At 40.7% G+C, this 103,923-nt stretch overlaps 6 protein-coding genes across 15 annotated transcripts; 2 read left to right on the plus strand and 4 right to left on the minus strand.

The window, feature by feature from the left end:
* Positions 1–2,187: 2,187 nt before the first annotated feature.
* On the minus strand, positions 2,188–18,581 carry nek1 (NIMA-related kinase 1). 4 transcript variants are annotated; one of them, XM_044361101.1, is made up of 36 exons: positions 18,383–18,581; positions 17,847–17,995; positions 17,650–17,746; positions 17,456–17,553; positions 17,120–17,203; positions 16,949–17,016; positions 16,753–16,839; positions 16,112–16,166; positions 15,721–15,921; positions 15,554–15,626; positions 14,396–14,547; positions 14,144–14,209; positions 13,767–13,826; positions 13,637–13,684; positions 13,400–13,480; positions 13,089–13,288; positions 12,888–13,010; positions 12,690–12,792; positions 11,141–11,227; positions 10,460–10,543; positions 10,297–10,374; positions 9,769–9,864; positions 9,447–9,650; positions 9,301–9,354; positions 8,962–9,202; positions 8,567–8,692; positions 8,262–8,435; positions 7,200–7,352; positions 6,996–7,101; positions 6,627–6,703; positions 6,321–6,538; positions 5,271–5,428; positions 4,583–4,992; positions 4,238–4,371; positions 3,979–4,111; positions 2,188–3,037 (listed from the first exon to the last, which is right to left on the minus strand). In XM_044361101.1, the coding sequence occupies exons 2-36, from the start codon at positions 17,961–17,963 to the stop codon at positions 3,024–3,026; spliced, it is 4,260 nt and encodes a 1,419-aa protein (XP_044217036.1). In that variant the 5' UTR covers positions 17,964–17,995; positions 18,383–18,581; the 3' UTR covers positions 2,188–3,023. The 4 variants fall into 4 exon arrangements, with proteins under 4 accessions (XP_044217036.1, XP_044217038.1, XP_044217037.1 ...); XM_044361103.1 differs by having other exon boundaries at positions 12,888–13,007; positions 18,383–18,580; XM_044361102.1 differs by lacking the exon at positions 18,383–18,581 and adding an exon at positions 18,143–18,242.
* A 4,464-nt stretch (positions 18,582–23,045) lies between these two features.
* On the plus strand, positions 23,046–30,558 carry fbxl5 (F-box and leucine-rich repeat protein 5). Its single transcript, XM_044361109.1, has 11 exons — positions 23,046–23,174; positions 23,901–24,116; positions 25,066–25,161; positions 25,330–25,525; positions 26,642–26,827; positions 26,952–27,077; positions 27,839–27,993; positions 28,093–28,175; positions 28,373–29,098; positions 29,579–29,727; positions 30,210–30,558. Exons 1-11 carry the CDS (start codon positions 23,091–23,093, stop codon positions 30,284–30,286), a joined length of 2,094 nt encoding a protein of 697 aa, XP_044217044.1. The 5' UTR covers positions 23,046–23,090; the 3' UTR covers positions 30,287–30,558.
* Positions 30,559–31,027: 469 nt separating this feature from the next.
* Positions 31,028–46,941, minus strand: cc2d2a (coiled-coil and C2 domain containing 2A). 4 transcript variants are annotated; one of them, XM_044361097.1, is made up of 40 exons: positions 46,692–46,941; positions 46,474–46,555; positions 46,169–46,219; positions 45,870–45,950; positions 45,587–45,740; positions 44,503–44,591; positions 44,262–44,363; positions 44,078–44,158; positions 43,777–43,992; positions 43,489–43,645; positions 43,240–43,376; positions 43,010–43,141; positions 41,896–42,105; positions 41,650–41,756; positions 41,406–41,546; positions 40,630–40,786; positions 40,160–40,431; positions 39,692–39,869; positions 39,379–39,532; positions 39,064–39,211; positions 38,158–38,296; positions 37,868–38,071; positions 37,671–37,763; positions 37,486–37,577; positions 37,112–37,240; positions 36,087–36,254; positions 35,867–35,924; positions 35,664–35,773; positions 35,068–35,164; positions 34,857–34,955; positions 34,557–34,733; positions 34,051–34,065; positions 33,722–33,925; positions 33,504–33,593; positions 33,307–33,420; positions 33,050–33,184; positions 32,790–32,912; positions 32,645–32,703; positions 32,371–32,548; positions 31,028–32,203 (listed from the first exon to the last, which is right to left on the minus strand). In XM_044361097.1, exons 3-40 carry the CDS (start codon positions 46,172–46,174, stop codon positions 32,018–32,020), a joined length of 4,992 nt encoding a protein of 1,663 aa, XP_044217032.1. In that variant the 5' UTR covers positions 46,175–46,219; positions 46,474–46,555; positions 46,692–46,941; the 3' UTR covers positions 31,028–32,017. The 4 variants fall into 4 exon arrangements, with proteins under 4 accessions (XP_044217032.1, XP_044217034.1, XP_044217033.1 ...); XM_044361099.1 differs by lacking the exon at positions 37,112–37,240 and having other exon boundaries at positions 46,692–46,940; XM_044361098.1 differs by lacking the exon at positions 34,051–34,065 and having other exon boundaries at positions 46,692–46,940.
* A 267-nt stretch (positions 46,942–47,208) lies between these two features.
* LOC122988645 (complement C1q tumor necrosis factor-related protein 7) lies at positions 47,209–52,230 on the minus strand. Its single transcript, XM_044361110.1, has 3 exons — positions 51,801–52,230; positions 49,597–49,833; positions 47,209–48,099 (listed from the first exon to the last, which is right to left on the minus strand). Exons 1-3 carry the CDS (start codon positions 51,820–51,822, stop codon positions 47,471–47,473), a joined length of 888 nt encoding a protein of 295 aa, XP_044217045.1. The 5' UTR covers positions 51,823–52,230; the 3' UTR covers positions 47,209–47,470.
* A 1,895-nt stretch (positions 52,231–54,125) lies between these two features.
* Positions 54,126–71,306, minus strand: cpeb2 (cytoplasmic polyadenylation element binding protein 2). Of its 3 annotated transcripts, XM_044361106.1 has the most exons (11): positions 69,883–71,305; positions 68,099–68,368; positions 64,982–65,072; positions 61,498–61,548; positions 60,406–60,429; positions 59,499–59,672; positions 59,274–59,363; positions 58,930–59,048; positions 58,710–58,824; positions 58,284–58,465; positions 54,126–57,948 (listed from the first exon to the last, which is right to left on the minus strand). In XM_044361106.1, exons 1-11 carry the CDS (start codon positions 70,804–70,806, stop codon positions 57,721–57,723), a joined length of 2,268 nt encoding a protein of 755 aa, XP_044217041.1. In that variant the 5' UTR covers positions 70,807–71,305; the 3' UTR covers positions 54,126–57,720. The 3 variants fall into 3 exon arrangements, with proteins under 3 accessions (XP_044217041.1, XP_044217042.1, XP_044217043.1); XM_044361107.1 differs by lacking the exon at positions 60,406–60,429 and having other exon boundaries at positions 69,883–71,306; XM_044361108.1 differs by lacking the exons at positions 60,406–60,429; positions 61,498–61,548.
* A 15,985-nt stretch (positions 71,307–87,291) lies between these two features.
* Positions 87,292–97,576, plus strand: ndnf (neuron-derived neurotrophic factor). Of its 2 annotated transcripts, none has more exons than XM_044362198.1 (4): positions 87,292–87,709; positions 93,435–93,629; positions 94,077–94,201; positions 95,442–97,576. In XM_044362198.1, exons 2-4 carry the CDS (start codon positions 93,436–93,438, stop codon positions 96,836–96,838), a joined length of 1,716 nt encoding a protein of 571 aa, XP_044218133.1. In that variant the 5' UTR covers positions 87,292–87,709; position 93,435; the 3' UTR covers positions 96,839–97,576. The 2 variants fall into 2 exon arrangements, with proteins under 2 accessions (XP_044218133.1, XP_044218134.1); XM_044362199.1 differs by lacking the exon at positions 87,292–87,709 and adding an exon at positions 92,837–92,856.
* Positions 97,577–103,923: the final 6,347 nt, after the last annotated feature.

The following is a 103,923-nucleotide window of genomic DNA, read 5'->3' on the forward strand; positions in this document are numbered from 1 at the left end:
CAGAAATATTACCTTCTTGTACAGTTCATTACTGTAAATAGACTTAACACAGTGTATTTGTAATGTTCAAAATAACAAGCTGACAATACTAAATTAACCTTTTTGAAAATGATGGATTAATTGAAACAAGACCAAAATCTCTCTGGCTTACTGTTAAGATCAGGACGCTCACGTCCAGTGATCTCCATTTGTATTACTTTGATAGGGCCTTCAAACTTACTAACTCAGCCTGAGGCAACCTGCTTTTAAATTAGATTAAGGACTCAAGCTGAATGTCAATGAACACTGCCTGTTACTGGTTGAGTGCGTATATTTCTCTGTGGGGTGATTTTTCCTTTGAGAGCTGGGATCAAGTCAAACACAGGCCTTATGGAAGAGAACTGAATTTATTCATCTCAAATATGATGTCAGCCAGAGAAACTGGGTGGGAAAGTATGAGGCTGTAGCCTGTAGGTCATATTCTGATCTGTCTTGATTTCCTCATGGCCAGGTCTCAGTTTAGTGCAGTTGTCAAATTTAACAGACCTCATGAACAAAGCTCTGAATCTGTTGCATTCTGCGTATGTAATTAAGCTTTTATTACAGTATACTTTAGCTTACCTTTATTTACAGTATACTACAACTTCAAAAACAAGTCAGCCAAATTCAAAGTGAAAAAGTTGACACTCTAATGAAACAGACGTGAACAAAACCAACAATGGTGCCGTACTGTGACTCCAAACTGAGCCTATAATATTCTTTCTTTATTAAACACTTCAAAGAAATCCACATGCATTTAGTCAGAACCCCCTTCTTGTTCTCATCTTGGTATTTGTGCAGACAGTTGCCTACCCTAATGTACTGCATATTCCTCTTAACAAGTAAAATGCAAATGCACGACTGAGATAAAACAACCACCGCTGCATAATACAAGTCACATAGCAGGACATAAAACAGAATTACTAAATCAGAAATGAAACAACAAACAAACGTTACGCCACTGTGCACCATAAATATTGAATGAACTGCTGTTGTGTACAGTGCCTTTAAGTGCTGAGCCAGATCCCACACGTGTGTTTTATATAAATGTCATTACCACCAAAATTTTAATACAAAAGTTAAAACTTATTTTACATTTACTTAAAATGTAAATCTAAACATAAACCTGAGATGCAAAATGAAATTGAAGTGTTAAATTACTTTTGCATTTGCATATTCAATTTGGCACACAGTGTGCAACCTCGGCTTGAAAAGGCCTTTACATTTGAATTGAATAATGGCGTGATTTTAGCCAAGATGGCAAAAATGCATTTGCATTCATTTCAATGGCAGATTTATGCCATGGTTGGTGTCTGAAATGAGTCAGCGTCATCCATCAAAGCTAGTTGACAAGATCAAAGTTGGTTGTTGGTTGTTGTGAGCACAACACCCCATCGAGACCTGATGATTACTGCCCCCATTTCTGGTCTAATCTCCATGGTAATGTCTGCTCATTACCTCCAATGCCAGTCTTACTAGCATCTAAAAAATGTGATTATAATGATTTACGGTTTCTTATCATAACAACTTCAGACTACAGTGCTGACTAGTTCATACTTGATGTATATGATGACAAACATGTAAATAAAAACAAAATTTAGATGATTACATTTGAATTCTGTCATACATCATGAACACACATTTGGGAAATTCATGTCAAATTGACTGAATGATTTCAGTGGAGTAATGAGAGAATAGAAGTAAACAATTACTACAGCATTAAAGTCATGAAAGGTTGCAATACTGCATTGTCAAACTTGTTAATGCATTGTTATTGGAGGGATGCTAGAGTCAATTACTCGGTTACGCTCTAACACATCCACTTCTCCTGCTGCACTAAATCAGACATGGTGTTAGAACACTGGAGGCTCTTGTTATATTATTCCACTGGGACTGTGACTACATATAAATCTTGCTAGCTGACAGAAGGGTGAGTGGTCTGTTGAAAGGCTGTGGATGAAAATAGTCTTGTAAACACACCAGTGGCAGCACAGTGTAGTGACCTGTGGAAAAAAAGACTGATTTTCTTTTCAACCTTTTGAATCACATTTTATTCTAAGTTTTAAATAATAAACATGTTAATGTAAGACCTCTATTTGGAAGCACTGATGTATCCACAGTGAGTCAGTACATGGTAGTGAGGTTGAAAGAAATGGAAAACATACGTCCTCAGGTTCTTAAAAAAAGTGTTTATTCATATAAAGATTTACAATATTTATTTTATTATCAAATAAGACTTATTGTTAACATCTATACCATTGCTTACATCATCAGTACAACTCGCTGCACTGAACATCAATCTGACATGGCCCACTGCATCCTGCCCACCACTCTCATGCCACAGTCTTGCTACAGTATCTTGGCAACATAAAGCAGCCTCACAAACATCACTTTGGGTTAACTGAAACAGTAAGAAATGTGGAAAATGCTTTAGATAATATTTAACTTCCTGTTTGGTGAAAAGAGTTGTAAGAAAAAGGAGGTTCAACTGGTTATGAGTAACCATGGTACAATTGTTTTGATAGTGACCTGGTTTATGTCTTGAAGCTAGTTGAGTGTGTGACAGTTAGAAAGAGAGCACCTGAGAGGACCAGATCTTTGCCCACTACATTAAATGCCACTGTGGAGTCTAAGTGAACCACACCAGGGTTTATGCTATCAATCAGTGTGACAATACATGTGTTTTCGTTCAATTACAGACACTGACATTCATGAACATTTAACAGAACCTTGAAGTTAACTTTTTTTTAATACGAACATGTACGTGGTAATGCACTTTTGAATGAACACTGGTAAGAAAAATAGTGTCAGGTGCTGATAGTCAACGTATGAAAAGCAGCCTCGAGTGTACTAGTTATTCATCATGCAAGTGTGCCTGAAACACTGTTAGATGCATGGCTGTGACACTTCATGCATAGATCCTTCTGCCAATGATGTGCGTCATGGGAAGACATCAGATAGCTAGCAGATTGTCATAGCTGCCAGCAGCTCCATTTCACAAAACATTATTCATCATTATCTACAAGGAAGAGAGACAGAGAGAGAGAGAATCATGTTGAGACAGATAAATAATCACAGAGGCAGGGGTCACTGTTTAGACCATGTATCCTCATTAAAAGAGACACCAGGAATAAGTTAAATGTACGATGTTTAATCCCATTGTAGTTGAATTGGACTGTCATACCAAATCTATACCTTAATTTGACCATTTCTAAACTAATTTTAACATAACCATTTCAACCTTATAGCTAATCTTAAGGTTTGGTAAAACAATGACAGCAGTTCTGTCCATAACACAGATGGGACTGGTACTTGTAACCCAACTTTTAATGGGGAACATTAGAACTGACCTAAAAGCCACAGCCAAGTCCTCTTAAACTTTGCTCTGTTTACATTGAAATTAGACCAGATTTCGTTTATGTGATGAATAATTTGTTTATGATTGTAGTCAGTAAAGTATACAAAGCTACTACAATAACTCCCCCCCCCACCTCTTTCTGTATCTGCTGTAGCCCCCGTCTGACAGAGCAAGACGGAGCAGACAGACACTGTTAAGGGTTTGTTTCACATCTATTTAGTTCTTTCACAACTTGGTAAAGCCATAGTGACGTGAGAAAGGAGGATAGGATGTCAGAGATTAGATTAAACACTCTGCTCTTGCACAGCTCTGTGCTGTGGGAAAACCATTGAGGACAATTCAACACTGTTGCTAACGGGGACAACTGAACGCAGTTGCTGACCACAACATTTAAAAAAGAGATGCACATGTATTTCTGTGGTTTCCACAAGTGACCTAAAAACTCAGGAGGAACTAGTGCTGGGAAAACTGAGTTGAATAAAATAAAAAAAGGAGGGAAAATGGCTCTGATAGTGTGATGAATTAAATAGAAAAGCAGCTTTTCAGAGACACAATGGAAAAGGAGGTAAAAGATAAATGATCAGCAAAGTATTGTCACTAACCTTCTTGGTATGCACCATCTGCCATCACTAGATGAAGGATGTTGGGATAAAGATGCTGGTGCTCAGTTCCCAAAATGTTTAAGACAAAACTGGAGCCCAGATCAATATTCTCATCTTCATCTTCATGTATAGCCTGAATCACACACAAAAAAACCCACAAGACATATGTTTGATCAGTCTTATGTCCAGACACTTCACTGTAAGGTTGCACAGACAACCTCAACATTCAGAGAGATTTAAAAAAAAAAAAATTTCACACCTTAATTTTATTGTAGGCTTCAATGAACTTCTCAAAGCCCATCTGCTGTTCCAGGTTGAAGCGAAGCTCTTCCAGACGACTGAAGATGCTGTCGTGATGCTCAGCCTCTCCCCCCTGGTCCTCTCCACTGCCATCTATAGAGCAGCAGGGTTACACATCTCATATATTTGCTGTTATATTTTGCATTTGGGTCTTAGTTTGCAAAAATAATGAAACGCACAAATCACCTGAAACATTTTTTCAAAATATTTTTTTCAAACTCAAGTTTTTGCAAGCTGTCTTTAAAACTTAATAATTCATATTAACAACATTATAATCATTTGATGAGACTTAAACTCCTCCTACCTGAATGCCACTCTTCATTGAGCTGGCTGTTATTACTGTGGTTCTCTTCTCCCACACCATTGGTAAGCAACTCCCCCGCTTCCTCATCACCAGGACTCCCATTAGAGCATTCCTCATCCTCCTCCTCCTCTTCCTCCTCCTCCTCCTCCTCCTCACCCTCTTCCTCCTCCTCCTCCTCCTCCTCATCTTCATCATCATCATCGTCATCATCATCTACAGCCATCTGATTGTTGTCCTGCTCAATCTCAGCCGCTATCCTGTTGAAAAGCTCTTGATCTTCGCCCTCTGGAGGGTTCCCATTAAAGTCTCCAGCTCCATCCTCTGGAGGGCTCCTCATTAAGTCGCCCTCTTCTTGCAGCAATCTCTCCATGGAGGCCCTGATGTCCCGGAGGTCTTCATCCTCATATGCGCTAGGAAAGAGGGCATATTTTTAGAACACACAGTATGACAGCAACTGGCTGTATTGAAGGAGTTTCTTTGCAGAATAAAAGCCCATGTTGTGTCATCGACAGGTTGACAGAATGAGGGTAAAGCAAGATATCACTCTCCATTAAGGTCTCTCTTAGGGCTGCACAAATATATGTTCATTATATTATTTATTATTATTTTACCATGAATCCCTGCATTTAAAAACACAGTAAACATACAACAGCCTTTGAGATTTCATTTGTGAGTGTGTTTGTCTTACTCCTCAGCCTCCGACTGGTCGTCATCTTTAGCTGCCTCATCCAGGTCCTCGATTTCCAGGTTGTTGTCTGGGGCGACATTAGCCTCAGCAGTCCCTGCAGAGTCCTGCAGAGAGCTGAAGAGACGACTGAGGTCTGGAAGAGAGCATGTCCGCAGCATCTGACAGTACAAAAAAAACAGAGTAATATGAATATTAAGATGGTCATAGGACAGGAAGTCTTGATTGGAATCACTGTTGAAACAGAAATTATGCTAAAACATTTGAATTTTATGTTACATAGTTTTCTGAACAGTTATGTTCAGAAAACTATTGTGACTTACAATGATTGAGGATAAACTCATATGGGTAATGTAGAGGTTAATTGAATCGCCTGTGGTATTATTTCTTATTACACATAAGAAATATGGGGAATCTCATTAATAACACCCACAAACAGCGAGGAACAACCAAAAGCACGCTCACAAAATCCACCACATTCACAGTCTATTTAGCTCTTTGTGAAAATATGAAAAATGTTGAGCTGGGTTCTGAATTTTCAATGTCCTTGATGAAGGTTATGAAAGATATAGGTTGATGGATGCTCTTTCTGTCCTATCAGACCCACTGCAGGTTTAGACTGTGATTAATGGCTCTGGCTCCATTCCAGTCCCCTTCATTAATAAAGAAGACTGAAATCCTACCTAAAAATACCACACAAGCCTCTACATTACACCAGGCACAAGAACAAGTGTAAGCTTCCTCAACCCCTGCAACAATCGTTCCCCTGATCACTGTGACATCTAATAATGTCATGAATCCCACATGGTCATGTGATCCTTTAGGTAATTACAGTGAGTGTGTAAAAAAGACCTTTTATCATTCTATGTTACTTCCAGTAAAAAAAAAAGAAAAAAAGAAATATATATATAAATATAAATATATATATATATATATATATATATATATATATATATATATATATATATATATATATATATATATATATATATATATATATATATATATATATATATATATATATATATATATTCCTGTTCAGCCAGTAATCACCTTGGGATTGTTGGCGTCAAACATGCCTGTGGAGAGACCAATGAGGAGGGCGTTGTGGTGTTTGGAGCGCAGAGGTGAGACAGAGCGTGAGCGAGAGGCCAGAGAGGAGGATGATTCATCCATAGAGGACTGGGCTGAGAGGATCGCAAGGGCAGCAGTGCGTCGGTGGGCTGGGGAACACAACTTCATAAACAGGGACTCCTCGTACTGTGCTACACCTGGGAGAGGGAGGAAGAGCACATTTAACTTATATGATAATCATGCTGAAAAATAAAGTGGCTTTGAGTCAATAAATATTAATCTCACCAGATGGTTCTGTTGGTTTCTCTGCACTTTTCTCAACCTCCTTGGTGCCTGATGGTCTTGTAACGCCCTCTGGTGGCCTGTAAGTGAAGTAAACTTCGGCATTAAGGAAATTGTTGACTCCAGAATAAAACATTTTTAAAAAAATCAACATTTTATGCTTCTGTTGGAGCTGTGAAACAGTGGCCTTGTTAATTGAAATACACTGGGATTGTAAATACAGTGGGTAACCTATTTTTTTTTTAAAAAGAGTTCTACCTCTTATCAAGTAAATAATGAGAATTTTGAAAGAAACAGAATTAATAACACTTTTTGGTGTGAAAGGTAAAATGTCTTTTTTAATATAAATGGTTCATAAATATGAATAGTCACATTGGCTGCTGGGCTTCCGTCTCCCATGCCTGCTGCACAGCAGCTGGCAGATGTGAAGCCTTTTTAGGGCTCTCTTCCAAAACCACTGACTCCAAGTCTGATGGATCTGAAAGAATTCAGGCCAGATAGGTTGGACTGTGCTGCAAATATACTTTGGATGAGAAGCTATAATATTTGATCCATAAGGTTGAGTGACATACTAACCCTGAGTCTCAGTAAGGTTGGGTGAGGCCTCTGTTGTGGCTGCACTGTCCTTCTGAACCTCTGGGCTCTGAAACACAGCTGACGGACTGGCCTTAGAGGTCAGTTCTTCTTGAGGCTTCACCACCTCTGCCACCGCCGTCTGGTTTGGCTTATCTGGAAAGTGAAGTAAATGAGTAAGCGAATATACTGCTAGTTCAATCATTCATGCATTCTTTAAAACAGCACACAAAGAGTACAAATTTAACCATTCATCTTATCTTCTTAATGACAAAAATGACTTTATACCAATATATATATATATATATATATACACACACACACATACATACACACTCATTGGCCACCTTATTAGGAACACCTGTACAATCTAATGCAATCTAATACAACAGTGCTGCCATAAATTCTACTTTTATGAAGTTTATACATTTTCAGTTTTTGCTGACATTGTCAGAACGGTGATAATTATGTTTATTATTGAGGTCGTAGTGGGTGGCCATGGTGTACTGAAGTGCATTATAGTGCATTAAGTGTTCCTAATTTTTCTTGTGTATGTTAATGGAGTGGACAAAATATTAGGAACACCATTCAATATAACGCACTCCAATACACCATGGCCACCCACTACGACCTGAATAATAAACAAAGTAGAATTATCACCTTTCTGACAATGTCAACAAAAACTGAAAACGTATAAACATGACACTGAAGAAACTGACAAACAATTTGACAGGTTCATCAAAACTTTATCAATGTGTGTATATTTCTCCATTTGTACTTTGTTGTGTACATGACCCTTTTAGTTCTGTAAACCTTTGGCTGAGCACAACTGTGTTCTGTACTCTTCAATCCCAAACATTTCCCCTTCCTTTATGTGGTTGTCCAGAGTTTGCTTTGGGCAGACACACTGTCTTCCGCCAAATGCAGAGAGGAGTGACAAAAACAGTGGCAAAAAATCAAAGTCCAGGTTAAAAATAGTTGAATAATGCTTTGAGGTTAGAATTGTTTGTACTTTTGAGTACTGCTTGTACTTAGCCTTGGTTGGATAGTAAAAACATGACTAACCAGGGCTGGAAAACTCCTCGCAGATGCTGACATTCTCCAGCTGCTGGGTGAGAGGCTGAACCTCTGCCTCCTGAAGTACTTTCAGCACCTGAGAGTCTGGACTCACTCCCCACACCTTCCTAGGAGCTTCTACCTGTAGCACGTCCATCTGTATAACTTCACCCACTGTTTGCTCTGAGTCATTACACATACATACACAGAGAATGAGAGAAAATGGGCCTTAAAACAATCCACACTGGGCACATAAAACTATAATTTTCAGGAAATTTGCATATGTGTTCTGTCTCAGGGGGAAGGTAACTCACCAATAGTCCTGATGCATGAGTCCTCTAGAGTTTGTTGGGCTACAGAGAGGACAAGAGGAACTCCTGCCTCCCACTTCTTCCTGTCTCCACCGGATGACGGCCTTTCTTCTGGAGACACTGAGATGGCTAGAGAGAGAATTTTAGAGAAAAAAGCTGAGCAAAACATCTTGCAAAATCTCTGATGTAAGACTCTTTAAACAGAAGCACTAATGTCTGACTGGCATTATATAAAGGCAAGCTAAATAATATGTATAGTTCTTCCAATTTCAAGCAAAAAACACAAATAAAGACCACACTTTGGAGACACGTGTAGCAGCTGATAAACTTTGTCAGTGTACAACACAAAAAATAATTACATAATCTTGTAAATCTATCCTTATTGGACATTAACTCACTAGATGTAGTCACACAAGTTTCCTCTAAGGTGTGCTGTGCCACAGGAAGTACAGGCAGTTCTGCTGCTTCCCACTTCTTGCGGTCTCCGTTTGAAGAGGGACGTTTCTCTGCGTCAGACTGGTTCTGCTGGGGAGCAGGACTTGGCTCTGCAGCGGGTGGAGATGATTCCTCCACCTCCTCCACTGGGCTCTGGGCTTTTAGGTTCTGGTTAAGTCTGCGCAGAATCTGCTTTTTCTCACACTGATACATGAAAAGCATCAAGTAGTGTTATCTTTCTAAATATTGAATCAGGGAGGATTCAGAATCCTTGCTTGATTAATGACAACTCATAAACTCACCTGGATGCCGACAGCAGTCTCTGGCTCTGGCAGGTTTTCTTTTAGTGAAGTAATCTGCCAAATGCAAATTGCAAAATTGATATAGCCAAGGAATACATTCTCAAACAACACTATGATGTATGCAGACTATATTCATGTATACTGACAGCTCCAACATTCTTCAGGGCAGCAGTCATGGATATAGCAGGGGTGGAGGGTTCGGATGCAGGCAGGGCTAGAGCTTTGGCAGCTGGGTCTGGCTGAGAGGGACTGGGTTGTGGAAGAGGACTGTCAGAGGTAGTTGATACTGCTACTGCTGCCGCTGCTATGTTTCCTGCTGCTATGCCAACCTTCACCCCACGAGCTGCAAGCTTTCACAATACACAATACTCAACATTAGACTATATTTAAACTAATGCACCAGTAAGGACGAGTAATAGTATTGACTACAGGAATTTTAGGGTGAAACACAGAATAAAAAAAACTTACATGGTCCTCCCAAGCTCTCTTTTCTCTGTCATGTGCTTCTCTCCTCTTCTTCTCTAGCTGCTCTTTCAGTACAGCAGCACGGGCATTTGCTTGGGCCTGCACAAATACACACAAAACAAAGAAGAATGAATCTTTTGCTTAAAAAGTGACCCTTTCTATAATGTAATCTAATTTCTGGTCATGTTTATTCCTGTTTCACTCACAATTCACACTTTGGCTGCAGTCAAAGCAGCTGTTTTGCTTTTTCTACACTAGTTGCCAGATAATTGCAGGATTGATTACAGGATTGCACGACTCACCTCAAGGACTCTAATCCTGATAAAACAACCAAGAATACAAGTCACAGGCTGAGACAGTCTGAAACAATACTGTTGGTCGTTCCACTCCAGGTTTAGATTGACCAACATCATCTTTCTCCTTTGTTAGTTTTTTAATATATATTCATTTTTATCATTGTGCCAGCCTATATAAATATAGCTTTGATTTACATTGAAAAGCGTCAAATGGTATACTTGCAGGCAGACTCACTTTTAAAGCCTCTATCTTCTTTCTCCTGAGCTCTGCCTCCTCACTGGACTCCTGGCTGTCAGAACCATCACTGTCATACTGAAACAGACACCAACAATAGCCAGGAGATGAAAACACTTTCATTCAGAGTGCTCTCAGGCTCTTAAGTGTCTGAGGACAGTACCTTCTCTCCTCTGAGTCGGGCTTTGATCTGTTGACGCTCGTTGAAGTTCTGCAAGCGGATCTGCCTCAGTCTTGCCAAGTATTCCTGAGAACAAATACAGAAATGTTAAAAGACAGTATGCTGAACACGCCCACACAGACACGCACACAGAGCAGGATACAGTGTTGATATTTGCAGCTAAAATCATACAAAAATATTAGCATACAAAGATACCACTTATAAAAGGCAACATTTCACTCAGACCACATAATGTTAGCATCTACGTATACATGACCAAATCAGCCATTCAGCCAGAATAAAAACAACACATTTATAAAAAAGAAAATATTTATGTATTCCATTCAAAGCAAAAAAGCTTGATTACACAACTCAAAAATAGGATGGCATGGTTATTCAAAATGGGACAAAATACACCATAAATAATAATAATAATAAAAAAAACTATGGGATTGATTGTTGTGAATAACAACAGCCGTTACTGGAAAGGCAAATAAATGGTGGAACAGCTCACACTGGACAGTGGGACACCAAACACTGTGCAAAGAGTGGGTTTGAGCTGCTGGGTTGAATTATGGGTGCGTCACAGGGAGTTTTGTGCACATATGAAGGAAGACGAGCCAAGCCAGACGTGCTATGGGTGAGGTGGAGTGTGAGGCTGGGCATTCAGGCTTGGGCTCCTACCTCCTCCTCTTTGTTGGCTTTGGGTCTCCTGCACCGAATCGAACCAGTCCGGCTTCCATAGATTGCTGTCAAGTTTTGGCGAGTACCCTGTTTACCGTTCAATTTAAGCACACTTTAGAAGGACGCAGCCCCTTACACCTAACTGCCACAACAGTCACGAGGTGGGGCCAGGAGATATTTAAAGCTTCACTGATCAGTATTTTTATATTAACATTGAAAAAAATATTTTTCATATTAACACTGAATCAAATGACTACATGTAAAGTAATAATGGGCCACACAAGTGACTCACAGAGTTATCACCCAAGTCTGCAGTTCTATGGAGCTTTTTAGCCTAGTTCTAGTTCTAGTTTTAGACACCAGTTGTATTTTGCCATTCTTATCAACCCTGTTTCCAGCAGGCTGTTTTTTTTTTTTTTCAAACAAATCAGATGATAAACCAGCCAAGGACCGTACAACAAAGTTAGCAGCTGGCTGGTGAAGAAAGTTAACCATCTACTGTGGTGAGCTGAAAACTCAGACACTGGTTTCCAGAGGTTTTGCTTCTGGTTCCTCATCGTGCAGGAGATTCAGCTGCACCTTTCTTCCAAACCCTCCCTTGTGTGTGTGGACTCTTGTCTCTCCTTCATCTGTGTATGTGAATAGTGTGATGTGAGTTTCCTTGTGTGTATGTGTAGTCTGTCCTATTCCCTGGTCTCCAAGGTGATGGAGGTCATGTGGCTCATGTCGTATCTGTTTTTGGTGGCCCCTGGAAGTTGCCTGACATCCTCCCAATCAGATTATTCATATGTTATCAATCCATCCATCTATAATTTTGTCATCCTGTTTGTCCATGCTATATTTGTCATTTTGCTTTCTAGGTCTATTCTGTACACACAATATCTGTTGCATGTCCCTCGTCTGTTGCTCCTCTTGAGTTTTCTTCTATTCTTTCCTCCAGTAAAGGTTTCTTTAGGGATTTTTTCCTTATTCAAATCAAGGGTCTAACAATAGAGGATGTTGTATTGCTTTACAGATTGTAAAGCCCCATGAGGCAAATTTGTGATTTGTCATATTGGGCTACAAAAATAAAATTGACTTGACTTGCGTGATAACATGTTAGCTATGACAACATTGTATGATGATAATATGTCAAGACTGGTCTGTTAGTTTCTTTTGGAGTTCTGATGAACCCTAGTGCCCAGAATTTAGACTATTTTTTACCACTTTTACCACTATGAGGGCAAAAAAAATCTAAAACAAACTAACAGTAACAGTGCCTTGATATACTATGATCTTGTCTGGTTTAACTGCTTCTCAGTGGATTTGGCAGCACTAGTAAGCTTTTCACAATACACAGGACCATTAGATTCAGTATTAATATTAGAAATGTTGCTTAATAGAGCTTTTATAATTACAATATTTGAAAGAGATACATCAGTGTCACTTTTCAGCTCTGTTCATACAAAACCATACCCAGTCTGCAAGGTGTCATGATTGCTACGATGGAAAAAGGATCAGTATTTCTTAACAGGTTCAACTCAACTCCAGTGTAAGTCTCAATACGTACCAGCTGTCCCTCAGCACGGACTTTGTTGAGCATGGCTTCTCTCTTACGCTGTAAAAACTCCTCAACCTGATAGGCCCGTTCACCACCCATGTGCCCACGCTGCCTGAAGACAGAATATAATAATGGATACTTAGAGCAGGATGTAGAGTTTCAATTCAGATCATCATTTACTGATTAGACAGAAGCTGCCTGACTGACCTACTGATGTGGGCTTGTCTTGAAACATGCTGCAGCCTCTGTAGTTCCCTCTTGATTACATCAGGGTTTAAGACTCGGGCAGGGCCGTTTGGTAGCACTGGGCCAGCAGCAGCCGGTACACTTCTTTCACGGAGGCAAGGCCATTAAAACAATTATTCAATACACCTAAAATTGCCAAACAAAGGAGACATCCAAACTTACCGAATGGGACCGCCTGCTCCTGCTGAAAATCCCTCCCTGCTGACATCTTTGGACTGTGGTTTAGTCATTTGGTCAAGAACTGCATGGTAGTGCTCATATGGCCTTTTGCTTAGGACAGGGGATGGAGTAGGACCCTGAATGGAGCTTGGGGCAGGATAAGGGCCAACACCTGTAGCCCTCTTCCCACCACCTACAAAACCCTGAGTTTGGAGGACAAAAGTTTGTTGTGTCATAAAATGTAGCAATACTTCAAATGTAAAATTGCATGAGGGATGCCTTATATTATAAAAAAGGAAATAGGTGTCCAGTACCTTCCTCTCTGGGCTACTACCTCCACTAGAACTCAAGACATGCTTCCAGCCTTGCTCTCTGGCTTGGTTTATTCGATTAATCTGTAAGAAGAGGTTCATAGCTTACTCAAGTCTTAGATGATGACATGTAGTGAACTGACCCTGTCCAATGCTTTGCCCACTCACTACAGTAATGACTTGATATGTAAAATAAGAAAAATATCAAATATACTCACTACGCGCATATTTACCACCCACCTTTTCCTTTTCATATCTCTTCATTTGCTCTGCTTTCAACAGGAACATCTGAAGGAGACACAGATCAGAAAATGACTTCAACTGTAAAAACTATCAGAAACCTTTCAGAGATATTTAACATTGTGCTCACCTGCTCTCTCTGTTTCCTTTCTTTCTCAATCAGCTCCATCTTCTTCTTTCTGACACCATCCTGCAGCATAAGGCAAAAGCATCTCAATCAAAAACAGACATCTTAATAAAACCCACTTTGAGGCAAGAGGCAGGAGGACTGCTCTGTCACTGGGCAGGTAGGCCACGAGGGAAAGGCTGGTTAAAAGAGAGAGCTAAATCAGGCAGAACAATCCAAATGGCCCGGGAGTGGAAGACGGGTGACGATAGGAATCAAAATGAGCAGGAGGAAAAGTAAAAATGCTGGTAGGAAGGGACCTTCATGTGTGAGTAAATGGGGAGAGAAAAAGAAGGGAGATCTAATAGTAAATACAAGTTATGTGGGGCTCTCAGCTGTACCTCTTGTTTTTTCCTCTCTTCCTCCACTTGACTCACTCTTCTCTGGGGGGCTGCTGGGAGAGGGGCCTGAGCAACATATAACACTGGGGTTCAGAGGTTGCCAACACATCATGATGTAAAAACACACACACAGATGGGAGAGGCCTCTGACATACCAGACTAGGAGCTCAACATCAAATAGAGCTGTTTGACACCCAGAGTGAAAAATATGTAGCTCAGAAATCATAGCATCAACATCAACAGCCTACTAACCAGTTTATGTTTAATTGCCGGTTTCCTCTCTGCAGGCTTTTTGGCTGTGTCTGACACCTTCCTCACAGTTAAAGGCACTCCGTATTTGGTGGCTGGTTTTGTTATCTTCTGGGCTGGGGCAAGTGGTATGGAACCAGGGGCAGGACGCTTGGCTAGTCACACAAGTAAAAAAAAAAAATAAAAAAAGGTTTTTTAATCAATTTTTGAACATCAGTTGGCAAACATTTTTTATATATATCCAAAAGAATGTGTTTGAGGTCTAATTTATTCATTTCTCTCTCATCATCCACCTCCTGATCTGACCACACAGATGAGGGATGTGTGGGTGGAGGCCAACAGTCCTCTACAGCTCCAAATCTCTCTACAGCTTTGTAAAGATCTTGTTTATTATGCCACAGCCACTTTAAAGCAATCCAATCAAATCTGAATGATTTCAACAAATCCCTTTTGTAACTGTACTCCGCCCATATATTCTGTTTCAATCAGAAATACATCACCTTATGAAAGCTATTATGAAAGTCATTTCACTGTGATTTTACAGCCCCCTATGTGTATGATTTTAAAAATTCAAATTTGGTGACTGGTGGTAGCATCTAAAAAGACACACCACATTTTGTTTTTAAAAACAAACAAAATCTATGTAATAGATATATATATGAATACATAAAATCAGGGGCGATTCTAGGATCAGAGCTTTAGGGGGGCTCAGCCCCTAATGAAAATGTGACATGCATACAGTGCCTTGAAAAAGTGTTTAACCCCTGCTAAATCACTAATTTCACATAATAATAATGGTTCAGAATGAACAATCACAGATTTCAATATAATACACCTGGTTTAGAGAGGACCATCAGTCAGTTAATGAAACCTGAGGCAAAGACTCAATTATAATGACCAGAACTTTCCAAAGTAAGTAAAAGATCAAGTTACAGCAAAGCAGATACAAGGAGAAATGTACAAAACATTGTTTTACTAACTCACTCTCACAATTTTTAGAGGTTTTAGGGATGCTGAATTTAGGTGTGCTGGAGCACCCTTAAAATCGCCAATGTATAAAATATATAAAAAAGCAAGAATCACATTAGAAAAAACCAACACATATGGGGCTTTAAGTTTTGAAAGTCACCCTTACATATTTCAAATTCACAGTTTGCTTACCTGGTGACCCCTGCACCACACCCACTTTAGGCTGCTTGTGAAGGAAAGCATGGCGGAATTCCTGAGCAATAATCTGGAAGGAGTAGAGAATAAATGTTTTATAACTGAGCACAGTCTGGTTTATTTAAATTCAGACTGTAACAAAGACAACTAACTGTGCTCCCCACCTGTGGTGTGAGGAACCTCTGTATCCTACAGGAGAGGAAGGGTTTGTCCAGTATACTACTGACTGAGGGCCTCTCTCTGGGGTTGCGTTTAAACAGTTGTGCCAAGAGAGAACGTAGTTCTGCAGAGTAGTGTACAGACACTGGAGGGTAGGAGCCTCGTATGATCTTCAGAACTAGGTTCTTCATATTGCCAGCTTCAAACTGAGAGGAAACACATTTAGTACATGTTTACAACCATGACAGAAAAAAAAATTAGGAAAGGAAAGATGACCCATTCTTGTCTGTCAACCATTAGACATAGACATACAGTGAAGAGATCTAAATCAGTATGTGAGAGGGCATTCCTATGCTTTACATGAATTAGTAAACAGCTCACACACAGAATACTTACTGCATGCTTAAGAGTGCACATTTCATACAGGACACAGCCTAAGGCCCAAATATCACTGCAGAGGGAGGGAAAGTAGGGTAAGTCAGAGGAGAGAGCATACAAATAGACAGGCTGGGATAAGTTCAGAGGGTAAGTTTACATTTATTCAATAAGGTATCAAGTCACTTGCAAGCTGGAGAAAAAAAAAAAGGACTTCATTGCTGAGAAAACCATAAATTGGACATTGAGATTGGGAGGTTTAAGTTTATTGACAACGCTCCAATATATTTTAAAACACAACATATCAGACTTTATCAGTTATTGAATGATCAAGTCCTAGACTTATTTCCTTTATCCCTGAGATTCTGCTAAATTTACTTCATTCAGTCTACTAAAGTGGATTATGTTACATGCATACTTAAAATAGTTTAAGAGGAAATCAATACTACAGTAACTCCCTGCTGTAGATATACACATCCAGGTTCGCTCAATAATGAGGAGACATGATACCTTGACATCTCCCAGAAGCCACCACCTAATCCAGCTTGACTCACAGTCACTTCAGTGAGGAGAGAACGTGTCCGCTGGATTACTATTAAATGTTATTTTACACCACAAATGAGACAAACACATCGTGGTGTTCAAGAACATCAAGTTAGTACCTTTTGTTGTTGTATGGTTTATTTTCGCAGATCTCTGGTGACAGGTAATATGGTGTTCCAATGCATGTTCTTGCCAGTTCTACAGTGCTGGAAATGAGAATAGAATGGAAAGCAGACTGTATTATGCTTTACCATTTCCATTTTAATCTTGGCTTTATAGAAATCTGCAGATCCATTCAGATGACATTTTACATACCTGTTTAGCACCCTTGCAATCCCAAAGTCACCAAGCTGCACAGTCCCATCTTTTGTCAAAAAGATGTTCTATGTAGACATCATGAAAAGACATGTGGTGTCATTATCATAATGCAATACAATACAAATAAAAAAACACTGAGGAAAGATCATGTGGTGCATGAAGCAATACCTGTGATTTGATGTCCCTGTGGAGAATTTTTCTGTCATGGACATGCTTTAGTGCCAGGCAAATTTGTACAAACCAATCCAGGATCTAGGAAAGGCAGAGGAACGTAAAGCCACACTTAAAAGTATCAACTTGCACTACATATTTGTAATTCTAATGACCAAGGAAATCATTTTAAAAAATTAAAAAGAGTTTAAATACATTTTAAAGAAGGGTACAGCGAAGTGGAATAGCAAGTGTTATATGAATAATTCTATCCACATGTTGTGCAGTTTCACCTTAAAGATTAACTGGCATATCCTAAACATTCATGATTGTCTTGAACAGTTAGTAGCTTACTTGCTCTTCTGAAAAAAGTACTCCTTTCTGGGAGTTGATCTTCTTGAAAAGGTCTCCGCCCTCACAGTAGTCCATTACAATATATAGGCAGCCCCCCTCTAAGAAGATTTTTTATACAGCATAAATAACATGCATTCAAACAAGTGTATGCATCAGGATATCATTGCAGTAGATGACCTGTGGATCATTTATACCTTCAAAAGACTCCTTGTACTGCACAACGTTTGGATGACTCATGTTAGCAAGAACGGCAACTTCTTTCCGAGATTCCTGCCTCTCTCTACTTGACATCTGTCAAAATGAGAGGGACAGATAATGTGAAAGAGCAAGGTAGTAAAGGGGAGCTCAAATTAATACTGAAATTGTGGAATATTATGCATGGGGTGCTTACTCCAGATATGCCAATCTCCTTAATGACATATTGATGTCCATCCTCTTTGGATTTTACAAGGATGGCCTTTCCAAATGAACCTTCCCCAATTTTCTTCACCCTTTCGTACTTGTCCATGTTAGTAGAATGACTGCCACCTCATGCTGGCTCTGCAGAGAGACGAAAGAGTATATTGTAAAGCTATGCTGAAACTGAGCAGGCTTTGATTACAAGAATTTAAGAGATTGTAAAAACGTAATTTAATACACTGTTATTAACTTCAGTCATTTGGACTGCGTATCATCCTGTGAACATACAGTAATGTCAGCTCCATCAAGGGTTGCTGTCAGACAGTAAAATGAGCTGCTCCTAGACGGGCTGAGATGCTGAGACACAACAAGCGGTAGCAAGATTGCTAACGTCACCGTTACATTTAAGCTAGATTGGCACGGGAAACCAAGAACGTCATACACACATTTTTTACCCATTAAGTATGTAATTAACGTTGCTCCCAGCATTTAAATGCAGTCATGTAAGTTAGCTGATACTTGGCTTACCATTAGCTAGTCTTTTGCGGTGCTGTCTGGTCTCAGAAATTCTATTACCTGCTGCTGCCCTTGCGCCCTCTATCTAACTACAGCTACAATTTTTTGCATTTTCATTGGCCACCGTCATATGTGACGACCGTGGATTGGTTTATACAGCTGTCCGTCATCTTTCGTGATGAATGGCGGCCTTAGTCTCCACCCCCAGAGGGACTGTTGCTGTAGACATTTTCCATAGCAACCACAAGCCGTTTGGTATGCTTTCGCCTATAAACTTAGAAATTTACTTAACTTGTACGACGGAGTATAAGTGCCACACTGAGAGGAATAAAATCGGAGATCTCTAGAATAAGGTCATAGTATTTCGAGCAAAAGGATAAATAGAATGGAGTAAACTGTAATAAAAAATAAAATTGTAATGGCCTATTTAGCCTATTTAAAGTGTATGTGCAACAGCAGGTCTGAGCTTAACTCCACACACTGCACTGCATGGCGGGGAGGGGCTGAAGAGAGGAGAGGAGATGAGAGGAAAGGAGGAGAGGAAAGGAGATGAGATGAGAGGAGGGTGTGAGACAGGTCCGCCGAAATTGGCATACAGACGGAGCTGCTCCTTAGACAGGTTCACATGACAGACAATACAGTTTCGGCGGAGCTTTGGTAACAGCAGACAACCACAAGAACAGACAACCGGAGACAACCGGAGACTTTAAGAGCTGCAGGGCAAGATGCTCGGAGGATTTCTGTTGTGTTTTGTTCCTAGTGGACAGTTGAAGATGGAGAGACTCCCTCCAGCAAGCTTGCACCGCTGTTAGCCCCTAAAGCTAAAACTGATCTCTCAATCAGCATGTATTTGAAAATGAGCGCGGGGCTGGGCAGGTGGCCGTTATAATTCTACCATTTATATAAATTTCATGAAATAAAGAACTCCCTAACGGTCGACTCTACGTCAGCAATGGCCCCGCCTTTTCAGCGCTGATTTTAGACAGCAGATGACAGGTTGAGCCATTTTCAGTCCATGAAATGCTAACTTTAATTTTTATAAATTTGGTGTCAATGTCAATATTAATACCAGAATTGATGTGTTTCATCACAGTACAGTCATATAATGTAGTTTACAGCTAAAAAAAAAAACACGCTTTAGTGTGCAGGACCTCTCTAAGGGGGAAATATCAGAGGAGCATTTTGCTGTCTGCATTAAAATGAAGAATATAGAGCATATTGTGAAGTTATACTTCAGTATAGGTTTCACATATAACAAAATACTTAATCTTTTAAAAGATTTACAATCACCACATGTATCCAATCAAAGATGAATCAAATCAAATTTATTTGTATAAGACATTTCATACAAAGTAATCTCATGCACTTTACACACAACACATATGAACAAAAATGAAAAACAAAATAAATCATTTATACATCTTTAAATACATACAGTGTAATTCCTAAAATAATTAATCCCCTGCCCACCCACCTACACAGACACACCCAGACATATGTCTGTGCAACACAACCAATCACATACACCCAAAAAGAGAAAGAGAGAGACAGACAGATGTAGGCACTAGCTAGCCATAGGCCTGAGAGAACAGCTAGGTCTTTAGCTTGCTTTTAAAAGACGACACAGCTGTGGTACATCTTATATCATCAGGCAGTTTGTTTCAGAGATTGGGCCCATAATGACTGAATGCACCTTCACCAGATTTACTTCTGGTCATGGGTAGTTAGGAGACCAGTGTCTGATGATCTGAGGGTTCTGGAGGGGTTGTAAGCAGTGAGCAGGTCAGAGATGTATTCAGGAGTTAGACCATTAAGTGATTTGTAAATAGTAAGCAGTTTTTTAAAATCAATCCTGTATTTTATCAGAAGCCAGTGAAGTGATCTAAGTATAGGTGTAATATGTTCAATTTTTCTTGTCCCAGTGATACTTTGGCTGCAGCATTTCAGATTAGCAGGAGCCGTCCCACTGCCTTTTTGGGAAGTCCCGCAAAAAGGCCATTACAGTAGTCTAGCCTAGAGGAGATTAATGCATAAACCAGTTTTTCAGTGGAGCTATGAAAGAGACACTTCGTTCAAATCTTTAATTCTGATCACTGGAACCAAGTGTGTTTTTGATGTAAGGAATAAGTCCTATTGGTGATTCTTGTAAAAATTAATAAAAGTCTTGTAAAACATAATAGAAAATAAATCTGATTTCCAATAGAACTGTGAAAATCCTACAAGAACCAAACATTTTTTCTTATAAAGGGGATCAAAAGTCTTGTCTATGATTTTTCGACATTTATAGGCAAAACTGATTTTCAATAAGACTGAGAAAATAAAAAAAGAACCAAAATCTTTTCCTTTAGAATTCCTATAGGATTTTTAGAAATTTATGGGAATCATAAAGGATTCTATTGGAAAAGATGAAAATCCTACAGGACTTTTTGACAAGGGTTGGCACATCAACACCAGATTATGAGTATCAGGACTTTGAAATGATTGTGCAAATGACTGTGTCTATTCCAAAGAAAGAACCACATGGACTAGGAAGAAATTGCTTATTTTTGTGGAAGAGGAAATGGCTGGAAGCTTAACTGCAGGGCTATCTGTGGTTAAATCTGATATTATGACTTTTTTCTCGTAGTATTACGACTAATACTAATACTCCACCGTAAAATTGTATGAACATCAGACTGACTCTTAAAATGACTCTGGTTAAGTGACTCTCAATGTACTTACACAGAATAACAACACAACAATCTTGAGAAATATACACAAGGAATTACTATGTATATATTCTGTGGACTCTAAACAGGATTCAAACAGTGCAAAGAAGTGAAGGGTGCAAGGAGTGCTGAAATAAATATTAAATGGTAAAAAAGACATGTTACTTCATATCTATTAATATTTCACATCTAGATTAAAATGTCTGGATTTTGCACTTCACCTATTAAAAATTGAAAGTCCCCCTCCACTCAAAAATGTCCGTTTCTTCATGTTCCTTCAGTTGGAAGTTTGAGCTTCAATGTGCAGAATAATGTATGTATGTATGAGTTTGACACTAGAAGGCTGTGTCAAACTGCACAATTTTCAGATGACTCAGCAGTTGTTGGCTGTATAGAGGGAACTTTGTGGATTGGTGCAACCACAACCATCTACAGCTCAACAATGTAAAGACTAAGGAGATGGTTGTGGATTTTAGGAGAAAGAAGCCCAAACCAGTTCCAGTTATCAATCAGGGTACCGAGGTGGAACTTGTCTCCAGTTACAGAGCTGGACAACAAGCTGGATTGGACCATCCACATGGAGGTAGTGTCCAAAAAGGGGCAAAGAAGGCCAAAATCCTAACATCTGCAGGCCTCTACTGTGCACCTTCTACCAGACTGTGGTGGCCAGTGCTCTGTTTGCTCTCTTTGTTGTGGTGTGCTGGGGGGAGGGTGCCTGTGCAGCAGACAGGAACAGAATTAACAAACTGATCAGGAAGGCGAGCGCCATCATTGGGACTGAACTGGACACAATTCAGCAGGAGGCAGAGGTGACAATGCTCTCAAAGCTGAACTCAATGATGAACAATCCCACACACCCACTTCATGCTCTGGAGGTGGTTCAGCAGCTGCCATCAGACTGTTTAATGTGCACAAATAATTACTGTGGTGTATGTACAGTATAATATTGTATACTGTGTATTTATGTATATATGTGTGTGCATATATTTATACATGTATATATTTTTTTCATGTTATATTTATAGATAATACAAGTCACATGTTGCACATTACACATTGTGTATATTACATATATTTTGTATTGCTTTATTAGTACAATTAGGTATTTAAGTAATTTATTTTAGTATTTTTGTGCTTAGTTTTAGATGTGTTATGTTCAGTGTTAGATGTCTCCTGTGGTTGTCTTGACTGTGAATGTAGCTGCTGTAACAAAGTAATTTCCTGTAAGTATCAATAAAGTATCTATCTATCTATCTATCTATCTATCTATCTATCTATCTATCTATCTATCTATCTATCTATCTTCTCTGTGCTCATTGAGAATCCAATTTTAAGTGGTGGGCCTATGAGCATGATTTGTGATGTCACAAATACAGTAGTTTTGAAGCCAATCCTGGTTCAATATTCAATTTACACAATTGTGATGTGGAAACTTGAAGCCTCCAGTGCACAAACACTGAGAATAGACTTTTACAGTGAAGTAGAGGACATCTTCTGTGAAGTACTTAAACTTCTGTAATGAAATATATTTGCATATTTATCGATTCAGGAATTTTTAATGAGGGAGAAGGAGTAGATGTAATTTGAAGGATTTGAACAAGACAATTGAACATTTTTTGTGGAAAAAAACATATCAGACTCAAACTATTATTCAAAGTAGAGTATTTTATATTCATCTTAAACATGTCTGGAAGAGATCTTTAAGGCACAAAAGCTATTATATAACTTCAGAAAATCTTGCTTCTAAACTGGTGTTTTTATTTTTTATTCCCAGATTTCCAAGTGTATTCCAAAATTTCTAAAATCACGCTTGCTGGTCTGAGAACGGATATTCCCTGGAGTTACAGTGAAACGTGTATAACCCTTTATTCAAACACTGATCCAGGATCAGTACTGTGCGCCGTTTGACCGTTTTATGCTACGTTATTTTCAGTCACGTGACTCGCTGGCGCACGCCTCCGTGTTTGATTGTATCGCTGTGCAGATGACGCACTGAGGCTCAGTGTGCGAAGATGGCTCCCTTTCCGGACGAGGTGGATGTTTTTACTGGCCCACACTGGCGAATGAAACAGCTGGTGGGCCTATATTGCGAAAAGGTACGTATAATTAAATGTCGGTCGTCATTTTAGAGTTTTATAAAGGAATATATGACGGCGTTTGCCCAAACGACGAGAGAACGCCAGCTAGCACGCTAGCTAACTTGTTCCATATACAGCACTCAGTATTGACCATCGGATGTTTGTCTCACTGCTATATTCGGGTCATTTGGTAGCTTCCTGCTTTTAAACGTTAGCTTTACATTGAAGCATTTACTTTATCAGAACTGTGAAGCACGTATTTGGTTGCTCTCAATGAACTTCCCCGTCCTCCGCCCAGCTAAGGCTTGCTAACTGGATCAGCTAGCCTAACTAACTTGCCAGATAGCTTGTTATGCAACAAGCTTTAAGTATCACAACTCAGTTTCTAATGCCTCCCCACAAACCAAGCTGTAAATGACATTAGAACAGTTTCAGGCTGTTTGTTGAAATAATGTTCTTTAAAGCTAACGGTACGTGTCAGATAAGCTTATTTTGAGACACAAGCAAACGTTAATACACGACGGGTGACGTAAACTGTGTTAATGTTGCACTTTTGGCTGTCTGAGTGTACTTTTGGCTTTCTAAGTTTACATCCTCTGTCATAAGACAGCTGTTGTGTTGGGTTACGCGGGAACTATTCTGACCTAATGTTAGAAAATACTTTTCACATGGATTTCAGTATAAGAAGAAATTGACGATACATTTAAGAATGCGTGACTAAAAGTTTCTTTTTGTTTTTCACAGCTGTCTAAAACCAACTTCTCCAACAACAATGATTTCCGCTCATTTCTTCAGTCACTGTGCGCCACCTTCAAGGAGTTCAAGATGCATGAACAGATTGAGAATGAATACATCATTGGCCTGTTGCAACAGCGCTGCTGCACTGTGTACAATGTGCACTCTGACAACAAACTCTCAGAGATGCTGTCCCTCTTTGAAAAGGGGCTGCACAACGTTAAGGTAAATATGCATAGATGTTTTAAAGAATCATTTACTGTCATGCCATGGCCCTCAATCTATTTCTGCAACGGTTTTACGTTTGGCCCAGGCAGAGAAATACTAGGCTGTGCTTATATGGAAAGCATACATGAGTTCTGCAGACCTCAGATGGTACTCGATGCCCAATGGTGGGGTAACACCATGTCATTAGAATAACTATCATGTTAGCCACACAAAGATTGCTGTTCAAACATCAACACCAGACGTGTTATTTGTCATGTATAGATGCTAACTGTAAACAGGAGGAAATTATAATGTATCTCCTTTTTTAAATATTATATTGAAGCCATTTGACATATTGTAAGATCAATTTTCATACCATGAATCAAAACCAAGTTTTTGTCTCAACTGTACAACTTGAGATTTTATTTCCTGAGAAAATGGCCAGATACAGAAATAAATGGAATGATTTATATAATCGAGCCAGGGTTGTTTTTGTGATCTGCTTATCAAGAGACAAGAGTCATTGTTCTCTCTCAAGCCATGGGCAAACCAAAAAATGGGCTTTCCAGAATGATGCAATTGTGTAAATCTTAACTTCCGCTCTCTGCTCCAGTCAGCTTGTAAAATAGAAAGGGACATTCTGTTGCTTTGGATTGAGATCCTGCACAGTGTCCTTAGGGAAAGATGTTTCTACTGAGAGAAATAATATTGTGATGAGATTTTAAAAAAAAAAAAAATGTTGGCAGTTTATGTAGAATTTTCCTCAGTTTACAAAGAGGTTGTTCAAAATATGATGTATGAAAAATAAATCATTATTGCCATGTCTACTAATCCAGCTACCGCAAAAACAGGTGACAACACATTTTGTCATTAAGTTATGAAAAAACTGAACCAGTAGATGTTGCAATTGAGATTGTAAATGTTTTAAGGGATTCCATAAATGAATAACTGGTATGTGTTTTTTTAGAGTGAATATGAGCAACTTAACTATGCCCAGCAGCTGAAGGAGAGACTAGAAGCTTTCACACAGGACTTTCTGCCCCACATGAAAGAAGAGGAAGAGGTATAAGATGTTCACATTTCTTTTTGTTTTTAATATAAACATCTTTTAACTGAATGATTCCCCAAAGAATTGGTAAGAGGAAATTGTGTTCATGAAGATGTGTTTGTTCATACCCCAGTGAGTTGCACTGTCGCAAATATTTTTATAAACTAAGGAGATGCGTTGCAGGTGTTTCAGCCTATGCTTATGCAGTACTTCACCTATGAGGAGCTGAAGGACATCAAGAAACAGGTGATAGCACAACACTGCAGCCAACAGCAATGGGACTGTGCCGCTGAGGTGCTGAAAGGATTCCGTTTGTGGAGCCAGGCAGAGGAGCTGCAAAAAGCCTTTAAATATGCCGATCATGAGAAGACAGATTATGGTTAGTGAGTTTTTTATGCTTACATGCCGTCCTTTAGTGAAGCAGTTTCTCCAGTGTTCAGCCCCGGCTGTGTTCATTACCGCTGCTGTGTGAAGTTGAGTTTGAGTAGCCCCGGACATTGATCCCTATGTAGTTAGCCATAATGCTGCTACAGGTGGCGAGTTCCTGTGTTTACTTTTGTTGTCAGACACTTGTATTAACAATCTGAGCCTGTCAGTGGCAAAAACAAGCACTTGTAGTTGATGTACAAGGATTACATTGCTTTCTGTTTCACTGTTGCTGGCTGAAGTGATCTCACTCAATGCTCAACCAAGTCCAAAATTTTTTTTCATCATTAGTCGCTTAGACCCCAAATAACGGGAAGATAGGGTCCAGCTTGAAAAATCCCGGAATTTCCCTTTAACTGGGATCAGTCAAAATAAACACTTCACTTCAAATAAACACTATCCCCACAGGCTCTGGTTTGATTATTATGGGCATTTCTAGCATTTTTGTTATTTTATAAACAAAACAAACAACTAACTACAAAAAGTTGATTAAAAATGAAAATATTTGCAGCCCAACAGTTTTGTCTAGGACTTGCAGTGCTTGTACTTAAAAGTGCTATACTTAAAAAGCCACTTAGGGGGTTCTACTGTGAGATTTAGTAGTGACCTTTGTTTGCTTCCTATAATCAAGAATTCAGTTTTATTATACAGATTGTTTCAGCTCAGTATTGTCCATTGTAGCCTTTTACATGAAGCAGACCAAGCTGTTCCACAAAATGCCAACACAAAATAATTGGGCATAAACAAACTGGGGCACTGCATGCCACTCTCACAAATCAGCAACACCTCCTCCTTGACCTCCTTTAGTACAACTCTCAATTATCCCAAAACAAGGAAGCTCTGCCCGGTGGTCAGAAGTGTAAACATAAACAACACAAATATTTACATATAACTGAAAATAGTTCCTACAGTGCTTTTATTTCAATCAGTGCAATGTTTAAGCACTTATGTCATTAGTTTAATGAAAGAATAGATTGTCTTGGACAGTGGATAGCTTTTTAAGAGGTGCATTTCAAATTTTCAGTATTTGAGTCAGTAACCATCAAAGCTGTCTTGTCTTCTTCCTCAGAATTGGAACAGAACGGGAATTCTTCAACCCACATCTCCCAGCTTCCTACAGAAATCATGCTGAGGCTGTTCCACTATTTGAGCCCTGAAGACCTGTGTCACTGTAGTCAAGTGTGCACCTCTTGGTCAGACCTGGCCAAGACCGGCTCTCTGTGGAGGCACCTCTACCCTGTGCGCTGGGCCAGAGGTAGGCTAGTGATAGCTGATCATTTCCCTACAGTGTAAAATGAAACTTTGCTCACAACTGAGAATCTCATTTATTTAACAATTGCTTCGTATTATGCTAATAAATGTTTGTGTGTCTAATGTAGGTGATTATTATAGTGGCCCACCTGGGGATCTGGACCAGGAGCCGGATGAGGAGTGGGTGAAGAGTCGGCAGAATGAGGGCCGGGCCTACCAGGAATGGGATGAGGATGCTGATGTTGATGAGTCTGGTGAGGTTTTGTCTTCAGGGAAGTGCACACCTCGTTTGGTGACGAAAACAGTATTTCAGTGTACACAACTGGTATTTATGTAGCACCTGCAGTATGTAACGATCATTCAGAAACAAGCTGCAGTGTTTCCCCTAGGTTGACTGCTTTAGGGTGGTGGCGACAGCTGCTGAGTCTCTCCAAAACTCCCAAACACAAATGATTATTGTTTTCCAAATGAATAGAAATGAATAGATATTTCACGTTATTTTTGGGTTCTCATTGGCATGACGGCCCGCCAGGTGTGTACTATTATAGGGGAAACACTGTGGTGACAAAAAGGTATAATTAGGTAGTATGTGCTATTGCTAGTTTCAAACCCATTCACCCTGCCTCTAGCAAGCAATTAAATCACCAGCTTTTGCATTTACATACACAATGACCACTGCTTTTAGCAGCAAAAGGCTCATGAAATGTTCATGTTATAGAAAATCATATCTGGATAAGGCACCCAAAAAGTCTACTAACATGAATCTTTATTAACACTGGGTTCAAAAAGCGTAAACTGGCTGGCTTTGACATTTCTAATAATAGTCTTTGACAGTGAAGTTTAAAACTGCATAATGTTTCTGATTGGTTATCTTGTTGATTTAAAGTAAGAAATGCATAGTGTGACTGAAAACTAATTGTGTTTGTTTTTAGTTTATACTTTACAAGTGATGAATAAAATTAGCTCTACATCTAAATTGAGTAAATGATGTCATCCTTGCTCTTGTTCATGTTAGATGTGTCGGGCCATACAGAGGGCTCCCTGGCAATTAACACTGCTCAGCGGGAGAAGAGGCTCCTGAATGGGCTCATCCAGAACCTTCTGCCAGCTGTGGGTCCATCTGTCAAGTCCGTTGTTCTGGCGTACAGTTCTACAGTCTCTAGTAAAATGGTATGCAGTGCAAAATTTTAGTTTTAATGCTGTAATCACACAATACCATCTTAATCTTGTAAAAAATGAATGTCAACTGTACTTTTGTCCACTTTTCAGGTGCGCCAAATCCTCAGTCTCTGCCCCAATATTACTCATCTGGACCTGACCCAGACTGATGTTACAGATTTTGCATTTGACAGGTAACTAGTAAAAATAATTACTGAAAAATTATTTCTGATTATGTACATCCAAAGTTTATGTAGTGGGTCCACACAGTGGATTAAGATTAGGTTTCCTAGCTCTTTGCCATGAGCCAGCCCTGGTCAACTTTTGTTTTATTGTACAGTAAATTCACTCAATACTCATCACTAAGTTTTTGCTATCCTTCCTCTTCCAGCTGGTCATCTCTTGGAGCATGTCTCTCTCTGGAGCACCTGGATTTGTCCGGGTGTGAGAAAATTACAGATCACACCCTGAAGAAACTGTCTGTTGGGCTGGGTGACCTTGCCCCTTTTGACAAACGCTCAGACCGACGAGCCAAGCTTCTTAAAAGTTCCCCAATACCCATCACGCTCATGGATGAGAGAAACCTACACGCAGGTGGGCGGAAGCGCCAAGCCATCATTTTCAAGCAGGGGACAGGCCGTTGGGGTGCCGCCTGCACCCCCACACGGGTGTGGGTCCTGGACCCCTCAGACCTTGTTGATATTGAAGATGCTGCAGAGTGGACCCGTCGCGGCGGGTTGTCTCTTCCTGAAGCAGAAAGCTTTGTAGAGACACAGCTTGTGGGAAGCTCATTCTGTTGCAGGAGGAGAAGGAGGCGCGGGCACAGGACTGGCTCAAACGTCTCCTTTTTGCATCAGCAGTATGCCATTTCTGGAGAAATGTTTTGTGGTCACTCCACCTGCTGCACTAATGACATGGCCCTCAGGACTTTTACTGGGCCTCAGTGCGAGTCAGGCACCACCAAAAGCAGCACTGCAGAATTTCGGACTAAATGCTCCTCATTTGGGGGGATGCAGTGTCGGGAGCATGAAAACAGGACTGACCAATCAGAGGCAAAACGCTCCCTGAGACTTCTCAGTCTCTCTGGATGTTATCAAGTCACAGATTTGGGCTTAAGGTAAAGATCACTTATTGGTTTGCTTCAAACTAACTAACATTTCTTTTATAATTATAATAACATTATTTGCCAGACTAACCTGGGTTTACATGGATTTATTTGAGAGGTTAGTATCTCCATAAACAGACCTGAGGCAGTGAGATTTAAGTGACTCATCTTTGTCTGGTGAAAAAACATTTTATCAGCTTGTATTGATGAAGTTTCAAAACATTGAATGGTGAACAGTGTTATTTTCAGTGCGAGCTGACTACACAGGATGGTGTATTAACTTGTGTTTGTGTTGTCATTTATACGAGCACTTGCTGGCAAACTCCTCCCTGCAACCTTTTGCATTTAGGCAGTTTGAGTGCTCATTAAGTTATATTTCCATCAGTTATTACCTTGTAATGCTGTTTATCATACATCACATTACATAATAGTCTCAGTATTACCTTTTATGAGATTAAGAGGGGATCATCAGTGTTCGTGCTTGTGTTTCAGGGCTCTGTCTCAGCGTGGAGGGCTTCCTGTCCTGGAGCATCTCAACTTGTCTGGCTGCCTCTTCATCACTGAGGTGGGGCTGAAGGAGCTGGTGTCAGCCTGTCCTTCCCTCAATGATGAACACTTCTATTACTGCGACAACATCAACGGTAACACTCACATGTGAAACTGCTAGGGGTCCTATTTCCTCTGAAACACAGAATTGTACATGCTCATGCTCTTGTCTAGCAAGGTACTTGGGAAACAGTGTTATGTTAAACTGTGTGTGAAGATGTCACAGTGAATGTTGATTTGTGAGCAGACATGTTGCAGTATGTGGCAACTTTAACAAACATTACTAACCACCCACATAGCATGTGTCCTAGTGTAAGTAACCGATGCTGCTGAGGTGGAAGGTAAGTAGGCATTACAGTAGCCAGTGTGATACCTTCAGTATTCACTGTCAGTGCTTTATTTAAAGTTATATTTTTAAATAATAATTCAGATATTATCTAATATATAATAACAATCAGTTTTTTAAAAATATTTGTGTAGATTGTGGCTGTAAGGGCATATAATACATAAATAAAAACAAAAGCTTTGCACATTCCTGCTGTACAGCGTATGACCACCGTGTGGTGTTTTTCTCCAGGTCCTCATGCAGACACGGCCAGCGGATGTCAGAACCTGCAGTGTGGCTTCAGGGCCTGCTGTCGCTCTGGAGAGTGATCTCGCCAAGCACCGCTCTCTATTGTCACGTCTCCTTTTATTGCACTTTATCCTGGAAATACCATTTGCTGTATTTTGTGTCACTTAAAAATGTTTCTGGATGAAACTGTAATTTTGCTCCTGTTATTTCCATTTCCATCTGTATTTAATGGAATTAATCCTTTAGAAAAAGGAAAAGATTAAGGGGTGACGATAGATCTGAAGTGTCTGCAAATGTACATTCTGGTTCCTTCATTTGGTTTTGAAGAAGTAAAAAACTAAAGAAACATGAACACCAAGTACTTAGTGTTTTCTGTAGTTAAACCATGATACTTTTTCACTATAACTATACTGATTTACATAAGTCTGCTTCCCCCACTGGTGTTTAGTTGACTCATTTATAATCAGTGTAGTGTAAACCTGACTGTAGCATCAAATTGATAAACTTTACTTTTTCCATCTTAAACAAGCTTGTCATTAAATTGATGGTGACGTGGAACATGAAACAATTGAATGGATGCCTCCCTTTAGAATGAAGCTGACAGTTCTTGACAGTCATGTTATTGACGGTTAAGGGTCAGAGTGATTACATGCAGTATGTCATCCTGCCATACACAGAGGATGTACTGGCCCCCACAGGCTCGACTGTTATTTACTGTTCAGTCAGTACTGGCACAGCAACCACGTTACTGAGACATCAGTAAAGGGATGTACAGACATAGGAATTGGTACATGTTACAGTCTGAATCATTTTTGTCCAACTTTGTGATATCTAATATTCATAGTCACCTAAACATGCTTTTTGCTTACATTTTTCTTAATGCACTCCAATGTTGTGGGCAAAGAAATGGACCAACGTTCATATGAGAGGGATTATTCTGATAACACCCAACACTGAAGCGCTTTTAGTGTGGAGATTTAGAATAATTACCTTCAGATTGGGAGAAGCCTACTGAGCACCTGGTCAACTTTCAGTAGGTTGTACTGCATCTTAGATCATTCTGCAGTAGGATTTATTTGCTTGTTCAAAAGTCTTGCATGAGGTGTTCTGTTGGAAATGTTCAATTCATAAGCAGAACAATAAAAGTATCTTGGGGTTAAAAAGGTCTGTTGGTCTTTTTTTCCCTTGTGCAAACAATTGAGTAATATAGAAATTGAAAAGCTAGTAAATGTGATGTAGTAGTGTAATAGGAATATATTTGTAGAAAACATTTCAGCAGCCCAGTATGCTGAGCTTTAAGTTCATTACATATACAGTACACACATTCTAAGGCAATCTGATACAACAGCACTGCAATAAATTGTAGTGAGTGTAGTTTTTGTAGTGACTGTCAGAGGTATTGAGTTTTAACTGTTTCTTAGTAGTGGTGTTGGATTCCATTGTATTGAAAGGTGTTTCTATATATTTTTATACTTCTGTTCCCTAAGTTTGTCAGTGTAAGTGGGCAAAACATTAGACAAACATTGTAAAACCACCCATTAAAAACAGCAATACAAGATATAGTATCAAAAATGGCTATTCTCTGACACAGTCAAAAAAACTTAACATTCAGTAAGGTGGGATTTAATGCAGGGTATTTGTATGTACAGATAACTGGTTACTCAATGTGTATCCTCAGGATCTACAGTATGTACATGATGAGATAAAAAAAAGTGGGAGCAAATGTAAAAACATGAAGTCATCAGCTTAAATTACTGAAGCTCATTTATATACAACAGGTGCAAAGCACTGTGGTAGAGAGGAGAGTTATGTCATGCCCTGACGAGTGAGGCCAGGTACACCCACACAGACAGGACATTATTAGGGTAGGGGTGCACATACACAGCCAGGGCAAACTCCACATTAGAAGCTTGAACACTGTGAACTCCTGTGCTGTACACTGCCTCTATGATTGGCCGAATCTCAGAGAACGGCAGATGCAGGGGGAATCCTGAAATCTAAAAAGAGAGAAACGCCTATTAGTTGTTATTTATGACGGGAATTTATGAATGTGCTTTCCGCCAGCTGACATTTTTCAAGAGCAGAGAATAGTCTATTGATGACTCATGACATCATACAATGACTCATTCTTGTATTTTTTTCCCCAACTTGGTCTCAGACCTACCCTGTTGTCTCCCAGCAGGCTCTGCAACTCGTGGCGGTGACCCTCAGCCAGGTCCCTCCCCCCGCTCAGTTCCAGTTTAGGCAGGAATTGTTTCAGGGTGGTGGTGCAGTAGCGGTTCCAGCGGGTTGGGTGACGAGGGCGCCACTCCATGATCTTCTCCTTCAGGATCTTTTCAATCCTATGAAGAGTGTGATGTGTATGAGAGTGTTTAACCGCAGTCTAACAAATCAAAACAACACTGTTAGAAGTAACTACTTCAGCTGCCATAACTTGCCTGTTCTGAAGCTCTGCTGCAGCTGCTTTGTCTGTGTGGCGATATACCAGCTCCTCTGGCTGAAGAAAATAGAAAATGAGATCCAGTATCATCAGAGAACACATACTATATACAATAGGATTTCAGGGTAATGTCAAACACTCACCTGTACGCTCGACAACCCCGGGTGAGAGAACGATCGGGAGAAAATTGGCTTCCACAAATTGGCTTTTGTGATGTCAAAACTCATCCTCATTGGTAAGGTGTACTCTTGAATGTTGAACCACACCTAAATGACAAATCACATAAAAATCAAATGATCTGCTGCAAACTATAGGATAGGTGCAGTGTGAAAAGAAGATGAATGAAATGTCACATTTTGAAATGTTAATTTTGATGTCATATAGTTGCTTTCTCCTCACTCACATTGTCAGCATTGACCAGGCATCCAACTGTTTGCAGTGGGCAGAAAGTGTCATACTGGCTGTAGGACTGACCACTGCTGGGATTCCAGATCAGGTAGCGGCTCTGCTCAAAAGTCAAGACATACGCCGTGGGTCCCTGTGAAATAAAGAGATCAAAAGGTTTAGTGCTGCCTAGGACTTAACTCCATGTAGGGGTGTTGTAATGACACATATACCCATCTGGAACATCCTCAGGTTTTAAAGATAAATGTCACCCACCTCTGGTATAGCAGTGCCGATAATAAGCCAGGCTTTCTTGCCCATTGACAGGAAGTAGTTGCACAACAGTACAGCATGTTCTTCTTCATCTCCTGCTAGGAGGGTGAGGAATTGCTACCAATGAAACAAGAGGAGGAGGCACAAAGTCAGTTTGGAATTTCCCTCTTTTTGCAATATATCAGAAAGGGTTCACTCACATCGCATGTGCTCCACAGGTCACAGACAGCAGAAAAAGAAACTCTGTCCGGCAGAGAAGGGATGAGTGAGACGAATCGAGCAACCAGGGCCTGCGTGGGGAAAGAGGAAGTGTGTCAGTTCAGTAAATCCAATCAAATCGGAAATACAAGCAATGACTGCTGAAGGAGATGAGCAGCCTCTTTCATCCACTTCGGGTCTGGGTGGTGATCAGACTGACCGTGGCCTCCTGTGGGTTATCGGGGAAGGCGTCCAGTAGCTCCTGTGGCGGGTTGAGTGGCCGGATATAGCGTGTGATGAAGACCGTCTTCCCATTGAGGTCTATGACGGTGGACATGCAGGGTCGGTCCGGGTAGCCCTGTGCTGCATCTCTCTCGAATCTCTCCGCAGCCTGCAGTAAACGCTCGTCCTCTTGGCTGTCAAACTGCATAAGAGGTCAAAGGTTACTGCGGAGGAATATAGGTCAGCGCTATGTAAACGAATAAAGAATGATGCGGTCGTGAATTGATGAATTAGGCCAATAAAAATATTGTTCTAACTGACGTTTACCTTCACTTCCTTTATCTAGTACATGCAGCAGAGCAAAAGCAAGTATGTGAAACAGAAGAATGACAAACATGAGAACAAATGAATACATTGATGCATACTGTTAAAAGCTTGTTTCAGAACAAGGGACCCTTTTCCACTACAGGGTGAGTAGAACTTTCAAGTTTGTTTCACAAAATAGTCAAGTTGACTTCCTCGACTAACAGCATAGCAGGTGTCATATACCAGTAATTTGTCCTTTGCTACTGGGCCTGACCCATGTTGTTCTGTCTCTCATGTGGACTTTCTCTTGTTCTGGTACAATATGGAAACTTTTATAAAAATAATTCAATATGAACATCTGGAAAAATACTGAATGTAAATAGATGAACAAATGTGTTAAAATATAGAACTAGAAACCCATCTAAGAATACACATGAAGTGAGATGAAGTAGCAGACAGTGATGCAGAACGGGCACTAAAAAGCAGACAGAATCTATCCTTGAGGTTTCCACTTGGACAAGAATCACCTTTTCCCTGATAGACTCTCCAGGCACCAGCTGAGGTTCTATAGTGATGAACATTGTGATGAAAGCTCCCTCGCTCAGGCTCCGAAAAGTATCATAACCACCGTTAGTGCCATGGCTCCGCTCCTTGCTGTACCCCAGCAGCACTGCAGGTGTATTCACCTTGAATGTTCCATCAATCTGCAAGACGGAATAACGAAAATAAATCAATAAAATCAGTTAGCGATTCAGGCAATCGGTGTGCTTTTCGGTTAAAGAAGCCACAACGTCTGTACACAACAAATACACGACAAGGACTCTCACCCTGGACTGAGAATAAATGGTACTGAAAGGAATCTTGACAGAGCCCAACCAGTGCTTCTCCACCCAGGTGTGTATGGATTTCCCTCTGTCTTTGTCATTCTGAGGAGCAGAAGTTGTTCAATTGTGAAGCAAAAAAAACAACTAATGCAATTCCAGGAACATGTGCTGACATTAATACTTGAGGACAGGTGTGAAAAACAGTTTTACTCACCACTCCAGTTTCATAAACCACCTCATCAAATATGTTGATGAAGACGTCGTCTCTGACTGATTGCAAGCTCGCAGTGCTGTAGTCACCGTTTGGGGCGCTGAAGATAAGAAGTACAGTTTAACATTTCAGCTAGTTTGTTAGAGAAGTGTACAAAACTACAATATTTCAAAAGAGTCATGTGTTTCTGTACACAGTAATTGGTGTGTCCAAATAGTGATTTATAATTAAAGAAAAATTGGTGTAAACTTGAAGAGCTGCAGATGTACAAGTGATTAAAACTGACTTAGCCACAAGTACACTGATCTTATCAGCAGTTCTGGAGGAGTTTGGAGCATCTTTTAATGATTTTTCCTAGAACTATTTCCAGCAGCACACTTCACAAAGTGCCAACACTTGAATGTTGTCTCCAAATCATCTTTATGATGCTGTTACTAACACCTGCGAGCTATTCCATAAACCAACTCTTATTCAATATTTCAGATTAAAGCTGTCTCAGGTAAACACATTACTGGTGTTATCCTGCTCTGAAAATGCTAAGGCATTTATGTCACATTATATAAGACAAAAGTGAAGCTATGAAATACACAGCTGTTCACCTAAACGGCAGCTGCAGCTCCTCATTCCAGCAGGGGTTTGGTCCATCAGCGGTGGTTGTTTGAAGTACTGTGCGCTGGAAGGAAATCTCAACAAAGGGTCTCACTTGTACCTACATCACACAAATAACAAGCACATACATGATATAGATCATTCCATGCCACTGAAGATTTTGCTCTTATGTAAGGTTGAGGGTGTATGGTACCTGGCTGAGGAGCCAATCACTGCCCTGGATGGCACTCTGAGACGTCTGTCCTGGCTTACTGAAATAAAAACACATTGGAACAAAGTTCAACATCTGTCTTATGTCTAAAAGCCACGCTAAATCATCACAATAGAGATAGTTCATGAATATTTCTGACAGCAAAGGAGATTTTTTTCTATTCTATACTATTCTCGTGTGACTGGGTTCACGAAACACTCACTTGCTCTGAGGCCTGCGGATGGGGATGTTGTATGCCCGGATGATGTTGATCAGCAGTTTAATGTCTCCGTCAGACAGATTCTGAGCCGTTACCTTCTTTCTTTCTTTCCTCTGAGGTTTCAGTGGCCGTTTTGGTTCGGCCAGTTTGAAAAGATTTATTCCCAGAATTCTGATTGTCACAACAAAAAGCTGTTATCATTTAGTCAGCAACCTACATGGGATTACATATTGTGTACTCATAGTGATATCATATTGGACATAAATAAGTATTAATTGACTGATGGGATGGGATCTTTAGCACCAACGGTACTCAGTCCCTCCAGGAATTTGCGTTTTTATGATCACAATACAAATGTGTAGAAAGTTTACCTCAACAATGTAAATATGTGATAATGTTGTTACAGTAACTAACTATTATATATTATAAATGGATTAAAATATCAGTAGCAAAATATAGTAACATTCTAGCAAAACTGTTGCAATTTTAGAATTCATCTTCATTTTTTGAGAAAACACCCTCAAAATCAAAACGTCTTGATGGAATTCTCTCTTCAAAATCCTGGCAGGACTGAATACTACATAAAGTCTATGAGCGCTACTGTACTCTGGTGCTCAGGGTTCAAACTAAACGGAGACACAGAGACAAAGAAGGTGAGAGAAAAAGAAAGAAACTCTAAGAACATACCCTGGACCTGCACCACTGTTACACATGCATAGCAGAAGAATGGCAGAAAAATGGAACAGAAATGATTATAACATTCACTTTCAATTATGAATGAAAACACGTAAAGTGATACCCTACTGTGTGATTGGCTTTGACGTACAATATTGTGCAAGCATCTGCAAAAACGCCGTCCAAGATTGAAATTAATATCTGATTCCAGATTTCATTTTCATGTTGTGAAAACTGCTCTAAAACAGCGACTTGAACGCTTCCAGAGGACAGCATTACTCAGCCAAGGGAATGCAGTGTTGAGTGCAAGATCAAATAGACTGAAGCAGCGTCCGGCCAAGAAACATACTTACATCAGCCTGTGATTTATATAGGCCCTGTCACTCTTTCTGATTGGTTGATTTGGCTGTAGGTCCCACAGTTCAAGGTAATCCAAGTTATCTAACCTTTCCTGTACAACTGGCACGGGGAGTTCAGGCACTCTTTGTAATTGTTCAAGCGTAGGATATACAGAAATGATAAATTACAACACAGAAAGTAGTGCTTACTGTACATGTTTGGATTAATATTCTGTGATTGGCAAGAAAGAAGTATTTGTGCTGTAACAAATAGCATGCATAACACAAGCCAAAAAAAAAAGAAGAATGTCAGCTGTGACAGATGGGAGTTTGAAATGAGACAGGCTATTGAGTCGGTTTCGGTTAATGATGCCTCAGGGTGTATTTACCCAATGCTTGGTATCTCCTCTTCTATCACCAGGTCAGATAGAAGGTAATGATGCTTGGCGAGAAGGAATCTGTTGATGACTGATTCTCGGATCTGTAGGGAAATGTAAAGAGCATACTAAGGTTAGTGCTATCATATGTTTGAGAGTGGTGTGAAAAAAGTTTTAAGTCAGATGTTTCTCCTCACCTTCTGAAGGTATTTGGCCACTAAGGCTCTGTGTGAATCCAGATGCTCTTTGGTATCAATTATCTCTCCTTCTTTAAGCCTCTTTTCGTATTCCTGAAATAATTTTTTTTAAATGAAAGAGAAAAAAAATATTGCTTCATATAGAGTGAATGCATCGTCATTCTCCCATATCCACAGTAAATATTTAGAAGGCTGACCTGGAAGACCTTATCAGTGACCTCTCTCTCTAGAGCGGGAACACTCTTGTAATTCCGAAACTCTGCAACTTCCTGGTTCCTCAGCCTGAGCAGGCGGAATCTTTTGGACCTATCCAACTCTTCATCGGTCGCAAAGTTAAACTCCTCCTGCAGCTGCTCCAGACGGAAATACTCCGGAGCGGTCACCTCTCCACTACTGGCTACCTGTGAGAAACACAGATACGACTGTAAATTGCAGGGCTCTTGGACTGTTGAGACCTCTTGGGTACACAAAGTATTCTGGTACCCACTTTGAGCAGCTGCATGATGGAGGCATTTTTCGGATCGTTGGGGTCCAGTCGTGACTGTGTGGCCCACTCCCCGATTTTTTTCATGTCATACAGTCCAGATGCCCCAATATAGGTGACAGCATCAAGATGACCCAAGCCACTAACAACACAGAGACAAAAAGTGATTAATACTACTAAAAGATTGGGTAGTTTGTTACATAGTTTGCCATGTTCGATCTAAACAACAGACTGCATACACAACTCATTACTAACAACTTAATTCCAAAGCATATTATGTGTTTAGACTGCTGACAAGTGTAGCCACTGGTTTAAACTAATTATAATATGATATAAGACTCAACTTATGGAGACCTGAACCTTCCTTCAGATAAATGCATGACATGATTGTTGTGAAATAGAAAAATCTCAATATGTTGCACTTCAGCATTTTTCCATGACTGTTTGAATGCATCAACATAGAAGAGTTTCCAGAAACTTCCCGAGCTCTCAGCTGCATAACCATTTACGAATATAAACACCTGTGGTATGCTTTGGAAAACAGTCAACAGTGATGTGAATCATGCAGGATTTGTAGATTAAGAGCTGAAACATGCCAACCTGATGCACCAGATGATTTGTTACACAGAACCATCTGAGAAGTCGTCTTTGGAAATTGTTTGGATAAGGGCAAGCACTTTCAAAAAATACTTGGCAGGTCACGGGCTAATTTCTTGCTGTCGTCACACCTAAACAACGCCTGTAGCTGCCAGTAGTTCCTCATAGGACGCTGATTGGTCCAAACCATTGTTGGTTTAGCCATAAGTGCATAACTTGAAGCCTGACAGGATGGATTCTCACATGATCTCATGAATCCAGCTGCCTCGCAAGCTAAAACCACCTGTACTGTCCTTAGAGTAGAGATACTACCTGTGTATGCCACCAGGTTGTTGAGACACAGGAGGGGCGAGGGGTACATCATCCTCCCCAATCCCCCAAGAAACACAGCATGACAGCTTCCCAGAGGTCAACAGGGTCTGTTTGTTACTGCCGTCAGCCTCGAAGGAGAGGGGCACATCTGACGAGGCAGAGAGAGGATGAAAGACAGGAAGGCAGAGATAAGTGAAATGATACGGCTATGAATAACATTGATGTGCTACTGAAACATATAAATTATTCCAAATTCGCGTGTTACATTGTTTCAGGTCTGAGCTATGAAACTATCTATCAAACAAAGACATTTACCACTTCCCACGCCCTCATGGTCGTACATCACTCTCTGGTTGCTGCTAAACTCAAATTCCTCAAGAGGGACGCTGCCCGTCAAGACTGTGGGCTCTGGCACTGGCACGTACACTTGTGCAAGGAGCGAGCATGATGAGCCAATCTCCTCAAACACCTACCCATGCACAGTGGACAAACACACACACACACACACACATAGAGGCAGAAATGGTGAGAACAAAATAAAACTCTCACCCAGTGTAGTCATCTATCAGGCAAATGTGTGTATTATACAAAGTACTGTAGCAGAAAACTAAATGTGTCTATACTGCACCTGTAAATTGATGCTTTGGGGACAATTAACTATCTTGAGATTGAAAATCTGGCCAAAGTGCACTCTGAAATCAGTGTTCATGGGCCGGCTGTCCGTTCGTGAAACTTCTTTTTCGTTGTATAGGATCTTGATGAAAAGAGAACGTCTTGCAACATCCTCTCTTCTAGCTATTTCAGCCCTAGAACAAGGAGTAAATGAAGGTGATGAAAAAGGTCCACAATAGCACAGTGAGGGTGTGGTACATCTTCATAAGTCCTGTTCTGTTTTATTAACTGTTCTCAAGACCAGTGAATAAATATGCCAGTGGGTGAGATCATTTCACTCGTTGCGGGGTTGATTCAAAATACTCTTGATACTTATCTGCTGTATTTCGACATATTCTTTACTTGTTTACAAAAAACACTCAATACTCTGAAATCTTTTTATCTTACTGGCTTACTTTGACTTGCTCAGAGTTTCTGCTCATACCTGGGGCAGAGTTCACTAGCAGTGATGTTTCCAGATGCAGACAGCTCAGGGATCAGGATGGACTCTCCTGGTTTCCTGCGTATCCTGGAGGCTTTCTCTCTGACCTGCTGCTCTATTGAATCAAAGTCTGGCTTCTCTGGAGGCTCCGGCTTTGGGGGGCCTTCTTCAACAGGCCCCTCCGATTCACTCAGTTCCTGGTCATCATCTTCTTCTTCTGTGTCATCCTGTGACTGGCCTTTCTTCTTCTTTTTTCTCTTCTTCTTTTTGGCTTTCTGAAAAAGGTGAACGCACCATGTGTTTATCAATATACTGTATATATGTGTATGTGCCCACAAGATACAAGAATGTACTGATTTTAATTTAGAATTTGAACTTTATTTATTATTCTTCATGACAGATAATTAGTGGGTTCATTGCCTGACTGACAACAAGTGACTCAGTTAAGCCGTGGCCAGTAAATAGCGAGGCACCTGTTTCCTTCTCCAGAGCTTCCACTCCTCCAGCTGTTTCTTATACTCAGCCAGCTTGTTCTGGTAGTCTTCCTCACTTTCCGCCTCTAGTTCCACAACCTCTGCCAAGATTTCATCTTCATATTCCCGCTCATCTGACACCCGATCTACATTTTCCCTGGAGGAACACAACATATTCATGACAAGAATCTATAAAACACTTTCATGAGAACATACTCACATATGGCCATTCATAATGTGCTTTCAATGTAAGTGATGGGGAACAAAATCAGATCCTCCTCCCATGCGAAAATATATTCCAAAGTTTATCTGAAGCATATATGAGGCTTCTGCAATCTGAGTTAGTCAAAACAAATGGATATCTATCCAAAGTTACCATCACCTTAATATAAAATGATATATTTGTGTTTCCCTGGACAGTGTCTCTCTGTTTCTGCTGAGTTGCAGAGGAAGGAGAGTAACAAAAAAGGGGGAATTTATACAAGAAAAGACTAACTCGGGAGGATATACACTGACTAATTTAGATGGCTGAACCCTCATATTAGCTTCAGATAAACGTTGATGATAGTGGATTTAGTCCAAATATGTTTCACTTATCATATGAGCACCTGACTACTGTTTTAAGACAGACTTGAAAAACTGTGAACCTATCCTTTGATTAAACTTTCCAGACATGGACAGTCTAACCACAAAAATAAATAACTTTTACTGTACAATCTGAGAACAAACTGTCAGTGATCACAGGAATAATATTTGACTTTGACTTCAGTGTTTACCTTCTGAGGTAGAGCTTGTAGGGTGTGTTGGTGAACCTCTGAAACTCTCTCAGGGCTTTGGTCTCCTTCCAAACTTTAACTACATTCTTTAGCAGAGTCCTGTCTTTCTCCTGCTCACTGTCTCGCAGCTGCCGAGTGTTCCTATGATATAAATAGGGAAGAACATACAGTAGGAATATTGCTTGTCATAGTGCCAAAGGGTACATCTTTCTAGAATGAACAGGATACAATCTGACAAACTCACCTAATTTCCAGACTGTACTCAGATATCCGCTGCTGCATGGCCTGAGTGAGGCTCTGACCGCCGTGGATCTCAAGGATGTTTCGCAGTGTTCTCCTCAATCCATTCAACTACAGCAGACAAGAAACACAGAATACATTAAATGTATATATGGCCTGTTTGAATAATACAAGGAATTAAACATCTTATTCAGGAATGTAGCCCCAGACACAGTACACAGGTGATTATTGTGATGGCTATGGAGTTTACCTTGTCAGTGAGGTGTCCTGTGAAGTTATTGTGCTGCCTAGTGAGGTGCTGGTCATACAGCTGGGCCAGACGGGCCCCCAAGACATGTTCACGGCTGAAGAGTGGGTGATGAGAAAAGATAAGTCCTGAGACATCAACATCAAGCTGATAGTCTCCCTCGGGGTCTGCTGCACCAGAAATGTACAGATTTGCATACTTGGACTTGAGCGCCTGGAGGACAGAATAACATCATCCGTCATGCAACGTTCTGGAAAATAATAATCCCTATGAAATATTTCTCAGTGCTTGTGTGAATCTAAGTATGTATACAAGCTTAAAGGAAGCATGAAATAGTTGGCAAGATTAATAGCACCCATCAGGGAGCGCTGAAATGAAAAGTCACGCATGATAACAATAAGCCGTAAACACCCAACTGAACTACAATGAATGCTCTGTTTTCTAGAAGATTATATATGACAGCTGTGTTAGTTTCCAGAATAAAAATGAAAATAAGGACACACTTGCTTCCCACACAGACACTCCCAACCAGTGAACCAGATCTGAACACTGTTTTGGGTCTGTTTTACGAGCATTGTCAGGTATTTCAGAGTTTAAATGTTTGTCATATTTTTTTTTCTCTACAGTCAGTCACGCCATTGCAAAATTTGAGATTAATGAACACACCAATAAATGTGATTCTGGCTTTTCCATAGATGTTGTACTTATAGTTTAAAACTCTTCTGTCTCATTTCTAGCAGAAAAGCAGACATTAAGAGTAAAGGCAACACATATAATAAATAATATTCAATTTCAGCTTCAACTCTTCTTCACAGTGTTTATACTTTTAATTCCCACAATGCTCTGTTGGAGTTTTGATGTATATTGTCTGTAGAGATGATATATAAATGTGTCGGCCTCCAGCTCTGCCCTCATAACAAACACCCCTCCCTCCCTGTTCCTTTGTACCAAATGCCACACTGCCCTTTTCTTTTTTTTTTTTTTTCAAAATGGCAAAGGGAATCGAGAACATTCAAATGTGAGAGCGCCACAATACTTTCAGTGTATGAATGTGCATGGCGCTTTAGATGTGGCAAATGAATGTAGTGATGGAAGAGAGAGTGGGCGTGTGTCTGACCTTCCTGTACACAGTGTATAGTGCAGGGTCCAGGTCCTCTTCCATGTGAAAGAGAGGAGGTCTTGTGGATGATTCCTTTATGGGGTCAGGCAGAGCCATGATCCTGCCATCGTCTCCAAACCACTTCTTTCCCTTGATAAATAAAGAGAAGATATATTTAAAAGACCGCCTGGTTAATGGCTGAGAGCCAGTGACGTTGTTGAGATGTCTGGCATGTTGGCTGTTGTTACCTCCTCCATTTTTAAAATGCGGTTCTCCAGAATGTTCTCATTGGTAGGAGATACAGGGGGCCTCTCTCCTACATACAGACCCTCATCCTCCAGATAGCGGGGCTTCATGTTTTCAGGCAGTTTAATGGAGGTTGGGACTATGACAATGATATATAAATGATTTAAAAGATAGTCCTGAACAGAATACTACAGCTGACACTACAATATTTGAAAGATGTGAACCAGAAGGTTTTGTTCATTATAGAATACCTGTTCGAAAACTTGGCGTGAAGAGGAGCTCACTTTGTCCCTGAGCAAGTTTTCGGTACCCAACATACTCTGCTTTCTTCACTTGCAGGAAGTCCTGGGATGATTGTTCAACGACAAATAAATCCTCTTTATCTTGCACAAGAGGAGCTTCTTCACCCTAAGGCGTGACAGAAAACAAGAGGCATTTGGAACAATGTTCAGACGATTATTTAGAAACAGTTTCGCATAATCAGTCCATTTGTTCCTACAGGTGGCTCATTTCTTACAATATCAATGTCGGTGTCTTACCTGGTCTTCATTTTCATCTTGGTTATCTTCATCTACTTCAGCATCTTCCTGCTCTTCAACTTCCTCTCCTCCTTCTTCATCTCTGTCCTCCTCTGTTGTTCTTCTCTGCTTTTGTCTTTTCCTGCTCATCTTCTCAGTCTTATCTTGTGGATCTGGCTCAAAGCTGAATGTAAAGAAATTGTATGCCTCCTCTGCAGTCGGTAGGCCTTTTTCTACCTGTATTTGTGAAGAATAAATAAATAAATACAATGATACAAATCGTTTGTACATAAAAGGTTTGCTATCTTGTTTCAAGCCTTACTCGTCTCGCTGCTTCTCGGAACTTGACCCTGGTGCTGAGGGCCAGAGGGACGTCATGTCTTCCATCCTTGTCTGAATCAACCTGTAAAACACTGGGAGTTAAACCACCGCTGCTGGATTGAATTACATGGGTACAGTCATGGTTAGAGGGACCCTACGCAGTCACGGTTGAGGTAGATCCTCACCTCTCTGTCAAACCTTGTTACAGTGTCTCTGTCTCTGAGGCTCTGCAGGCGACTGGCTGGCTCTAAAGAGGCCTCCTGTTGCTGAAGGCTCTCACCTTTAGACTAGAACACACATTATGCATCAGTAATTTTAGCTCAACACTTCCATCCAGGATTTGCAATTACAATTTTTGCAAGCAAGTGGATTTTGGAATAGGATCAGCTTCAGACTCTAATTCAAAGACAAAAGCTAGATGCTTACCCTGGCAGCTCTCAGCTTCTCCTCCAAGCGCCGTGTCACAAAACTGTCTAATTGGTGAGAGGGAGCATGCTGAATTCTTGAGGAGAGACCTAGACAAAGCACATCACAAAACAATAATTACATGTATTACTCAGAATATATGAAGGATTGAATATCAAACCTCAGTGCTTAATGACAAAATGAACATTGTTTCTGTAGCAATCATACTATATGTTGGAGCCTGTCCTCCTGAGAAAAACAACACTATAGATCGTAAATTCAGTCGCCCACATAGTTACGTTTGAGTGACAGACGCCATCTAGCGGACGTAGTAATTATGATCGGGGAAGTGATGCAGTTCAGATGACGTCAATATAAGGTGACTTCCTCATGAGGAGGAGGCGGGTTGGGTGGATGGCTGGATAGATAGTTAGATGGCAAAACATGGCAAAAGCTGTAGGAGACCACCGTTTGTTTACCGTTTCCAACTGCAAGTGTCATGTTTTCAACCGCAAGTTTGGACAACAACGGTTTCAAGTGATTAGTTTAACCCAAACCATGATTTTCCTAACCTTAACCAAGTGTTTTTTGTGCCTTAACCTAACCAGACCTTAACCACACCGTTGTCACACCATAAAACATAATTCTTTTTTAACAGTGATTTGTAATGGTTTTGTAAAGCGGCATATTACACTCTAGTTGGTTGTTCTGGAGTGTAGGTACCAATGACCTATGTGGTCGTTTCATTTGGAGGACTTGTTGATATGTTGGCATTGAGTGGTTGGTCAGCATCTAAATTTTGTTGACTCATTCTTTGATAAAATATTTCCAGACTTACAGGACCAGTCAAAAGTTTGGACACACTTCACGGGAATGGGAAGGTGTGTACAACTGACTGGTACTGTAAATCATAATTATGTTATTTTTACACCTTTTTTGAAAAATGAAAACAAAATGTCTTTATACACTGCAAAATAAAGTTTAAAAAAAAATGGTATTGATACTAGTAAAACATTTTTAACAGTACTCTGCCGTTGAACTGTATACACTCTCAGCCAAACTCTATAGAGGGAGAGGCAGGTTTAGCGAGGACATGAAGGCTCACTTCTCTGAGAACCAGTTGGAGGTCTTGATGAAACCACTGAGTCAGCTGTCTTCTCAGCTGATTCTTCATCTTCACTGTGGTGCTGGATGGTGGAGATCTCCTCCACATTATCATCATCATCATCATCATCCTGGGTTGAAGACTGTTCAAGCAGCTAATATATGTCAAGAGACAAAGCAGTGGTTAACATGTATATATATATATATGGTTATAGCTGATAAATATGAAACAGTTATCAATGAAATGACAGAAATAGAATCGAGGGTGCCAGAGGAAGATCTACCCTTTTCTTCCGCCTCTGTCTCTGGGCCCTTAATGTGCGTTTCAGAGTCTCTCCTGGGTCTTCCTCACTGCTTTGAGGGTCCTGTTACAACACAGACACACAGTTAAAACAAACTGTATCCATCCACACTCACATTTTGCACACTCATTGCTTAAGCTGGTAAAAAGGTTTATTTGCAGTTAATTGTAAAGAAAAGCAAGTAGGAAACTGGTGTTGAGCAGCCAGCAGCACACACATGCGGGCAACTAGAGCCTACAGGCTCAGGCTCAGCTACAAAACACACACACACACGCACCAACCTTCATAGTTTGTCGTTTCTCTCCACTCAACTTGGTAGACGGAACCAGAGCCTATCGAGTACAGTTACATTTACTAAAGTGTTAGCAGCTCTTCTATCTGTGTGTGTCTGACTTTGAGTTTGTATAAAGCTGAGCCGCTCCTCCAGGTCATGTTGAGTCTTGTCAAGGAGGACTCTTGTTTAGTTTGGGCTGGATGAACTCTATGAGTGTCTCTCTATGTGGCTGTCAGTACACAGCAACAAAAGCACTGACAGTTATAGCATGTTTATCTGGGAACATTTATGATTACTCATGTATAACTTTACCTGAACGTCGTCCTCATTTCTGTTTTTTACCAAAGTGTCTTGCAAAGCACGACGCTTCTTTCGCAGTTTTTCTCGGATATCACTACAATAGAGACAGGGGCAGTTACCGTTAGCTTAGCTAAAAAGCTAAAAAAAAAAAAAAAAAAGTGGCTTGTCGAAGACATACAGCTACATTAAAGTTGCTTAAAGTACAAACCAAGAGAGCAATACTAACTTACCTTGAGGAGGCCAGGGTGACGATGGTACTTCTCTTTGCAATAATAAAGAGTAGAAAGCAGCCCGACTATCCCCAGTGTTGGTCTTGTCTTTGTTATAAACCATTAACGTAACTTTACTGCAATGTATGTATTCCTGCAGGCGTATCATTTGTACTGTGTTAATTAATTAAGGCAAATTATTTTCTCTCAATACATCGCAAACGGGCGCCGTTATCGCTGCCTAGTAACGAGATAAACTACTTCTCGACCTACCTTGAAAATAAATCCGGTTTCCGCTGTTTTAGATTTCCATTCGTCCGTCGGGCTCTCAATCAAGCAACGTCATGATGTAAGGACCGCCTACTACGGAGTCCGAGAAGCAATAATATGCGCAACACCAACAAGGTTTTCTGAGGGCTGCTCCCTTTGCATAACTGCCAAAAACAACACTTAAGCCTGATCTGAACTGACCTCATGTTAAAATGTTGAAGATGTTTCTCTCACACATGTTTGATGCAAATAAAAACCTCTCAAGCTCTACCTGTCAACAATGTTTATTTAAGTTATTATTGATCCAACTTCCACCCTCAACCCAAAACAAATAAATCAAAAAGTCATTCAAGCTTAAATCCTGTTCGTTTACATCAGTAGATAAGTCTCTATAGTAACAATATAACAAGCAGTACAAATATTTTTATAAAAATATAGCTTCACATACCATATGTGTGATAGCTAAAACTATCAAAACAACAGTGATGAGCATTTTTTTGTGTGTGTTTTTTTTGTGTGTGTTCCAGGTTCTATGCGTAGTCCTCTGCCAGTGTGTCAAAATAGTTTGTGTCAGCATAAAGAAGGAAGCCAGAGAACAAGCTGTCAGCCCAGCCTGGATCAGAAAATAAACCGTTCTGGTCGTGGTAGAAGATCTCCATCCACACCTCATCTTCTGGGTTCAGGTACATCACAGTGGACCCAGATGCCACGTCATGGTTCCCTGTGTTGGCGTCAAAGGTTTTGATGCGATACTGGCCATTCTGTACCAGGCCAATTGCCAGGTGCTTGTTGGCCAGTGTAATGTCATAGGAGAAAAAATAAATGCCTGGGTATGCACAGATGAACTTGCCCGTCCGTGGGTTGTAATGTCCGCCCTCATCAAACAGGACCTTGTTGAACTTGATGGGGGTCTTCTCTGTGGGGTAGCTGCTGGTGATTCCCACAGAGAAGGCAGATTTCGGCAGCAGGCTGCCACATTTGCAGATTCCTGAAGTTCCACGTGTCCCTTGTTTGCCCTTTTCCCCTTTCTCTCCATTGTGTCCTGGAGGACCAGGTGGGCCCACCTCTCCATTCTCTCCTCTAGGGCCTTGTTTCCCTGCAGGGCCACGGTCACCTCGACCCCCAATCTTACCTGTCGGTCCGACCCTGCCCTTTATCCCTGAAACAAAAAAATCATGTTGGGTTCAACATTTCTGCATATTTATTGATGAAGTGATGGTTTTCGTAAACCTCCTGGCAATAAGAATCAGTCTCTGTGCTGCATTTGCTGAACCTATTTAAGGAAGTCAATGGCAACACAACTCCCCACCCAGTGTCATGTATTAAGTCATCCTTGGAACACAGCCACCTTGACATTTTGAACAGCACGGTTTTGAATTGATTCATCCAAATCCAGTTGACGATTCACACAGAAAATCCCCTGGAGCTAGGAAACACTGTGAATCACGCATACTGTATATTTGTGCAAGCACGCCATTGTTTTCTGAATATGTAGTTTAATGTTTAAGTGAAGGTGTGTGTCTGAATTCCTATTTCCTCACATAATGGAAAACACAGGTGCATAACGTTTATTTATCACTGACAGGTTTATTACAGTTCAAACTGCATAGATGATATCAGAAAACCAGCTCTGGTGGATGAGACTAACAGACATTGGCTTCCCAAATATGTTTGTTTTGTAACTTATGAAAGCTTCACCCACAAGAAATAGATATCTTCTCAATAAACAATTCAGAGGAAATCCATACAAAGCTGTGAACAAGTACCATAAATTGTTTGTATTGTGGGAAAACTCTGAGCCTACAGCTTAGATATGTGTAACATCTCATAATTTGGTAGGAGGGCTGTGATGCAAAACCTAAATCACATATACACACCCACACTCCGATAGCTGAAACACTTCCCAATCCTTACGCTCAGCCAGCTCTGCTCTCCCAATAATAATAATGAGCTTCAGTGTGAATATGGTGCAGCAGCAGTCAGATGGAAAGAAATTCAGTATGTAACACCTGCATTAAAACAGCACACAGTAAAGACAGAAGAAGTGTCTGTATTGCTGTTAAAACATGAAGGTTAAATGAAGAAATGTCTATTTGCAGGTTTTATACAGTGCATATCAGTGTCATTATGTGTTTGTCATTTTCTACTGAGGCTACTGATGCCACATTTTGGTTTGCCTCAGTGCTCAGCTGTAATGGCCAAGTCTGAAGAATGAGTCCTAAGAGACCGATGTTATGATTGTTGCTAAGTTCCCTCTCTGTAATGAGAAATTGGGAATCACAGATGTAGATTTCATCTCCTTTTTTGTTGTCTTCTGTTGCTTGCTATGATAACAAATGGTCAGCTCTGTACCAGACAAAATAATCATGTTGTTTTGGTGGAGTTGGAGACCGGAGGCCTGTTTATTTAGATATATTATTCATCGTTAAGCCTGCAGTGTGTGCTATCTTATACCACTGACACTTTATTTTATGATCATGCTATTAATTATAATGAGTTCTTCTACGATACTCATCAGTTCATCTTCTCCTGCCTAGCTCCCACTCATGCCAGCTGTCAGATGAGAAAACCGTTGTGTGCCGTTATGTTTGTGCAGACTGGTGGTGTATCGGCACACATAAACCGATTCTGTATCTGTTTATGTTTTATATTATACCTGTGTCTCCCTTTTCTCCCATTTCACCCTTCCTGCCATCTCTGCCATCTCTTCCAGGAATACCCACATTCCCATCTGCTCCCGCGGGCCCGCTGGGACCAGGCTTTCCAGGCAGGCCAGGTGACCCGGGGACACTGCAGATCAGACGTGGTGCTCCTTTCAGCTTGGACTCAAACAGCTGTCCAAAGACACAGTGGCACAGGCAGACAGCTCCCATCAATGCCCACATCTTCAAATCTGTGAAATCAAACAACACATCATTTCCTGACACGGGGAACAAAATAATTTTGTAATTAAACAGATATTTGAAGAAAAGGGGAGAAATAAAGAAAGTGCATGTTGTGGTGCCAGACTCTTAAACAGGTTCTGACCAGAAATGGGAATGTGTTATCAGGTTTCACATCGCTATAAAACACGTAGAGTGGTGTTGTCATGATTGCAGACAGAACAAAAGAATCTAATTTGTGATCAAGCACAGCATGAGGCCAGATGGCTGTGTCTCACATATTGATGTTCTCATCCATCACAAAACTGCATGAGAGAGACCTCAAACACAACCTTTGTCTCTGTTCCAAGTAGCCCCCCCCCCCCTTCTCAAAACATTCCCAAGTTATGACATAACATCCAGTGCAATTTCTGTCAGGGGAACCTAATCATGAAGCAATGGCACTTGAGGAGACAGAAACAGAAACATAATACATAATGTTACAAAGACAGAGAGAGAGAGCGATAGAGAGAGAGAGAGAGAGACCCAATCTCATCATGTATTACTCTAATTCACTGGCAGAAAATAACCATGAGTTCAAAAGTGGTGAATGAGTGACCACATACTTAGGCTTAAATCCACTTTGGCAACCTTTTAGATTTTGGACATTAAACAGACGCAATAAATGCATATATTATGGAATTTAACAGATTTATGGATTTGATTAATTCACATGCTTGTTCTTTGAATATTAGCCAATGTGGGTGTGTGTGAGAATGTGAGATTTGCATCTGCTCCTTGGCTGGCTGTCTCTGGTTGGCGGGGGCGTAGGAACATGTGGGTCATCCCCTTGTCTGTCTTTAAAAATAAGTGCATCTTTCTTCGATTTCAATATGTTTCCTTGCCAATACACATTTGGTTTATCTGTCAAAGACAAATTGTGTGTGTACTACGAGACAGACATTAACACGATGAGATAAACAAGATCACATAAACACCTGTGTACAGGCGCGTGCCCACATACACACACACACAACATGATATGAACAAGCTGAGCCTGCTCTATGAGACACACACAGAAACCTTCCATGCTGTTAGTGTAGCATGTTTTTGATTTGATGGTGGTTTGAGGGTAGTCACACTGGTCACAGAGCCAGTGTGAGGTCCTGTGAGAGAGAAACCCCGCCCGCCAATTCCGCTGAAGTGGTGATGTCAACATTAGTAAATGGCCATAATTAAAGAAATGGCCTTCTTCTATTACAGGCACAGTCTCATGTGCTTGTGCATGAGGACTTACTGTAAATGCATGCAAAGAATGCAGTCTCACACAAACACAGACAGACACAACTCATTCATTGACAAGCCACACTTTTAAAAAGATGCATTAAATTCCAAAATATTGTCATATTTAAACTCTGACTACTCTTTGTATGAATGAAGAAAGACATGTAATGAAATGAATGTCCTATTAGGAGCTCCACTTAAAAAACTCATAGTTCTCATTGTAACAGGTGAAGCAAAGCAGATTCTGCAGATGAAACTAAGAATTCAGTTTGGCTGTCTTTCACTGAAAACGTCTGTGTTCACTTTCAGCTATAATATAGCCTCTAGGTCTTTCTAATTGATGTCAGATCCAAGTCTCCTTATGATTCCTGAGGTCGTTTATGATTCCAGGTCATCCTGTCAAAAATGTTCACAATAAACAAATAAGGAATTTGAAGACATCTATCTTCTCTAGGTGAGAACATGCATATGTATTTAAATGACTGTATTTACACACCGTGCACACATGTGAATGCAGCTGACACACACACACAGACAGGTATTTGAAAAGTTATTCAAGGTATTTGCTCAGTTTGTTCTATCTAAAAACTTGAAATCCCAAAAACAGCAGCATTTTTGTTGCGTACATCATGTTATTAATATTCTGAATGAAGGATGTTCTGCGATATGCAGTCAGTAAACAGTACAGACAGAGATACGTAACTAGTGTTCTTACCCCACAGTTGGCAGCTGTTCATTTCCAAAGCTGATCAAGTTTCTCAGTGTTGAGTGTCTTTGTCTTATCTGCGCTGATTCCGCTCTTTCTGATGACTTAAGTCCTTGTTTAACATGTTATTCATATTTTTCTGCCATGCCCTCAGACATCTGTGTGCAGAGCCCAGCTGCTTCGCTGCTGACAGCGTCCTGTAGTGCAGCAGCAGCAGCAGCAGCAGCAGCAGCCTGGACTCACTCCTTCCAACCCTCCCTCCTTCACCCACTTATCCACTCCCTTCTCCCTGCCTCATAAACTTCCCAAGGCAAACAGCTATCATCCAGGCAAGGACAGCATGTACACACATCCCATCTCCATTATGTCATGGATGAAGAGGTTAAAAAACTTGGATGTTGCAGAATGAGGAAGTTGTTCTATGCCAAATCAAATTAATGCCAGTTGTCATTTGTGTCTGGTTGACCTGTGTTGATCTCAGTTGCACTTCTGACATTTACCCCTAGAGGGGGCCTCTAGTAGACTTCTTGGATTATTTTCCTCTCACATATGGTTAGGTTGAGGTCATCTTTATAGATACCATATGCAAAATATATAATCAACATCATGATGGTATATTAATATGACCACTTATTCTAATGATTTTATTATTAAATATAATTGAAGGCAGGGGTCAGCAATTAGATTCAACAATGGGACAGTTTTTCTCAGCACTAATCATTTAATGTGTTACAGGCACAGTGAAAACACATCCTAATATGTTGTTAATATGCTTTTTAATTCATTCAAGAATCAATTTGGTTTATAAAACCATTTGTTGTTGGTTGTATCTGAGGGCATTTGTCATAATTACCATCAGTAAGTGAGGGTTAATAGAGTGACAGCAGCTTGTGTTAATACTCATCTGGCAAAAAATGACTCATGACTCAAACATGAACATATCCTCTGTGTTACGCTACAAGAATAGAAATGTAATTGATAACTTTTCCAGACACATTAAACAGTGGGCTGCTTCACTGCTTCAAAGTGCTGTTACTGACATAACTATTTTTGTTGGAGGGCCAGATTTGGCCCACGTGCCACTATTTGCCTTCCACTGATTTAACACACTTGTTAAACTTTGTATGTTTGAATTTTTCTTTACAGAACACAATCATAGGTAAATTGTATAACAGATGCGCATAAAAAAATAGATACAGATTCTCATATAAACATTGTGTCATAAGAAATTAAATAATTATTGCAGCCTCAGTAGTGCGGGGAATCAACTGTGTAAATATTGAGTTTTTATATTTTACTTTTTTTTGACATGTGTTCACAACATATCTGTCACAACTGATATGAAACACTGGATTTCAGTGGCCTTAAGTTATTATGTTTAAGTGTGTTTTAATCTGTTTTGTGCAAAACATGATGTGAGGATTCGATAGGTTATATGAAGCTTCTTCACACTGAGGTGAAACCATATTGCATAACTCATTTAAAGTGTCGTTGCTCAGCAAACTCATGATAAACAATGTTGAAATTGAAAGTGTCTGAAGTTAAATTTCTGGGACTGATTATAGATAATAAATTAATATAAATTATATCAAAGCAGAAATTTCAAAGTCAATTGTAATTCTGTATAAAATTAAAGATTTTCTAAAACAGGCTTCATTATACACCTTATACTGTTATCTTATAGTTCCTTTTTCCAATTACTGTGTGGAAGTGTTGGGAAAATACACATAAAACAAATGCAAATCTTCAAACTTCAAAAGAGAAACACAAGAATTGTAAACAAAACTACATATAAAGGACCATCTTACTCACTGTTAATTAAATTAAAGGCTCTAAAATTTAAAGATTTTGTTGACTTTAAAATGGTTCAAATTATGTATTGAGCTAAAAATAAATTATTATGTGAAAGTAACCAAAGGTTGTTTAAAATGAAATAAAATCAATATGATTTGAAAGGAATTTATATCATTGTATTTCAGTCAAAAGTGTGAATTTATGGAACAGCTGTAGGGAGGAATTGAAAACATGTAGAACATTTAGTAAGTTTTAAAATTTACTGAACAAATATAAAAATTCATAATAAGAAAGAACAAGCAAAATAAGCTGTAGCCTCAGCCTACACCTGCTCAGATGTTGTGTTACTGTGTTGTTTCCAACTGTGGTATTTAAGTATTTGGGTATATAAATGAGTGCATGTGCATGTATGCATGTGTGTATATGTATATATATTTATGACATAATTGTCTCTGATTCAATACTAAAATAAATTTAATTTGAGGAAAAGGATGCTGCGGTCTGATGCAGAGGGAGAGAAAACATGGAGCAGCAGCCATGTTGTGTCCAAACAGAATGGGTCTTTATTCAGGAAGTGAAAGAAAAAAAAAGATTGTAATCAACACCCCATTTAAATACAAAACCAACAAAAATAAAAATAAACATGATATTCATTTTGCATATCAAAGAACCATTCAGTAATAATTACAATCCAAACACCTCATAAACCACTTTTGTGTGAATGTATACACAAACTCTGATTTAGAAATTAGTCACTTTAACAGTAAAATTACAAATATTTAGCTTTAAAATAATTAAACTCAAAATAATATCTTAGCAATTAGCATCTTAAAATTATATATAGTGTATTTCCACATAAAAATACAAAATAATACCAATGACATATAATATGAAAAATTATTCCAAGAATCCTGCTACTATTAAACGAAATAAAAACGCGGGATAAAACAAGATGAAATGAAATAGAAATATGCATGAAAAAGTCTCTCCTTTTGTTAGCAAAACACTATCCAAAATAACTACAATCATTTACATCAGTACAAAGATATCTGGATTTAAAAATAGTTGCAATGAAAAAACGGGGTTTCTTTTCTGACAGTAAAAAATGACACTGTGGATCAGAAATCTGCAAAATATGCAATGAAAAAAATAAATCTGCATTAAAAAGGTTTACACTGTAATTCTTACTTTTATACAAACATTAGAAACAGTATTGCACATCACAACACAGATTCGAGGTTAGTCAGCCTTTCAAAATGTGTTATATTCAAGTTTCAGAGCATCTACGAGGACAGGCAGCTGCGGCCTCGATGCGACAGGGGAGAATCTCAAGTGTCTTCCAAGAATATAGTAAAACCTTCATGATTCCTTCCTTCAAGTGAAATGTGTATGAAAATAAGAATCAATTCAACTGTATATCAAAAACCTTTGATGTGTTTACTAATGACATGATTCTTTGTCTTTGAACAGAACTTTTGGACATAATTAGCACTGGAGGGGGGGTGGGGGGTGGGGGGGGAAATAAATTGTATAATAATCGCATTTAAATAGAAAAATACAATCAAAATCAAATAGTTTTTTTTTGTCTACAAAAATAGTGAAATAAATATGATTTTTACAAAAACAAAGACACATACAGAACAAAGTAACAGTGTTCAACATAGAAAATAGAACCTCACAAAAACAGCACGAGTCAAGTGTTACAGGTGACGATATTCAAACATGTTCACATCGGACACCATGAGAACTAAAGCCACGGGGACGATGGGAGCCACCACGTCGTTTCTTTACCTTCCATCGCGTTACACCCTTCTGACTCCCGGTGAGGGTTAGGGTTAGCAACGTCCACACTACATTAGAATATATTAGAAAATATTGGATTCCTGCTCTACAGAACATAGATAACTTAAGACCACTGCTTCACGCTACATTTTAAATAAGTAATCATGAAAAAATAAAATTTAATAAATCATCTGTAGAATTATAAATAGGTGGAGGTTTTCAGGGAGTCCACATCTGCACTGAAATCACTTACAGTAAGGGGGGAGGAGGGGGTGAATTAGAAATAAAATGAGTGAGGGGGGGTATAGAAAAGTAGTGCATAATATATATTATAAAAAACATTAGGGATACTGAAGGGCCGGTGACATAAACAAATTAAATTATATGAATAAGTAAATCAACTTAGAGTCTCAGTTCCATTAAGGTTTTGTAACAGTACACACTTGACGCCTGAACACCGATACCAAGGAGCACACACACACACACACACACACACACACACACACACACACACACACACCGGAGTATGGAACACGAAACCACGATGACACGAGAGCGACACACTCGTACAGTACCAAACGGACAGCTGGGCCGCCGTCCTTCTGCTCACAGAAAGATTGTCCCTAAAGTGTTTTCAAAGGGTCGAAATCAAACAGACGAACGATACAAAGAGAGGAGAGTTTCATCTTTAGCGCGCCAAAAGACCGTCATCCTATTAAAAACTTGCTGGGGAGATGTGTTACTTTATCTTCCAGTAACTGTGCCAGGAGCTGTGAAAGCGTGTTCTAATGATGCTTATTAACATGGCCTTCAGTCTCGGACACTCCACGCTGCACACACACACACACACACACACACACACACACACACTCCTCCCAGCTAAGTCTCCCACAGCTTATCCAGTCTTTTGTTTGCGTTTGGTTTGCCAGGATGATGCTATATCAGATTAACCTTTGGAACCATACAAAGAACGGGATAGGAAGGGTGAAGGCAGAGTAATGAGGTTTAATTCTCCTCTACATAATGTGTTGGTAACTAAACTAGAGCCTCAGTCTACACTAACAAGGAGTCACACAGCATAGGGACGACACAAACACAAACCACTGAACACCACTCTGCTTCTCGACAGGATTATTATTATTTTCTTTTTTTTTTTCGCCACCATGTCACAAAACGATGGCGTCCACTAAATCTACAGTAGAACCAATATCACTTTTTGTATCGTTAAGTATGTAAACGGATCAAACAACAGATAAACATCAATGCATGCAAGTTTAAATGTTTTTTTTGTTTTTTTTAACTTATTTAGCTTTGTCTGATTTTTTTTCCCTCTTAGGCATCTGTAGTATGTAGTATCATGCTACTCACTATAGAATTTTATGACTCGTCTTTAATCATGATTTCAGTGGTTTGTTTTTTGCTTTTTTGTTGTTTTTTTTTTCTCACTTCCATCCTGCATGCTATTTGTGTAGCTAAGCCTATTGTCATATCATGCACGTTAACTCTTTCCATGGCAATGGGGGCCATAAGTGTTTGAGTGCGTACTGCATTTCATTTTACATGATTCTGGTTTATAAATGGCATTAAATATAATACCTACACATCTACTCATATATAAGTATATATAGCAGCAAAGCTTCTAAAATAGCTTGTTAAGTATAAATGTTGAATACAGTTAGCAGAAACCAGATTTAGTATTTTGAGGTATCACTCTATGGGTCAGTATGAATGCAGAAATAACCCTATTATCTTTTTTTTTTTTTAATAAACTCTCTAACAAGAAGAAAGAGTCCATGGCAACATTAAAAAACAACTGTTTGTTTTGCGGCAGAAATGTGTCAATTGTATGTTTCCTATCATTTTGCTACCTTTGGTTAATGACCTGGGGCAGGCGTCAACATTAGAGAATCAAGATTTTCCCAGAAACAAGTGTGCACTACACGCACTGTGGGGTGGCTAGCAGCAGACAAACAGACAGACGAGCTGCCCCCATGCAAAAACATTCCCATATCTACTTTGAATCTCACATACAAAAATAATAATAATAAAAAAACCTACAAAAATCAATCTCTTTTTAAATCTCCTCTTAGAAAAGATGAAAGTACCACAAAAGAGTTGTAGAGTTGTCAGAGCCTGAGATGTGAGGGGGGTTTTGGTGAAAAACTGAGGCTTGTGGTGTTTGGCTGCTACAAAAGATATATAGATATATATAGTATATACTGTATAGTGTTACGTACTCGAATATACTGATAGCTTAGGAGAGCAGGAGAGGCAGAGCGATGCTCTTTTTCCTGTTAGCCAGCGTTTCATTTCCCTTCCCCCTGACTGTGTCACCATGGCTGCGCTCGCATCTCTAGTTCCAGCGGAAGTGAATCTGGCGCGGGCGGTCGGCGCCTTCTTTGACCAGGGGCTTGTGAAACTCTCGTCCAGCGCGGGAGTGGATGTTGGCCCAGCAGAACTCACAGTAGTACTGCAGACAGGTGACATTAGCGCAGAAAAAGGGAGCAAATTTCCCTCCACAGCGTGCACCCTGGCACTCATCACACAGCTGATCATCCAGGACGTAGGGCTTCACCTCCACCTGCATGCACACATTTTGGAGAAGACATGAAAAGTGCATAAATACATAAAGTAAAAGAGTAAAATGTGTATTTTCATGAAGGGCCAAGGCTTATAGCAGCAAAAAGGGAAGGAACCCGATTGAATCATCCCTAATATGCTTTCTCTCACCATAGCAACAGACTCCCTCTTGTCTGAGGTGATGCTGACAGCACACATACACACACACACACACACACACATACACACACTTGCACTCACAAACTGTGCGAACGACACACTCTAATGATGGCTGAGTCACATACACTTTATGAACACTAGAGAATTGGGGAATTGTTAATGAAGGGGACGCTGTACCCGCTTGTCAATGTCTCCATGCTGCAGCTGGACAAATCTTGCGCTAATGGCGGCGATGTAACTCTGCTGATTGGAGAAGGCCACTCGCCCCGCCCCCTTGGGGTACTTGAGCTCTGGATCAGTGTCAATTCCTGCGTAGCACACTCCACCATAGAGACGATCCATAATCATGGCCAGCTCAACTAGTTAGAGTGGAAAAGAAAGCAGGGAATCATTGATTTAGATGAGTGAAAGGATAAAAGGAAAGGTGTGGGAGGAGGTGAGGAGGTTGGGGGAGAAGCTGTCAGACAGATGCTCATGTCACGCTCATTAAACATACAGCTGATCATTTGTTTCAATATATTACTGTTTGTCGAGGCTGCAGAAGAATGTAAAGCGCTTCCTAAACAGAAAACAGCTATATGACAAAAAAGCGGGTGTAATTACTCGCTCTCAGGGGACGAGGGACACCTCCCACAAAGATGGTCTTGCGGGGATCCAGGGGCTGAGATCCATCCATAACAAAATCACTGTCGCTCAGGTTCCAAGGTCGAATTTGCACCTGGAATCAAAATCAAACTCAACGTTAAATCCACTCTCTCATTATTGTGTAAAAATTAAAAAAAAAAAAATCAAATTCATTTCCGGTTGATGCTGCTGCACTCACAGGCTTATCCTTGATGGTGGGGCTGGAGACACACAGGTAAAGCTTCCCATCCTCCTCCATGCAGGCTTCAATCAGAGCCTGCACTGAGCTCTCCTCCTGGAACAGCAGGAATGCGTATCCTAGGAGACACACACACACACACACGATAAACCTCAGTGAACGCATTAAACACACAGGAACAAAGACTGGATGACATATGTTCTCATCTTGGTTTATCGGTATTGAAATGACGCCGTATTTCTTAGCATCATAGCTTCACACCATCCAAACTCAATGTAAATACTGTAGGTTTTAGTAGCCATAAATGTATGTTTAATATGGAGGCTGGCTGCTTTTGCCAATACCTTTAGGTGGAAAGTAGGATTTGCTCTCTGCTTTGTGCGGCCAGTCCACCACCAGGTGACCAAAGCGGCGGAAGCTTGAGGTTATTTCATCTGGGGGTGGGGGGTGAGGGGGTAAGTGGATAAAGGAACAATGGATGGGTGCAGAGAGAAAAAGTGGGTCAAAAGAGAAAAACAAATAGTAAGACCAAAGTCCAGAAATATAGTGCATCATGGTTGTCCTCTCACCTTCATCTATGTCAGGGGGCAAACCTCCTACAAACACCTTACGGGAGAAGCGCTCAATGCGTTCCCCGTTTTGGTGGGGGTAACAGTTGGGGGAGCCGAGGACTCCCGGGACACCCTGGTTGCCGTGGCCATCGTCGAGGAGATTGTCATCGATTGGGAAGAGGGAGGATCGGCCTGGCGGAGGAAAAAACAGAAGGTAAGACCAAAAGCAAATGTCAAACATTCATAATGAAACACTCACAAGCAGAAACACTCACAAACGTGTGTCCACACACAGTCATGTTACCTGCCTCTCCTCCTCTATAGCATTCTATATCTCTACTATCACAAGGTCACATTCAGAGGAGAGGCAGTCTATATAATAATGTGACTGCTTCTATTGTGCCGTTTTACCCCGAGTGGATGTGAGACAAAGCACCAGCTTAAAGCGAGGATTATGTACAATTTAGTTTTTACAGATCTGAGACCGGAACACGCGACCATGTGTGCTCCACTCTGAGTATCGTGGCAGATGAAGCGTGTGTGGAAAGGCAGGCTGTGTGGAACAAAGCTGTTAACAACATAGCTGAGCAGAGACATAACTGCTATACTGGTTCAGGTAAACATGACCAAACCTGAAACCCTTGACATCATGCCTGTCTGGATACTAAAAAAAAAATTACAATGATGAAGCAGTTTTGTTAGATTTTTAATTGCCAATGACAATGTTTTGGGAAAAAACATAAAAATAAGGATTCTACATCAACATGATCAAAACCTCAGTGTGGTTTTAACTTAAAAACAAGATTTCAAAATTTTCAAATCTGAATCCAGACTCAAGGCCTCAGTTTGGCGTCCATTCTAGTAGTAAAGCATGCCACAAGAGAATAAGCCACAAGAACACAGACGTGTTGTAGGAATTGTTTACCTCGACGTCTCCCATAGCTCCTGGCTGCATGTAGAAAAGTACAGAGTGCAAATTTCAGCTGTGAAGATATTTCTCAAAGAGCATTTGTAACCTCTATAGAGCTAAAGCTGCAGAGTTATCTCATGACCTCTGTATTCAAACAAATATCAGTATCAAATAAGCTGCCACTCCAAAAATAAACTACATTTACTTTTCCTCCTGAGACCCCGAGCAAGATTTTCAATGTCTTTTTTATGTAATAAACATAATATCAAACAAAAACAGGATTAGTCATTTTCACTGTTATGAAAACTTTTCCTAAGAAACTTCTTCTGAAATCTGATACGAGCCATTTGGAAAACCAGCAAAATAAACTCCACATATATTACATCACTGAAAAGCCTTGGATGACCTCTGTCAGGACCAACAAGGCTCACCTCAGAAACATGTTTATCAAGAGACGAGCTAAAAACAGCCTTTTAGGCCAAAAAAAGACAAAAATGAATTGCTCGGTCTCAGGAGGGAACAGCAAACACCAGAAACAGAAAAAAACACAACATTACGCTCATGACTTTTTGCAAATGCTGTCTGACCCAGATTTGTGTCCTGATTAAAACTGTTATAAAACAAGATTTTATTTTTGACACCAACAGGCCACGTGTGTGTCCGCGTGTGAAGTAAAAAAGCCTCTGTGGGGCTACAATTATTCTGAGTGGCGCTGAAAATGTACATCTTAATGAGAGGATGTAACAAAGTATTGTTTGTGGTGCGTTTAAAGCCCTGATGTGACAAAACAAACGCTCCTCGACATGTGAACACCTTCACAAAACATTAGTACGGTTGGGTTTGAGTTACACGAATTTAGTGTAAACTCATGAAAGTCGTCAGTGGTAATTGGGAGCTTTGGGATACTTTATGCAAATATACTGTATGGATTTGTTACAAAAATAGAAAACATGACAAATATTCTCATATCTACACCAGATCTATCCCCTAATGTGATGCTATTGTACTGCTGAGTCTGGTGAGTGTGTCTAATGAGACTAAAGAGTAACAGTGGAAGCATCATGAGAGCTGCAGACACAGAGGGAGATGGTGCTAAAAGATAATTACCATTGAGCATGAGTAGGCCGTCAGCCCCGGGGTTAGGGCATCCCACACGGCCTGACATGAGAAACAGACACACACGTCAGCACACACGCGCACACACACACACACACACACACACACACACACACACACACACACACACAAATAGGGATGAGACAGAGCAGATGGAGAGGACAGGGTGAGGCTAATGTGTGTACATGGGAGCAAACACACACACACACACACACTCACAACTACAGCGCCTGATTGTGAATGTGTCACACAGCCCTGTCACATGTCACATGAGAAGAATGAGACACATGAGACGCTGGTAAAACCGTTAGATGGGAGTCTTGAGATTTCCTGTTTAGCAGAGAGAAAGGAACTCTGAAAGGCTGTAATGGTGGCGTTCAGATTTATGTCATTTTGAAACAAACCAGTTTTTTTTTATTTAGATATAAATATTAAAGCCCCTACATGTCTTCTTTGAAATTATTCTGATTTGATACTAGTGCTGGCTGGCACCAAAGCAAAAAATTTTCAAAGTCTAGATGGTAACTTAAAAGTTAAACATCACCAGTACATCCTGTCCCAAAGATGATACACAAATACATTAAAAATGTCAACACGTCCTCATACCAAAACAACAGATTAGGTCTATTTCCAATGACTCTGAGTGTTTTCAGCGCCCTCTGTAGGACGGATGGGGACCAGACTGCAAGGGTTGAATGTACCTGCACTCCAAAAAGACCCATAGGAGCGTTATACGCCGCTTTCTAAAGCCGTTACAAATTACGGTTAGAAAACAATGATGTTTCATGGTGTGACAATGCTGTGGTTAAGGTCTGGTTAGGTTTAGGGAAAGATCATGTTCTAGATTAAAATGATCCTTTGAAATGTGGTTTATACTTCCTTAAAGCCCCGCTCTAGCCAGCGTTACTTCCTGTTTAACAGTTAACGTTCTTTCTCAAACAGAGAATAGGGGTATGGTTGATAGTCGGATGTAATGTACTACCATGGCAACCAGATTGCCATTCTAGTGCACTGGTGCTGTGTCGGAATGGTAGTGATATTTTAGCCTAACATGTCCACTTACTAGAGCATTAGCTACGTAGACTAGGTTACATGTCAGTAACAGATATGAGGAACCCATGGGTGAAATGAGACGATGGCTTCTTTATTGATGGATCATCTATCTCATACAATATATTGCTGAATTTTTTAGTAAATGTCCTTTAAATATTCCTCCTCAGTGGCTAGGTCCGGTTCTATGACGATGCAAAAGCATACGTTGCACCATCAGTTTAATATTTTGCACCCTCAGTTGAAATTTGAATAATAAATGCCAGGTGCAGCGTGGTAGGTTTTAGGTGCACGGACTGTGTGGGCCATGCACACCTACTATTTTGGTTCACGTATGTGCAGCAGTGCAACGTGCAAAAGGGCTGAGTGAAGGTGAATAAAGATCAGCGGGTGTGGTGATATAAATAAATGAATACTCTCTCAGCCAGTCACATCACTGCTTTCATAGCTCTGAGACAGTTGTGTCAATCACAGTTAGTGATGTCTGGATGGTTCAGAGCGTTACAACATGAACACACATCAGCACAAGCAGATACTGTAAGAATCACCTACATTCATTTATTGATCAATGCAGAATGACTTACTGACTTTCCTGCTTTAACCACATTAAATGTTATTTTCTGTGCCAATTTTGGTTGGAGAGTGTTAAACTGAAATAAATTATTTATATTTTAAGCATCAATCCGTTGTTGCAGCACGTCTGCAGCAAGTATTTAGTTTGAAACACAGGTGCCTGATATTGTATCAGTAGCCTATGTATGTGATGCTCACAAAAACAAAAGGATTTTATCAGGATGACGTATGACTGCAGTGTTCTACTATTGTCATACGTCATCGTTAACGTTGCGAAATTAAGTTACTTGTCAAAAAATATTTGGCGAACAGTGTAGTTTATCAACGTTGTCAGGAAATGACTTTGAAAAATATGAAATATCTTAAAAATGCCAAAATACACTGGAGGGGGGGCTTTAAAGTTATGCAACCTTCATTGTCATGGCAACAGTAAACACCACAATGTTACGTTTTTTTTAAAAATGTCGCGACTCACGGTTGGAAACAGGAAGTGAACGCTGGTCTCACGCAGCAAAGTCCACTTTTTGCCATCTATCTATCTAGCCGTCCACCCAACCTGCCTCCTCCTAAAAAAGGCAAAATCCTCTTATATTGACGTCATCTGAACTGCATCACTTCCCCTGGTCAGAATTACTACGGCTGCTAGATGGCATGAATGTAACTATAGGTAGTTTTTGTTAGCCTGAATTTTAGACCTACACTGTCGGGGGGGGGGTCCTTTAGTCTTCTAGGACAGTAAACTGAATATATTTGGGTTGTGGACTATTTGTCAGGACAAAACAAGATATTTTAGGTTGCATCTTGGAAAACAGTAATCAACATTTTTCACTATTTTCTGACATATCATAGACCAAACAACTAATCCAGTACTTGAGAAAACCTGCAGATTAATGTATAATAAAAATAATCATTAGTTACAGCGCTTCCATGTCGGTTTAGGCGTCCTGTATTTTGGAGCTGCTAGCCAGAAAACACTGTTGTGTTAGCCATGGCAATGCTATAAATGGCAGAGCCCTTCTTACAAGCCCTCCTCTCCTCTCTTGGCTGTCATACACAGTGTGTTAAAGTGTGATCACATCTAAAATTAGTCTAGATCCCCCTCTCTCTGCTGTGCACACTGGCCCATGTCCTCTCCATCTGCTCCTGCAGCAAACACAACAATCTCGCTCACGCACAGGAGAGCACAGGTCCTGGTTTTAATTGAGACTGCAAATAACTAAATTGATGCCCTACATATATGCAAACACATAACGATTGTATGGATATTTTGGTTTTCTGGGTCATATTTTAAAGTGAAAGTGTAGCTGGCCTGTGAGGCTGTAAATGAGCTACAAGCAGTCGTCTGGAACTGTGCAGTTATTTGACACTGCTCCTCTGATGTCCAGCAGCTGAGCCCAGGAGGCCGGGACAGTGTCACACTACATTCTCTGCTGGCTACTGCCAAGCCGCAAGAAATAATTCAAAAGAAAACCAGGACAATTTTATATCTTTCAATTCAAAAAAACCTCAGAGTCATGTGCACACACACACACACACACATCTGTAACTAATTAGAGATATTTACAGCACAGAAAAGTCTCCTCTCTCTTCACACCGTACTCTGCTGTGTGCTGCCCAGGTTAAGTAGCAACAGGATCAGAGCTGGAAGGTCATGTAAATGTGCAGCTGGTGGCAGAAGTATTAAGCTCTCAGCGGGGAGAAAATAAGCCGGCGTGTGGAAAAACAACACAGCTCTGAGAGCAAACGGGCCTGTCATTTCCCTGCGCTGTGTCACTCAGCACGATGTAAGGCCTCCTGTCTGAAAACGATCAACTCTCCCCAAATATAGATAGAAAGGTAAAAGAAGTCTTACCTTTCATTGGATCCTGCTCGGCTCTCATGATGTCAATCAGAGAGCTCTCCAGGGAGTGCATGTTCAGACTCTCGTACATCCTGGAGCGGTCCTGGAAAAAACAAACACACAAAAAAAAAAATACACAGGTGTGAGTCAGAACTGACAAAACAAACACACATCATGATGTGCGGTTAATTCCTCACGTTTCTAACACACTTTCATGATTTGGCTTATGAATAATAAAGCCTCTGAAGCGCAGGAATTTGGCTTAACATGTAAGAGATTTAGGAGTGTGAGTAGTTCACGCTTGGATTAACATTCTTTCTGTATTTATTCACTTTAGGAGTCTGAAGGTATGTTTGTGAGCGGCCTATAAGACAGATCCCACAGGATCTCTGGACCTGTTCCCAGATAGACAGAGAGAATGGAAACCAAAACCAGGAGTGGCATTTAGCCGGAGAGCTGAGATGGAGGTTATGAGCTCATCAACAGTCCAGTGAGATAGTTCTCCTTAATGACCAACCAAGACACACTCGTATGGTAATAACCTGGTGACCTACCTTACCACACCCGATATAATGGCAGGTTCAAGATCAGTTCTTCATACTTTTGAAAGTGAAGGAAGTTGCTAAATATGTTTTTCCTTTGCTTTCCCATGTGTGGAAACGTAATGCAGAAAAAGGAGAATGAAGAGATGCATGACACAACATAGAATTACAGCAAAAATGTTCCTTTGATGGAGAGTTTGCTTGTCAAGGACAATAATCCAGTAAATCAAAAAAGATGAACGTTTTATTATGAGCATGACGTCTACAGATCTTTATATCCACTGCTAACCAGTGTCAGCACCAATCTGCAATCTTTCAAGGGTCTGTTCACACAAAAACCACCCATATATATATTTACCTCTAGTGGTTATTTAGCCATGCAGATAATTACGTTGTTTAATTTGTCCTGGTTCGGAGATATCTGTCTTTGTGATTTCTGACACCAGACTGATAAAATTGAGGTGAATTTTGTTCATGGTGCTCACAAAGTTTGAAAAATTACATTTAAAAAATTCAACAGCAACGTCTTCTTCCACAGAGAGAGAGAGAGGGAGAGAGAGAGAGAGTCTGTCACTGTAGGTGAACTGTGGGATTATTTCTTCGCTGGAAAGTACTTCCAGTGAAAACTGTGCACAGTGAAAAGAACTGTGGATTATCCAGAGTAATGGCAACACTATTTGTGGAGAGATACCCTGCTGTTGATTTTTAAATATGTAATGTTTAAATGCTGTAAGTGCCTCCATTGTAATGAGGTAGCAGCAGAAATCTCAAAGGCAAAAAACATACAACCTAAGCTAGACACATTGCTAGATGGCACTAGAGATAAATTCATGTTTTTTGCTGTAATTTGAGTGAACTGACCCTTTAAACCAAAAAGCGCTGAGATTTCCAGCGGTCTATAAGTCTATAAATAATTTTCATGATGGCAGGAGCACACAGGAATTAAACATGACTGTGGGACTCCTTGTGTCAGGTGGATATTGTCTTTTACTTTAACAATACAGTGTTTTAGGGTGATAGTGTGCATCAACTGGACAATTCAAAGAAATATCAAGTAACCGGCTTTAATACAGGCATTGTACTCTCACTGAAAGTAGAAGTGACGCTCTTCTATCTTCCTCTGTTTACCTCAGCAGAGACGTGTCACTGACTGCCAAACATTAAACAGAAAGGAAGGAAGGAAAAGACTTGGAATCTGAAAAATTCTGGGTCCCACACTGTTTATGGAAATTAACAATCCATGGAGTCGGGCCTGTTTCCTGGAATAGGAAGCGCTGTTCTTCTTGGCACTGATATCACTAATAATTTGAGCTCATAGCAACAGTAATTCCATTTGGTGACACCATTATTTTAGTTGAGTCACAGTGATTAATATCATTCCTATTGGGAGTCATTACACTTAGAATTAAATACGAGTTGGGAATATGACTTCATACATAGTGCATTAATATATCAACCTCTTTGTGGTTTCATTTTTACACATACAGCCTGTTACTGAACAAAGATCTCACTTTACTTGAACTACCAAAAAGTAAAAGTAATATTTGATTCATATATATTTTATAATATAACTCTTCAATCCAGTGGAAACTAATAAATACAGTTTCTTGCTCATATCATCAATTACTACTAGTTTCTATTGATATACAGTATAATAATGTTGATAAGTCTTGATTTTGTGACTGATTTGAAACTTCTGAAACTAATACTGACTCATCACTTAAACCACAATTAGTTAGCAAATGTACAAACATCAAATAAATCACAAGGAGACTAAAGGTGGATGTTCACCATGGTTCAAAATCATTCATCATTTATATCCCAGAAAAAAAATCATAAATCTAATTTTGAGAGGTAATGTGGATTTTGCCATTGGCAGTAAGAAATGATAAAAACATGATCAAATGGTGACCATCTAGACCCCGGAGGAGAGTAAGAGCTGCTCATTATAGTTACATTATCGGGAATACAAGCCATTTGATGACTAGTGATAAACCTCTCTGACAGACCTGTTCGCCTCTGGCATTTGTACGCGATACAAAACAACTCAGTACATATATCATAGAATGAGATTAACTTCTGGTTCCCTTTCATGTGGCAATTGAAATTCTCTCCATTTCACCTACAAGATGTTACTTTCCTGAAAACGAATTCAGCCCAGCCCCTACTTTGTTACACCTTTGGTAAAACTTGCAAAGCAAATCAGTTAAAACTCCTCCCATCTCATTGAAATGCTAACCAGGCTCTTTTATGGTCATTTACATTTTCTCACTGCTATGTATGTCTAAAGAATCCTCTGCTTTCAGTTTCTCTTACCTCATTCATGTCTCCAGTGATAAAAACAAGATTTTTTCCCTTTTAGTTTCTGATGGATCTCAATTGAAACTCTCTGTCACACACACACACACACACACACACACACACACACACACACACACACACATCCATTATTCCTTTTATCCAATCTCTAAATCTAATGCATCTGTTACTGGTTCTTTCCCTCTATGAAAGCCAATAATCCTCACATTGTGATACAAAAACAAAACCAAACACACCAGCCAATGTGGGAACAACCCAAAACACATACCTGCAGGGGCAACAAGGTGTTGCTGTTGCTGTCTGTGCGAAACATGTTCTCCTCTATCCAGGACTTAGGCCCCAGTGATCCACCGGAGCGTGGGAACTTGGGAGGGGCGATGACGTTGCTCGAGAAGGGCTTCTTCAGGGGTGAGACGTGACTGACCGAGCCAGGTACGCCCAAGCCGCTCCCTCTGCGGTGGTCCCGGCCCCAGGACATCCCCCCGGACCCCCAGCCGTTCCCCTGATGACTGCCCCAGGGAGACGGCTTCACCATGGGCTGCATGCACACACATCAAGGAGAGAGCACAGAAGACAGTTTAGAAAGAGCAAACACATCTTCTTGTACATTTTTAATATCTGCACAATATTTCCATCCCATCCTGTCTTTCTATCCTCCCTTTTCTCCCTGTCAGCCACAGCCCAGCTTGATCTGCTCCTGTAACGGGTGGGTAGATAAGAAGATTTAGAGCTTTAAGACTAATACTAAGTATCCCGTGCACGGCGACACCACCAGTATAAGTTACACATACACACACACACTCTCCCTCTACCTGGACCTTGTGTCCATTCCTAAGCATATCATACATCGAATCGCATCATGCTTAATCTTGCGTGCTTTCACGTGAAAATCTCGCACGGAGCACAATCGTCATTCTGTTTTCTTGCACACTCAATGCATAACAACACGCAAACAGCTCTGTGGAATCTCAGATAGTAGTGTGCTTTAAGAATAAACTTTATTGTATAAAAACAACAGGGAAATAGAGAAAATGGGTTTGTGTAGAAGCCTAACGAAAACTTGCAATATGTTACAAGTAGCTGCTTTATTCTTGCACAAATTAACTGTTGAAAAATAAAAAAAATAATAAAATAATGAGGATTGCAATTTTCCTCCTTGTCATGTAATGATTATAACCTCTCTGGGACTTCTGGATATGCGCATGATGGTGACACCCAAAGTCGGTTGGTTGTAACAAAAGCAAAAGGTGAAAGGTCAGTGACACGGCAACATCACAGAAGCCCTTTAAATACACACACACACACACACACACACACACACACGTACATACACACACAAGGTGCAAGTCACATGAGAAACCTGAAGCCGGAGTCTACTAACACAAGACTAGTACATAATCTGAACCCTCTAGTAAGCCTGTGCTATTGCTGGTGTGTCCTCAGGGCCCACTAACTGTTTGTGCACACACACACACACACACACACACACACACAACCACCATCACTAAAATACTAGATGTCTTCATTCCCCCCCAAATAAGCATCCATTTAGGACACCAAACCCTGCGAGCCTTTGTGTTCCCACTGAGTGAACCACAAGACAGGGATGGTTCAGTACCATGTGACCGCATCCCACTGCCAGCTTCCAGGAGAGAACAACAGCTAGATTCAGTGATGCCACCTTGTTCCCCTCTCTGTTCACCCCCTCCCTTCCTCTGCCTCATGAGTAGTGACTTCAGCCCTTACAGATGACATGACAAACGCATTATTTAGGGAAAAAAAAGACTATTTATGCTTTAGAGTCTATAGCTACAGATTGTACACACACATACAAAGAGAGAAGTGTTAGGGCTACGCTTTATCTTTGCAGTGTCACAAGATGCTCCCTGTCCTAAGAACATCATAGTGGTGGCCTTGACAGCTACAAAGAATGGAGTCATGGTGGGCCTGAGGCGTATGTTTGTTCATTATAGAACAGGGGGGGTTACAGGACAATGTGAACCGGCCGCCATCCTGTGTCACCTGTATGTGATCTAGACTCTTACAGCTCACCTGGTGTTGGTTGTAGTTGTTCCTCTGCTGCAGGAAGGCGCCCTGCTGGGGATGCATCTGGGGACTGACCGGAGACCTGCGACTCTGCGGCTGCTGAGGGACGTTTATCTGGGGCGAGAAAGGACCGCTGAAGCCCTGCACATTAATCCCGGCGCACGGATTAGCTGACACCGGCGAAAAACTCTGGAAGAAGGCCGGGTTGATGGAGGAGGGGATACCTGGGTAGAAGCTGTTGTCTGAGTCTGTGCTGGGCATCTGATTAATGGCGTTCGCGTGGATGGGGTTGATGGAGTTGGGTGTGGGAGGGGGCGATGAGCTGGTCTGGACGGACCAAGGGGTGCCGAACCCGGGGAGGGAAGGTGAAGACGAGCCCCCGCTGGCGCTCTGCATCTCCTGGGTGGGGAGATTCGGGAAAGCGGCACCGAGACCTCCGGACAACATGTTGCCGGTGCTGCTGCTGCCATTGCCGTTATTTATATGGTGGGCGATAGGGGAGTCCATTTGGATCTTGTTTGGAGTTACGGAAGTGGGCGATGGCGACGCAGCATCGGCTTCAGCCTCTTCCGCTGGAGAGCCGCAGGGGTCAGCAGCGCTGTGGCCCGGCTTGGAGAAGGGCTGCCTCTGCGGCAGGTGACTGAAATGTCCCTGGGGTGGGGGCGACTCTGCGGGGCTAAACTCAGTGTGCTGACTTAACTGCTGATGTATTTTTCGGCTGTGCTGAAGGTCACAGATAGACTGCGTCGGGCAAAAATGACCTCGATCGAAATCGGCAAAACCTGTCTTGTTGTAATCCGGTGTGAATGAGCTCCTGTCGTGGTTGTCGGTTTGCTTCCCGGATTTGCTGACCGTGCTGCTGTTGCTGTCCTTTTCGTCGGTTGACGGGGGTGATTGCGTGGTTGTCACCCCCACAGGCTCATCCTGCATGTTTTGCTGATGCGCACAGCGGAGACGCGGCGACGCTGCTGAAGGGCGAACCGGGGCGCAACTGGCCGCAAAGAAACCGGCAGGACAAGGCGTAGGATCCGTCAGCCGGCTGAAAGATACCGAATTCGGCTGTTAAATGAAAGAGATATAAGCGTTTGAAAATATATTTCAAGCAGCGTCTCTAAATGAGGTCTCTTTAATAGTAAAATGTCTGTGAATAGGCTACAGGCAGAGGCAGGAGGAGGGGGTCTGGCCTATGCAAATAGTCGGCTCGTTCTAGTCGTAATCTCTGTTTTACTCGGTGATTTTATCATCTATCTAAAGACCGAGCTATTTCGGCCTTGTAGTAGGCTAGGCTAGCCTGTGTGGTCCATTCCTGTCCGACCGTGCTACCCCCTCCTCTGGTTACCGGCTGTGCTGCTGCGGCAGAGGATTAAAGATCCCCGACTGAATCTACGTCACGACCGCATCACGCCTCGGTGCGCCCGCCTCGAGCCTCGAGCCCGAGCTGCAAAGAGGACCGCATTGTTTACGTCATTTTTTCATTATTCATAAAGTGCAGTAGGCCTACACCCTCACTAAGCACCGGAAACAATCCTACAGGACTTACACTTTCGGCCTAACTCGTACAAAAAGTCACATTAGTCTTCCTGTAGGGATTTGTAATGAGTTTGTAATGATGAGCCTATCATACGCGGAGAACTAGGCTATAATAGTTTTGTCATATTCCTATTGTATGATGATACAATATGAATGTGACAAAACTATTATATTATTATATATTGATATAAAGTTAAGTATTTCCTATTATTTTTGAATCTGACGTCGCATATCCACGTCTAATTCTAATACAGGAGATATTCTTTGAATCAATCTTGAATAGAAGGTATAGATATAACTCACAGTCATGTTACATTATGAGGATAATCTACATTCAGGGCTCTGCATTGTGAATGTCTCTTCAAAAGGTTTTCATAAAAGCTTAAACATTACCAGATCATAGTGTGGCACAGTTAGCTTCGGCTTGTGCCGATCAGTATTCAGTCCACAACCATTGTGCGTGCGTCAGCGTCACTTTACGCACGGACGCCAAAAGCTAAATATAGTTTTCTATGTGAATGCATGTCAAGGGAGATGAATCTTCATCCCCTGTTCTGAACTCGGAGCTGACAAGCAGCCCTACCATATGATCTGCCTCCTAAATGGCCACCACCAGCACTATGGCTACTGGCAAATAATATTTCAGTGTGGATGGGAAACAGTGTGTGCATGTATGTGAGTCATGAGAATGTCACCATCTGACTGTGTTCGTTTGTGTTTGTGTTTGACTTAAGAATAAAACAACAGAAGGCTGCAGGGTAATTTTTTCCCCTATCACATGAAAAGTAAATGTCTGTTATTCACTTTAAGATACAAAACAAGTATCAGCTGGGAATTGTGGAGATGCAAACGAGTAACACTTCAATTTCAGTTTCTTGTTCTTTTTACAGAAAGGCCTATTTAAAGCTGCAGTCACAGACTTTATTGTGTTAGTCCAGCGCCTTTGGTGTGAACACAAGGGCTTATTTGTTTTATAACACAAACAGACAAAGGTCATTTCTCTTTCTCAAGATTTTTGCTGAATAAATCATCAAAGTCTGTGTGTGAATATGAGTTCTAATGAGGAAGACAGATACCAAAGTAGCAAAGCAATGTGCATGATCAACCTACCATCTGGTCCCTGCTAATGATGATGGCTTATCTCAGCACAAACTACACACAGCTTTCCGCCCTGCATTGTCTCCTATACAATGCTTTTAAAACCAAAAGCACCTGATTACAAAAGCCTTTGGCAATTTCATAACCTGACCCAAATCTCAGAGAATATTTTTAGACTAAATGTTATAAAGTTTGTTGTTATGACTCCTGGGAGTCTGCCAAATGTTTACACAGGAGGGATTTTCTTTTGGATCACATACAGTATCATTACCATTGTTACATTGTTATTCTTTGGTGTTATAACTCATTTCCTGTAATGTTTGGTGTTTAAAAGTTGTGGTGACTTTACATTCCCACAGTTGTAGTACAACATGAAACAAATCAGTTGCAGAATTTTCCTCCAATCACTGATGATTTGATTTTCCTTTCTCCTTCTTTCCATCTCTTCGTGCACCTTGAGCTGTTTTAGGAAGTAAGAAGACTCCCCCCAGAAATTCCCCATCATAAGGTCCCAGATGGGACAGTTCCACCAGCGAGGGGGCAGGTGTGGTTGGTGCTGAGCACCAATGATTAGCCTGGCCCAGTAAGTGCTGGAGGGAGTTAAATGGGGCAGGCTGCCAGCTGCTGGTGTCTGATGATGATGGGCTGGGGGAGGGGGGTCAGCCGGGGTGGGTGGGGTGTAGGCGGGGGTGGTGTTAAGGGGAGAGATTCCCAGCTGCCTTGCCGCATACAGAAAGTGTCACATCAATCCAACCTGAGCATAGTTCTGCATATTTGCATTCACCTATTGGATATTGAACACACATATCAATATGTGCATACTCATATTGTCTGATCACATGCATGATGCTGCATCATATTAAGTTGACATAAAACAGGAACACCCTTCTTACAGGTTATGTTGCTACTGTTGGTTATTTGGAAGCACCTGGCCCACTAAGCAATATCAAATTTCACTGTTTGTAAAGCTAGCTGTATTTAGGTCCCTGTCAGGGTGGATGGCTGTCACACTGCAGCTGCAGTCGTCATAGCAACAGGTAATCTGCATTTCCTTTTGTGTGCTTGATTACTCTATTTGACTCAAGGCTCAGTCTATGTCTCACTATGTATGTTTGAAGGGTTGGACAGAGGGCATTGATCAGCTCATCCTGTTTGACAGGCCTATCCATCAGTGGTGATGACTCTATTCTGGGATTGATGGGGTGTGTTCCATCTCTTATAATCCTATCTCAGCATGCAGGACGCATACTTCCTGTGTGCCACTCACCGCTGGGGTCGCATTTCAAAGTTCATCGGGCAGAGGTGCCATCGTCCCCCTTTCTCAGTGGGAATGATGAGATTCAAACTGTGATGATAAAATCAGACTTGTACATACTCTATCAGTAGATTGGTTCACCCAAATGACAAAAAACCTCATATTTTTCATACTGATAGTTTAGTTTGATTTTTGCAGGTTTTGAGAACTCTGATTCTGAATTTTCAGTCTCCAGTCTAATGCAATGGAGGTGAATTTGGTTGCCTACGGGATTGAAAACTGACCCAAAAAAGCAACTCTTTCAAGAAATCAGTGCCTTAATAACTCTGCATCCACAGACCTCACTCTGAACAAATTTCTTTGGAATGACTTTCTACAATGGAAATAGTCTTGTTGACGGTGGGTTGTTGATTACCATTCATAATGGGGATACTGACTCTGCATCACTGAATTTTTAAGTGTACTTTTAAATGCATCTTTGTCAAATTCTGGCAAATACAGCCAAAACTATCTGCATGACTAGATACCACACAAGGAAAAATATGTTTTTTTGGATGGGGCAGCCCTTTAACTTTCAACTTTTCCCAATTTAGCAAGGCTTTTAGACATGATATCACCAGTAGTTCTACCTGAGGTTATAATTTTGCATCGCAGTCTGCAGTTTTTGATGCCAGCTGATGGGGAGGGTTTTTGTTCGAATTTGCACCCAGCATGGCCTCTAGGACGGAGGTGTCTTTGTTGCAGTAAATTGTCCCTTTGTTGTGTCTCTCTGGGCACTGAATAGCTCTTTGTGTTGCTGACTGATAAAGCCTCTGCAAACAGTCATGTCACTCACACACATGCGCACACACAAACACACAGACACACAGCCAGAGGTGTCAGTAACGATGTTACACTCCCATTAGATCACAATCTTACAAACAGAGTGACATACAGTGCAACAGCAGATGCTCGGATAAGCTTATCCCTTATCAATACTGGTCCTCGTCACAACAGCAGCCACACCTATCATTCCCACTTTCAGAATGAAGCCGCCATTACTGCCTCTGAATCAATCAAAAGGGCCCTCCTGTCTATGCTTAGTGTTATTCTGTGTGATTGAACGAGCAGTAGGTCGGTAACAGAGTGGCACGTATTTGCATTTTATGGCCCGCTGCAGAAGGCGTGCAGGACTGATTAGGTGGTTGGTGTCTCTGAGGCTGGAAGACTGGGCACATCTGTCATGCTTTACACATATTAGAAGTATGGAAGGGTGTGATCTCCTTCATCAAACTGGGATGTGTATGACCTTACAGCAGGCTAGTAAACTCAAAAGATTAATCTGCTCATATGAGTCCTTGCAGTGACAGCTTTCATCATCTGTGATCAACTGTATTCTGTTTTCTTTGTCTTAGTGACTAGTGGCTCTTGTCCTATTCCTAATATTGCCATGAGTGCTCTCCAGTGATTGTGTCCACATCACATCTGCCTACCCTCTTGACTTTAGGGTGTGTGTGTATGTGTGTGTGTGTGTGTGAGGGAAAGAGATGGCATTATCCTAACGCCAAAGTAAATTTCCTTTGGTGGTTGCACAGAAGCCAGAGCTCTGTTGTAACAGCAAACATTCGCACGACAGCCTCCAGCCTCCAGCCTTCTGCTTTCCATAGGCCGTTTATTTGCACACAAATACATGAGTGGTACACACACACACACACACACTATCATGTAAGGCAACAGTAGTGGTATCAGACATATAGGGATACCTTTAATGCTGTTGAAAGGAGAAACAAAGAGGAAACGCGCCTCGCCTCACATGCACACCGGCAGTGTGTTTTCTGATTTAATCTATAGAAGCACCTGTCTGTCAGTACATGCATTATTGCTTGTAATGCAATTAGGTGTGTGTCTGTCTCTGTCTGGGTTTATATGTGTGCCTGTTAGTGTGTGCATCTGCACATGTCTTCCATACGTTGTCAAAGGGCATCTCAAGTGTCCCCAAAACAGAGCTCCAGCTGGGGGTCAGAGGTCAACAATGACAGGTGTTCCTGGCTCCAGATGCCTTATGGGAAGCCAGCAGGTGTAGGAAGGGCATGGATATTAATTCAAATGATAATTTTTCGCTCTTCCTTCACTGGAGGTGATCAGTAGCTAAAATACATTATAGCTTTTTTTTTGCTCATGACTTGTTAAGTGTAATTCTCTGGAAGTTCCTCTCTTACCTCAGATGGTCTTTACATGCTGTCCAAATTCATAACATTCACTAAAAACTGTTCAGCATAACATAGTCTGATAATGTGCTAATGTACATAATTGTATGTTGATCAAAATATACACACAGGATTATTATTGTTCCTGACTTACTTCACAAATGAGATGAATGGTATAAACAAGAGGCCAAAGTTATTCCACCTATAGAACAAACCATTTTTTGATCGAAAAAAAGTGGATTAAAAGAATAACAAAAAATTAATGCATGTAAAAACAAGAAAATCTACACAAAATCAAGCAGTGTATCAAGCATTTTCTCTTTTAAGTTTTGATTTGACCCAAGACACATAAGACAGGGACAGTTTTCTCCTGCTCCCCTGCTTCTACTGTGCTGTACAATAGAGCTAAAAAATCAGGTTTTGTCTGTCAGGATCCTTGATGATAATTAATTCAAACCTGCTTTAATCTTAGAATTTATTGGCATGTTTATGATTTACAGAAACATTATTGTTGGTCGAATGAGTTCCTTTTTGTTGAACCTGAGCTGGTTGTGTTGCAGAGGGCTTTGTTTGTCTTGTACCTTGTTGATATGAATGAAATTAGTGAAAGTACATGTACTAGCATTGAGTATGTGAGCCCATCTATTAGCCCCCCACAACATCACCTCTTCTCTAGTAACTGGACATTATTGCATCTTCCTCATTTAAACTGCAGTGGTGGTTGAACAGTAAACTTTACATGTTACTGCCACTCAGTGGTAAGAGTGGTACATGCAAGCATTACGAATGCAAGGTGCATTTTCTTCTATTGACTGTATTTCTTTAAAAAAAAAAAAGGCAGTCATGACCCACAGCCAATCATGAGTTTGGGTTTTTAACCTGTTCACTGTATGTTTGACCTCAAGTAAATCTAACTGCTTTTTAATGCTCTGCCACTGCAGTGTCATCACTGCCCTCCAGTGCTTTGGGGGGTTAACGACAAATATATGTGTAGGGATATCATGGAAAGACTTGTTTACAGAGACTTGTAATTGTTACTCTGCATAATATTACCACTGTTTAGGTTTGCTTGAGCAAGGCACTTGCAGAAACCTGTTCTCTGTACTCGGAGAACAGGGTGTTTCTGCAAAAGAGCAATCATGTTGTCGTGGATGGATTACTCAAAATCATGCCTTGAGGAAACCTGTATTCATCATGGAAAATAAACACAATCATTACTTTGCACATCTTGAACTCATTGGTACTGTAATAAGATCAAGATAGGTCAACTGAGAGTATAAATTGGAATAAATATTTCCTTTGCTTTGATAAGAAAAAGTCGTCCATATATCTGTAGATCATAGATACAAGTAAATCTGACAGAGAGATATGATAAATGTTGAAACTGCCTTGGAGTTAATGATCTGATTACATGTTGCATCACTGATACTGATCTATAAATCAATCTGCTGTTTGCTGGCCTTAATCAGTCTTGCACTGACATCTTTAAGAACCATTACAACTGAAATTTGTCAAATCTAAGGTTTATTTCAGTGTCATGCAGAGTTGATTCAAATTATCTCTTATTCTCTTTTTTCACCTATTTTTGTATTTTAAAAGTTTAAAAATTTCACAATGACCTGCAAAACCTTAAATATCCTCAGTCCAGGTGACAGCCATGAAAGATCAAACAAAAGAAGCAGGCTTAATCTGATATATAGTAAACAGCCCCTTCCCCCGACTGACCCTCCTCTGGCTTTGTTGACTTGTCTGCACCCCAGCTTGACAGTTTGTCCATTGAGGGAGAGGAGGAGGTTGGAGAAGGTGAATTAAGAAAGGCAGCTGGTCCAGATGGCATCCTGCACAGGTTTATGGAGGGGTTTGCTTAAAACTAGCGTAATATAATCCTTGTCAGGTGAGTATGTCAGATTTGTGTAGAAAAAGTGCATCATCATTACTTTAAAACCTACCTGCTCTCTATTGAAAAAAATAGATAACATTTTCAACCTAACTTTATCACTACGTATGTGGTTTTGTTTCAACAATATATAAGACTGGCATGTGTGTAATGGACAAGAGGATGATTACAGCCATTCAAAGCCCAACAATACTTTCTACAGCTTTTTTTTTTTTTTTTTAAAGATTATTCACCTCCAAAACATGACACTGGCCTTGGAGAACAGTTGCATCCATTACATTCTTTGGGGTTTGTGATATGATGTGAAGTTAATTAATTTAGCTCATCAAGAACATGAACTAAATATTAGTCTTCATAGTTTAAAAAAAAAAATTGATCATGCAAAAATAAAAATCAAACACACACACACAAAAAAAAATAAAAATTGTGCAACCAATTTCTGCATGTTACTATTGTAACACTGCAAATGATTTGTCTATTGAAAAAAGGGAAATAATGTTCTTCTGTGGCACCAATTGTCTGTGGCACTGGTTTGTTATTACACTTTTAGCATTTTAAAAATTATGGTTTCTTACTGACAAACAAACTCTGTAGACACTTTGAGGAAGCCAAGCATAAAAATAAATAACTTATTCACAGCAAAAGTAAGTAAGTAAGTAAAATTTATTTATAGCACCTTTCACAGACACCAGTCACAAAGTGCTTCACAGTCAAAATAAATAAAACAAAGATAAACAACAGATAGGGAACAACAGGGAAAAACAGGCATAAAACACAAGTAAAACACAAGTTAAAACATAAAATACCACATGCTACCTAAATGCCTGTCTGAATAGATGGTTTTTAACTGTCCAGAGTCCAGAGACCCCTGACATATTGGGAGACTATTCCAAAGCTTAGGTGCTAGAAAGCACAATCTCCCTGAGTCTTAAAATGTGTCCGAGGGACACTTAGAAGACCCTGGTTAGAGGACCTAAGAGCTCAGCTCAGGGTGTGGGGGTGCAGAAGGTCCACGATATAATGTGGAACCTGGCCATGTGGGACTCTATAAGTGAGCACCAAGATTTTAAAATTAATTCTAAAATTAACAGGAAGCCAGTGCAGAGAGGGTAAAATAGGTGTAATGTGTGACCACCTTTTAGCTTGTGTTTAAGTCCTAGCAGCAACATTTTGGATGGTTTGTAAATGGCCTAAGGAAGATTTATTAAGGCAGGTAAAAAGAGAGTTACAGTAGTCTAGAGGTGATTAGATCAAAGCATGTATTAGCATCTCCTGTTCAGCTTTTGACACAAAAGACCTGAGTTTGGCTATGTTTCTTAAGTCAAACATGAATTACTCAGTGTCTTAATATAAGCATCAAAACTCATGGTCTGGTCAAAAATCACACCAAGATTACACAGACTAGACGGAGAAGACGAGAATAAGGCACAGAGGTTCTGCCTGATAACTGAGTGGAGGTTATCAGGAGCAATAATCAAGACTTCAGTTTTATCTGCATTTAACTGCAGGAACTTATTTGCCATCCAGTTCCTAATTGCATTTAAACAGTTGTTCATTACAGACAGTCTATCAAGCTTATCAGATTTTAAAGAAAAGTATAACTGGATGTCATCAGCATGCAAATGATAGGATATACATACTGAAACTGAAACATAAATTCTTTGAGATGCAACCTGCGTACTTAAAGTACTTCATGGCTTTCCACAAGCCCTCGATCATCCAACATTTGCACCAAAAACTCCAGATAGTTTCATTTATCCATGGGGATGAATTTGTGGATGGGATCTTTCTGAGCTTGAGAGGAGCTACTTTATCCAACACAGAGGAGCAGTGATTGTTAAATAGTTGAGCTTAAGTCACATTGCAATCTTTTAAAACAATATTTCTGTCAAAATTAATAGAGAAATTAAGTAAGTATTCTACTACTGTTATCATGTTGGTTTGAGTTTATGGAATATTTATGCATTTATTGCAGGGGTCAATTCAAGCTCTTCAACTATAGTCTGAATTCTTTCCAGCATCATGGATCATTTCTATGAACTTGTTTCCTCCAAAACAGACTCTCAGTTCCACCTCTCTGTTTTGGTGCAATCCATGTTCTCACATTTGGTTAAGAGTTCTTCAAGTCATGTCAGGTCAGGTTAATTTTATTTGTATAGCCCAATATCACAAATCATAAATTTGCCTCAGGTGGCTTTACAATCTGTACAGCAATACAACATTTTCCATCCTTAGACCTTCGATTTGAATAAGGAAAAACTGCCTGGAAGAAATGGAAGAAACCTCTGGAAGAACCACAGAGGAAGGATGTCTCTTCCAGCATGGATAGACATGCAGTAGATGGACAAACAAGATGACAAAAGAGCACAAAAAGTGCTTAAGTGGAAAGACATTCCCTCCCAGCAGGTGTGGGTATAACCACTTAAAAAGGACGCATGTATTAAATACAAAAATATAAAAATATAAAATATAAAAATATAAAAATATTCATACAGTATATCATAAAAAATGCCAGCCTAAATAAAGGTCGAATAGTAATACAGTGGAAGGATACATGAAAAAACAATAGGCAAAGCTGCCCCCCCCCCATTCCCTCCATTGTTACAAATATCAAATATTTTACACAAGGATCAGGCACATGGAAATTTAACTGAACTCTCCCATTACATTTTTGATTAAGACTGTTACAAAATACTCTAATTGGACCAGAGTGAGGTTATCTTATTTAGTTTAACCATGAGGTGGTTACAATGTTTTATTCTTGATTTGCTTTGCAACTGTGGCCATTTTTTTTTTTTTTACACCAGTGCAATGTATTGAAAAACATCCCTCTGAAGCTGATCTAGATATGACATTTCATGTGATCCTACAGAAATAGCAGCAATGTGTGACTGAGGCCAGGAGGGAGCAGTGTTTCCATTCCTAATGCCTCACTGGTCTGAGAGCCAGTCGCAGATATTGCCTTAACAGACATGACAATTGTGAGCGGGGGACTGAATTCTTGGAATCTTTAAATCCACTTTGACTCTTATGTGCCCATATTAAAGTCAGTGAAAGATCTTTTTATAATGCATTTAATTTATATGTCTTTCAGTCCAGTAAACCAGATTTTCATATCCTTGAATTTTTCTCCAGAGCCGTGTGCGTGTGCTGGGTAAATTTGTTCATCTGCTACATTTCATATCAGAGCTATAAACTTGGCTTGCTCCAGTAGACTGTGATATTGTTGCTGGAATGTTCTCTGAAAGGATTTTATGGTCTTTCCTGTAAAGTCTCTTTTGGGACCGACTGAAAATCCTCCTCAACAGACAGTGAGTATTTTTGTACAAATTCCCCCTGACAACCAAAGAACAAATCTAATAAAGTCTGAGCACCTCGCTGGGCTTTCTCAGGTCTCTGTGATGATTGCAACATTCTCTCTCCGCATGATAGAAACTCTAGAGACACTGTGGTTCTTGCATTAATACACTTTTTTGCATAATCACTGTGGTGAATATTATTATGTGTTAAAAGATATAAGTAGATGTGTCAGCACTAAATTATAATACAGCTGTATGCTACAAATATATCCACTTTTGAAATGCATGATTTACATTTGATATCAGTTGCCAGTTTGCTCTCTGTTTTTGCTGGGCCATAAAATATTGCAGTAAATCCCGGGTCTTTCTTTGAAACTGTGGTTGAAAAATGAGAAACACAGGCTTTACATAGTGAAGCCATAAAAGGATCCCCTCTTTGTTTACCAGATTATCTAGGAAACTCAAAGTTGGAAACTCAAAACTTGCAAGGAGCATTTACTATCTTGGAGACTTTGACTTTCTCTACATTATTATGAACATGTGCATGTGTGGAGAAAGATCAATTAGTTTGTACTTATAAACATTTAGAACTGAATTATATGGAAGAGGGTCTGTAAATAGATGTATATCCCAAAGTGCCCTATTGTGTGATTTCTCTAATAAATGCGAGTTGAATCAAATACAGGCAAATATATTATGTATAGGTCCTGTGCTGTTGATCCCAAATGTGTTATCATTTAAAAACTGGTTAGATTTATTAATCAACATAAAAGATAATGGAAGAGAAAAAAAAACAAGAAAAAAGTGAAAATTTTAAAGAATATGAAATAAATTTTTGTTGCATCTGAGGAGAAGAAATCATATTTAATTAATCTATATATTAACTCAGTTATTTGTGTGTGGGACATCAGACTGAATGCATAAAATGATAGATTTGGACTAATGAATATCAATCCAGGTACAGGTAAATATTTAAAGCATGTCAAACTTTATATAAGTGTCATTTTAAGTAGTTGTGATATGTGGTACTGGTTTAAAAAAAAAAACTAAAATAATATTAATTATAACAAAATGAAATAGACCTAAAGTGATAATTATAAACGGAACTACAATCTAGGACTATACACTGTGGCTCAGCTAATCACTTCAAGATCCCCTCCAGACAGGTTTTAAGGCATATTAAAACACTCTGCTTTGATTAGTAATTTGTGTCTGATATGGTTTTTTCTGCAAAAAAAGTTGAATTACCTAGTTAAAAACTCTCAAAATGACAAATTACCCCTTCTCCCTCATTAATAAAAATCCAGAATCTATGAATATACAAATTGTTAATTTCAGAAGTTTAACTGCTGGACACAAGATGTCTCCTACTTCACTGAGCAGTCCATTCTCAGTGTTTGTGCACCGGAGGCTTCAAATTTCCACATCACACTGGTGTGAGTTGCATATTGGTATTTCTTAGTGAAGTGAAGCAAGAAAAATATTCTTGAGACTTTAAGTTCTCCCTCAAATCAATGAAAGAATACAGCAGAGTATCTATGTCCCTTCTTACATTTGAAAATATGCTATATGGTTGTTTCTGTACCCCAAAAGTAACCACTTAGTGATCAAAACACAAATATGGACAGCTTGTTACATGTTATTTACGGCAAGTATTATTTAAGATGATTGTGTGTGAAACGTACTGCAACCTTCCAACTGTATCTGCTTATTCTGTGTATTGAGAAAGGTGAAACGCATGAAAGCTTTTCAATTTCTTCCAGTTTCATTTCTAAATTTAACACGTCCTCATCATGTCCTCAGTGTTTGTTTGCAGGATATTAAATCAATTCCTCTTTTATTTATATATTTATCTTGCCTTCATGTTCACATCTCAGATTACAAACCGTGCATTTGTCAAACATGTGGCTAAGGGTTTAACATTGCATTGCTATGCTGCATCTGCCAAATCATAAATATATTCCTAACTGTCCAAGGTGGATAAGCATGTGCCGGAGCCATTTGTTACACTGTCATGTACACTATGAACCATGCACGCTTCGTGGGTGCAGCTGTTATATCTGGGAGCACGCCTCATTGTCTCACAACAGGACAAATCTCTACGATAGAGTTACATTATAAAAACTCTCGGCCTGCGTAGCATTTTGATCTTCTTTGTGGCACTCATGACTCTTGTTACAATAATAAATGATTAAATAATAAGGTTAACTGATTTGAAGGTAATGTAGAAATGTGCTTACACTTCTCTGGATAATATATGTGTGAATGTCAGCTGTGTAATATGTTAAACATGATGTAATGCTTCTGCAGGTTTGTCCTCCTCTTGCCTGTAGACAGAAAAGCAGAGTGGGGAGAGCAGCGCCTCCTCCACTTGTCTCTGCCTCCTCGCGGCTGTGTTTACAATCGGCATACCACGCCTGGAGCTGCTGTGCTCTAGAGTTTCACTAAAAAGGCCCCGGCACAGATTCCCTGTTTGAATCTTCCTCCGTGTGTGTGATTGTGAATCTAAACTTTGCTCTGTTGTTTATGTCTCCTGTCCCCTGAGTATCTCGGGCACCACTGACATGCCGCTGCCGCACTGGATAATAGCACAAAGTTGGACGCTGACACACCGCTCTCTTATTGGATAATGAGAGGAAGTTAGACGCCGACACGACATGCGCTCTTCACTGGTGTCCTCTTTCATCTGTTTTCAATTGTGGCTTTTAGTCTTTTTTTTTTTTCCTCCGTCTATCAAGAGCCAAAAGAGCTTTTGAAGAAAAAGAGAGGATGAGTGAGTTACAGACTAATTTTAGAAATGCTGAGCCACTCATATCACCCAAAAGCTCTGTATGTTTATCTGTGTTTACTCTGCAACATAATGTCTCCCTAAACCACATAAACTCAACAAGACAATAAAAATCCTTAAGTAGACAGAAGAAAGTGGCTTCGAGTAACAAACGCTTCAGGCCTGCCTTATCTCCCCTCACAGTTTCATGTTGTATTAGCTGACAGAGGTATCTGTTGAAGGCCAGGTGGGTACACGCTGGAGTTAAACTTGCACAGGATGTCCTTATCACTGCATGGTTTCCCATCACCATCTTTCCCTCCCTCATTCTTTCCCTTGAACTGTAACCTTCTGTCTTTCCTCCTACTCTTTCTCACTGAGGATGATGCTTTCAGTGTCACCCGGTGTGCAAACTGCTTATTTGGACCGGTGTATCTATTAGAAAAAATGGGTCAGAGTTCATACAATGTTTTTCCACCCTGCCCTCCTTAAGAAGAGACAACAGCAAAAAAAAAAAAAAAAAAAAATGATGGGGAGAAATGTTTACAGAGTAGAGAAGGCTCTTAGCCCTTGTGAGTTAATGATGAACCCAGTATTAGGAAGGTAGGCCGCTAAAAGGCAGACCTCATCCTCCTTTTCTCCAGCTGTGACGAAAAGCCCTTTTTAGACAGCATTAAATGGACATGAGGTGAGCAGATTACACCTTCCAGGCTCCGCTAAGCATCACACTGTATGAATGCATTTCACTCCTATAAGACATTAGTTTCCAAACCTCCCTGCATTAATGGATTACCTGGGCCGTTGAGGAAGTGTAAGGAGATCAGTTAGGTGAGGCCACAGTCAGTGACAGCCTCATCTCCCCCCAAAGCAAACACACCGAGGCCAGTGCTTAATGACTTCTAATCTCAGCACACAACCGTTGTTCTGGACTGACCTGAAAACATCTTCAAGACCCAAAATACTAATGAGACAGTGACCTGTTTTTCATTACCAATCACCAATCTGACACATTAGCTGGAAGTTAAAGGGAACACCATCAGCTGACGTTACAAGCTAATGCTCAACAAACAGAATGGAAAACAAGATTGGTTCAATGGATGACTTAATATCCAAAAGCAAACAAGTAAGACCCACAATCTCCATGTTTCACACTGATAACAACCCATTAATCACTGCTGTAGTTCGCTGGGTTAAATCCCCAAGAAACACACTCACCCCCAGACACAGGAGGTGAGTAACATTTATTTTGTGGTGCAAAAAACAATGAAAAAATAAATGTATGAATTCAAAAATAACATATCTTCCCAGAATCAATGCCTCAGTTAATCTATATAATACAGTTCCAATGAAAATGTATGGAAATTGAGGTTTGAATTTTATTAGAATATTCCAAAATTCTACAAAAATAAAAATGTTGCTTTATGTGACATATGACATTTAAATTTCCACCACAGCTTCAGTGAACCTGCTCCGTGACCAGATGTGAATGTACAGTATGTAACTATGTGAAACAGGGTGTTGTACAAAAGAACACATGTGGCTCAGTTGACTTTCTCAAGGTCGAAAATGTGCATTTTGTGTGACTTTTCCTCAATAAATCTGTTAAAATAAGATTCTTTTGGTCTCCGCAGTGGAGCTAAAACAGTGCAGAAGGATTAGCGTTACAGGAGCGTTTTCCACCTCCTTATTCCCCTCCACCCTGCATCTGTACTAAACTGTCCCTGGTGTGGATACATTTTCAAGATTCTGGCATGTAGCTGGGTCAGTGTATATGTGTGTGTGTGAGAGTGTGTCTGGGTTATTGTGAGTATACATGTCCCCAGAGTGGATTCGTTTTCACAGCTTGGTGGTGTGGCTAATAGCAGATTCAATTTGGCATCTATTTTAATCCCAAGGATGTGAAAGTCACAGCGGCACTAATCATGAACCCAGGCATCAATAACCCTGAACTCCCTCAACACACACACACACACACACACACACACACACACACACACACACACACACACACACACACACACACCTGTGTATATAGGTTACATGTGCAAATACATCCGTGCTTTTTGTCATACTTTTTTAAAACAAATAAAGGATACAGACTGAAGTGCACTCTGACTGATGCTGTAAAGGAAATGTTTGTGATGAGCAACAGTGTGTGTAGGTTTCCAAACTCTGTCTCCTATCTTTTGTTCAGTTCATTTGACCTTTATGCTTTTCTGAGTAAATCCTGTATACAGAAACAAAGATAAAATCTCCCCTTTTTCTTTTCACTGAATGTTTCACACGCTGTTCTCTGGCAGCCACTAGATGACGCTGTTGTACCAACACTTTGTCCTGTTTCTCACAGCCAACAGTCTGCTAAACATTTGCTATTACTGATAATGAACGGCCAATCTCCGGTTTAAAGAACTATTTTTGGAGAAACATCAACATGTTATGAACTTGTTATGTAGGTCAAATGGGTTTCCCCCCCAGTAATTTACCTGCTCCCTCTAAACATTAATCGTTTTAAGTGTGATTGTCACATTTTTCAAATGCTCAGAACATATTTTCTCACGTGTGTCACTGCGAACACATCATGTAATCTCATCTCCATCTTCTTGTAGCCTAGATGAAGATGTCATGTGTGATCCTGAAGGCAACCCGCACCCGTTCATATGTGAAAATCTGCCACAACATGACATGAAAGACGGTCCTCCTAGGGAGGACACAGCAGGAAACGGCAGCATCCTTTAAATCTAGATTAGACATGGACCCCCCATCAAGCCATAAATTTGGGGCAATTCAGTCCCGAGACAGAGTTCAATCAATGTCTCTTATCTTGGATAAATATTTGCTTCCCTGAGCTTCAACACAACAGCACTCAGGTCTCACAGGGGATTTCCACAGTTGATCAGCAACTTTGTGTTGCCTGCGCCACATTGAAAGATTTCTGCGAATTTCTTGTCATCATCAAAGTCACTCTGCATATTATGATCATGTTTTGTACACCCAGCTGTCAGGGCCCATGATAAAACTTGCCTGCACACTATAATCCCCGAGGGTTGCGTGACTCCGACAAGGCGCTACTGCCCAAAGTAATAATTTCCAGGGAGCATCACAGTAAACAGCAAGGAAATAAAAAAGTATGAGGGGGAACCCCGCTCCCAAGAAAGCTAGACGTTAGATTTATGCTCTGGTGACATCTGAACGCTTTCTTTGCAGCAACACTCACCCTATAGTCTTCTCTAACTCCTAACTGCATTTGATGTTGGAGTTTAAATTCAGGTGATGTGTCTGCCAGACTTTCCCCCTACAGTCTATGGTTAGAGTTTGAGGGCCAGTCTTGGTCCCTGTTTTTTTTTTTTTTTTTTTCTTGTGGGCTGGTTCAGTGTCTTCCTACAGGGAGCGCAAGGAAGAAGAAGAAGAAGTTCGCACCAGTTTGCCTCCAATCCAGTGGAGGTTTCAATAGCAGCAGCGCGGCAGGGGAGGGACGCACTGCCAGCACTCGGGATACCCACTCACACACACTCACACACACTCCTGCCCACTAGAGACCAGTTAAATCCGCAAGAAAACTGCAAACACGCACCAGAGCAGTCGCCTAATCCGATTGATAGGCAACAACAACAGGCGTGAAAACTGAGGGAACTACTGGACACTGCAGAGGAAGACTTGTATTTTGATTTTTTCCTTTAAATCGCATCTCCTTTAGTTGTAAGGCACTTTAAAAAAATAATAAAAATCTTGGTGATATCAGAGTGGTTTTGAGAACAAGAAGCGCCATCCTTCAGATAACTTCGTCGTTTCATTTTCCAAAAGGTAAGATTATTTCTTGTAATGTATTTTTCTCGCATGATCTTTCTTCTGTCATGTAGCGGTGCGTGTGACCCGGAGCCTCTTAAATTGCTAGATCTGTTGGCTGACTCAAAGAAAAAACTTCCTTCCCTTTCTTGAACTTTTCTGAAGCTGTTTGGTGCGCATAAAAGCTCCATATAAATTCAGAGTCGGACTCCCCGAGTTAAGTGCCTTTGAAACGCCTGCCAGACGGAGAAAGAGAGGAAGAGGTTTTGCGGTTTACAACTCCGGGAAGTTAAAAGTTTCAAACACATTTCAATCAAGCCCGAACTCGCATGCTCTTTTAATTGTGGGTTGTTTTGGTTCGGGTTGTATATCACAGCCCACGGGACGGCACAGATGAGCACCGTTAAACGGATGAACTTTAGAAAATCCTCTTGCTTTTGTGCAGCTAAAGGGTTCCCATGCTCCCAGGGGTGACACAGCACCCAATAAAGGCGACTTATCAATACGCGCAGTATTTCTAATGGCCCGCGCGCTATGTGTGGTATTCATGCGCAATTTTAGCTGCAAAGTGTAAAAAACGCTGCACAGTTTCTCGACTTGAGTGCGATTTTTGGGTTCATGTTGGTTTCACCGTGTCACCCATGGGTGCTTTTACGCACCTGTAAGAGCCCCGAAGTGCAGGAGTGGAGCACTAATTGGGAGATCTAGTTTTTCATATGAGTGACAATTAGGATATAATTGACTCGCCCTCACTTCATTTGTTTTAATTCAAATGAATCAAGCCAGATTAATCACAGTTTAGCTCGTGTTGGGAGTTGTTTTCTCCTCATCCGGTCCATGTGAGAGTCGTGTTTTTTTCCTCTCAGTCGGTGCTTAATGAGAGACATACTCGGAGCGGGGATTTGAATAACTGTATTTAGTAGCGGGGTGACGCCACACTGCCTCCCTTCTACTTTCTCAGGAGAATGAATCATGAACAAAAAAAAAAAAAAAGTCTTAAAATGGGAAGGTCTGCGTCGCATACCGTAACTAAACCGTGATTTGCATATGAAAACTCCTGGCTGAAAGAATTCCGCCAGTGTTGCTGTAGCCATTTGCGTCCAGAGAAGTGACAGCAGGCTGCGGTCGGTGTATATACAGTCTCCTCCGCGCTGCCTTTTGTCCGCGCTGGATGTCACATATCCTAGAGTCACCGGTGGAAGATTAAGCATACAAGTTTTTATTTCCTTGTTAAATTATTCATCATATCCACACCCACTCCCAGTCTCCCCGGGTGCATTCATTTCGCAAAGCCCCTCATTATGCTCCCTCAGATGGACACAAGCACTGGCTGCTGAACAGGCTTTCAGTGCTCCCCTCTCTGCTCAAACACAACATAACGGATCATGATTGACTCATTTCCCACGACGCGGGCCTGTGCCCTGGATGATGGGCAGTGGGTGGATGACTTTCCCATGGGGCATTTTCTCTTGTAATCTATAATCACCCTTGCAGTCACAATACCAGCACATCAGTCACCCCCCCCTTTAAATTCTATGTGAATGGTTCGTTTTTTTTTGCGACCTGACCCTCCTCATAGAGACATTCCAGGATGCAGTGCTAAATGCAAGCTTCAGAGATGGGACTATAAAGAAGCAGGAGGGGAGGGGAATGGGGTGAGAAGGAAAGGAAACTGGGCTCTCCTTTCCATCATGCTATTGTGCCAGCTTTCGTGGTTCTGATGATGCGGATAGTTCATTTCAGAAACTCAAACTGTGAGTGATGTTGTGGATGGCGAGGAGACAGCTTCTGAGTGATGATTTAGACTTATACACAGAGTGGAGCGGAGGAATGTGATGGTTTGGACACACGCACGCACACACCCACACACAGACACGCACACACACATTAATATATGGACACACACACACATACACAGTAGATAAAAATCTCCAGTCTTGGATCAGAGCCCTTACCACAGTCTCTACCAATTCATTAATGAGCTGTTTTAGCTGTCCAAGAGCACCAGACCTGCTTTGGTTTGGCCTTCCTATAGAACAGGTCCAGGTCCTGTGTGGTTCCATCCTTGGCTCTCCTCTAAGCCCACTCATGCACTCCACTCACTCCAATCCCCACATTGGCCCTGAAGTGACAGCAGTGATGGAGCTCGCTATTGAGGACCCACCATAAATCTGCCTTCAGACTTCCTTAAAGAAAACACATAGGCTTCAGGTCCTGCGAGCCCTGCCAGGCGTCTTGTTGGGTGGAATCCGAAATGTCTCTTTATTTGTGTTGAAATTAAACTGTCTTTTATTCCCTCCCGTTCTGTTAATGAGCTCCATGTGGCAGGAGGCAGGAGGCTTATCCGTCTTGACAAGGAGCTGGAGGGAAGGAGGGAGACCGGTTAAACAAAGTGAGGGGAGAGAGAGAGAGGGGAGGTCAGGGGCAGTTTGGTGCTCGTGCACATGATAGAGGATATATGCTCGCACACACACACACACACACATACATGACGGGGGCTTTTCATGCATGTGCTCTGCTTTGTGTTCAGAAACGCCTCCATACATGGAAGTAGTGTGCTTATAATTGGTGTGTTCCCGCTGGAAATACACTCACACACAGAAGAGTTGATCAGGTGCATGGATGGAAATTGTTGCATGTAATTGATATTTTTTTGCTTTAATCATCAGTGGATTGTGCATTGAGTTTAATTTTTGCAGTTGATTGATGTCACTGAAAAAAAAAATTGAGTCCATCTGGGAGATGCAGTGTGAACATTTTGTTTTGGCTTTGCACACGATTTCCCATTTTGCTTGTAATGACCCTAAATTAGAGCGGGGTCAAAGCTGTTATAGTAGAAATTCAAATGAAGGGGTGGCATTCCTCAGATCGCACAGGGATGGAAAGACGGAAAGGGTGCAGGGTCTTTTTCTTGTTCTTTCTGTCACACATTGATAATGTAGATATACAGCCATGGGAAAGAAGATCATCACCATTTCCTCGTTTTGAAATGGCACTGCATTTGTCCTTTAATCCCATTTCACAGCTCTTTACTACTCCACAGCTTGCCAATTAGAATATACAAGATATTTTCCACCCAAGATGGTGTGCAAATCCCACTATAAGTGAAACAAAAAACTATAAATGTATAAATAAACAGATAAAAATGCAACAAGAAAAACAAAGTTGACACGATTGCGGGTGACCGTGCCTTTAAATTATCCTTCCTCAAATTGCGATCATACATTCTCCCTCGTTCTAATTAAACATTAGGCTTTATTTGTTCCAGATGCAGCTTTTTGATGTGTTATTTTGGTAAGGGAGCCCTGTGGCATGAGATTGGCAGTGGCTCACATTTAAAAGCAGATCCAGCGCAGCCTGTGTGACCATGTTGACTCTGCGCTGGTCTATGCATCCGCAGTGACCCGACACTGCTCTAATATTCAGATGTCATCTCTCGGCAGTATATTGTGAATACAGACTGAGCGGGTTCTGTGCATGTGGGAGAAAATGCTGTTAAGTTCAGTCATAGGGTTTAAATCATTGGTGTCACATGTGAGGGGCACACTGAAGGCACACATCAAATGTGCTAATGACAGTGGTGATAAAACTCTTACTGTATGAGTGATAGCAGACATTATGTGTAATGACATCAGTGTGGGGGACAGAGCGGCCAGGGACGGGGCCCTCGCTGTGTCCGTGTGGTGTTTGGGGATGTTGGAATGAAAGACAGCTCTGAACAGCTCTGTACATACCACCTCAGCGCTGTCTTGAGTATTAATAGACATGTCTTTGTTCCAACTGACACGCTTCTGAAGTGGAATGAGACAAGCCGAGGCGATAAGGATCTCCACTCTCTGTGTGAGTCAAACCTCAAAGTACCACTTAGGCGGCTTTCCTTTTGCTCTCTGAAGTCTGGCGGTACGACGGGAGGCTGGGGTCAGACAACGGCAGAGACGGAGACACTGACAGGAGCTGTCAAGGGCTTTTTCCCTGCCTGTGCCTTTTAAGGGCGATAATGCCAAAATGAAGCCATGTTTGTAGTGTAGTGATGGTTCGTCCTGGCCCGGCCACTGTGGTTTTACTTATCTGTCTCCGTTTAGGATGGCAATAACGGAGGAGAAGTGAAAAGAAGGAGGGAAGGATGAACAAGTGTGAAAAGAGAAAGAGATTACTTGTTGATGAAAAAAAAACGTGATCAAGGGAAAAAGACAGACAACGGAGGGTGAGCAGAGAAAGGGAGAGGGAGAGGGTCATTAAAAGGACACCATCTCACTTGCAGTAAATGGCAGTAAAGTATCTGGCTAATCTGCCATCATTACACTGATTAAATCACCGGGGATTTGGCGTTCCCATCAGCTGCAATCAATGGGGCAAAATCAATAGACAGGGGATACGTGAGAGGCTCTCAGCTGCACCTCGTCCTGAGCCTCAGCTCCGTCTGTGGACTGCACCACCAAACATTTTTATATTAGCATCAATAAAACTTAAACAACATGTATTTGGGGATCTTTATATTAAGTGGTTTATGAAATAGTGTGGTTCCCTGGAGCTGAGAGCAATGTCTTTTCCTTCACACATCTGTGTTTAAATCTAATCCCTCTTTTCTCGCTGTGGCCTGGAGTACTCATTCATTCCCCCTTTACTTTTTTGTTTCTCATTCATTGATTTACCCACAGATGGTGTCTGTTGCCAGCTAGGTTTAATTTTAAATGTTAATTAAGGCTAAAAACTAAAAGGAAAAGAAGGCAAGAAAACACATTTTAGCATGAAATAAAATGTAGTTGAAAATGAGTTAAGCAGAAGTCTGCTAAAAACACTGTAATGTCTGTTGCCAAAACTAGGCAATGCCAAATATAACTCATTAGGAAGAGTTCTGTATTTTTAGCCAGTGCCAGAATGAAAGTAAAGAGCCATTCAGAACTTTCATGGCAAAAATAGACATTTTGGATACATAGTAATGTATATAACCCATTAATATTCATTGCTGATGTACATTAAAGCAGTCATGTCCATTAAATATGAGGCTAGCTACAGCCAGCAATTGATTAGCTTAGCTTATTTTAGCATAAAGACCAGAAACTAGGGGAGACAGCTAGCTTGGCTCCTTTCGAAATTAAGGTTAAAAAAAACCCGGCACCAAACCGACGTCTAAAGGAAAGGAAAAGTTGTGTGTGTTTTGGGAGGTATGCTTACTCACTTTCTCGCAGCGAGTGAGATGAGTCGTTGTCCGTATGCTAGGTATAGATTAGTTTTGCATTAAAAGACTGGAAGCATTATGAAACATAGCCGAGCTTTATCCAAAGGTTAAAAAAATCTGCATAGCAGTAGCTTGAAGCTCAATAATTGACATATTATACCTTGTTTGTTTAATCTTGTCATTTTCATACTTTGGTTTTTTGTACATTTTGTGTTAATTAGTGAGTTTTAGAGCTGGTTAGTAGATTTTTTAAAACCTTTGGACAGAGCCAGGTTATCTGTTTCCTCATGTTCCCAGTCTTTATGCTAAGCTAAGCTAATGGTCTCCTGGCTGCAGCTTCATATTTAATAGACAAATGTATTGATCTTCTCATTTAACTCAGAAAGAAAGCAATTAAGCATATTTCCAAAAATCCCAAACTATTCATTTAAACTTCAAGACATACCTCTATGATGACAGATAAATACTATCTCAGTAACTAAATCTGTAACCAGTGAACAAGTCTGTTCCCAGGAATTATATAACCCTGCATATAAAACTGAGTCATTTCTCTGTATGTTTCAGAATGAGGCAGTGTAAAGGTTGGAGCGTGGTGCTGCTGGTGCTGTTGGGACTAGGAGCTTTGGCCCAGAAGCTGCCCACAAGAGACGAAGGGCTCTTCCAGATGCAGATCAGAGACAAGTCGATGTTCCATGACTCCTCAGTCGTACCGGATGGTGCTGAGATTAGTGGCTACCTTTTCAGGGACACACCCAAAAGGTAAGAGCTCGGCAGACAAACAAATGAATGAATTACATAATCTTAGAAAGTCTACGTGTGTAATGTGTTGTGAGTTTGTTGCAATTCCACCTTCTGCTGCTGACTGATCCATACCAATCACTGAGGAAAACATTAAACTTGTTGATGGCCACTTACTGTAAATAGATAGGAAACATTAGGCGTTGCTCTGTAACATGATCTATGATGTTGATGCAAAAACTAAATAATAGATGAGAAAGTCGTGTTCTTGTAACTGAGTGTCTGTCAGCTCACAGAGAGAGAGACCAAGGTCAGTGGAACAATAATATCACTGTGTGCTTGAGCATAACAGTCTCAAATAGTCTGCTCATGCATTTACACCACACTTGATTTAGGATAACGTCAAACTATGATGAACCATGAATACTGGTGCTCATATCAGTCCCTTTTAACCTATTATTTCCACAGGTACTACTTTGTGGTGGAAGAAGACAACACACCCCTGTCTGTGACTGTGACACCTTGTGATGCTCCTCTGGAGTGGAAACTCACTCTGCAGGAGCTGCCAGAAGAGGCCAGTGGAGAGGGATCAGGTATAATTGACATAAGGCAGCAGTGGAAGAGGTTAATGACACGTTATGTGGAAATATCACTATCCCCCATACACAATTAACCTACGCAGTGATGTTAGGCTTTGTGTTTTGGTGGGTTTTAATTAAGTCAGTCGTAGTGTCTAGTCTGACCACTTATGATGTCTGTCTCGGCCAAGCTGACGTCTATAATTTTAGAGAAGGGCTCTACTCTAGTCAACCTACTGAATCAAAGCATTACATCCCTTTACTTAAGCTGTCTTGGTCTTCTTAAAGTAAATCCTGCTGCTCTGTCTGTCTGTCTTCCTTCCTATTCTCCTTTCTTTCTTTCTTTCTTTCTTTCTTTCTTTTTCTTTCTTTCTTTCTTTCTTTCTTTTTTTAATGGCCTCTCTGCTTCACATTAAAACTTTCTCCATCTGGAGGGCGTCTTTTCAGCACAGGAGATCTTGCCAGATGACTAAAGCGGCGGTTTTAGAGCATAGATGTGTGATGTGAGCATATATTTGAATGTCAATACATGAGCACCTGCTTGTGTGTCTTTGCTCTTGTCAGATCAAATATTATAAAATGATTTATTGGGTAGTTTCCCTGTTGAAGACAGTTACCTTGCATCAAGAGAAAAGAATTCATCCCTAAGTAGAAGAATAATGACACATTTGGACCCAACACATGCAGTGCCATTGGTATAAGCCTGACTTCACAAGACATGGTGCAGCAATAGCTCAGCCAGTGAACTTCTTCCTGTCTTTGCAACTCTTTTTGCTAAATGTCTCTAGTGGGAGTAGATCTTTGAGCATTAATTTTTAGTACACCACAGGGCACACTCTCTGGTTGACAAACATAATATTATGGTTTCTTGCTCAAGCCGGAGTAAGAGCTAGGACTGTCTCTCTCACGTAGAAGCTACAAGGCGCCTCTTTGTAGAGCAGCTTCCTCGGAAAGGCCAAGTGAATGCTGGCCTGTGATGTTTGGGGATGTTTGGATTGAAAACATGGCTGCCATGTCAGGGGCTAATCATCCGTGAGGCTTGCAGAGCTTCATCGTGACCTCACAGCATCAACACATTAAATATTTTTAGTACATTTGGTAATGATTTTTCATCAAAGTGAAAAATGAAATAGAAAAAAAACATTGTAAAGGGCACGCCTAAAGATCTGTTAGCATGTTCAAATTTTGTAGTGTCAAATTGGATGCGGTGTCAAGCAAAGAGCTCACGTTGTGCCTGTTTGTTTTTGTTTTCCAGGAGAGCCTGAACCTCTGGACCAACAGAAACAGCAGGTGACAGTAGATGAGGGAACGGAGCTCTTCACCTACAAGGGCAACGATGTGGAGTCCTATGTGGCCACCAGCACGCCATCTGGCCTCTACCAGCTGGAACTGCTGTCCACAGAGAAAGACAGCAACTTCAAGGTGTATGCCACCACAACTCCAGAGTCTGACCAGCCATACCCGGAGCTGCCCTATGACCCTCGTGTGGATGTGACGGCACTGGGCCGCACCACTGTTACCCTGGCCTGGAAGCCTACACCAACGGGCTCTCTCATGGGCCAGCCTGTTCAGTATTGTGTAGTGATCAATAAGGAGCACAATTTCAAGAGCATGTGTGCTGCTGAAGCTAAGATCAGCACTGATGATGCCTTCATGTTGGCTCCGAAGCCCGGCAGAGATTTTAGCCCCTTTGACTTTGCGCACTTCGGCTTTGTTCCCTCTGACAGTGGTTTTGGGAAGGACCGAGGCCTAACAAGTAATAAGATCTCGCGGGCGTATGCAGCCAAACCCAAAACATCAGACATTCAGAAAGTGTGTATTGGCAATAAAAACATTTTCACTGTGTCAGACCTGAAACCAGACACACAGTACTACTTTGATGTCTTTGCTGTGAATTCTGCCACCAACACCAGCACAGCATACGTGGGAACTTTTGCCCGCACTAAAGAGGAAGCTCGTCAGAAGACAGTGGAGCTGAAGGACGGCAAAGTATCAGATGTTTTCATCAAGAGAAAGGGCAGCAAGTTTCTGCGCTTCGCTCCTGTGTCTTCACACCAGAGGGTCACGTTGTTTGTCCACACATGTCTGGACGCCGTGCAGGTGCAGGTGAGGCGTGATGGCAAGTTGCTGCTCTCCCAGAACGTGGAGGGGGTGCGACAATTCCAGCTGCGGGGAAAGCCAAAAGCCAAGTACCTGATCCGTTTGCGTGGCAGCAGGAAAGGGGCCTCCACTTTGAAGATGCTAGCCACCACACGACCCAGCAGCAAGCAGCCCTTCCCTTCACTTCCGGAGGATACGCGCATCAAGGCCTTTGACAAGCTGCGCACATGCTCCTCCGCCACTGTGGCCTGGCTGGGCACGCAGGACCGCAACAAATACTGCATTTACCGCAAAGAGGTGGCTGACAATTACGGCGAGGAGCAGCGACGCCGGGAACAAAACCAGTGTGCTGGGCCAGAGACCCGCAGGAAGTCAGAAAAGGTCCTGTGCAAGTACTTCCACAGCCCGAACCTGCAGAAAGCTGTGACTACAGAGACCATCACAGGTCTGGAGCCAGGCAAGACCTACCTGCTGGACGTTTATGTGGTGGGACACAGTGGTCACTCAGTGAAATACCAGAGCAAACTGGTGAAAACAAGGAAATACTGCTAAATGACTCTGCAAAGAATAAATCTATTATAAATATATATATTAAATAAGTTTATTTAACTCTAAGTGATATTCTACTAAGGAGTGTATACAGACTGACTACTCACACAGCTGATGGGCCTGTGGCAGTGACTGAACTGTTTGTAGAGAGAGATATCAACCTGTATATTTATGTTTACATTTCATTGTGGCACGTCTGGGCAGCCCATAGCGTGAGGTGCTTTGTTACCAGGCTTGTCGATTTGACATCATGCTGCCACTGGAGAGGCAGAACTTCAGAGATCATCTTTCATCTTGTATGTTTATTTGTTGCTGCATGACATTTGCTTTTGTCTGTCATATTTGTCTGTCCTTTCAGTTTCGAATCACATCGACCGGAGGAGATACAGTAGCTACCCGCATTGTGTAGATGTCTCGCTGCATATTCACTACATGTTTTAGAAGGAATTTAAATTATTTTATACTTTTTGTCTCTCTTTACGATTGTCTGTTTTTATTGATGACAATAATAACTGTTACGAGGAAATTCCAGTTTTATGAGGAAGTTGTCGTAGTTCAGACATTCCCTTATGTATCTCAGCCAGTGTTTGCTCTAGAGCCCATCTTGTAAATGTGTTCTGTGCTGGAGATCTGTGTTATTATCACTGTATCGCTGTGTGTGTGTGTGTCACATGTACAGAGTTGTCCTGCCAATATTCATGTACATAAACACTAAATATAGAACAAGTAATCCCTGTGTCACCCTGGGTGTCATGTTCTTTTGCCAAGCAGTTAACATCACAATCGTGGCTCCGAGATGAAAGAGCACACTGCGCATTGTGTTCATAGATTTAGACGCCTGAATTAGGGTCGTATAAGCAGAACGTCATACTCGGAGTGATTTGAATCCCAGAAATGATGTGTGACAAGAAAAACCGACAGACTCTGTGGATGAGTTATTTCCTGGAATGACTTTCTCCTTCCTTTAAAAGATCTTAGATGTCCTCACAAGTGGTACCTAAGCTCCTCAATATTACCTCTTTGGCACCGTCATCCTTGATCATAACAGTCTCATAGATGCACAGTAATAAATCAGTGAATCTTAGCATACTTATGAATGATTACTTTATGTTTCTATGTTGAGGAATTTCTCAAAAAAGGCCTACTCATAACTGCTCTCATACATGAAACATATTTTTTAGCTCTGGGACACCATCTATTTCATATGGTCTCCTTGTAATCTTTGCTTTGTATAAAGACAGTTACTCTATATATGGTGGTGTTGCTTTGTAAACTGACTGATTTCATCAATGATGAAATTCAAATGTGACTACGCAGGATGTTATTGATCAGGAAACTTGCGTATCATGAGTGGAGAAAGAGTTCTGATAAAAGTCAGATGTCTGAGATTTTAGGGCATACAAAACTGATATAACTTACTGACAACATAATCTATGTAAATAATAATAAATAATTGTATTGTGTTTAGCGTCTTTTCTGTGATAGCTGAAGCAAAAAACTGAACAGGTCACCATCTCTAAAGCAACCTTTCTATTCACCTACAGGATGAATCCATTTAGAATCCTTGTTTTTTTTAAGTGCATACAGTTTAAAAAAGCAAGCTCCAAATTTGGGAGAATTGGGTGACTTGCAATACTGTTTAACCATTAGACACAGTTAACCACTAATAAGCAAAGAGAAAAGCCAGACATACATCAGTGCACATATTCACACGTTCCAATTAAGAGTAGTCTCAGGTGAATGGAAATGCTCTCTCTGTTGTGGCCAAGAAAAGCAGCTGTTGCTCGTGAATTGCCATGTTTCCATCACGACCCTGATTCTGGGTAGCTACGCTCCACATCGCCACAACTCACTGTCAATCAAGCGGCACTGGTCAGAGGAAATGCAGGAAGGCTCCACCTGGCTTCCATTAACCTGCCGTTGCCCTAGAGTAATGTGGAGAAGCTTCCAGAGAGCTGTGAGAGTGTCATGGATATCCCTGTAAACTGCCACTAATAAAGCTGGCCAGCTCTGCTCAAAATGTTATCCTACATGTGTGAATAAGATCTGTTGTGGAGTCCTTGGCTTCTTTAAAAAACCATGAACTTCCAGCTCTCTGGTCAACTCAAGAGGTCCAGGGTGGAAAAAGCAGAAAGTACCGACACTTCAATTTTGCCAGCATGCTTCAGGAGATCTCTTCACAAACACACATGCAAACATACGTATACAGAGAAACCTCTATCCGAGAGCTAACCATCTGCAGGGCTGTCTATGTTTATCTTTCTTGTGGTAATGAGCACAGAGCTTTGATGTATGAGTTTTGTATATATGTGTGTACATGGAGCAGGGTAAGAAGTGGAGACAGACATGTAGTGCTTGGGTAAGTGGTGGAGTAATCACAGCAGCGCACGGAAGACCTGGCTCTGATTCCTGGTTGGGTTAGTTTGACTTGCCACTCTATTAAGTTTAAGCTGAGCTGTCATTTAAGACCAACCTAAGCAAATGAAACAAATGTATGCTGTTTATGACAACTCAATTATACCAAAGTTGTAAATGCTGTGGTTGAATTACAGTGTCAGAACATCTAAGTTGAGTTTTATACACTACTTATTTTGTATGAATATAAAATCCCCTGTATTATGGAAAACCAGATTTGTCTGGTTTCAGAAGGTCAGAGATGTTATGAAGTGCTTCAAAGGATTTGACACTTGGGGAAATACACTTAATTGCTTTCTTTACGAGAGTTAGATGAAAGTATCAATACCTCTCTCATGTTTGAACAGTAAATATGAAGCTACTGCCAGCAGCTGGTTAGCTTAGCTTAGCACAAAGACGGAAAACAGGGGGAAGCAGCTAGCCTGGCTCTGTCCAAAGGAAACAAAATCTACCCTCCAGCAACTCTAAAGCTCATTAATTAAAATCTTGTATCTTATTTGTCTAATCCAAACAAGAAAGATATGTAAAAACTACACATTACTGTTTTATGTGGGGTTATGTGCTAGTCCGGACCTTTCCTTGTCGAGTGTAGTGACTTTGGTTACTGTACAGATTAGGCAAAATTAAATATAACATTTTAATAAATGAACTTTAGAGGAGCTGGTATGTGGACTTTTTTAACCTGGATAGTGCCATGGCTAGCTATTTCCCCCTGTTTACAGTCTTTGTGCTAAGCTAAGCTAACCTGCTGGCGATTATGTTTAGCTCACAAATATGAGGATTGATACTAATCAATCCTCTCCTGAACTTTCAGAGAGAAAGCAAATAAGCACATTTCCCAAAATACTGAATTCCTTTGAATTCCTTTCCTATGGATTATAACTGTTTCACAACTTTTTTTGTGTAATGATATAGCACCAATTGAACAAGCCACCCAGAACTGCACAATAGTGTGATTCCACACTGAGAAATAACACTTTTTTCCCAAACTCTTTTCATTTGGGTATCAGACTATTTTGTTTGTTTAACACCTGGCTGGTAAGGACACAAGGTTTGTCATCATTTTGTTTGATGTGGTGTTTAATATTTGTCTTATTCTGGTGCTTTTTTTAAAATAGTTTTTCAGAGTTTATGTTAGTATGTTTAGGCTAGCAAGACTGCTATATTGGTGCAATACAAGGCAATTTTGTTGGTCTTAAAAGGACAGTTATCTGTAGAGTTTGCTTGCTAGTGTAAAGAAATGCAGCATTATTTGTGTTTTGCAATAACTGCAATATATAAGTGGCATATGTGACATAAAAATAAGTAAATATTTCATTTTAAGTTAAATATGCCAACTTATAGCAGTCTATTAGAGGTTGTCATTACACTAAGAAGGGTTAAAAAGGTGATATTTCATGATTGGAATATAAACTGATTTATTTTCAGTCAGAGGTACATGATTTCAGTTTTGCTGAATATTGTAAGGCTATCTATCTACCTATCAACAGAATGCGAAAAGGTGGTAATACTTTTATTTTTGTTTCCTGTCGTAGCTCTTACGGTGTGTTCACGGTTATCGTGGATCTACAGTATGGTGTATGTGCTCATAAATAAACACTTTGTAAACCATCAGTTGTAGAGTTAGACCATCATTCAGCTGGAGATGCTACAGTAAAAGCTTCAATTAATCAGTCCCACCACATTCCTGTCCAAGGGTGACTGCAGATGTGATGGTCTAAGGTTGTGGCACCCACTCACAAAATGGAAGAATCGGAAAACATACCTCTAGACAGTACAGACTCAGACCAGAAAATGGATGCCTGTAAGGACACCGAAGACGAGGAGCTTTGCCGCTCAGGTCACCTATGGAATCCCACAGAGAAAGTGCTTGCATTTCAGAGAGAGGAGGCTCACAAAAAGGAGAAAGGGCTCATTCACCTTTATGAACAATGGAAGACCCAGGCATGTAAGGCTAGAGAACAGCTTAAGTTAGACATTCCTGAGAGCCAGATTGCAGCTCTTATAGACACACTAGAGAAAGGAAAGGACGATGTAACTAACATTAATGTGGAATTTAGAGATCACCTCACTCCATCCACTGAGAATGCTGCTATCCTTATGAAAGGATAGCAGCACTGATGGAGATTTTGATAGTGGAGTAGCAAAGCAACATCTTTGTGAACGTCTTAACAGAGATTATGCTCGCACCATCCATGAATCCACAGCCTCACCTTCAAGTCGAAACTCCAGTAACAATTCCAGTCAACACTCTGTGAGCTCAATCATAGCAGCTAAAAGGGCAGATGGTGCAGCAGAGTTAGCAGCAAAGGAAGCAGAGTATGAAGTGTTATTGGAGGAGGAAAGACAAAAGGAAATGATTTAGTTCCTAGAAGAACAACAGAGGAGAGAACTCAAAGCTCAGAAACGTGAGTTGGAAAAACTAAAGGCAGAAAAGGTTGTAAGAGCTTCACGAGCTAGATTTGTAACCTATAACCAGGAAGTAATGCAGGAAGCTAGTGTCTATTCTGCTGATTATAACACTGGGAAACAACAGCATGTGTCTCTACAGAAGCCTGTGTCTTCAGCTCTCATCCAGAAGCCTGTTAATGTCACAGTGACAGCATCACCTCTATGGACAGATGTGATTTATCTACTCAAGGAGTCCAAGATAGAATAACCCAGATCAGGCTCATGATGCCAGAACCATCTCTATTCAATGGTGACCCGATCCAGTTCATCGAATGGAAGGCTTCACTCATATCACTCAGAAAAAAAGAACAATTCTTCAGCTGACAAATTGTATTATTTGAGAAAATATGTAGGAGATCCAGCTCAAAAGACACTCAATGGCATCTTTTATAGAAATTATGATTAAGCCTATAAGGATGCATGGAACTGGAACTGTCTGAACAAAAGTCACGGTCAGCCCTTTGTTATACAGAGAGCATTTAGAGAAAACTGGAAAAACTGGCCAAAGATCCAGCTATTTCCAGACATTTTCTGATTTCCTACACTCATGTCAGGAAGCCATGCCTCATGTTAAAGGTCTTGACATTTTGAATGACTGTGAAGAAAATCAGAAACTGGTTCAAAAGCTACTTGACTTGCCAGCATCATGGTGGAACTGAAAAACCACTCAAGTTATGAAAGACAAGCAGGAGTTTCCTAACTTCCAGGATTTTGTCATCTTCATGTTAATGGAAGCAGAGATTGCTTATAATCCTATAACTTCTTTCCATGCTCTCCGCTCATCTCCCTGACAATAAGCAACTAACCATTGTCTGACTCAGTCATCTTAAAAGAAAGCTGCTGAAAGATGAAGTACGAGGAAAACTATGTGAAGTTTATGAATGAGGTCATTGAAAACGGTGATGCAGAGGAAGTTCATGATCAGGGGAAGGAAGGAGAAAAAATTGTATATTCCCCACCACGGAGTCTACCACTCCAAAAAAAGAAATTCTGAGGACTTCTCAAATGGGAGGAAGACTGAAAAATGAATCTCTCCCTACTTCACAGACACATCCAGTGATTATACCAAAGGATCATCCCATTACCAGGACAATAATTGCTCATTATCATGAGAAGGTTCCACATCAAGGTAAAAGCCTAAACATTAATGAGATCAGATCATCACCATCATTCACCCATCGTGGAATGGACTGTTTTGCTCTCACCAAGCAAAGATGCAACATACAAAAGCAATATGGTCTTTTTTTCACACTTTTTCATCCACACTGAAATGTTGGATGACATGTCAACAGGCACCTTTATTAATGGCCTTCATTGTTTCATCGCCATAAGAGGAGCAATATGTCAAATATGTGAACAAGGAACTAATTTCGTTCGAGCTAAAAATGTATTAAATGGAGCTCTCAAGGAAGTGGATGCTAATTGTCTAACCATGTTTTTGGCTGAGAAGCAGTGTGACTTCAGCATGAATGCTTCCCATTCAAGTCATGTGGGAGATGTAAGGGAGAGACAAATCAGAACGGTGAGGAATATTCTTCGTTCTACTCTGTCACTCTCATCAGGCAGGCTGGACGACGCCTCTCTGCAGACATTTTTCGACGAGGCTATGGCTATTATGAAGAGTCGTCTCCTCACAGTTGACAACCTGAGCGATCCCAATAGCCCAGAACCACTAACGCCCAATCACCTGAAACCATGAAACCCATTGCAGCCTTAACACTTCCTGGCAAATTCATCAGAGAAGACATGTATGCTCGTAACAGGTGGTGTCATGTTCAGTATCATGCAAAGCCATGCTGGAGTCGTTGGAGAAGAGAATACCTCTTTAATATTGCCACCAGACAACGCTGGCATATACAAAGAAGAAACCTCAAAGTTGGCTACATCATTATAGAAAAGGTGAATGAGTTGTCTCGGCATGATTGGACAGTGGCCAAAGTTGTAGGGACACTGAATGATAAAGATAGACTTGTGGGAAGACTAAAGATTTGTCTCAGAGACCAGAAGATGGGAAAGGAGGGATAGCATTCTGGCAAGCCGTCCATTGTCGAACATCCAGCATAGAAGCTGATCTTGCTCCTAGAGACTGTTTACCACCATCTTCACTCCACAGCCATGTACTTACAGTATGAAGAGTTTCATTTATGGAAATTCTTATAGACTCACACCTTCAGAGTTAAAGGTCATATTGAGTTTAGAAATCATTGCTGCCGTGGACCACT

Source organism: Thunnus albacares, chromosome 9 (assembly GCF_914725855.1).
Source record: "Thunnus albacares chromosome 9, fThuAlb1.1, whole genome shotgun sequence".
NCBI classification, from domain to species: Eukaryota; Metazoa; Chordata; class Actinopteri; order Scombriformes; family Scombridae; genus Thunnus; species Thunnus albacares.

Bases quoted from the DNA above. Each gene is read 5' to 3' on its own strand.
- nek1 (XM_044361101.1), bottom strand. From the start codon at position 17,963: ATGGACAAGTACGAAAGGGTGAAGAAAATTGGGGAAGGTTCATTTGGA. The intron at 14,210-14,395 runs GTTAGTAGGCTG...TATGTTGCTCAG, and splicing joins CGGCAATTAAACATAAACTG to GCCCCTCTCCCAGCAGCCCC. The intron at 8,436-8,566 runs GTGAGTTACCTT...GTAATGACTCAG, and splicing joins CTCATGCATCAGGACTATTG to AGCAAACAGTGGGTGAAGTT.
- fbxl5 (XM_044361109.1), top strand. From the start codon at position 23,091: ATGGCTCCCTTTCCGGACGAGGTGGATGTTTTTACTGGCCCACACTGG. The intron at 23,175-23,900 runs GTACGTATAATT...TGTTTTTCACAG, and splicing joins TGGGCCTATATTGCGAAAAG to CTGTCTAAAACCAACTTCTC. The intron at 25,526-26,641 runs GTTAGTGAGTTT...CTTCTTCCTCAG, and splicing joins TCATGAGAAGACAGATTATG to AATTGGAACAGAACGGGAAT.
- cc2d2a (XM_044361097.1), bottom strand. The intron at 37,764-37,867 runs GTCAGCCTTCTA...AAATTATTTCAG, and splicing joins TCACTGATAAGGTCTTCCAG to GAATACGAAAAGAGGCTTAA. The intron at 34,956-35,067 runs GTGAGTAAAACT...TCTGCTCCTCAG, and splicing joins TGGTTTATGAAACTGGAGTG to AATGACAAAGACAGAGGGAA.
- LOC122988645 (XM_044361110.1), bottom strand. From the start codon at position 51,822: ATGAACAGCTGCCAACTGTGGG. The intron at 49,834-51,800 runs GTAAGAACACTA...TTGATTTCACAG, and splicing joins GAACAGCTGCCAACTGTGGG to ATTTGAAGATGTGGGCATTG. The intron at 48,100-49,596 runs GTATAATATAAA...TTTTTGTTTCAG, and splicing joins GGGAGAAAAGGGAGACACAG to GGATAAAGGGCAGGGTCGGA.
- cpeb2 (XM_044361106.1), bottom strand. From the start codon at position 70,806: ATGCAGGATGAGCCTGTGGGGGTGACAACCACGCAATCACCCCCGTCA. The intron at 68,369-69,882 runs GTGAGCTGTAAG...GTGTGCATGCAG, and splicing joins ACAACTACAACCAACACCAG to CCCATGGTGAAGCCGTCTCC. The intron at 58,466-58,709 runs GTAATTACACCC...CACTCTAACTAG, and splicing joins CCCTCGTCCCCTGAGAGCGA to TTGAGCTGGCCATGATTATG.
- ndnf (XM_044362198.1), top strand. From the start codon at position 93,436: ATGAGGCAGTGTAAAGGTTGGAGCGTGGTGCTGCTGGTGCTGTTGGGA. The intron at 93,630-94,076 runs GTAAGAGCTCGG...TTATTTCCACAG, and splicing joins TTCAGGGACACACCCAAAAG to GTACTACTTTGTGGTGGAAG. The intron at 94,202-95,441 runs GTATAATTGACA...TTTGTTTTCCAG, and splicing joins GGCCAGTGGAGAGGGATCAG to GAGAGCCTGAACCTCTGGAC.